Raw genomic sequence first — 121896 nt, forward strand, 5'->3', positions numbered from 1 at the left:
ATGTACACACACACACACACACACACACACACACACACATCACGGCCATCTCTGCATTGACATGCAGGCTGTCTGTCTGTCTGTCTGAGTCTGGCCTGCCCTGGGTGGAAAGAAGGAAGGATTCTGTTGCCCAGACCCCTCTGGCTCCCCACTGCCTGTGCTCAGGGGTCATCACCCAGCTGACGACCACCTCTTCCCCACTTTGATGCTTGCTTTCCTAGGAATTCAGACCATGTCCACTTCGGTCCAGAGAGCCATGGCTGTGTCCTCTGGGGACGTCCCAGGAGCCCGCGGGGCCGTGGAGGGGATCCTTATCCAGCAGGTGTTTGAGTCAGGTAGATGGCGCTGGGAGAGGCTGCCAGCGCATCCACATCCCCACGCAGCTCCCTGGAGGCTCTGGAGCAACCGGGACATGGGCAAGGCAGCTGGCTTGCCCTGCCCCCCCAGTGGGTCTGCCATCTCTGGAGGAAATGGTCTGGGCAGGGGGGGCTCTTGGACTCTAAGGGGGACGAGCACAACCCCTGCCCTGCCTGACACACCACTGCATCACCTCCTTCGTCTACTCCCTATGCTGGGCACCCACAGGGCATGCGAGGACCCTGGGAGCTGATGCAGGCTCCAGTCTCACCAGGCTCCACAGATGGTCCCTGCAGCAGATTCCTAGGGCTGTTGTGACAAATTGCCACAAACAGGGTGGCTTCAAGCAGCTCCAAAACCACCATGCAAGCAGGACCACACTTGCCCCCTCACAAGGAGCTACGGCAGAATCTTCCTAGCTCCTGCAGCTCCTGGAGTGGCCACCCCAACCCTGTGCCCTGGCTTGTGGTATCATCACTCCAGCCTCTGCCTCCTCCCTGTGTCTCTGCCTTTTCTTCTCAGAAGGACCCTGTCCTTGGACATAGGGTCCAGTGTGAGCCCATCTTAACATCTACAAAGACCCGACTTCCAAATAAGGTTGCTTCTGAGGTTCCAAGTGGATGTGAATTTGAGAGACACGCTTCCTTCCCCCAGCGGAGAACCCCATCTGTGCCCAGGACCCTGGACCCAGAGTTGACTGGGGGTGAGGTTGAAGGAGGAACAGCACGCTGTAGAGCCTCCCTACCAGGCCCCCTCGTCTCCCCCCAGGTGGCTCCAAGAAGTGCATCCAGGTTGGGGGGGAGTTTTACACGCCCAGCAAGTTTGAAGACCCCACTGGGGGAAAGAACAAGACCCGCAGCAGCAGCCTGAAGACCCTGGTTCGAGCCAAGGGGACCCAGGCCCCTGCCCCTGTAAGCACTGCGGGGACCACCCCAGGGGAAGCCGGGCCTTCAGTCCTCGCACTCGAGGGACAATGGCGTCACCTCGGGTCAGGAGCTCTGCTGGGGCTGGGGTTGGCCCCTCCTGCCCAGACTGCCTCCTATGTCCTGTTGCTGACCCGCCCACATCTCCCCGCAGGGTGGAGGTGACGCGAGGGCTGGCCCGCGGGACAGGGCCCCAGCCCCTCCTGCCCTCCCCAGCGAGCCCCAGCTGCACCAGGTAGCGCCCGGAGCATTCCAGGATCCGAGGAGGGGGGTGATTTCTGTCCCTCGTCCAGGGACCGGGGGATAAAGGCCCAGCTTCTGCTCACAGTGTGGAGTTCTGTATTTTAATAGTATTTTTTTTTCCTGATAATACACAACTGTAAAAAGTCACATAAGTCAGAGCAAGTGAGTCCTCCTGGGCCCAGGTGCCCACTGTCCCGCGCTCATAGTTGGGCCCTTAGGTGGGACGGTGGCTCCTGCTGGAAGCCATAGAATCTCTTGGGCTCCTCGCACTGGTTCTGAACAAGGTAGAACCAGCTCTAGAACCCGGCACTTCCACCAGATGCCATGCCTGCTCCCAGGAGCTCCAAGGCTGGCGGGGTCCAGGGGTGGGGTATTAATACGGTCAGCGTGCTCATTGCTGTGCACATCAGTCCAGCCCTGTCATCCCAGGGCAGGGGAGGGGGACTTCTGAAGGAGATGACATCCAAGGAGGCATGGTGGGTGCATCCAGCCAAGGGTGCCAGGAAGCCTCAGGCAGAGGGGACAACGGGTGCCCAGGGCCAAGGGGAACACCGCTGGGCCTGCCCTCCACTGCCCTGTGAGGAAGGGCCTGCATGGGGATGGGCCTGCAGCCTCAGGGCCCTGGAGCGCAGGCACCCGTGGGAAGCCAGACTTTCTTAAAGACTGTTCTTTCTTCCCAAGAGGGGGTGGTGCTAGAGTCTCAGAGATGGTGGGGTCGTGGGGAGCCCCAGGGAGCAGGCAGTCAGGGCAGGATTTCAGCTGGGAGTGGGCCAGGGGACTTAGGTGTCCCTGGGTGGCTACTGTGGGGGTGGGGGGTCTCTGGGAGGGCCGCCCCATCCTGGGTCTTCCAGACACACGTGTCTCTTGTCAGAAGAATGAGGATGAGTGTGCGGCCTGCCGGGACGGCGGGGAGCTGCTCTGCTGTGATGGCTGCCCCCGTGCCTTCCACCTGGCCTGCCTGACCCCGCCACTCAGCGAGATCCCCAGGTGTGCCTCTGCCCCCGCTTCCCCCCAGCCGCCCCTGCTTCCCCCCAACTGCCCGTCCCACCTCCGTCGAGAAGTCCCATCGCTCCACCAGTGGACGGTGAGGCCAGCTTGGGAGGGGCCTTGGTTCAGGTCTCTGGGTGGTGAGTCTGGGGCCTGGGATCTTCCCACCCCACCTCCCCACGTGGCCATGCTTTCCCTCCAGCCTGGCCTATGGGGCCCTGAGACCCAAGGCAAGGAGTAGCCATTCTGTCCCATCTCATCTCCCCCCGCCCTTGCCCAAACTCCCCTGAACAGCTGACCCCCAGCCCTAAGCAGAGTCTGACTCCAAGTCAGGTTGGGAAGCACTGAGGCCACAGAGCTGCTCCCCAAGGGCCAGGGGGCTCCCCATCCTCCGCCTGGCGCAAGGACCCCTGTCCTGGCCCACGGGGAGAGTGCTGCCCTCTATCACCAGCTCGCACAGGTCAGGGCAGCCCGGTCTGTGGGGAGGAGCACAGGGTCTGTGGGGAGGAGCACGGGGTCGGCATTCTCCACCCGGCCCTGCCCCACTCACCACACGACCTTGACCAGGTCACATCTCTGGCCTGGTCATCCCTTGCTCCCGCTCAACACTGCCCTTCCGTTCTCTTCCATTCTCTTCCTTCCTGCCCCTGACCGGCTCCCTTTCTACTGGGCACCGTCCCCCCAGGGAATTGGGGGAGGGCCCCAAGGGTGTAACTAGGTCTGCCTCGGAGGCCCCCACCTGCAAGGCAGGGTCCATGGGAGCCAAACACAGGCTCAGGCCACTGCTGGTTCCCAGGTGTCAGGAATTCTCGGGGCTCATCCGAGAAGGACTCAGGGGACGTGCCATGCTAGTGAAGTCCATCCCACCAGGGCTAGCTATCCAGGCCCCCCAGGCTCTCCCATTGATGAGTGGGCAGGCCCTTCCCCTGGTCTCCACCCACTTTCCTGCTGGGCCTGGGTTCCCCCTCTGGGGACTATGAGGGTGGGTGACCTGGAGGAGCTGTCAGGCCTCCTCTGCGCTGCCAGTATGGGAGTCTACTGTCCCCTCTGTCCTGCCCCGCATGTCCCCGTCCGGTGACCAGCGGGACCTGGCGGTGCTCCAGCTGCGTCCAGGGAACAACAGCCCAGCGGGACGTGCCCAGGGCAGAGCAGCCCCGGCCCCAGGAGCTGCCTGCAGAGTCCCCGGTATGCCCAGACCTTTCGCAGCCCCGCTGTCTACTTGCTCCCTGCCTCCCGGCCACTCTTGTGGGTTGGACCTGCCCCAGCCATAAAGCCTTGCACCCCTACCCTGGCCCGGCCCCATCAGTCTGACTTTCTCCTTCGTGTGGGGCCATGGGGGTGCAGCCCATTGGGAAGTGGCCCTTATGAGGACCGCTTTCTCAGTATGCTGATTCTGGGCCCTCAGCTGTCAGCTGACACAGGGGACACACTTCGACCACAGATAACATTCTCCAAAATGTTGTAAGCGTTCTGTCACCACAAAGGCAGGAAGTACATGACACGTGCCCCAGAGTGTTTATTCTGACAGCCTCCCGGGGCCACAGGGCACCGCCTTCAGGTGGGGAGAGGTTCAGGGGCTGCAGACCCAGGAACCATGCCTCGACTTTTCCCACCCAGTGTGGGCCCCAGGCTCCCCACGCTCATGAACCCTGGGGTGGTTCTAGGCAAGCCCCCTGCAGCCCGTCTGAGAGCTGACCCTCTGCTTCTAGGCCTTCCCAGGTCTGAGGTCAGGGGAAGAGGCGAGGGCACTGCCCAGGGAGCCGCCCCCTGGGACAGACGCTGCGGTCACCTACAAGCACCTGCTGGCCCCGCCCTCTGCAGCCCCCCTGCCGGTGCTGGACCCCTCTGCCCTGCGCCCCCTACTGTATGTGGGCCCTGAGGGCCAGCAGGTGAGGGGGTGCTGGGGTCAGGGAGCCCAGGGTCCTCTGGGGCAGCCAGGCGAACCTGAAATAGGACAGTGATGGGCAAGCGGGGGTAAGGAGGTAGGAGTCGGAGAGGGGTGGGTATGGAGCTGTCGGGAGCGGCCAGGCCAGGCTTGGGGAAGGCAGGTGGGAGGAGGCTGAAGGGAGGCGCAGAGGTTGTGGGGGCTGTGAGATTACACAGAACAAGGCGGGGGCTCTTGGGAGAGGGGGAAGGGGACTCCTGGAGGGATTCCAGCTGGGGTGACCATTCTCTCCTCACGCTTGAAACCAAGCGCCATTCCCCGCCGCCTGTCCACCCCCGCACCCACTCAACCAGGGCAGTATAATAAAGCCGGTAGTTTGCAGTCTACCTGGGACCTGGTAGTCCCAGGTCTCCCAGTCCCTCCTGCATCCTCTGGAGCCCGGCATCCGGGGACCTCTTGACCAGCCCTGGAGGGGGCCTGGGCCCACCAAGGAGGATGGAGATGGGACATTTGGTTTCTCCAAGCTTCAGCCCAAAGGTGCTGGGGTGCCCTTGACCTCTCCTGGTCTGGATCCGGAAACTTCGGACCCGCTCCCCCACCCCGTGCGCCCCTCCCAGCCGTTCAGCCCCGGCGGGGTCCCGGCGGTCCTGAACGCCAGATGCTCAGGCCACCGCCACTACCCCCCATCCCCCAACCCCCGCCTTGCCCGGGTCCTCGGTCACCCCGCCGTGGCCTGTCGGTCCACAGGGCCCGGTGCCCGGCGCGCGCTGCGGGGTGTGCGGGGACGGCGCGGACGCGCTGCGGTGCGCACACTGCGCGGCCGCCTTCCACTGGCGCTGCCACTTTCCCGGCGGCGACACTCGGCCCGGGTGAGTGCGGGGCCCGGGAGGGGGAGGGGGAGGGCCGGCGCCCCACATCAAGGCTCTTCCAGACCCGGGTTCCCAGAGGGCGCTCCCAGCCTGGCCCCAACCAGCAGCCCGAAGCCTCTCCTCCGCTGGCCAGGGCTGCCCTGCGCTGCAGAGCCTGCTCCGGAGACCCTGCCCCCGCCCCTGGGGAGGGGGCGCCCGCTGCGAGCCCGGCCCGCCCGGCTACCACGACCCCCAAGCTCACCACCGGCGCCGTCGGCCCCGGGGCGCAGGTGAGGGGAGGGGCGCCGCGGGGCTGGGGATGGTGGGCACATCGCCAGGGGAGGCCCGGGGGCCAGCTTCGCAGTGAGCACCAAACCGCCAGACGGTTGTGTATGTATGATATTTGTGTTTAAATCGACTCCTGTTTAACTTAAATCTACCTAAAAAGGAAACCTTCCTGGGACTTCCCTGGTGGTCCATTAGCTAAGACGCTGTGCTCCCAACGCAGGGGGCCAGAGTTCCATCCCTGGTCAGAGGACTAGATGCACAGCCAAATAAATAATTATTTTTTTTTTAAAAAAAGGAAACACTCCTAAGCAACAGTGGCTGTGACCTCTCCGGTTGCTTGCAGGCCTGGCTCACAATTAACCCAGGCTCAGGGTTCCCCTAACCCCCAGCACCCTACCCCCAGCTTCTGTGAGCCCATCCCAGACCCCCGGAGTGCCCTGTGCCAGGAGCGCCATCCTGGGGTGGGGGTGGGGCGGGGAGAGCCGCAAGGAGGCTTCCCACCAGGAATGAGCAAGCAGGCACACACAGGTGAACAGCGTGACTCCCCCCGCCCCTGTGTCATCCCCACAGTCCTCCAGCAGCCTGGGACCCCGGGACCTTGGGAGGAGTTAACTCTAGCCTCATTGAACCTTACTTCCCAGGGCTCCCTCAGAACCTGGGGACCCCACCACCGCCACAAGTTTCTCCTGTTCAGAAGCCTCCAGCCCCCAGCAGGGACCTCCTGACCCATTCCTGCCCCCCGAAGAATCCTTGAGGGGCCCAGGGTGGTGATGTCCTACCCCTGTCCATGGTCCATCCCACCTCCCAGCCCCGCCTCCGTCTCTTCCCTCCCTACACCCCGTGGGTGATGGGGCTCCGGGTCACTGGGCACAGAGGGCCCCCACCCGCTGGTGCCCCATTCCTTCTGGAAGCCTCGCCTCACCCCCAGCCGTCTGCTGTCCGCGCTGAGCCACACCAGGCTGGTGGCACCTCCAGGGGCCAGAACAAGCGACTGTTTGCAGCTGCAAACCGGGCATTGTCTTAGGGTTCCACTTAATATGGCCTGTCCCCCTCCTAACCTGTGATGGGGGAGTGTGCCTCTTCTCCTGCTCTGGCCCCTCACCCAGGGGCAGGGCAGGGAACGCTGGCATGACCTTTGGGTCACTGAAGGGCTGGCTTGGGATCAGACCCTTCCTCTCTGGGTCTGGATTCTCATTGGTGGCAGGAGTCCTTCCAGCTGCTCCTTCACCCAGAGCTGCAGAGGCAGGCAGGCCCCGGGGCCTTGGGCAGCCACTTCAGAGGGGTGGCAGGGCCCTGAGTGGGCAGCCCCCACCTCACTCATGCCCACTGTCTCTGCCCCGCCCCCAGGAGCTGGATGTTAGAATTCAGTTCCCAGGGTCCCACCTGGAGAAGTACACAGCACCCGCTGCCCTGGCATGGCCACTGCCCCCAGCCCTGCCCCCTCTGTAGGGAGTCCTGCTTCTGCGGTGATGACCCGAGCAGAGGTGTGGAAGTTGGGTTGACCTCCTATCTTTCTGGGGTCCAGGCGGGGGACGATTCTGCTGGTCATGAGCCGGTTCTGCACAGGGATGACCTGGAGTCCCTCCTGAGTGAGGTAACGTGTCACTCGGCTCCCTCCTCCTCTTCTCCTCCTCCCCTCCTCCCCTTCCTCCAAGGCCTCTGAAGCAGTCAGCACCCCTATTCTGGGCCAATGGCATTCCACGGGCTCCTATTGCCAGATGGCACCAGCCCCTCCATGCACAAACAAGCCAGAGGGGGCCCTGAGCTGCCCCCCTTCCCAGCCTCCCTGGAGGTCCCAGGCCTGGGACCCTGAAGGGCTGGCAGCACAGAATCTGGCACCAGGGCTGCAGAAGCCTGACGTGGAGGCAGTCCAGGTGCGGGGGTGGGGGTGGGGGCCTAGGCATTCTGGGCCCTGCAGATCCCTCACTCACTGCTCTCAACGCAGGCTTCTCCACCCCACGATGAGCAGCTAGAATAACTGGGAAGAAAAGGTGGCTTTTAGAAAAGGTCAAATTTCTCCAGCCACCCCCAGGCCCCAGGTGGCCAGTGTATGTCCTCCTCAGGACCCTGATGTGGCACCTTGGGGATCCCAGCTGACCATGGAGGTCCTGCCTTATGTGATGGGCTGGGCACGGGCAGGTCCCAGATACTACAGGTGTCCTTAGAGACCCCAGGGGCCCCAGGAGGCCGGGGTGACCCGAGGTGCTGATATAAGAAGACATGGCGGGGGGCAGATGCACAAGTCCCTTGTGGAACAGGTCACCTTGTTGGAATATTGGGCATTCCCGCGGCTCCCCCAGTCCTGCTGGAGTGCCAGGTAGGCCCTGCAAAGAGCTGGGCAGAGGGAGTGAAGGAGCTGGCTCTGCCAGTCACCCAGAAAGAAGCCACGAGGAGCCGAACAGCCATGGTGGCCACGCCCAGGCTTCAGGGATGCTTGGAGGGCGTGTATGGTGGGGCCTCAGGCCTCAGCTTCCCCACCTATGAGCAGGACAGCTGGGTCGGATGTTGATGACTCATGTGGCCCTGGAGGTCAGGGAGGACCAGTTGTGGGCCAGGCAGGCACACCTGCCCCCTGAGGCTCCCGCCAGGCCCTGAACCCGCTCTCTGCTCTGGCCGCAGCACTCCTTTGACGGCATCCTGCAGTGGGCCATCCAGAGCATGTCCCGCCCGCTGGCCGAGGCGCCCACCTTCCCCTCTTGATCTGGATGCCGGGCTGACCCAGACTGGGCTGCAGACAGCATGGGAGGGGGAGGGGAGGCACCCGTGGGAGGGAGGTTAGGGGAGGTTAGGGCCAGGATCTGAGATGTTCCATGTGCCGTCAACACTCAGCTGATCAGCACCCTGTCTGAAATTAAAATCACTTCTGCGTGCTCATCATGAGTTCCGGTGCAGTGTGTTTGTTTTGGGGGGTCTGTTTCTGGTGTCCGTCGTGCAGGCTGAGCTGGCTGTATTGGAAAGAGGGTGCCAGAATGCCGCTGGGAGCAGGAGTCCCTCTTCTCCCCCTCTGCAGGAGCCCCCGGCACAGCCCCTGCCCCACCGGTCTGGCTCTGCCCACCTTCGCCTGCCCCCCGCCAACCTGCTCCTACCACCTCTGCCCCTCACAGGGCCCAGCCCAGCCCCACCTCAGGGCCTTTGCACGGGCTGCTCCCTCTGCTCGGGGTTCCCCTTGGTACTCCGCCTGTCTCTTTCCTCACCCATGGGAAGTCTCAGCTCCAAAGCCACCTCCTCATTCTTCCATTCAGAGGGTCATTTATTTGGGAAACCCTTCCTGTGACTCTTCTATAGGCTGAGCACTAGGGGACATTCTGGTGGCAGGTCATTCACAAGAGGAGGGTGACCTTAGACACCAGACAGGACCAGGGGGCCAGTGTGTGTGTGGGGAGGGGCCAGGAGCTGGGGCGTCTGGGACAGACACCAGGTCAGGGGTGGGGGTGCTGTGGGCTGTGGGGGACAGCGCTGGGCTTATCCTGCTCACCGCACCTGCCACCGGAAGGGAGCCCGTCAGAATGGAGATCTTTCCTGGTGGTCTCTGTCTCTCCTAGAGCAGCCCCTGGGGACCCAGGACGCTGTCTAGTTCTCAGCCACGTCCCCAGGCCCTGGCACAGCTGCTGGGTCACTGCTGCTGCAAGGAGATGGCAGGGCTGTCATACCCCTCCCCTGCCGGGACCCCTCGGTAGAAGCCCTGATGGGGGTCAGAGCCCTGGGGAGGAAGGGGGTGGTCGCAGGCCTACTGTGCCCTGTGAGTAGGGGGCAGCGGTGGATGTGTGTGGACTGGGGACTCGTGGGTTGTGTCCCCGCCCAGGGTCAGGCAGGCAGGGAGCAGTACGGGAATGGGGGTCCCAGCACGGGACTCACAACCCTTGGACTTTGGGGGGTCTAGCGGCTCACTGAGCCCCTCTGGAGCCGCTCTGTGCTGGGCACACATTAGGCAGCCTCTGTGGGGGTGGGGCTGGGAGGAGCTGACCTGGGACAGCACTGGGGAGGGGCTGGCAGACACCCTCCAGTGTCGGGGGTAACTGCCCCAGGCCACAGGGTGAAGTTGTTTATTCAAACAGGGACCCACTGAGGAGGCACTAGTGTCACATGAGTGAGTGGGCAGCTGTTCCAGGGTGGCCAGGCCAGGCGGGCAGCAGTGGGACAGACGGCAGTGGACAGTGATGCTAGGACATGGACATATGTGGAGTGGCCCAGTTGGAGACTGGATCACATTTGTGGACAGAGAAAGACCCGGTGGCGGGAGGGACTAGAGACCAGGCTTGGGTGGCTGATGGGGGGAGGAGTGAGCAGGGCCCGTGGCGGGGCGTGGGATGGACCAGGGGTGGGGATGGAGCAAGGGCTTTCTGACTAGTGGGGGGCCCTGCTTGTCTGAGAGCTGGCTCTTCCCCAGGGAACCCAGCTGCCATCCCTGCACCCATAGGATGAAGCAGGGCTGGAGGAAGGCTGCAAAAGCCAGTGGGGGTGACACAGTGGGGGCAGTGGCAGTGGTGGAGGGATATGTCAGGGAACTGACCAGGGTGGACCCAGATGTCACAGACACCCTGCCCATCATTGTTCACATCCTCCAAGGACCCCCACAGCTGCTGAGCAGACGTGACCAGCCCTCCTCTCAGCCCACTGCAGCCCCCCGGCCACTGGGTCTCATCCTGGGCTCTGGAAACCCCAACCTCATCAGAATCCCTCTGTGGACAGGTCCATGAAGACCCTCCCTTGGGGGCTCAGGGCTCCCATTGGTGGCCCGGTGGCCTCCACTGCACCTGTGTTACTTTCCTCAAGTTCAGGAAATGTCACTCCAAACTTGAGCACGGGGTGGGGTGGGGTGAGGGGCACACAGCAACCCCGAGGGTCGTCTGTCTGTCCGTCCCTGGTGTTCGTGCAGGGAGCTTGTGGGAAGGAGGAGGTGGGGAGGGGCCATTCCTGCTGTCAGAAGCCAGGGCTGGAGGCATTGTGTTTGTACCGTGATTTAGGCTTAGAGGACAGGAGAGAACGACTGTCCAGAGTGGGTCCTACCCTTCTTCAGCCCCTGTACTTTGCTCCTTAGGGGCTGACTGTCCATCTGCTGCTCCTGTCCATCTTCCTGTGGGGCTGGAAGTTGGTCTTGCTCATCTGGCAGTGAGTGGCGGCCGGCTACATAACCCCCTGCAGCATGTGTCTACCCAGCAGGTGAGCGGCACCGGCCAGCAGCTACATTTGTACATCCTGTTCCTGGACTCCTTTCCTGGGCAACTGTGACAAAGTGCCACAGACCAGGCAGCTCAGACAACCCTGGCCTCTGACCTTGGCCTCTGTCTTTGATCCTTACAAGTTCAAGTCAGTTTGGGGGAACCCCCTTCCTTGGACTCTGAGCTCTCTGAACATCTGATCTGTTTCTCTTCTTCAGCCTCCATAGCTGATGACCTGGCCTGCCCTCAGTAAGGGTCCTGTCGAGGGGCTTAGCCATAGCCCCAGGCCCCAGTGTTTGCTCTTGGCAATCTCCATTCACTGGCCCCACCTTGCTCCTTGGCCGTAAACCCCCACTTTCCAGGTTGTATTCGGAGTTGAGCTGGACCTCTCTCCCCTCCTGCAAACTCCACTGCAGGGGTCCCCCCCAAAGTGTAGTCCCTTGCTTGCCAAGTCGCTTCAGTCCTGTCTGACTCTGCAACTTCATGGACTGTAGCCCATCAGGCTCCCCTGTCCACGGGATTCTCCAGGCAAGAATACTGGCGTAGGTTTCCATTTTCCTCTCCAGGGGGACCTTCCTGATGCAGGGACCAAACCCGCCTCTCTTGTGTCTCCTACTTTGGCAGGTGGGTTCTTTACCACTAGCCACCTAGGAAGGCCCTTAGCACCTTAGCAAGTGTCATGGGCTCCTTTTCCTTTAACATGGGCAGGATTTGGCCACGACATTGCTCTTTTCATCCACATGAGGCTGGCAGAGGTCTTGTTGATCCACGCTTGGTTGGAGGCTCAGCTGTCACTGTTCAAAAATTGTTAATGATTTGTGAACAAGGAGTCTGAATTTCATGTTGTGCTGGGCCCTGGACAGGGTCAGGGGTCACGGCTAACAAGCAGTGAAGAGCTTGGTGCAGGTGGACACATCGGGGCTTGGTGGGCTTGGGAGACGACAGTGCTCTGGACAGTCAGACTCAAGATAAGCAAGTGGGCTGAGCTCTTGGCTTGTGGGCTGAGCTGGACTGGATGGAACCTCTGTCAGCCCTGTGCCTCGAGCTCCATCATCTGATGTCACCCTGGAGCTCCCAGGACAGTTGTCTCACCTCCATTGATTCTCTAGGGCTTTGGAGGCCATCTGGGAGCTGAGCGGCAGCACTGAAGGTGGGGGTCTCACAGGGGTCCTGGGGACAGGTGCTAGTGGGACCCAGGCCCCCGGGGCTCTGACGGCCACTTAGTTTCCGCCTGCAGCTTCTGCAGCCTGGCTCTAACCGGATAACAGATATCCACAGCAATGCACTCCATGCAGCCCCACTGAAGCCCCCCAGCCCTCCAACAGAGCCCACCCACTACAGGACACCCGTCCTGAGCACCTTGCACCCCAGTCTCAGGGAAGCCCCTTGTTCCCGCCATGGCCTCGTCTCCACACCTTCAGGGCATAGGCCCCTTTGTCTGGTCGCTTGTTCTCTGACCGTCCCCTCCAGACTGTGTGTGTCAGGAGCAGGTCTGCATAGAGCCCAGGCTGGTCAGTGCTCAGAGTGAGTGAATCCAATTCTGAAAAGGAACTAAACATTCAGTATCCATGGAGAAACAATGTCAGAGGTTGGGATGCTGTCCAGACAGTAAGAATGATAAACACAAGCCCAGTGGGTGAACTGAGGTGTATTAAATTATATTTATATAAATATAAAATCTATGTATACACATAGAGTGTGTGTATATATATATGAAAGTGAAAGTGAGGTTGCTCAGTCGCAGCTGACTCTTTGCAACCCTATGGACTGTAGCCCACCAGGCTCCTCTGTCCATGGGGTTTCTCCAGGCAAGAATATTGGAGAAGGTTGCCGTTTCCTTCTCCAGGGAATCTTCCCTACCCAGGGATCAAACCCGGGTTTCCCACATTGCAGGCAGACTCTTCAACCTCTGACCACCAGGGAGTATATATAGACAGAGCTTCCCAGGTGGTGCTAGTGGTAAAGAATCTGCCTGCCAATGCAGGAGATGCAAGAGATGTGAGTTTGATCCCTGAGTCTGTATTTAGAGTGTCGTCTGTTCAGCTAATTAGCTACAGATTATGTACAGTTGATCCTTGAACAACTCAGTGGAAAATCTGAGCATAGTTTTTGACTTTCTTAAAACTTAATTACTTCTGTAGATCAGAAGTCTTAAATCTACTGTAGATCAGAAGTCTTACCGATAATATAAACAGTTGCTTAATTTGTATTTTGTATGTTGTATGTATGTCTATATATATTTTATGCATTCATGCATACCCTTTCCTTATTTTTTTCTATTTCTAGGGTACATGGTTCTGCAAGTTTTTTTAAATGTCAAAAATCTCCAAAAAAGTTTTCCAGTATATTTATTGAAAACAATCTGCATATAGATGGATTAAACTGATGTTTTCAAGGGTCACCTGTATATACATGTACAATTAAAAAGTGTATATTTATACATAGATAGACAGGATGTATATAAAAAGACACTATGCACTGTGCTTACTTGCTCAGTCGTGTCTGGTTCTTTGCAACCCCGTGGACTATAGCCAGCCAGGCTCCTCTGTCCATGGGATTCTCCAGGCAAGAATACCGGAGTGGGTTGACATGCCCTACTCCAGAGGATCTTCCCAACCCAGGGATCAAACTCAGGTGTCCTGTATTGCCGGTGGATTCTTTACCATCTGAGCCACCAGGGAAGCCCCCCACCCAAAAGAGACTATATGTATGTATTAATTTTTTCCCAGCACTAAGTCAAATTCTTTACTTCTTTACTTCCCATTAGTGATGGCTAAATGGAGGGAGGAGAGGGCAAGAAGAAGAAGACAGAGAGAAGGAGGTAATGGGAAGGGAGGGGATAGTAAACCACTGTTCTGTAAAGTCTCAGGAGGTAAGTGCTCAGGGTAAGAAAGAGACCTGGAGAACAGTCCGCAGCTGCAGGAAGCATCGCAGTTTCCTTCTGTGCATAAGTCCTTGGGGGGGAAAAGGCTGTTACTGCACCAGGTTGCAGGCAGGCAGGGAAGGGGTCCCTTCGCCAGGGGTCAATCACTTACCCTCGTTGCCGCACTGGTGCATTGGTGGACTTTGGACTTTATCGCCTCTGCCATGCACTTGGCCCAGGCATCACCTCTACATGTTAATACCTCACCTTTCTTCTTCTACTTCTTGGCTACTCCTCCCAGATTAAAAAAAAAAACCTTTTTTTGACAGGTACACATGGGCTGTGCTAGGTCTCTGTGGCTGCACGCAGGCTTTCTCTAGTTGCGTTGAGCGGGGTCTACTCTCTAGTTGAGCTGTGCGGGCTTCTCATTGCAGTGGCTTCTCTTGTTGCCCAGCACAGGCTCTAGGGCAAGCAGGCTTCAGTAGCTGCAGCTCAGGGGCTCAGTAGTTGTGGCATGTGGGCATAGCTTCTCCTTGGCCTGTGGGATCTTCCTGGACCAGGGATTGAACCCCTGCCTCCTGCATTGGCAGGCGGACTCATCCACTGCACCATCAGGGACATCCACTCTTCCTGGTTTGAGGGGCTAGTTTGTTCCCATCTCTGTGCTTGCCCATGAAGCTGAGTGTGGGGCCCAGGCCACACTTCCTCTTTGGATCCCCGGACCTGTTGGTGGTGGTCGGCTGTTCTGGTTGCTACTGTGGGCCTGGGTGGCCCCTCCAGCCTCTGCTGCTGCTCTTCCACCTTCCGAATGAACAACTCTGAGAAGCTGAAGTTGCTGGAGAGCAAGTTCACGCCCCCCGACACAGGGCTCGAACCAGCACCAGATACTTCATCACCCCTGCTCTTGGTCAGTGTCTGGGTCCTACTCAGCCCCATTGCCTTCCAGCCCGGAGGCCCAGGGTATATGTATTTAGATGTGTGTATGTATGTGTGTACATATGTGCATAAATACAGATATGTGTGTGTACAGAGGGAAATACTGGAAGATGAAACTGAAAAGATGGAGACAGTTGTGTGAAAATGAGAGTATAGATGATTTTTCCTTTGTAAACTATCTTGTCACCCTGATTAATTTTTAGATAACTTAAAAAGTACGATTTACAAAAGGCACAAGCCACTCCCCGTGTGTCCTCGCATCCCCGCCTACATGGGCTAGTGCTACAGGTGGCCAGGTTGTGCTCCCCCCATCCCCGCCCCCGCCCTGAGCCCAGGCTGCCCAGCTCCGGCCCCACGGATCCCTGCCCAGGGGAGGCATGAAAGCCAAGGGCGTCCTCCTCCCACGTGCTGAAGGGCAGCGCTCTCTCCCGTGGAGGCAGAGCTCCTGGGGCCTCGTTCCCTGTGAACAGCTGTCATCCTAGGGCAGCGGACATTACTTTAGGGGGTGATCGAGGGCAGCCCTGGGATGCGACAGGCGGAGCAGCCGTGCTGCCAGAGCCAAAGGGGCGCCTGGGAGGGCAGAGCGACCTGGGGAAGAGGATCTCCAGCCCTGGCTGCCCCTCCATTCCGCAACCCCCTCCCTCATCCCTACCCGTGCCCAGACCCTCCTGCTGAACCAGACACCTCATAGACCGGTCCCCTCTCTACTGGAATACCCATCACTGCTCTGGCCCCTAGACACTCCCCTCCTTCCATCCTCCACCCAGAACCATTTTCCTGAAGTGTGGACACTGTCCTGCATGGACCCTCAGAGGGGGAGGGGCTGGAGAGAGGGGCTTGGGACCATCTTACTGCTCTCTCAACCCAGGGGCACGCTTGGATCCTCCACGGCAAAATGGAAGAGCAAGCCAACAAAGTCCAGACCACAGACTTTCGAGGCTCTCCCTAGATGCTGAGGGATGATCGGAACACTTACTCGGCTCCAGCCAGGTCTGCCCTGCCTCCCTGCCTGGAGGAGCCAACCTAAGCGTTCACAGTCAATCCCCCCCCCAGGGCAGTGACCCCCTCACCTCCCAGGGCAGTGCTCCCCAGTGCTCCCCCTTCACCTCCTGGAGCAGTGCCCTCTCCACCTCCCTGGGGCAGTGACCCCCCCACCTCTCCAGGGCAGTGCCCCTCCACCCTCCCAGGCAGGGGCCCCTCCCCACCTCTCTTTCCAACACTGTACCTCATGTTCAGCACCTGTGTGACCTGGGCCCACCGGCCATGAGCCTGGAGCAGGCAGACAAGGCTTGTGATGGGAGCCCCGGGTGTCCCCGTGGTCGATGGGCCAGGATCTGGGGGTGCGGACAATCAGCCTGGGCCAGTTCAGGACCAACGACCTGGCCTCCTGAGGGCAGGGGTCCAATCTGTTCTGGTGACTGGCCAGATCCCCATCCTGGGGTGAAGGGTGGGATCAGGGGAGGGGCTTCGTGGCTCCCAAGGTAGAGTCCACTGTCCTGACACATCAAAGTGCTGCCTGGGGTGCAAGTTTTCCAAGGGTCCGGCTAACATTTCCTGTAACTGGACAGGTGAATGAATGAACGCTGGCCGGTTTTCCTCTTAATTCTTCGTGCCTTAGTCTTGCTCCCCTCCAAGTGGGAGAGCATTCACCCGGCGCCCTTAGCGGGGGTAGGACTCTCTTGACTCCTGCAATGAACAAACTTGAAACAGACCGGTGCCCAGAATTACAAATTCCTGTGAGAAGCAGGGCAGCCAGCGATTAGCAAAAGGACACGTGGGGCTTCCCTCAGGTCTGGTCAACGTGCTTGACCAGCTTTGCCTCAGGTGGTGACCAACAGATCTGGACGGCCACCGTCCGCCCCGCTCAATAAACGCGCCCCGTGTTAGACTGAACAGGTTTAAAACTTGGTCCAAAAGGACGCCCGTCCCTCCGCCCAGGAGCGGGGTGGGGTGGGGTAGGGGGGCGGGAGGGGGTGCGGTGCGCGCCGGAGACCCGGGACATCCGCTCGGGCAAGTCGGCCCCGCCCCCGCCTCGACCGCCCCGCCCCGCTCCCCCGCCGCCCCCGGCGCGGACTGCGGTGACCTCACACGGCGCGGGGCGGAGCGCAAGGCGCGGGGCGGGCTCGGCGACAGCGGCGGCGCGGGGCGCGAGAGTGAGCGCGGCCGAGTCGGCGCCACCATGGCCAGCGTGGATCTGGAGAAGCTGCGGACCACCGGGGCCGGCAAGGCCATCGGCGTGCTGACCAGCGGCGGCGATGCGCAAGGTGGGCGCGGGCGCGCGGCGGGTCGCTGGCGGGCGGGGGTTCTGCTGTCCCCGGGTCCCTGCGGCGCGCCCGCCACCCTCGGCCCGGATCTGCGGCGCGCGGTCGGCAGGTCCTCCCAGCCCAGGTCCCGGTCCCTGTACTGGATCCGCCCCGGCGCGCCGGGTACCCGCGTACGTGCCGCCCACCACGGCATCTGCGCCCCCCCGCGCCCGCCTGCCCCCGCCCAGGGGGCGTGTCTGCGCGGCCGGCTGTGGCCGGCGACCCGGAGCTCTCCCGGTTCTCTCTGACCCAGGCGGTCCCGGCACCCCTTCCTGTTCACGTGTGTCAGGAGCCCCATTTCCTGGAATGCACGCTGAGCGGAGGCCGCGGAGGGCAGGGCAGTCACCGCAGGCCTGGAGAACCCGTCTCTTCCTGGTTCTGAAACACGACCCGAGGGCTCAGCGCTTCCCCCAAACACCACCTTCAGGGCGACTCTGGGGCATTTCTTTAGTGCAGGCCTGTCCTCACGCCGCGTGTCTAAGACGGTGGTCTTCCCGGGGAACCTGCCTAGCGTCCCGCAGCCAGGACCTGGCAGAGCCAGGTTAGTGCCCTTCCTGGGGGCCTGTCCTGGCAGCCCCCTCCTGGCACCCAGGTCCTGTCCTGACCCCTGCTCTCCAGGACCAGTGGCTTGGGATGGCCAGTATCACACCTGTGGGGCTTGGCCACATGGCCACACCACACATCTTGAACCCCAGGAGAGACCTGAAGTAGCCCAGGAGGCGGGAGGGACGGAACCAGCACCTTCAGGCTGCGCAGTGAGCCCGGTGTGCCTCCTTCCAGATCAGAAAGTCCAGACGCCTGGTTCGTCTCTGCCCCATACCGCTGACTCCTGGTTCCCCCTCAGACGCAGGGGAAAGCACGGGGGTGGGGGCGGATTTCATGAGGGAGCCGGACCAGGCCGGCAGAGGGATCCGCGGCTGTCTGCACCCGCGTCTGCACAGGCGTTCCGCGGGTTTGGCTGAGCCCTCCTTTTCGGAACTGGTGGCGGGCAGTGTGCTCTGCTGCACGTCCGCAGTCCTGCGTGGTCAGAGCGGTTGCCTGTTGCTGGGCAGTGGCGGCTGGCGCCCTCTTAGAGCAAGGCTGGTGGGCCAGGGCCGGGCAGGAGGAGACTGGGCTTGGAGGGTGGTCTTGGGGAAGCATCATCCTGTGAGATTGTACCACGGGAAGGGCCTGGTGTGTGGAGGGCAGACACATCGCCAGAGGGCTGGACCCTTCCTCTGTGAGGTCTGGTGCGGGTGCAGGGGGTCTCCCCCCAGGCTCCTGTTGTTGTAACAGCAGTGCTGCAGGGAGGGCTGGGAAGATAAATGAGGTACACTTTGGCCGGGGAGCTGAACTCCACGGGTGCACAGACAAAATAGGACAAGGGGCCGGAAGGAAAGGACCCTGGGTGCTGCTGGCCCGGGCAGGCAGGCCAGCTGAGGGCAAAGCCTGTTTGACTGAAGGTCTCCTCTTGGCCAGTCCAGCCCTGGTGCCCCGCACGTAACGGGGAGTGCTTCCTGAATGCCCTGGAGTGTGACCACCCGTGTGCCGCTGGCTGGGCTGACCGTCAGCTCCCTCACCTCATGCACCGTCCGCATTCTCCTAGACCCCCGGCTGTGACATGGTTTTATGGTTGAGGAGGTTTCCGCAGACTTCCCTGATTTAGGGCTCAGGCTGATGCCTGGGGGAGGATGTGGGCCAGCTGGTTCTCTGTGGGGCAGAGCCTTTCTGCTCTGTAAGTTCTGCGAGCTCGCCCATGGGTGTCCGCCTGAGGCTGCTCCTTCTCGCTAGTGCTGCTCCAGAGAACTGGCTCTAGACAGTGGCCTCTCAGTGTTCCCCCAGGAACCCTCACCACTGCCTTCCAAATAGAGGCTGACCTCTAGGGACCTGATGGTGCCACTTGGCCCTCCCTGTGTGCCCTCCCGTGTAGGGCGGGGCTGACAGCCACGTGGAGAACGGGCTTCCACTCTGACCTGCACTTGCCTCCCAGACACTCAAGTCTGCTCTTGTTGGGGCGAATGGAGGCCAGCCTTGTGATGGGGAGCCAGCCTTGACCAGCTCTGTGACTTGACCCGAGCCTGTCCCTGGGGCCTCAGTTTCCCTCAGCTGTCCAGGCCAGCTCCATATCCTCACATCGACTGATGAATAAACATGGACCTGCTGGGCCCCGTGTCCCCCGAGGATCAGATCACCTCTTTCTTGTACATTTTGTTTTTCTGGAAGCTAATTATGATGAAAAGTCACCTTTGGAACAGATGCTTTCACCTCTGACATCAGTTTGGTTGGTGTCCATTTCCTCCAACAGGAAGTGATTGGTAACAGTCTCCCTGGCCTGCTCTAGGGCAGAGGTTGGGGGAGGTTGGGGTGAAAGGTCGAGCAAGGGTCCAGGGCTGGCTCATCAGCAGTGGATGCAGCTGCTCTCCTTGCTTCTCTGACCCTGGAGCTCGTGGCTGCCATCCTTGGTTTATTTTGAGAAAGAAAAGCAGCTTAAAGGGCAATTAAAAAGGCCCTCTTAGGAAGGCAGCTTACTGTGAGGTTTACAGGGAAGCCCACATCCTTAGGCCTCCGTCTCCATGGCAGCTGGCACAATCTCATTCGAAGAGTCAAGAGTTTTCCTGTAATACAGTCATTTGTTCTCTGCAAGACTGAGAACAGTACTCTAAGAACGGGGACCTTTGCAGTCCCTGGGGCTGCAGACATGCCCACCAGGCTGGCTAGGGAGATGCCCATGACCTCTGAGTTGGATGGTGGCCTGGTTTCCAGCCACTGCCCTTCCCCCACCCCCGATCCAGAAGTGCTGGCCTCTCTCCTACTGCCAGAGGTGGGGCTTGGGCCTTGAGCTTGCAATGAGGCCACAGTGGGCTCACCCCAGCGGGGGTGACTGGGAGGCAGATACCTGAGAATGGAAAGCCTGGGCTGGCCAAGGCCCCAGAGGCGGCCAAGCGCTTCTGCAGGACCTAGGGCCTGCTGAGGGCAGGAGGGGCAGTTTTGCAACTGTCTTATCTCCCTCCCCATCTCCACCAGCCCCACAGCCCGCAGCCCCTTGACCTACTTGACCTCCGGCAGCAGGACTGTTGGCCTTCAGATCCGGTTCCTGGAGCAGCCTGGGGGTGTGGGCGGGGCTGCTATGCTCCCTGGGCTCCTACTGCTAACTTCAGTCACTATAACCTCACTTCCATCCATTACAGGAACGTGGGAGTTATGATTTCTTTAGAAAAAGAGTTCTCTTGATAAAGGCAGGTGGTAAGCCGTGAGTGTGGCCAGTTCAGGACTGCCCGGCCCCTGTGCCCTGCCGGTTGTGATGTCCAGGGGCCCCTCCCTGGGGAGTCCCTCCAGTCGTCAGCAGAAGCCTCGGTGGCTGGGTGGGGATAGGGCAACCTGCTGTGCCCAAGGTAAGGGGGGTCCAGGGTGTCTCCCGGCACTGCCCGCACCAACTGGGGTCCCAGCAGCCCCCCTCCCTCCCTCTGAGACCCCAGCTTCCCGTCTGGAGAGTGACCTTTGTGCTGACCTCCTGGGAGCCCAGTGCCTTGAGCCTCCACTGGGGCAGGCTCTGCCCACTGGGTTCTTCCTGAGGTACTGTATGCGGTCTAACCCTCATGGTCCTCCCACGGGATTCCCAAGTTGATGGGCACCGCCCCTCCACCAGCTCAAGAGCCAGGAGGGCAGGGCCCCTGGGCCCTCAGTCACACTCCAGCTGGTGCCCCGCCCTTCCAGGGAAAAGCTTTCACAGCCTAGGGACAGATCACGGAATGTGCATGCGCTCTGAGCCAGGACCACCAGCAAGAAGGCCGGGGGAGCAGGGGTGATCCTGGGGTCAGACTCGGCATTACCTCTGTGATCCAGTCCCCAGACCCAGCGTCACAGGCTGGAACCCAGGGCAGGTGATTGGCCAATCTTCCTCTCTGAGGACGTGGGGCCACCCTGCCTGTTCCTAATGCTGCTATCTTTTGTGACGGGCAAGAAGGTTTGAGGCAAATTGCCTCCAGCCACTGATTCCAGGCTCCTGCTTCCAAGCCCTGAGCCTGGAGCCCCAAGCCCGCCCGTGGGCCCCAGCCCTGGCTACCCTCCAGGCGGCAGTCAGTGTGGGGGCTGGGCCCTCCCCGGGTGCCTGCACAGGGCCACAGACCCTGACCTGACCTGTCCAGACCTGCAACAGCTGCGGCCCTGCCACCGGGCCACTTGGAGGCTTGATCCCTGGGTGGGGCCATGTCCCACCCTCAGACAGCGGCAGGGTCTCCACGTGGGGCCACTGCTGGTGCTTGGGCCTCTCAGGGGCTTCTTCAAGTCATGCCTCGTGAACCTGACTGTATATGAGACCCCAGGGACACAGTGGGCGGTCTTCCAAGGAGGAACCTTAGGGACACGATGATCCTCCACAGGGACCTCAAGGACCCCTTTGCCTTCTGTGGGTCTCGGTCTCAGGACTGACCATGAGGGAAGGGGACCGGGGTTCCTCTGAGATCCTCTGAGCACTTCCTACGAGCTGTTTGCTCCTCCTCCCCATGAACATCTTTCTTTCCATGAAGGCTGTGCTGCAGGGTAGCTGCTGTAGATGGGGGTGGAGGGGATGGGAGACTGGGGTCTTGGGGCTAGGGGACAGGTGAGAGGGGTGATCCGCCGAGCCTGGTGGCCCCGGTGTGCAGTGCAGTTTGGGGGCAGGGGCGTCAGCCGAGTCAGCTACACTGCCTGAGGCTCCCAGACCCCCAACAGCCAGGCCTTGACTCTCGGGGACACTGCCCCCCTCCTGGCTCATCGAGGCCCCTATGGGCCTCGTGGCCCCAGGGCCACAGACACGGAGCTTGGTGTGGTGGTCTGAGACTCTGCAGACGATGACAGAGAGTTTGAAAGGTGGTTGTCTCCTGCCTCCTGCCAGCCCCCTCTTTCATCTTGGGGCCAAGTCCCTGACCTGCTGGGATTCCCCCAGGTCAGAGCCTTGAGGGCCAGGGAGAGGGCTGTGCCGGGCATCAGAGACTGCAGGTGAGCACTGGGCGAGGATGTGGCCGGAAAGGATGTGGCCGGTCTGCAGGTGACTGTGCAGGGTCAGGAGTGCAGACTCAGGAGTTGGCCTGGTGGGGGCCTTCCCGGCGTAACTCTGGAGGTGGCATATTTCCAGATGCGAAGCCGAAACAACCTCAGGGGTTCACCCCGGACTGGACTGAGACCGTTGGCTGGGCTCCCTGAGATGTGGGGAGGGGTGGTCCGGGGTTCCCCCACACCCTGTGTCTCCACTTACAGGCCTCTCCCTGATCCCTTGCAGGCATGAATGCCGCTGTCAGAGCCGTGACTCGTATGGGCATTTACGTGGGGGCCAAGGTCTTCCTCATCTACGAGGTAAGGTGCAGGGGTCCTCGCTCCAGACTCCGGTGGGTGGGCCCTGTGCTCAGGCAGGCGGGGTACATTGTGGGGGGAGGGGGAGGGAGGAGGGATGCGGGACCCTGTTCTGTCAGGGTCACTGGTCCTTGTTCAGGCCCAGAGAGAGGCTGGTCAGGACAGTGGATGGGGCAGGGCCGCCTGGCTCTGAGCTGTGGGTGGGGAGCCTGCCTTCAGCCTGGGTTCTTGGGCACGGCTGTGTCTCTTGAGAGAGAAGAGGGCATGAAGCTGTGGTCCTCCTCTGAGGCCAGGACCTCACCCCACCATCCTCTGACCCCCAGCCCTCCTGCACCCTCCTCACGTAACCTGAGCTTGAGTCACCCTAGCAAACAGCCTCCCTGTGCAAAGCAATAGAGAATCATTGTTCTGCTTTGTTCTGGCAGAAGCTGGGGCTCCCCTTTGCTCCACCCCCCGACCCGTTCCTATTCCCCTAAATCCAGGTTTCAGACTTGCAACAGATACATAGACACAGACACACCTTGGGCAGCCCTGCAGTTCCCTCACAGTGTTACTGTGTTACTTTGTTTTCACTCTTTACTGGAATGCGGTACTCTTTACCGAGCCTGCTCTGCTCTCCCCGGAGCTTCCTCCTCCCACCTGGGGCATGTCTGCGTCCCTGTCCCTTCGCCCTGACCCAGGTCAGGCGTGTCTTCCCAGCCTTGGCTGTACAGGGCCATCTGAATGGACACATGGCCAGGCACTTCTGCAGACCCCTCCCTCCTGCGGGATCTGGACCCTCAGACCAGGCTCAGGTGGCCAGAGTCCTCAAAGTCATGTCTGGGGAGCCATCTCCTGAGGGCCTCAGGAGCTGGGCGGGGGTGCCCAGGCCCTGATAGTGGTCTAGAACCTTCCAACGGGCAGGGTGAGATTCTTCAGCGAGTGGCCGAGTTTCGTGGACAAGTGGTCCCCAGTCAGGGTGGGGTGGGTCCAAGGCCAGGCTCCCGGAGTTTGTACACATGGTGCTTGGCGGTGCTTTGCCTCCTCACCATTTGTGAAAGCACATGGCCTGATCCAGACTGTATAAAGAGCTCCTGCTAATGAGAAGGGCCAGCTGTCCAGGCGGCCAGTGGCTTATGTCATTGGGAAATAACATGGTTTGTCAGGGGAGAACCCACCTGCAGGGGCCACATGCAGCTTCCAGGATGGAGCCCTGCATGGCCTGGAACTGGGGGAGAGGCTCCCAGAGGCCTGCCCTGCCCCTGTTGCTGACAGACGAGGTGGCCACGGCAGGTGGGGCGCTGTGTAGCAGTGCGGTCAGAGGCTGGCCGCACACCCAGTGACTCACAAACGTGTTCTGAGCAGCATTAGGTCCAATAGTCCCAAACAGGATCCCTCCGGAGGTCCACGAACGGTGAATAGATCATACACTGGGGGCCTGCTTGGGGGACTCCCGCAAGTGAGCACAGTCACAGGCGCACGTGGTCCTGTGGGGCCACACAGTCACCCAGCCGAGAGAAGGAGGCCAGACAGAGTGGATGCTGTGCCTGTCATTTCTGAATCTAGTTGACACCTTGGGAGGCAGGGCAGTGGGCACCTTTGGGGGAGAGGATCCTGGCAGGGCAGAGGGCCCACAGGGCGCTGACTGGCCCTGGTTCCGACCCAGACGTGTGACCCAGGTGCAGCTCATGGACACGCATCGGAAGGTCTGCCTGTGACAGGAGCACTTTGCTGAGCGAGTCATGCTCTGTAATACACTACCCTGCAGGCCTTGCAGAGGGTGCTCCGGGAGACCCTCTGGGTGCCAGGCCTCCCCCCTCCCCGACACCCTTGATTCCAGCCAAGCCCAGCTTTGCCCCCTAACACCCCTGACCCCAGCCAACCCAGCTTCGTCCCCCGAGGCTCTGGGAGTGGAGGGCCTGTGCAGTCAGGACCCCTGGACCTGCTTCCTGCCAGCAGGGGTTTTGGCCGAGGTTCCATGCATCCTGCTCCGGTGGGCAGTGTTCTCTGCGGCCATGGGCACCCATCTCAGGCCTGTCCCTTCACTTTCAGGGCTATGAAGGCCTCGTGGAGGGAGGCGAAAACATCAAGCAGGCCAACTGGCTCAGCGTCTCCAACATCATCCAGCTGGTGAGCCTGTGACCCTCCCTCCTTGCTGTGAGCGCGTGTGCACGCCGGGACATGCACCCAGGCACATGGAGGAACAACAAGGGGATACACAGGTGCACATATCAGACACACATAGACACTTAGACCCATAGCGGGACAAAGAGGGACAGACAGACACACGAGACAGACACACACAGGCACATAGACACACAGAGGGACACACAGGTGATACACACAGACACCCACAGACACACAGGGGGATACACAGGTGCACATATCAGACACACACAGAGCCACATAGACACACAGAGAGACACACAGACACCCACAGACACACACAGGCACACAGGGGGATACACAGGGGGATACACAGATGCACATATCAGACACACACAGTGACACATAGGCACACAGGGGGACTTGCACGCTTAGGGACGCAGGCTACACACCATCCCTCAGGGGATTGGCTCCAGGCTGACTATGCCATCCAGCTGCCTTGGGGTCATGGGGGTGGGAGCTCATGGGCTTAAGAGATCACAGGGTTGGGATGGCCCCAGATGTCTCAGCTTCCCGCTGCGGGCTGAAGAGGGCACCCTGGAGGGAGGCCTATGCAGCCTCAGCCTCTAGGCACCTCCCCCGCCTTCCCCTTCATCATCCTATTTAGTGAGGGCGGGGGATGAGCAGCTCACTGGGGTCAGGGATTCCTAGGCAAGGGGGTCTTTGAACCAGGTGTCTATGGGGAGACCCTAGTCCTCCCAAAGAGCAGGGACCTTTGTGGAGCACCTGTCACCTCTGTATCCCGGGCCACCAGCTGACACCTGCTTATTGAAGTGGTCTGTTGTCATCACGAGCTGCACATGGGTCAGCAGAGCAGTGGGTGACGGGCCTGGATCCAGGGTCATCCAGGCATGGCCAGTCCTGAGGTTGACCCCTCCCCTCCTGCCCAGGGTGACGTTCCCAGGGGACTGCACTCTATAGGCACTGTGGGAATGAGCCGGTTGATCAAGGCCTGGTGGGTCCAGCGGGGCACAGACGAGCCCTGTTCTTGGGCCTTGTCAGACCTCTGTCCCCTGTTTCCCTGTTCTGGAGCCGTGCTCCCTGACCCCATCGTGGGTGGGGCTGTGGCGGCCTGAGTACCTCGTCCTCCACCCCAGGGATCCAAGAAGGACAGCCATCCTGCCTCAGGCCTGGGTCCAACTGCTGCTCTGCTCCAACCCTGTGTCTGAGGATGGCCGTCCTTCTGTCCTGAGAGAGCACCCAGGGAGGGGTGTTAGGCCGCGTGATAGCTAGGAAGTGAAGCTGCATGAAAGCTGGGCCCTAAGGATGTGGGAGGAGCTGGTGTCTGGGGAGGAGTGAGGAGCAGCACAGAACACAGGGGCTGGGGGTGTGGGGGCAAGGGGAAGGGGCAAGAGGGCTGTGGGGGCCGGAGGGGCTCCGGGAGGGAGCGGGCTAGGACAGGGGCAGCTCTGACTCGAATTTTCCATGAAGTCGGACACCAGCCTCGTGGTATCGGGAGCAGCATGGCGTGGCCCGGGCACATTGTTCTCACACCTGACTGAGAGCAGGGTATCCGCAGGTGTTCTTGGGGGACAGTCTGGGGAGCCCCGGCCGAGGCTGAGCAGGGAGGGGCCACATGGATGCTGGCGTGAGCTGTGCAGGCAGGTCCCTGTGTTGGGTCCCGACGTATCCACCAGAATACATGCATGTGTGTGCACGTGTGCGCGCGCATGCGTGTGTGCGTGTGTGTGCATGTGCATGCATGCACATGTGTGTGTCTGTGTGCACCTTACAGATCTCGGAGCCTGCTCACCCCTTGCCTTGTCACGCTCACTGAGCCTGGCGATGGAGAGTCTCCTCCTTGCTCACATAGGAGACATGCCAAGGAGCGGGGGGACACCTGCCCAGGCTTCTGAGAAGCCCCTAGCCTTAGCCCTCTCAGTTCTTTGGGGTCCCCAGGTCCCCTGCGCAGTGCTTAGGTCCCCCCATGCCCCATTGGCTCAGACTCCCCCTCCTCCATGCAGGGTGGGACTGTCATCGGCAGTGCCCGCTGCAAGGCCTTCACCACGCGGGAGGGGCGCCGGGCGGCCGCCTACAACCTGGTCCAGCGCGGCATCACCAATCTGTGCGTCATTGGTGGGGACGGCAGCCTCACTGGTGCCAACATCTTCCGCAGCGAGTGGGGCAGCCTCCTGGAGGAGCTGGTGAGCGAAGGTGGGTTGCAGCCCAGCCCGGACACAGCAGCTTGAGGGCAGGGAGTGGGCAGGACCAGAGGAGGTGAGAGGCCACCTGTCTGCTGGCCGGGAGGAGAGGCCTGGACGCTCCAGGAGGTGTGGGCAGGGTGGGAGGTGCTCACTTGATGCTCCAAGCTTGGCCAGTAGTGAGGCCTCCTGAGGCTGGATGGCAGTTCCCAGGTTGACTTACCTGTGCTGCAGGATTCGTTCCTGGATGTTGGTTATGGGTTTGTCCTAGTTTGCAGAAGCGTGATAGTTAAAATCTGGTAACATAAGATGTAAAGTCCTGGGGATCCCCAGTTGTAAAGTGGCCTATTGGAGTTCCGTTGGTTCTGTGCCACTCACGGGGATGTGGAGGTGAGGGGTGCACACTCCAGGATTTCCCTGGGGGTCTCTGGGTAGAGGATGAGTCTGTACTTGATTCTAGTGGTCCAGCCACTGCTCCCCTCCCCACACCTGGGACCCCTGCTGCAGGACCTGGGGAGGAGGAAGCCGAGCCCGAGGGCCTGATCAGGTTGCACTGAGGGTGGGCTGAGGGAGGTGATCAGGGATCAGGGTCTGAGCCCCATGTTGTGGCCATGGGAGCTGGTTGGAGGCACAGAGGCTGCAGCCAGACCGGCCCCTTCTTCCCAGGCAAGATCTCAGAGGGCACGGCTCAGACCTATTCGCACCTGAACATTGCGGGGCTGGTGGGCTCCATCGACAATGACTTCTGCGGCACTGACATGACCATCGGCACAGACTCAGCTCTGCACCGCATCATGGAAGTCATCGACGCCATCACCACCACCGCCCAGAGGTGAGCGAGGCCTCCACCCGGCCAGGCCACCAGGCAAGCAAGCTCGGGATCCCGTCCCCCAGCCAGGAGCTGAGGTGGCCGCTCTGCAGAGTCAATGGCTTGTCAGTATGATTCCATCCCTAGGGGTCTGTGCTGGCTGCCCTCAGCCCCCAGTCAGAGGGAGATTCACAGTGGGGTGAGCAAAAAGTCTCTGGGTCTGGTCCCCACCCCACCAGGTTCCCTTGAGCCCTGGGTGGGCCATGGCTCATACAGGGCTTCTGCGGCCCTGGGTGATGGTGCATCCCACAGGGGTCCTCAGCTGCTAGCTAAGACAGCCAAGCCCAGGCCAGGCAAATGGCCTTCAGCTTCAGGAACAGAAGATCAGTGAAAACCAGTCTGACACCAGACGTGAGCCCGACGGAGGTGACTCAGTGCAGAGACTTGGCCGCCCTGGGAATGACAGAGGCTGTCTGTCCTTGGGCTGCCCCCACGTCCTCTGTGTCTCCCAGGCATGCTCTTGGCTGAGCTGGGGCTATGGGTGGCGGGACACAGAAGTCCAGGCTGCTCCGCGAGCCTCGGCACTGATGCCCTCTGTCCGCTCTGTGTCCACAGCCACCAGAGGACCTTCGTGCTGGAGGTGATGGGACGGCATTGCGGGTAAGGGGGCGGTCCCGGTCAGCGGGGGCCCGGGGCTCCTGGGGAGCGGGAGTAGGACGCGGGGCCGCCTCGGTGCCCTGCACGTGGCGGGTGCTCCCTCGATGCTCTGGGTGTGAGAACGGGGTGGGGCTGGGAGCCCTGACTCTGGGGCTGGGTGCCGCTCAGAGCTGTACCTGCCCTGTAACCCCGGGCCCGGGGTCCGGGGTGCTGGGTGGGGGTCCACCCACTGCAGCCCCGCCCCCTCATGCCTGTACAGGTACCTGGCCCTGGTGTCCGCCCTGGCCTCGGGGGCCGACTGGCTGTTCATCCCCGAGGCGCCCCCCGAGGACGGCTGGGAGAACTTCATGTGTGAGCGGCTCGGCGAGGTGAGCGGGTGAGGGTCTTCTCTCAGGGTCCCTGCTGTGAGCACTGCAGGAGCAGGGACATGGTCAAGCTGGCTTCCTGGGGGCCCTGACTGCTGAGCCCGAGTTGGGGGCATGGCCTTGTGAAGATGGTGCACAGGGACGTGTGGCAGGGCCTCCGACGGGGCAGGTCATGGGGGTGGGAGCAGAAGGGCGGCTGAGGCCTCATCCAGGAGGGATGAGCAGGGGCGCCTGAGCTGGGGTGCCCAGGACGCAGCTCTCTGGCCCCTCAAGATGAAGTTGGGGCCTCTGACACAGAACAGGCAGATACCCTGGCCTAGGTAGGGATCCCCAAAGCCCCCAACTGGGATAAGCTGGCCGCTTGGCCAGGCCAGGGCTCAGCGGTGGACAGGAGGGCTAGAACAGGGGTGGGAGGCGCCCTTCCATGAGGTGGTGTTCCAGGGTTGTGGTCTGGGTTCGAAGCCAGGGAGCCCCTGAGACTGTGCTCCCAAGTTCATGCTCAGGCCCAGCCTGGGGCCCTAATGGGCTGTGTCCACCCACAATGTCCTCTGCAAACTGGCCCAAGGGCAGGACGAGCGTGGAGGCTGCCTGGGGCTGGGCCTGCTGTTCCAGCGTCTTGGGGGTGGTTAGAGCCGGCCCTGTGCTTCCCGCGTGTCCCTGTCCCCATGTGACCAAGGAGGTGGCCTCACTCCCATCCACTGGTGAATGCTCCCCCCCCCCTCGCTCCCGCCAGCCCCACCACCCAGGGCTTTGTGTCCCTGCCCAGGACCGTGGGCGGGGCTGAGGGTCACGACTGCATTCTGGAACCTTCCCCAGTGAAGGCAAGGGTGGGACTGAACTGAGCCTGGCAGGGAGGCCGGCCAGAGGCCTGTGTCCTCTCCTTGGGTGGAGTCCTTGTACCCCCGAGTGGCCGTGTAGCCTCAGTGGGTGGAGCACGGCTCTGGGGTTGATGGTCCCTGGCTGACCTTGGCCTTGGCCTTGACCTACTTGCTGAGAACTGGGGGCTGGTCTTCCTGGAAGTGGCCTGGACTCAGGCTCACACACCCTGCTGCTTTCCCGCTCTGTGTAAGGCCCTCAGCCCCACCCCCCAGGGTTTCCCTGAACCTCAGTTTCCCCACATGTTACATGCAGTTGTCACCCTCTGCCCTGCCCACCTCCTGGGCTGCAGTGAGTGAGGCGGGGAGGTGTGGGCCCTTCTGCCAGCTTCACTTCTCTGCACCGCCACCACCACCTCCGGGCAGCCCTCCATGCCTGGCTCCCCGTCCCCTCTGCACCCATGCCTCGAGGGGCTGCTCCAATTCTATCTTTCTCAGTTTCTTCTAATGCTGTGGGGCCAACAGGGGCTGGTGGATCAGAGGGACTCTTACAAATGTTTGTTGAGGAAATAGGTGAAAAGCACTTTTAAATCCCCCAAGACCCTCTCATTTGCAACAATGAGTGGTGCTAATTCACCCTTACCAGCTGAGGCATGAAGGCTTCCCTCAGCTTGGGGAGTGGGAGGTGGGCAGGAATCCTCTAGTCCCCCAGCCCGCTGCAAGCTCTTCCTCCCTGACCCCCAACCCCAGGTGGGGTAGCAGGGTCCTGGTTCGCCCACATGAGCCCCGAGCCGTGGACCCCAAGGAGGGCTCCAGGTGTCTGGGGACAGGTGTCTGCATGCTGGCGGCTGAGCCCTGCGGTGTCTCTGACCCAGACTCGGAGCCGAGGGTCCCGCCTGAACATTATCATCATTGCTGAGGGCGCCATCGACCGCAACGGGAAGCCCATCTCATCCCGCTACGTGAAGGACGTGAGTGAACCCCTGGGTCATGTGGGATTGGCAGGGCCTCGGGGGGGGTCTCCCCTTTATCTCCAGTCCCCACGTGCTCTTGCTGGGGTCCCAACCCTGGCTCGTGGAGGGAGTGTCCTCGGCCCCAGTGATTGTCAGCAGATGTAGGGTGGGCATGGCTGGGACCCCCTGAGAAGCCCTGGGCCTCCAGGCTGAAATTTGGCCCCACCTGCTGGGAGCCCCGCACCTTCTGGCTTCCAGCCTTCATTCAGGACAGCCCCCATCCTAGGAGCCCCGTTAAGTCCCCCAGCAGTGTCCCAATGGCTGAGTTCAGCCCCTGCCAGCCCCTCAGTGACAGGGATGCCCACTGCCCATCCATATCAGATTCATGACAGAACAGCTGGCGCTTTGGGGAGTCCTACCTACCTGTGACCCGCACCCACATGCCTGGTTCTGCCCCAGGGCTCTGGGCCCCCATCCCCCAGTGGGGCACAGCCCCTGGGCACCTCCATGCCCCTCACCTTGGCCACCCACCCTGTCCTCAAGGTCCAGTCAGGTGCTGCCGTGAACTGGCCTGTCTGCCCCTTCACTGTGCTCTCTGCTTCCCACCAGTGGCTGGTGGTGCCTGACCCACAGGGGTGGGAGACCATGACAAATTCCTACAACCTGGCATGTGTGCGGGAAGACACAGAGACACATGCCCCCACGGTGACACAGACACACGCCCCCACGGTGACACAGATACACACCCACGCACACAGGAGCATGCATCCGCCCACACACATGGAGACAGCCCCTGGCACACTCAGGCTGTTGGAGTGAACCCTGGGCTAGCTCTGTAGGGCCCCTGGGGTTCTGACACCCTGAAATCCCTGAGGCAGGTGGGGGACGGGGGAGGGAAGAGCATTGGGGGCCATGCGGTGGCCCTGTCCAGTGGGAGAGGTGTGGCAAATCCAAGGGTGCCTGCTTCTCTGTCCCTACGAGCAGCTGGTGGTCCAGAGGCTGGGCTTCGACACGCGTGTGACTGTGCTGGGCCATGTGCAGAGGGGAGGGACCCCCTCAGCGTTTGACCGCATCCTGGTAGGTGGGGCATCACCCTAGCGCTGGGTGTGCGTGCATGGGTGACGTGTGTGTGCATGCTTGGGCGCGTGTTTCTTCACTGCTGCTGGTGTTCATAGTGAGACTAGGGCCTGGCAGCCCAGGCTCCCCAGCTTCCTGGCGATGCCTTTGGTGGGACCTTGGGGAGGAGGGCTGGGGGAGCAGCGGGTCTGATGTCTGGTTGTTCTGAGTCTGGCCAGTGGCCTGGGCACCCTCTGCAGGGTGGGAAGCCTGCTGCAGCCCCAGGGTGACAGGGACTCAGTCAGGGACGCCCCTGTGTGGTAAAGCGCCTGCCCATGAGGCACTGGTCATCCTGGGGAGGGGCTGGAGGCTGCGGGGCAGGTGGGAGCTGTGCCTGGGCCTCCGGTTCTGCGGATGCTGGTGGAGACACAGGATGCTTGGGAGGGAGACAAAGGAGGAGCAGCTTGGTGCTGGTCCCCAAGCTCAGGCCTACAGGGGGTTATAGGAGGGGGGCCAGCTTGTGGTGCTCCCAAGGGATGTAGGACCTTTCCTCCGAGGCTGTTCCTGACACTCGCCTGGCCAGTGTGGGAGGCCCAGCGTGGTGCACGCAGGGACACGCTGTCTCACCCAGCGGAGCCACGGGCCTTGCTCTCCACGCACCTGTGTGTTCCTGCTGTCTGTGCTGGGACCCAGGTTTGTGGTTTGTCCCCACAGAGGGCAGTCCTTACCTGTTTTAGCTGGTCCAGCCTGCCAGCCCCCGTTTGCACCCACCCCAGAACAGCTGTGAGAAAGGAGCCCAAAATGAGAAACCTCGTCATAGTGGAGAGAACCCCAGAAACCCAGGTCCGGCCCTGCCGCTGCAACCTGGGGTGCCGGGGCCATGCCCCCTAGCAGGGCTGCTGAGACCTGAGAAATGGTGCCAGGTGGGGCAGTGGGTGTTGTCAAAGATGACCATGCAGAGTCCGCATTTCTAGAATAAATGGTGCCACTTATTCTAGAAGCTTCTAGCACACATGTGCATATGTGTGTGTGTGTGTGGTGGGCAGGCTCTGAGGGCTGAGGCCTTGTGGGTCTGCTGTGGGATGTGTGTGGCATGGGGCTGGCTCCCTCCTGGTTACACCTGCCTGAGCTCTACCACCCTCTCCCCGTTCAGAGCAGCAAGATGGGCATGGAGGCGGTGATGGCGCTGCTGGAGGCCACGCCCGACACGCCGGCCTGCGTGGTCAGCCTCTCAGGGAACCAGTCCGTGCGGCTGCCCCTCATGGAGTGTGTGCAGATGGTGAGCACTGGCCTGCCCAGAGTGCCCAGGGTGGGGGTGTCCAGGGAGGTGACCGGGGCCTTTGTGCTCTGCTGGGCTCTGCTGTGGCCCCCTCCCCACCACAACCCGGAGCTGCCTGCCCTTCCAGGCCTCTCAGGGCCCAGCCAGCAGGCCTGCTGCAAGGGCCCCCAGCCCGTCCCTCTCGGGGTCCTGCTGCTCCCCCACGCGTGTGGCAGGGAGCAGGCGGTTCACGCAGCACCACCTCTTGGTGGCCCACCCTGGTGCATTGCTGCCCACCCCAGCAGGCCTCAGGGTATCCAAGGCCTGCAGTCATCCAGGCGGGGAGGGAGGTGTCAGCAGGTGCCTCGGTGAGACAAGTCCCAAGAGAGGTGTGGGGGCTGCAGGGAGCCGGTGAGCCTGGGGAGGTCTGGTGAGCTGGAGTTTGCGCGACTCTGGGGGGAGCCAAGGTCACTTAGCCCCTCTGAACCAGTGGTCTGGGACAGGTCTTGCACTGGGCGAGGTGGGGTTGAGGGAGAAGGGGGAGCAAGGGGCCAGAACCACTGGGACATCTTGTGTTGTCAGAGAAGGGGCCACCGCGGGAGGGGGAGCCAGAGGTGAGGGCAGAGAGAGGCTGGGAGGCTGGTGGAAATGTGGGTGCTGGCTTCCCTTCTGCAGCTGGGGGCGGGGTGGGGCCCACGTAGGGGAGGCAGGTTGGCGGCAGAAGGGGGCTGCCCCGGTGCTTCTCCTGGAACACCCTACTGTAGTGACCTCAGGGGGCCTTGCTTCAGGGCAGGCTGGTCATCGGTGGTGTGAGCCTGGGGGTCAGAACTGCCTCCCTTTTCGTTCTTAGACCCTGGCTGCCAGCCAGGGTCTGAGGAGGAGTGAGGTCCAGGTGCCCCTTCCAGGGAGGGGAGGACCCAGTGGGCCAGGTGGGGTCGTCTTGCCCTTAGACCTCCCGATTGCCAGCAGTGACGGCTGCCCGGCAGGTCTGGGCCAGGCCCCTCTCAGCTGAGTGTGCCAGACCCCTGCCTCCAGCCTGTGCTTCTTGTTTCCTTTAAGACCAAGGAGGTGCAGAAGGCCATGGACGAGAAGAGGTTTGACGAGGCCATCCAGCTCCGAGGCAGGTGAGGGCCCACACTGGGCAATGGTCTGTTCTACGGGGCCCCCAGCAGACTCCGAGTGGCTCGCCCATGGTCACCCCCTGCCCCTGACACTCAGATGTGCCCACCTGCAGAGGTGGTGCTCTGAGCCGCCCTCTTCGGGCGTGCATCGTGCAGGAGATGGGGTGTGACGGTCCCTGTGACCCGGAAGCAGGCAGGCTGTGTGGATGCTCCCCATGGGGCAGGGAGGGGCCTGCAGGGCTGGGGGGTTGCAGAACACAGCACCGGTAGGGTCAGGAAGGAGGCCTGGGGAGGGGGCAGGAGGAGGGGAGACCGCAGGAGGAAGCAGTGGGGGCAGGCCCGGGGCCAGGTCGACTGGACCCACAGGTCTCTCCTCTGGTTCCCTTGGCCTTGGAGCTGCAGAGACCATGCCGGCTGAACGCGGGCACTTGCTTTGCTGAGGGGGCATTGGGGACGCATGTTTAGAGGGGTCTCTGCCGCCTGGCGATGGCCCCCAGCCAGGCTCCATGGCGACAAGAGTGGGGAAGTGGGCCGCGCCCGTGTCTGGCCCCTTGGAGGCTGCGTGCTGGGCTGGGCTGTGGCTGTGCTGGGCCAGGCTGCTCGGCTGTGGCTGTGCTGTGCACGACCCGCTTCCTTTCTAGGAGCTTTGAGAACAACTGGAACATTTACAAGCTGCTTGCCCACCAGAAGATCTCCAAGGAGAAGGTGAGAGCAGGGTGCGGAGCCCACACCTGGCTGCCCTTGTGGCCTCCACCTGCCAGCCCCCCCACAACCTGACTCAGGGAGTAGGGAGACGCCCCTGCTCAGGGAACTGGGACCCTCCCTCCTGTCTGGGTCTGAGCTGCGGACTGAGAGGGCAGGCTCGGCCTCTGCTTGACCAGTAGGTCCCAACAGCATGTGTCTGGGCCCGGGGATCACACTGGCCTGTCGCTTTTCAATTGGCTGAAGGTTAAGTCAGGCCCATAGGTTTACCTTAGGAGAGGAGGGCTCCAGTGTTATGTTGTTCCATTGCTCAGTCATGTCTGACTCTTTGAGACCCCTGGACGGCAGCGCTCCAGGCTTCCCTGTCTTTCACTATCTCCTGGAGTTTGCTCAGATTCATGTCCATTGAGTTGGTGATATGATCCAACCATCTCATCCTCTGCCACCCCCTTCACTTTTGCCTTCAATCTTTGCTGGCATCAGGGTCTTTTCTAGTGAGTCAGCTCTTTGCATCTGTTGGCCAAAGTATTACAGCCTCAGCTTCTGCATCAGTTCTTCCAATGAATGTTCAGGACTGATTTTCTTTAGAATTGACTGGTTTGATCTTGCTGTCCAAGGGACTCTCAAGAGTATTAAGACATGTTCCCAAACAGCTAAAAACTTCACAAAATGGTCTCTTCCAAATAAGGACAACAGCAGGATCCATCTCTGAAATCACGGGACAAAGAAAGGGCCACACCAAGACAATCTTGGACGGTGGGGTCCTGGTCTACCTCCCCCCCATTTATCCCGAGAGCTGGTTGGGGGTGGGCAGCATTCCCAGGCAAGGTGGAGTGGTGTCCGCATTTCCTTCCAGAACCCTCTGGGTCATGACCACTTCTGGGGCATCAGGCTAGTGTTACCAGGACCCACCAGAGCCACACAGCCCAGCTTAGCCAGTGGCCACACATGGCTGCTGACTGCTGGGAATGTGGCTGTCCCTAGCGGGGTGCCTGCATGCCCCCACAGGTGTAGGGTCTGAGGAGCAGCGGGGGAAATGGGTGTGAAAGACCCGATTTCTTACATTGATTCCGAGTTGAGGTGATGACACATTGGTTCTATCAGGTTAAATCAACCATTGTATTACTATTAATTATTAATATTAAAGGACTTCCGTGGTGGTTCAGTTGGTAAAGAATCCGCCTGCAATGCAGGAGACTCAGGTTTGATTCTTGGGTCAGGAAGATCCCCTGGAGAAGGAAATGGCAACCCACTCCAGTATTCTTGCCTGGGAAATCCCATGGACAGAGAAGCCTGGCAGGCTACAGTCCATGGGGCTGCAGAGAGTCAGACCTGACTTAGCGACTACACCACCATTAATACTAAATTGGCATTGCCTGCTTCTTTGCACTTTGTTGTGGCTGCAGCGGCCCCCTTCTCTCTATGCATCCCTGATGCTCACCAAGGATGTTCTGGGGCGCTGAACCCTGAGCACAGGGTGAGTGCCGGGGGCATCCAGGCAGGCGCTGACTGTGGCCCGAGCTGCACTTGGCTGACAGCGGCTGGAGTCCCGCTTCTGCCTTTGGATGAGGATTTTGCGGGTTGTGGGTGGGGTCTTCACAGTAGCTTGTGTGGTCTTGGGCTGAGCGTTACGGCATCAGGAGGACAGGTGTTTGTCATGTCCAGGGGAGGCCAGTCCCAGGACGGTGTCCAGGCTGGCCCGAGGACCGGGGCCGCTTCCCTGGAAGCTGCTGTCTGCTGACTTCCATCTGGGTCAGTGGTCCCCCCAGCCCCGTGCTCACATGTTTGTCTCTCCCTCTTCTCTGAAGACCAACTTCTCCCTGGCCATCCTGAACGTGGGGGCCCCGGCGGCCGGCATGAACGCGGCCGTGCGCTCGGCGGTGCGTTCCGGCATTTCCCAGGGCCACACGGTATATGTCGTGCACGATGGCTTTGAAGGCCTGGCCAAGAATCAGGTAGGTGCAGCCGTGCCCAAGGTCGGGTGGGGGACCTGGCCTGTGGTGGTGGGCCCGTTTGCCTTTGGTCAGCTTAGGCTACATCCCCGGCTGGCTTACAGACACACAAGGACCGAGGGACTCACAACATGGGCACAAGGGAAAGGCCGGGCCTGCTCCCCGGGGTGGAGGGGGCACAGCTGGATCTACCTCAGCCTAGGCCAGCCCCTGAGACCCTGCTCCGACCTGTGGCTCGAGGGTCAGTCCCTGGCCTGGCTTCTGTCCCTCCAAGGACGTGTGCTTCTGAGCACAGGCCCGTGGCCTGCAGAGAAGTGGGCAAGTGCCCCTGGCCTGCTCCCTGAAGCCATGCCTCCCCCCACAGGTGCAAGAAGTGAGCTGGCATGATGTGGCCGGCTGGCTGGGGCGTGGCGGCTCCATGCTGGGGACGAAGAGGTGAGCAGCTGGCCACCGTGGGCAGTGGGGGGGATGTCAGGGAAACCAGCCCTGTGGGCCCCAGGCTGGGTCCTCCCTGGCTGATGGCCTGTCCAGAGCAGGACACAGACCCTGCTGCCTGGGGCTTCTCTGAGGGCACCTATGTAGAGGACAGCTATTCAGGTAACCCAACCTGCAAGAGGCACCCCCTCACTTCAGGCAGGAAGTAAGGCTTACAGCCCAGGTGTGGTGAGGACAGTGTCCAGTGTCCAGCGAGGGCACTGAGCAGGTGCCAGGCCACCTGTCCTGCTGGTGGTCCCTTCACCCGCACCCACCCATGCCTCACCTCTGCCTCCTCTAACAGGGAATAATCGCATCGCCAGGTCCCAGGCCCGCCTTCTCCAGCGGTCAGACAGTGTGGATGTGTGTCCCTCCAGCCTGGCATTCTTTTTTTTCTTTTTTTTTTTTATTAGTTGGAGGCTAATTACTTCACAACATTTCAGTGGATTTTGTCATACATTGATATGAATCAGCCATAGAGTTACACATATTCCCCATCCCAATCCCCCCTCCCACCTCCCTCTCCACCTGACTCCTCTGGGTCCTCCCAGTGCACCAGGCCCGAGCACTTGACTCATGCATCCCACCTGGGCTGGTGATCTGTTTCACCATAGATAATATACATGCTGTTCTTTTGAAACATCCCACCCTCACATTCTCCCACAGAGTTCAAAAGTCTGTTCTGTACTTCTGTGTCTCTCTGTTTTGCATATAGGGTTATCGTTACCATCTTTCTAAATTCCATATATATGTGTTAGTATGCTGTAATGTTCTTTATCCTTCTGGCTTACTTCACTCTGTATAATGGGCTCCAGTTTCATCCATCTCATTAGAACTGATTCAAATGAATTCTTTTTAACAGCTGAGTAATATTCCATGGTGTATATGTACCACAGCTTCCTTATCCATTCATCTGCTGATGGGCATCTAGGTTGCTTCCATGTCCTGGCTATTATAAACAGTGCTGCGATGAACATTGGGGTGCACGTGTCTCTTTCAGATCTGGTTTCCTCAGTGTGTATACCCAGAAGTGGTATTGCTGGGTCATATGGCAGTTCTATTTCCAGTTTTTTAAGAAATCTCCACACTGTTTTCCATAGTGGCTGTACTAGTTTTCATTCCCACCAACAGTGTAAGAGGGTTCCCTTTTCTCCAAACCCTCTCCAGCATTTATTGTTTGTAGACTTTTGGATAGCAGCCATCCTGACTGGCGTGTAATGGTACCTCATTGTGGTTTTGATTTGCATTTCTCTGATGATGAGTGATGTTGAGCATCTTTTCATGTGTTTGTTAGCCATCTGTATGTCTTCTTTGGAGAAATGTCTGTTTAGATCTTTGGCCCATTTTTTGATTGGGTCATTTATTTTTTTGGAATTGAGCTTCAGGAGTTGCTTGTATATTTTTGAGATTAATCCTTTGTCTGTTTCCTCATTTGCTATTATTTTCTCCCAATCTGAGGGCTGTCTTTTCACCTTACTTATAGTTTCCTTTGTATTGCAGAAGCTTTTAAGTTTCATTAGGTCCCATTTGTTTAGTTTTGCTTTTATTTCCAATATTCTGGGAGGTGGGTCATAGAGGATCTTGCTGAGATTTATGTCGGAGAGTGTTTTGCCTATGTTCTCCTCTAGGAGTTTTATAGTTTCTGGTCTTACATTTAGGTCTTTAATCCATTTTGAGTTTATTTTTGTGTATGGTGTTAGAAAGTGTTCGAGTTTCATTCTTTTACAAGTGGTTGGCCAGTTTTCCCAGCACCACTTGTTAAAGAGGTTGTCTTTTTTCCATTGTATATCCTTGCCTCCTTTGTCAAAGATAAGGTGTCCATAGGTTCGTGGATTTATCTCTGGGCTTTCTATTCTGTTCCATTGATCTATATTTCTGTCTTTGTGCCAGTACCATACTGTCTTGATGACTGTGGCTTTGTAGTAGAGTCTGAAGTCAGGCAGGTTGATTCCTCCAGTTCCATTCTTCTTTCTCAAGATTACTTTGTCCAGCCTGGCATTCTGTGCAGACTCACGTATCCATCTGATTTATCTTCTGCAGGACGCTGCCCAAGGGCTACATGGAGAAAATTGTGGAAAACATCCGCCTTCACAACATCCACGCCCTGCTGGTCATCGGGGGCTTTGAGGTGAGGGGGCCGCAGGGGAGCATGCAGGGGCAGCCTGGGCCGGAGGACCAAGTGGCCGGGGGCCTCAGTCTCCTGCTGGCGAGGGGCCAGTCCTCAGAGCGGAGCTCTGAGTAGTGGGGGCATGTCCATGTGATGTTAGTGCTCGGTCAGCCCCGCTACATGACAGACATCCACTCCTGCCCTCTCCTGGAAGAACCTGAGCCCCTGCAGAATGCGTGCAGTGGGTCGGGGTCAAGGCAGCTGGCCTCCTTCCGTCCTCCTTGGAGGCCAGTTTCCCTGGGGACGGTGGCTACAGAGCTCCTGGGTGGGGCCCACCTGATCTCGGCCCTGTGGGTGGGGGCAGGTGGGCTCAGATGCCCAGCCCCACACACATGGCAGGGAGCAGGACCCAGGGGCCCCTTCTCTGGCCTTGGCCCCCAGCACAGCCTCTCCAGGGCTGGGCCTGAGCCGCCCCCCATCCCCACAGGCCTACGAGGGGGTGCTGCAGCTGGTGGAGGCCCGTGGGCGCTATGAGGAGCTGTGCATTGTCATGTGCGTCATCCCCGCCACCATCAGCAACAACGTGCCGGGCACTGACTTCAGCCTGGGCTCCGACACGGCTGTCAACGCCGCCATGGAGGTGCGGGCCAGGGGCTGACTGGGAGCGGGGAGCTTGCAGAGGGGCTGCCAAGTGGGTGGGACAGATACGGGGCCCCACTGAGGCTGGTGGCCTGTGTGGGGAGTGGGTAGGACCTGGCTGCCCCCCGAGGCCTCGTGGATGGCACCGGGGGGAGTGGCCCTGGGGTGATGGGGTGTGAGGATGATGGTGGTCAGGGCTGCAGCCGACCTAACTGAGCTACTGTACTGGTGTGGACATTCAACCTGGGTTCTGTCTGGTGAAGCAGCCACATGTGGCTCTGGGGGTACCCAGGGCTCTGGCTGGGACGTGGGAGGTGGGAGCCTTGTTCCGGGATTGGGGAGGGTCCCAGCAGGCTTGCCCACTGTGCTCCCTAGGGGCATCCCCCTGACTCTCACTTTCCAGACCTTTCCCACCCTGTCTATTACCTCTCAGGAACCCAGCTCCCCTGAGGGTTCAGCACCTCCCTTTGGGGGATCTGAAGCTGGAAGAGGGTGTGCTGCTCTAATAAGTGCTACATATTATTAGATGAAAGAGAAAATATTAGTGGAACAAGAGACTAAAGGAGACCCCAAACCCCCCACCCCTACACCCCCCCCCCCCAGAATACCACAATCCTCAGGGGTTTTCTTAGAATCTAACCTCCATCTGCACTGGCTGTGGGTCGCTGCACCCACTGCTCTTCCGAAACTTCTGGTGCCCCTGAACCTCAACAGGTGGGGGAAGATAAGATTCTGTTTCAATTTGCAATTCTGATTTCTGGTACAGCTGAACGTTTTCCATGCATTTATTGGTGGCCATTTGTGGGTTTTTGGAAATTATCTTTTTCCACCACTTGCCTATTTTTCTCTGGGCACGTTTTCTTTTTTATCTGTAAGTGCTTTTTACATTTGTAGGACACAGACTCTTTGCAAACATTGTGGCCGTTTCTTCCACTTTGCTCTTTCATCTGTCATCTGGGGTTGATCCTCGAAGTTCAGACACCAGTGACCTGCTTATCTGTCTTAGTTCTCTTTCCTCAGTTCTTTATCTAATACTCTAATTTCCTTGAACCATTCAGAGCTAGGATGTTATCAAGTGTCACGTTATCGTTAGTGTGTGCAGAGCACTTAACTTCGTGTGTTGTCTGGGCCCCTGTTTATGACCCTGACGTGGAGGCATGTCTCCCCCTTTGGCATATTAAGGCCCAGTATGTCCCTGGTCCGAGGTCAGGGAGAGCCTCCTGGCAGTGACCCTGGCCTCCACCCACCAGACACTAGTGACCTGCCTCATCCTGGGGGCAGAATTGCCCAGACTGGGAATTCAATTCTGTGTGGCCAAGAGGAGGGATCATGGTGAGGGCTGCCAGCACCCTGGCACACAGCGAAGGGGCTGTCCCAGCCCCTCCCTGCCTCAGTCTTGGTCCTCAGCTTGGGCCAGAAACCTGAGTCCCTGTAGCATTGTGGGTCCCTGCGGCCTTCAGGGAGGTCTCTGACCGCCCCCTGGCCCCCAGAGTTGTGACCGCATCAAGCAGTCGGCCTCGGGGACCAAGCGCCGTGTGTTCATTGTGGAGACCATGGGTGGCTACTGCGGCTATCTGGCCACCGTGACTGGCATCGCTGTGGGGGCTGACGCTGCCTATGTCTTCGAGGATCCCTTCAACATCCAAGACTTAAAGGTGAGCGGAGCCCCCGCCCTTCTCCCGCTGCAGACCACTTGGAGGGGCTGGGACTCCAGCCAAGGAGCACAGCCCAGCAGGCTGGGGACTCACCGCCTTCAAGGGGACCCAGCTCATGACCCCCGCATGCCTTCCCCCACAGTGTGGTCCCCTCACCCCCGTCTGTGCAGTATCCCCACCCTGTGCAGTCCCCCCACGCTGTGCAGTCCCACCCCCTCGTCCCCACCTCTGTGCAGTCCCCCTTCCCGGCCCCGTGACTTCCCCACCCGGCCTCACTGTCCAGCCACAGGCCCACACCCGCACCAGCCGTCCTGGTTCTTCAGGGCCTGCCGCACCCCTGACCGGCCCGCCCCCGCAGGCTGACCTGGGTCAAGTTGGCCCTTCTTGTCGGGTATTCTGGAACATTTCTTCCTGGACAGCCTGCAGCTGCTGGAGGGGGCGGGCAGAGGTCGGCTGCACCGACCTCACTCACTGTGGTTGGTCCTTCCTCTGCAGGCCAACGTGGAGCACATGACCGAGAAGATGAAGACGGACATCCAGCGGGGCCTGGTGCTCCGGTTAGGCTGCAGGGGAGCCCACAGGGCCTGGGGGTGGGTGGGGGGCGCTTCCTGACCCCTGGGCTGCGGGTCAGGGCTGCTGAGGGGCAGCTGGGCGGAGAGAGGACGGGGGCTGAGGCAGTGGTGGTGGAGTCGAGCTTTCCTTCGAGCCTGTGGGCCAGCCCAGAGGGGCTCAGCATCCTGTGATCGGCATCCAGGTCCCACATTCCTCTTCCAGGAACGAGAAGTGCCATGAACACTACACCACAGAGTTCCTGTACAACCTCTATTCCTCCGAGGGCAAGGGCGTGTTCGACTGCAGGACCAACGTCCTGGGCCACCTGCAGCAGGTGTGGTGGGGTGGGGACATGGATTTCGGTAGGCCACTCCCTGACACCTGTGCCCGGGCCCAGGGCCCCAGGGGGCTGCAGCACAATGAGGACACTTCTCTGTGCCCCTCCTCATGGGGCACCTGGCTGCAGGGGCTGCTTCATCCGCACACCCCTGACCTGAGTGCTCATCACCCACTGCACAGGCAGGAGACCCAGGCTGTGTCTTGGTGAGACCCATGCTGTGGGTTCCCAGCCAGATGTGAGAGCTGTGTGCACCCACAAGGCACCCCTTCCCCAGGGGTCTTTGCTCACGAGTGGTGGGACCTGTCTGCTGGATGCGGGGGCCCACAGAAGCCCCCCACTTGATGAGTTGGCAACCAACTGCCCAGCCTCTGGAGGTGGCTTTTAGGCTAGATATGGGATGGAGAAAGGGGCTGGGTTGTTGCAGACTGAGAGAATGGGGTGTCAGAACTCTCCGGGAGGGCTCACCTAAGTCATGGTCGGGCCAGGATGCCGGGTTCAGGCCAGGGCTGGGGCTGCCTCTGGCTTCACAGCTCCCCAGAGGCCAGAACCTGGCCTCACCCACTGTGTTTCCAGGGTGGGGCTCCCACCCCCTTTGACCGAAACTATGGTACCAAGCTTGGGGTGAAAGCCATACTCTGGATGTCGGAGAAGTTGCGGGCAGTCTATCGCAATGGTAAGTGGGGGAGGCAGCAGCCGGCCCAGCCTGCCCTCCACTGGCATCCCTGGTGTGGGGGCTGCCATCACGGGACTGTGTCCACAGGGCGGGTGTTCGCCAATGCCCCTGACTCGGCCTGCGTGATCGGCCTGCAGAAGAAAGCGGTGGCCTTCAGCCCTGTCACCGAGCTCAAAAAGGACACCGACTTTGAGTGAGTCCCTCCAAAGAGAGGGTGGACCGCAGGGCCCAGACCTGCCTGGGGCGAATGTGCTGGGAGAGGGTGTGGCCACACTCAAACCCTGACCCCACAGGGTTGCCCTGTCCCCCACCGATAGGGTAGAGGGTGAGAGTGAGAAGGTGGGGGTCAGCGATGGTCAGGTCTGAGGGTGTACTCGGTCTGCTGAGCCCTCCTGGGTGTGGGCCCCAAAGGGACAGGTCCCCAACACAGTGGCTAGGTGTCCCGAGGGGACGTGCCTGGGAGCTGCCGCTCCCCTAGCCCCGCCCCCGACCCTGACCCCGCCCTGCTGCAGGCACCGCCAGTCCCGCCCCTCGCCCCGCCCTCTGACACTGACCCTGTCCCGCCCCAGGCACCGCATGCCCCGGGAGCAGTGGTGGCTGAACCTGCGGCTCATGCTGAAGATGCTGGCACACTACCGCATCAGCATGGCCGACTACGTGTCCGGGGAGCTCGAGCATGTCACCCGCCGCACCCTCAGCATTGAGACTGGCTTCTGAAGCTGCGTCCATGCCCCGCTCACCCTGCACCCACCTCCCCCGGCTCCTTGGGGCCGGGCTGCTGGACCCTACAGGCGCGTGGGCAGGGGCTGTGGGCCGCGGGGCCGCTGCCCACTTCCTTTCTGCCGCCCTCTCGGCTCTCTCCCCGGACAGAGCACCCTGGGCAGCCCCTTCCAGTGCAGGGGCGTGTGCTGGCATCTGTGTTTGGACATGGTTGCCCCTCTGCCTCAGCACCCCCTGTGGCCTGGAGCCTCTCTCCTAGGCGGCCCTGCACCCTCACCTGCCCTGGGCCCAAGGCTGTGGGAGGGCATACCCTGTGGACCTCACTGTGACCCTGCTTCTGTGTGCACTGGCCGCCGGGGCTGAGCAGAGCTTGTCACCTTTTCTAGGAATAAAATCACCTGACTGTGGAGTGCTGTCAATCTCTGGAAACCTGGGGAGGGTGGGTGGACTGGGGGCTGGTCATCCCTGGACCTGTACGCATGAGTCTGGGGTCCTCCTTTGGCCCCTGGGCTGAGGCTGTCTCAGGGACGTGTGTCCCCTGGGGCCACACCCCTTCCCTGGACCAGCAGCTCCTCACCCTTGTCTGTGTGGTGACCTGACCCCCACACCCAGTCTTGGGAGGACTTCTGAGTCTGACCTGGAATGTTCCCCAGACTCTGCCTGGGCTGGGGTCTCAGAAGCAGAGCCAAGGACCCTGGGACAGGTGGTGGTGGGAGGGACAACCCAGAAGACACTGGTGGGGGGGCTGGGAGGCAGGTAGACACTTGTCACCACTGGGGGCTACGGGTGGGCTGACCCTTAGAAGTCTCTGGCTTGTGATAGCGCCTGACTCCACAGCAGATGCCAGCACCTGGGCGCCGAGAGGAGGACAAGCTGGATGTGGACCACACGGCTGTGCTTGGAGTCCCTGTCACCTCTGAGCAGGCTGCCAATCCATATGTTTCCACAGCAGTCACCTGGGCACTTCATTCAAGGCTGTTCCGCCTACACTCTTGCCCTTGGCACCCACAGAAGGTCAGATGAGGCTTTGGGGGAGGCCCTGACCTTGGAGGGCCTGCAGGCCCAATTGGGGGGGGTCCCCAAGTTGGGGGGCCTCCTGGTCAGGTCTCGACTGCCTGACTGGCTCTAGGGCCGAGGCTGGGGCCCACCTTCTCTGATTCCTTCATGTCCCCACAGACCCTGGGTTTTTCCGGGGTTTTCAGGTTGGTCTTGCTTAAATGTGCAGAGTCTGCTGATGCTGGTGAAACCCTGGAATATTGGCCTCGCAGGCACTTTCTCACTTCTCCAGGCTGGGCACTGGGTGTCCTGGGATGGCCCAGCCCCTATCACTGCAGGGGTCAAGGGGAGCTGGGCGCAGATGAGGCCAGCACTGGGCAGTGCCTGGGCCAGCGTGGCATCCTGGCAGGCAGCCATTGCCTCAGCAGCAGGGGAGGACCCAACCCCATGCTGGCCTCTGCCAGCTAGGACATGTCCTCTGGGCCTGCCACCTACCTCCTTGGAGCCACTCAGCCTTCCTCCTTGGGGCGTGTCAGTGCGGGGTACATAGGAAGCTGCCTCCTAGGCTGAGGGACATCAGCGATGCCACCGGCCACCTGCAGCCGGGAAGCTGAGGGTGAGACTGCAGCAGCTGCAGGAGAGCCTAGGGGTCCGGCCCAACCGCTGCTCTGCTCCTCCCCATCACCCACTTTCATCCTCTCAGCCAGCCCTGGGTTCCCCAAGCAAAGGGCCTCCCTGTTTGGCCAGGTATGGTCTCACCAGGACCTCAATCCCACTGAGCTGCCTGTTGACAGAATTCCAGTGTTTGCTGCTCCTGAGCTCAGGGAGGGAGGGACCACAGCCTCCTTAGCCCTGATCTGAGGATGCCTGTCAGGGGGACTGAGGTCACCCGATCAGGGCAAGCCCACCAGGACACTCCCTTTCATTAAGGCAGAGTCACCTGATGAGGGGCTTCCCTGGTGGCTCAGCTGGTAAAGAATCTGTCTGCAATGCAGGAGACCTGGGTTCGATTCCTGGGTTGAGAAGATTCCCCTGGAAAAGGGAAAGACTACCCACTCCAGTATTCTGGCCTGGAGAATTCCACGGGCTGTATAGTCCATGGGGTTGCAAAGAGTTGGACATGACTGAGCAACTTTCATTTTTCACTTTCACTTGATGAGGGCCTTCACTACATCTGTGAACCTCTTCACCTTGGCCATATAAGGCAGCATATCCACACTCAGATTGCCCTCCCACTTAGGGGTGGGGTCTTGTCTGGTGGACACACCAGGGGTCAGGATCTTGGGGCACCTGAGAATCCCGCTCCCTCCCCCAGACAACAAGCACGGGCCTCACTTGCAGGGGAGTGTGTGTGCTGCAGTTTCTCAGAACAGGGTGGGGTGCTGTGTATGGCCAAGGACACGCCACAGGGGACACAGCTGGTCGGAGGGGCTGCAGGCCCAGGAGCAGGGTGAGCCAGAGGCCACGCATCACCCTCTGGCTGCCTGAGGCTGAGGAGGGGCCTGGCGGGGGGGGGGGGGGGGCTGAGTGAGGTCTGCTGCACACAGGGGTGTTGGGCAGGCATCCATGTAGTCCAGAGAGCAGGGGCGATCACCCTACCCGCCCTGGGAAGCAGCCTGAACTCCCGGTGCCCACAACTCCTGCTCAACCGCCTTGGTCTAGGGCCACCCCGCTGGAACGGAGGGGAGCGTTTGAACCCAGAGCCCCTCTCAACACTGACAGCTGCCCCCAGGCCCAGGGCGATCCTGGAGGGCAACTCTCCCCAAACCACACCCCCTCTCTGAGCCTGGTGCCCACTGCGGAGGCAGCCAGGAAAGGCTCTGGGACGCACGCAACCACAAGTGCATCGTTTTTCTGTCTCAGCCTTCTCGAGCTCTTTCTCACGATGTGAAGACTATTATTTCAGGCCCTACCAAACCCTGCTATTTCCATGAGGTTTCCAAGGAAGGCAGCCCATGAGTCATTCTTGCGGGGGCGATGGAACTTTGAACAGCATCCACCGAAGCAGACATTTGTGCAGCAGGTTTAACTAGAGCCCTTCTCTGTAATTCTGCCGGCAGCAGGCTCAGCAGACTCAACTGGAGAGTGTTTCTGGATGATCGTTCCAGAGACTTCTGCACAGTTGTATTCCGACGGGGCAATGGGAGGGAATTCCCCTGAAGGTCTAAGTGCAGGGGGGTGGGAGAGGCCCTCAGACTCTGTTGCAGACCCCAGAGAGTCCGGCTAGGGGACATCAAGGCCACAGGCAGCATGTTTGTCTGTCTGATGGTCAGGTTGGGATGCCCATCTGTCAGGGTGCTCAGCTGTTGGCAGTCCCGCCCACCAGGTGTGTGGGGACAGTGAGTGACACCAGGGGACATCAAGGCCACAGGTAGAGTGTCTGTCTCAGTCTGATTGTCGAGTTGGGGTACCCAACCATCTGGGTCCTCACCTGTCGGCAGTCCCACCCACCGGGTGTGTGGAGACGGTGAGTGACACTGTCTTGACTTTCCTACTTGTTGACATCTTGAGGAAGTGTTGACGCAGACACTACACCCCTGGCCTGGCTAAGGTTCATAGATGTGTCGCTTCAACCCTGCCCCACCCACCTACCAGTCCCCTGAGGAGGGGGACAGGTATCTGTGGGGCTCCTCTGGCTGAGCCGTGGCCGCCCACCTCTCTTGCATGATGCTGTGATGGGCAGCTTTGCCTTTATGCAGAAACAGTGTTTTTCCCTAATGCCAAAAGTGACAGGCCTACAGAAACAGAAAGAAACCGACTTCCCAGGGAGCAGGCCCCTTGTTGAACAAGCATGAAGACTCTCAGGTTGGTGACAGCAGAGTACAGACCCAGCTCGGGGTCCCACGTGCCCTTGAGGTTCTGGCTGACTGAGTAGCCCAAGAAGCGTAGGGCAGGCACGACTCTCATGCTGGCAGTACGGTTCGCCTCATTCAACCGGGACACTGTGCACTGCCACTCCCAGCTGGGCTGGCACTCTTCTTGGCCAGAGAAGATCTGGCAAGTGCCATGGTCGCATCTTGCCTGCACGGCATAGCCAGATCCTCCCAGGCTTTGGCGGGTCCCTTCGGAACCACAGGCTTCCCAGGAAGATCCTGGAGCCCGTGTCCATTCACTCTGGAGAACCACTATCCTGGGAGGATGCTGGCAGCAGGACCCCTTGTTTCTTGTTTGTTTCCCAGTTTGATGGGGGACCTGTGAGTGTCCCATGGGCTCAGGAATGGAGGCATCCATGAGTGCAGCCCCAGGGGACAACTATCAGAGGGTGGCCCAGGGTCCTCTTGCAAACAGGGCAGACCTGGGCTTGGGGACATGGTGGTTCAGTGGCCCCTGGAAGGCTTGTTCCCTCCTGCTCCTTCTGGAACATGATCAGAGTTCATGTCAACATGATCAGAGGGCACGCTGAGACTGTGCCCCAGAACTCAGTCTCCCCTCCTGACTCACTGTGGGGGTGGGCAGGGCAGAGGGAGGGTCTGCAGTTCAAAACTGTGCTCTAGGGGCTTCTGGGGTCCTCACCCACCTGGCAGTCTGAGATGGGATGTCACCTCCACGTGGGAGGCTCTGGTGGGGGGACATCAGCCATCCCCTGGCTCTGGCTGCACTGTGGCCTGGCCCACTCAGTGCCACAGCCAGGTCAGGCCCAGACCCCACTTGTCCTGCCAGATGAATGTTGGGCCTTCCATGAAGCACGCTGGCAACTGGCTCAGTGGACCCCGAGGTGGGTCTGAGATAGTGACTGCCCTCGTTCCTGTTCAGCAGCTCAGGGGGCGCACGTGGTGCGTGGCTGGCCTCCAGCAACACTGACTTCAGATGAACAATGTGTCCTGTTGGGTCTCAGCCCTCCGCTCCATAACTGGGACCAGCAGCACACACACACAGCGTGTAACGCCACCTGCTTTGCTCAGAAACCCTGCTCTCAATGTCACCTGGGGACAAGCTCAGAGTAGGGGCTATGACCTGAACATTTACAATCGGAGGCCTGGGATCCAGGCCAGGGGTAGAAGCGCTTTGTCCTCAGTCCAGCCTGAGGGCTTTGAAAGGGCACAGAGTAGGCAGGTGGCTGTGAGTGGGACCCAGGGAGTTGACGGGAGGCCCTGACTAGTGAATCAGAGGTGGGATGTGGGGGTGATGAAGAGTCAAGGGGCTGAGGCGGGTATTCATTCCAACCAGGGTGCAAGTCAAGGGTCCCCAGCTGAGGTGTACCAGGTCATGGGGCTGGCATGGTGGGTGTGAGCAGTGCCCGGTGGGTGGGGAGAGGGAGGGTGTTAACATCACACAAACAAACCCAGCTTGTTCTCATCAGGATGGACTTTATTGAGAGCATCCAACATCTCATAATTACAAGAGAAGGCACGTGCACGGCAGTGGCCATCTGTTCTGGATGCCCCCACGTGGGGAGTCCCCACTGCCCAAGGCCAGAGCCCACTCCTGCCCTGAGAACTACAGGGGGCCCCACAGATGAACCATGCCTTCCCCGGGGCTCCCAGGGAAGATGAGCCTCAGTGGGTGCAGCTCCCTCTTCCCGGAGTCAGGGGTCTTCCAGGTGCTCAGTCAGCTCCCCTTGGGTCTGTGGACCCTCAGATCCCACTGGACGCCAGTGTTCGTCACTTCTACCCCAGCAAGAACAGGCAGGCGCTCCCTAACGGGTCAGACGGCCCCTCCTCCCACTGCACTGTGGCCCCAGGACAGCCCCTGGGACTGCGGCTTCCCCACCAGCGATGCTTCCCAACAGAAGAAAACCTAAGGCATGGTTTCCAGAAGCTGTCCCTTCCCATGCAGCTGCTGCTTCTGACTGGGTCCCCGTCGTCCAGCCCCTCATGCAGGGGTAGCACAGACCCCTGCATCGTGTGGGGCTCTTGACAATGGACACAAAGTGCCTTGCAGACAAGATGTCCTGGAGGCAGCAGGCGGCCTGTCCCTACAGCTGCTTTCATTCTGGAAGTTCCCTGCGGTTGACAGAAATCCATCCCGTGACCAAGTCACAACCGGCATGGAGAAAACACATGAACAATGCCCTCACCTTAACAACAGTGAACCTGTCATGGAGGACACGCCTGCTCCCACACCAGACTTCGGGAAAGCATTTATTAGGATGGCTGCAAAGCCCACCCTGAGGAGGAGCCACACGAAGGTGGTCCTGGGAGACAGGAGGCACCCAGCCATGACCCTCCCAGCAGAGGGCACAGGGCGGTCTACCCAGCAGCCTCTCCCACCCCTGCCGGGTGCTATCTGCAACAAGATTTTGGCTTCCCAGGGATGCAGCCCGGTGCCTGGGCTCAGCCTGGGGTCGTCCAGCAGAGGCTGCAGCTGGGAGCCCCCTCCCCAGGTTCGGGAAGACACTGGGCTTCAGCACAGGGTCCCGCTGACTTGGGGTCACTCCATGTCCTCCTGCAACTCCTGCTTGTGCAGGGTCTGGAGCCGGCTGACCACGGTCTGGTGGACGGCCTCCAGTCCCTCGATGTCCAGCTCTTGCAGCAGCATCAGGATGGCTGTCAGGATGTTGTTCTGGGGACACAGAGTCACTGCCTGAGAGCCACACCTGTGACACTGGGCCACCCACACTACACACACACATCACCAGAGCACAGCTTTCAGAGAGGCAGCCTTCCAGACAGACCCAGGCGGACAGAAGCCGTGGCTGTGGCTGGGGTAGAGCGCTTGCCGCCTGCAGGGACTTCCTACGAACTGACTCACCTCCTGCTCACAGCCCTGAGGCCCAGAGAGGCTGAGTAATGGGCCCTCATCACACAGCTGGTCAGCAATGGAGCAGAGATCAGAAGCAGGTGATCAGTAACATGTGCTCAAGTGCACATGGGGTTAGTGTGTGATGCGCACACACGTTCACATGACCACACCTGGGTTCCATCTGCATTTGAGCAGGGAAACACCACTTCTACTGGGAAAAACCGGGAAAGATTTTACATGAAGGGGCTATTTGAGCTGATCCTTCTTGTGGGATGACTGGAGGGATGGCCACAAATCAGAGCACGTGGCCCATGTAGACTTGCTTGGGATGCTGGCCCCTGGCGTCTGCAATGCCCTAAGGCTCCTGCTCCCTCAAATCTCACTAACTGCCCATGTCCCCAGGTATTCCTGGCCACTAGCACCCGCACTCAGAAGCTTGTGGGGGGCTGGATGCCATAGGGCCACCCAGCCTGGGTGACCACAGGGACCCCTGGAAGCAGGGCCAGACCCTTCTGTCCTCTGCTTTCAGAGCAAGCATCCTGTTTGAGCAGGTATGATAGTCTTTTGTACGTATCTATGGCAGGCATGGAGTCGAACCAGCACCTTCAATCCCTGGTCCACTCTCCTCGGCAGAGGCCCTGCCATGGGGGTGGGGTGGGGAGCTCCTGGCCTCAGCCCAGCCACCGGGCAGAGCTGCCACCGGCGACAGTACACACCTGGGGCTCCTCCTGAGACTTGTGGAAGGTGTGTGCAGGGACCTGGAGCTGTCCACACAGCCACCTCGCGGAAGAGCAGGCTGTGGTCCCAGGGGACAGTGGCCCTCTGGGGCAGGGCCGGGTGCAAGAGACTGGCCACAGGCCCACTGACTGCTCTCTGCATCGGCCTTTGGCCCACGGCCACACCCACCGCAGCCCTGGGGGGACGCCTTCTGGTGAGACAGGGCCTCAGTGGGTCCACCTCTGCACCTCCGGTGAGCTCTGCACCCATTTCAAGCTGTCGCTGCACAAATGAGTGAGGAGGCCCCGCTGTGGCTTCAGGGAGCCCTGCCTGGACGTGGCGCCGGCCTTTGTGAGCCCGCAGGGAGGTCACAGCACCCTGTGGCGTGCGTCAGGCTGAGTAGGGGCTGGAGCAGGTGCTCGGGGGTCCTGGCCGTTCCCACAGACCCCGGTCCTGTTCGGACAGCCCCTCCCCCCGTGCCCAGGTGGCGAGGTCCCCTCCGAGTTCTCCCTGCCAGAGACTGGGTCAGGGCATGGCTCCGAACCTGCTGGGGGGAGGGGCACACAGGGAAGCTGCTGTGCCGGCCAGAGGACATGCAGCGAGAAACGGCTCTGCCCTTCGGAGGCAGGGCGGCCCGTGAGCAGGGACGAGCCCGGGCACAAGCCGCAGCGACTCGAGCAGCAGATGCAGGAGACCCTGGAGGGAGCTGGTCTTCACCGATGTACCCAGGCCGCCCACGTGACCTAGCTCAGCCAACACCCGTGATCCTCACAGGGAAGCCTGTGGAGGCCTGCCCCACCCCCGCCGCCACTGGAGCATCCCTACTTCCGACAGCAGGCGGGAGGGCTCTTCCCAAGCAGCAACCTCTCTGGGTCAAGCACTGCCACAGTGACCTTCCCACCCCCCAGGACCGCCCTTGGCACAGCCCCCTGTGCTGGGGACCCCACCGCCCACACAGGCACCCCCTCTCTGCTTGCCATGTCTGACCAGCTTAGATCTGGACACAGACATTGGACCCAGATGGCTGGCATCCCACCCCCTGGGACCTGGCTTTGTGCTTCACTGCAGTGTCTCCAGCCCCGTCCCTCAGCTCTCAGCCCCCAGTGTCCACATTCTGGGAAGGGGGAACCAGGGCCACCTCCAGCCAGGTGGCCTCATCACACTCACCCTGCTCACGCGACTGCTTGCGGCCTCCCGCTGCAGGAATGGAGGAACCCGGTCCCGGGAGGTAGGCTTCAGGCCACGCTGCCCCTGGTTGCTGTTGGCAGGAGGAGGACAGCGGGGCATGAGGCCTGAGGCGACTGGAGCCCAGCCCTCACCGTCCACACATCTGTGGGTCCAGGCCTGGCACCCCAGGGCCCAGGGAGGAGAAGACTCCTAAAAGTAGATCCTGCCTACCTGCAGGGAAACCGCCACTCTAGACTCTGCTTCTGGGGTTTGGGAGCAGTGGACAGCGGGGTGGGGCAGCATGACTTCTCTTAGCCCTGGGGTCACCTCCCTCCTCCTGGAGCTCACACAGGACGGGAGCACTAACACACATGACATGTGAGCCCCGAACACAGAGGGGGGCCTGCAGCTGCCCCTGCCAGGCGACAGCCATGCACCCTCCTGCCACGCTGCGGGAGAGCCACATGCTCTCCTGCCACGCCACAGGAGAGCCATGTGTCCTCCTGCCACGCCAAGGGACAGCCACACACCCTCCTGCCACACCGAAGGACAGCCACTCTGCGGGAGAGCCACATGCCCTCCTGCCACACCAAGGGACAGCCACACACCCTCCTGCCATGCCATGGGAGAGCCACACGCCCTCCTGCCACGCCACGGGACAGCCACATGCCCTCCTGCCATGCCGCGGGAGAGCCAGCAGGTGGCCCTCGTTTGCAAGTGGATGCCTGGCCTGGGGCCCACTGAGAACAATGGTCTTCACCATGTTCCCCCGTCCAGTTTCTGCCCACAAACATCCAACAGCTGAGGTGCCCTGTGGGTCAGAAAGGGCCCTTCCTTGGCCTGCATGCCCTGCCATCCCCAGGACTCCTGACCAGTGGCTTGGGTGGCCAAGGCCACAGGGCTTCCCCCCCCATGCAGCCAGCCCCATATTTCTACCAGCTCACTGCCCAAGTCCACTGCTCCCCAGGAGGGCTGGTCTTGCACTTGGCATAAGCTGCCTGCCCTGAGCCTTCTCTCAGCCATGCAGCTGACACCAGGCGGGGGCCCAGAGCAAGACCAGAAACAAGCCCACACAGCCCACCCCCAGCCCTGGAAGTGCAGTCGCGGGAGGGCCGGGAGGCCCCTGGGCCACACCTGGCCTCCCCCTCGCCGAGGCTCAGGGGATCCTGTGTCGTCTCAGTGGCGGCGTCCACAGCACTCGGGGTGTAGGACAGCTCGGGTGGGCTGCTCCCCAAGTTCTCTCTGCTGGGGGCCGTGACCTCCTCTCCCTCCATCAGCGCCCGGGACACCTCTTCCTCCGTCACAGCTGGGGGCCGGGGGGGGGGGCGGGCAGTGCAGAAGCATTAGTGGCTTCACCATACATGAGCCCATCTGGCCCAGCCTGGCTGTCCCCTCAGCTCAGCGTGGTCCCCTTTGGAGAGGTGGCTCAGCCCTCAGGCCGGCCTCTCGGGCACCTGTGACGGGGCAGGGGGGATGTAAGGGCACCCACCCTGGTTGTCCAGCTTCTGCAGCTGCGGCAGGGTGCGCAGGACAGTCATGCGGTAGAGGTGGGGGCAGGTGCCACAGCAGGGGTTCTCGGCCAGCCAGAGCACACGCAGGCGCGGGAGGCCCTTCAGGTGGACGAGCTCTGCCAGGCTGGGGATGCGGTTCTTGCGCAGGTACAGCTCGCTCAGCTGCCGGCAGCGGCTCACGGGCTCCAGGCTGGAGATGCTGTTGACACTGCGTGGACATGGCCATCAGCACCGGCCCAGGGCCCCCATCTGACCACGCAGGCGAGCGCTGCCAGCCCGTACCCACCTGCCCTCTCCTTAGGGTGGAGGGCAAGGGAGCCCCCAGGTCCAAGAGAGAGCTTCACCCTCCAGCTGCAGTGGGAGCGGCAGCCCCTACTCTGTTGAGGCTGCGAGGAGTCCATGCTGGGGTGGGAGTCCTCCCCCTGACAAGACAGTGACTGAGGACTCCGTGGGACACACCAGTGAGCCCAAAATGGGCAGTAGCCAGGAAAACTCACAGTGAACCTAAGCAAGCCCATTCAAGCCCCACACGACCAAGACCTGAGCAATGAACTTCCAAACCCCATGTTCACAAAAGAATTAACTACAGAATTAAACTGAGTGAACCGGAAAGAGGAAATCACCCAGACACCAGGCAGAGACCTGCAGGTTTCAGCTGACAGAGCAGGGTCACCTCCTGCACACCCAGATGGACCAGCCATGAATGCAGGCTGTTTGAGGAGGGGTGGCTGACCATAAGCCTCAGGCTGTGCGGGACCTGCCCATCCTGCCAGACTGTCTGGACCACTCTCCATCTGGACCACTCTCCATTGGATGCTGGGCTGGGCTGGGCAGGGACATCCTCACACGTCCCTATCATCACTGCCACCACACCTGACACTGTCACTGAAGCAGCGGGACAAGGGCGCTACCGACTCAGCACAAGTGAACCCAGGCTCTGGGATCCTCGCAATGGGGGAGCCACACAAGCCTTCGGGGTGGAGGCTTGAGGTCGAGGGCTTGAGCCAGCAGGGGCCGAGAGACCCCTCCTTGACCACTGGTCTATGGCTGCTGTTGCTACAGATCCATACATTGGATCTGTATACACTGGACATTGTATGTCCCCAGACCCATATACTGAGATCCTGACCCCCAGTGCAGTAGTGTGAGGAGGCGGGGCTCTTATGAAACGGACCCCCAGAGCTGTCCTAACCTTCCGCCAGGTGAGGACACAGGGCGCCCTCCTGAGACACTGGTCTTGGACTTGTGGCCTCTGAACTATGAGGAACAATTGCCTGTAAATCCCATCAGAGCAGCCAGACCCGACTAAGCCTTCCCACCCACGGGCACTGAGACCAAACCAAAACGACGTCATCGCACAGGACTGCCGCCCAGTGGCCTGGGGATAGCGGCTTAGCTGCAGGGCCCCCCAGTTCCAGCAGGGCTAGAAGTCCAGGCCACAGCCCGGCACTGTCCAACTTCCTGTCACAGCGATGAGAACCCCTGCGGTACGAGGGGCCTCGGGCTCAGAGGCTGGGGACTTGCCCTAGACCCCTCGGACAGCGCTCGGCAGAGACGGGGTTAAGTCCACGCCTGCTCCAAGTTTCCTACTATTTGGGGAATGAAAGGTAAGGCCTTCTAGGTGCACATGCCCGACTGTCAGCTTCACTGACAATCATGACAGGTAAGTGATAGCAGACGCCAGGCGCTTGCATACACTGGTTGCTCCGTCTTCCCCACTGCATCCCCTCCTCCTCGCCCCCCACCTCTACAGTCACCGTCTCACAGCTGGGGGAGCTGAGGCACAAGGGCTGAGCTGGGCCCAGGCAGGGAAGGGGGCTCCAGGCCCACTCCTTCATTCATTCCTTCATCCTGCAAGCAGGTGCCAGCCCCAGCCTGTCAGGTCAGGGCTGGGGGTGGGTGAGCACAAGGTGGGTGGCAGAAGGCACCCAGGGTGACCCCCGAAGGCACAAAGGACAAGCAGGGTCTCAGGAAGGACAGGGTGGCCAGTGTGACGAGGAAGGTAAGTCTCAGGACCTGCACGGGACCCAGGGCCTGCGACCTCACACATAGGGCGAGTCCCAAGGCCTTCTGAGCTGCCAAGCAAGGAGTTAGCCTTCATTGCAGCGCTTCAATCTCCACAAGGTTTACACGTGGGGACCTGCAGAAAGCACTCCAGCATCTGCAGGGGCGGCCTCCTCCCCCGACCCAGAGTGGGTGGGCAGAGTTCAGGTGGGGAGAGACTTCCTCCTTCCCTCACCTTCCAGATGCCCCCACCCCACCCGGAGCCTGGAGCCCCAAAGGCAGCAATTGGCTCATTCAAGCTTTCCTTAGAAGGTGCATGACCCTGGAAGAGTAACTATTATCAGGACAGACCATGCAGTGTGGAAGTTGGCAGAGCTCCGGGCACTGATGGAGCCAGGAGGGAGACAAAACTGGCACTTGGGGCGCTGGGACAGACACAGCCACTCTGGGGTGGCACCCCATGACCCTGGGACAGGTGGGGCAAGCTCAGGGGGAGGCCTGGGTGCCCTCCAGGAAGGAGGGCAGAGCTAAGTAGCAGCCAAGCCCTCGTGCCACCTCGGTGTGGCCTCCAGAAGCAGCCCTCCCAGACCACAGTTGGGAGCTATCAAAGGATAATCAGTTATTCAGGTTATTGACCAGCCCACGGGAGGGATCTGGACACTCTCCTCATCTTCCAGCCCTGGTGACTTAGAAGGGATGGCCAGCTGGGGTTCAGTACCTGAGGGTGATCACTTCCAGGCTGGGCATTTCCTGGCAAATGGAGATCTACAAAGGAAAAGAAAGTGACTGCAAACATCACAGGATGCTGGCATGTGACATCACACCTTTCCAGCAGCCAAGAGAACCCAGGGGGAGCTGCTGCCCAACCCCTGTCAAGGGCCCAAGTGGAGAAGCCTCCCCCCTCCCAACTAGAAACACGCAGGGCTTTGCAACCCACTCCCCTCTGCAGCCTAGATGTCCCCTCTGCCTGACGGAAAGATGGCACCCTCTCCACAACTCCAACCAGCATCATTACCACCAAATGCTGCCAGCCATTGAGATGGGGCATTCTTAATTGTAGATATCCTCAAAGGATCTCAGTGAGGAGATCTCAATGGACAGAGAACTTTTCCCTCTACTGTCCCTGACCTCCAAAGAAAGGACAAAAACCCCTTCTTGCCAACAGAGCTGTTCTGATATGTAGACAGGCTCAAAACTAGACCTGAGAACATGTTATAACACTGACTTAGGGGAAAGGGGCAGTGGGGCACAAGCTGGTCCATGGAGACCCTGTAACCTGGAAGGCTGATGAGCAGTGGAGCCCCGAATATGTGTGTGTGTCTGCCAGACAGCGGGCATGGGGCCAGAGGGGCCTCCTGACATCAACAAGCTGTCTGGTCAGAATGCTTCACATTTGCAGCAGATCTGTTTTCTGTTACAGTAGTGTTTTGCTTTGTTTTTGCTGCTACAGAATCAGGTGCAATAGGCTTTTCTGGATGGTTCGGACACTCAGCATGTCCAACTTTGCTTTTCAGGACAGGTACAGTTCAAGTTCCAAAACAGAAGTCAATGAGAACCAACTGCTGGGCACCACACTCTGTGTGAGCTGGAGACATTCATCCCAGGACTGGGGGGTGGGGGTGGGGGTTGGAGTTTGGAAGAAAACGAGTCACAGACACTCATCTCTGCCCAGCTCCTCTCTCTGCCCCTGCCCGGCCCTCATCTATTCCTGCCACGGGAAGAAGGGGTGAAGACGGATCTGACCAGGGAAGGGGCTGAAGTGAGGAACCTCCGCAGGGACATGAAGTCCAAGAACCTATTAAAAAATTTTAAAAAGACCCCCTCCCCCAAGCCAAGTGCACTGCTCATTAAAGTCAACCAAGTCTGTGGGGCCCTTCCTCAGGTGGGAGGGGTCTGCATCCTGGATTAGCCCTCTCCTCTGTGAGGCCTGCTTCTCATCCGCAGGAGGATGTGTGAAGGGATTTCGGAATTAACTTGGGGCTACAGAACCTCTTTTCACAAGCAGCTTTTAAAGCTGCTAAAGTAACAAATGGACGGGGGCTTGGATGGGATGGGTGTGGGTCTGTCCACTTAATCCTCCTCCCAGGGATCAGGGACCATTTGGAGATGATCAGTATGGTACTTACATCAGTGAGACGGCTGCCCCTGGGGAGAGAAAAGACATATGCACTTTTAGTTTGTCAAAGCTGAATAAAAAAACTAAAAACAAAAATTAATGACAAACGTCTACAAACTTTAAGAGTCTATGACTTTGGACTCCCCTGGTGGTACAGTGGATAAGAATCCGCCTGCCAGTGCAGGAGACATGGGTTCCATCCCTGGTCTGGGAAGATTCTACATGTAAGTAAGCTTGTGCACTGTAACTATGTGCTCTAGAGTCCATGAGCTGCAGCCCAGGGGCCTACAGCCCATGCTCTGCAAGTGAAGCCACTGCGATGAGAAAAGCCCATATACTACAACTAGAGGATAGCCCCCGCTTGCTACAACTAGAGAAAAGGCCTGCATGTAGCAACAAAGGCCCAGCACAGCCAAAAATTAAATACCTGAGTTTTTAAAAAATAATCTATACGTGAGAAAAAAAAAAAAGGTCTATGATTTCAATGACAAAGTAAAAGAAAACTTTCCCAGATAACTGACAAAGGTGCCCCAAATCATTTCCTGGTTGATTTTGGACAAAACGATTTGATGCTGGCAGCTGCTCTTCAGACTAAGCAGTGGCAGAGGCTGCCCCATCTGAAGGACACAAAGACTTCCTCATTCTCAAGGCTGCTGTGCCCAAGAATAATTCCCTGACTAACAGACATAAACAAGGGAGTCTTTGTAACAGGACACATTCAAAGGCTGAACTTATGATTTATGAAACACACTTCAGAAAGCCTGAAATGGGGTTGTTGTGCCTCCCTCCTGAGGGGAAGGCTGACTGCTCACGCAGAACAAAGGCATGCATTGTTGAAAACAAATGACAGGAATGCTGTGGCCAAAATACCAGATGTGCGGGGCAAAGTGAAAGGCTTTTAATGAGCAGGCAGATCTCACTGCAGTCGATCTGCCCGAAACCAGCAGGAGGATCATCCGCTTCTGGCTGAGTGCCAGCTGAACTGTCCAGGGCACGGGGGCACTCGGTGCCCTGCTTGGAGTCCCCAGTGAACACAGGCAGACCTTTCAGGAGTTCCAGGAGCACTCGTGTTCCTTCCTTGGCTCAGGTAATCCTGGCCACCCTGTCTTTGAGGCTGCACTGTATCTCTAACCATTACCTCCAAGACAGTGGGGACAACGCATCCCTACCCAGGGCTCAATTACAACAGTGTTTACTGTGCATCACTTTGGACTGCTGGCAATTTCAGAAAAGACACCTCTCTACAGAGAACTGTCTGCCCCACTATAGCCATCTAGAAGCCCAAGAGCCAGTCTTCAAGGGAATTCCGATTGTCCTGTGCAAGGAGGGCAGCTTTGGAGCTGTGTGTGAAACACCACTGGTCAGGAGGGATGAAAATTCTGGAATGGTCTTGCCAAAGGCCCCCTGAGCTTATGGAACACCTCCCAAAGGCTGGGCGGACCAGACACGGGCCAGGAAGGTGAGGCCCAGGTGCCCCCCCCCCCCCCCCCGCGATTCCAAACCCCTCTGCATCCTCCGCAGGCCCTTGCAGGCCCCGCTCCAGAGAAGAGGTGGTGGGCAGGGGTCCCCGTTCCAGGGTGGAGGTTCTGGACAGGGGTCTCCATTCCTAGAAACTTCTTCCCAGTCCTGCCCCAGGGCGGGGGTCCGGGGAAGGGTTGCCGGGCAGCGGGGAGGACGCGCCGGGACGGGCTCTGGCCTCTGGTCCTCACCAGCAGTTGAGCTTCCTCACGCTGTGAAGCTCCGAGGCCTTGGCCCGGGACAGGACCATCTTCCGCGTCAGCTTCATGGCGGCGGGCCGCCTGGACCCCAGACCCCTCTCAAACCTCGCGCTACCTCGGCGGATGTTGGCCAGGCCAGCGCGCGTCTCCAAGGGGCGGGGCCCGCGTCGTTAGGTGCGCGTCCTGAGCGCCCATTGGCCCCCTGTGAGGGGACGGGCCGGCGCGAGTGCAGTGGGGCCGCATGGGCTTCCGCCTCGCGTCTTGGCTCCTCCCCCACCTGCTCCGACCAGTCCCTGGAGCCGCTAGCCTCCTCCTGCGCGTGCGCAGTGATGGTGGCGCAGCTGACGTAGCTCTGCGGCGACCGGATTGGAAGCGCCAGTCGGCTGTGAGCGACCTCGCCCGAGTCTCAAATCCTAAGCCAGGTCCCTATCCCCACCCCGATCTCCGAGCTCCAACCCCTGGCCCTAGTCCTCGCCCCGAGGCTGGTGAGTTAGAAGTGATGGTCTCTTAACTGCCCTGAATTAGGCCCCTTCACTGAAGTGTTGAAACAAGAAATCTAGAAGAGTTTTAGGGCTGCGCTGATTCCTCTCCCTCTCAGCGTTTAAGGAAAGAAGGCAGGTGCCAAAGGTAACAGAGACCTCCAAGTAGTCAGACATTTTAGAAATCAAAGCGTTGCTTGGGCTGCAAAGTACATTAAGACAGGTGTCCGAGATCTCAGACCTCAGAGGTGACAAGACCAAACTCAGCCTCACCTCGGACGCCTTTCCCATTGGACCCTGGTCCTGTGTTTGGCCTGTCCAGCCCAGTCTCAGCAAAGATCCTGTTGTCACCCCCACCCTGATCTCTGCGCACCCTCATTGTCTGATTTTGGTCCTCTTCCCTCCCTCACAAGTGGTATCTAATATTCTTGGCCTGTCATTTGTAAGATCCTCTGCCCTTGAGGTCTCCTCAGTTCAGTTCAGTTCAGTTCAGTCCCTCAGTCGTGTCCGACTCTTTGCGACCCCATGGACTGCAGCATGCCAGGCCTCCCTGTCCATCACCAACTCCCAGAGTTTCTTCAAACTCATGTCCATTGAGTCGGTGATGCCATCCAACCATCTCATCCTCTGTCATCCCCTTCTCCAGCCTTCAATCTTTCCCAGCATCAGGGTCTTTTCAATTGAATCAGCTCTTCACATCAGGTGACCAAAGTATTGAAGTTTCAGCTTCAACATCAGTCTTTCCAAATGAACATTCAGGACTGATTTCCTTTAGGATGGACTGGTTGGATCTCCTTGCAGTCCATGGGACTTGCAAGAGTCTTCTCCAACACCATAGTTCAAAAGCATCAGTTCTTCAGTGCTCAGCTTTCTTTATAGTCCAGCTCTCCCATCCACACGTGACTACTGGAAAAACCATAGCTTTGACTAGACAGACCTTTGTTGGCAAAGTAATGTCTCTGCTTTTTAATATGCTCTCTAGGTTGATCTCCTAGTAACTTTCCATCCAATGGCCCCTCCCTGCTCCTTATCTGTAAATCCCCCTAGTCCTTGTTGAATTTGGAGTTGAGCCCGGTCTGTCTCTAAATGCAATAGTCTTGAATAAAGTCTTCCTTACCCTTTTAACAAGTGTCAGGATAATTTTTTTCTTTCACAAGGGTCAGAGGTGGCTTTGCCAGGGTGTCACAGCAATATCCGAAGCCCAGGGTCCTGGAGACTGGTGGAGGACTTGCCTGTATGAGGGACTCCTGGCACAACCAGGGGCCGTGATTCAGTGGGGGAGAGTGGAATTTTGCTGTAGCCCATTATGTTTATTATAAAGACAATACAGGGGATTCTAAAAGAGAAAAGCATCCCCACAGTAGTTTAAATGCTGCATTTCCTGTGTTTCGTCCCATGTGCTGTATTTTGCAGGGACATGTGGTGTTGCAAAGGGTTTATCAGTCAAGTCTTGGCCCGGGCCCCCTCATCCATGCCTGGGTTCTTCTGTACAGTGGGTGGGCCCAGCAACAGTCTTAAGTGAGTAGAACCGGTGTGAGGGGTTCGGGCAGAGAGCACAGCCAGCTGGAGCACAGGTGTCCCAGACCCACATGCCACCTGTACTGGTTTACTAGCCCATGTGGCCACACGGGGGCTCCTCTGATCAGCTGGTGAAGGATGGCCGGCTCAGTGCTAACTGCAGGATCCGAGCCCCTTCATCCATGCCTGGGTTCTTCTGTGCAGTGGGTGGGCCCAGCAACAGTCTTAAGTGAGTAGAACTGGTGCGAGGGGTTCGGGCAGAGAGCACTGCCAGCTGGAGCACAGGTGTCCCAGGCCCACATGCCACCTGCACTGGTTTACTAGCCCGTGTGGCCACACGGGGGCTCCTCTGATCAGCTGGTGAAGGATGGCCGGCTCAGTGCTAGCTGCAGGATGTCTCCCTCTGGTGGTCCCGAAAGACTCGTGAAGGCCAGTGCCCACAACAGGCAGCACTTCGAGCAGGGCGCTGGCCTGGGATTTGGTTTGATCCCGCTGAAGGTGTTAGTCACTCATTCCAGACTCTTTGTGACCCCATGGATTGTAACCTTCCCCAGGCTCCTCTTTCCATGGGATTCTCCAGGCAAGAATACTGGACTGGGTTGCCAGTCCCTTCTCCAGGGAATCTTCCCAACCCAGGGATTGAACCTGGTCTCCTACATTGTAGGCAGATTCTTTACCATCTGAGCCACCAGGGAAGCCCTCGATCCCTCTAGCAGGTTAGTGAGTCAGCCTGTTACTCCTTTGTCAGTGCTGGCAGGAGACTGCAACTCCTGGGTCAGAGGCAAAGGATGGCTTTTTCCTCGTGGCACTGACACATATACATCAGCGCCCCCACATCCGAGTTTCACAGGAGCGACTTGGTGGGCTCCGTGGATGGTCACTGCCTGTGCCGTGGGTGCACATGGTACCGAGAGGGATCAGGGAGCTGTGGATCCACCACTTTTCCAGCCAGTAGTGAGCGATCCCCATCTTTGTCCAGGGGTGACGACCCTCATGTCTCAAGGTTACCAGCTGTAGGAACAACCAAAGGAAACAGCCTTGCCACCTTGGCACACCAGCAAGACCTGTAGGTGAGCAAGAGGTCTAGGGGCGCAGCCGCCACGTGGAGTGCTTGTCTGCCTGCTCTGTGTGGAGGGCAGTGTGCCGATGTTGGATTGTGCATGGACTCACAGGAAGGTAGGGATGGCCTGACCCCGCTGGTGGTGGGGGGGGGGGCAAAAGGAGAGAGATGGAGAATCAGGGCAAGGAGGTTTGGAAGGGGCGCTAGGTGTAGGCTGGCAGGTGGAGATGCTCATACCCTGCTGTGAGGCCGTGGGGCACCCACCATGGACGAGGTGCTGGACAGTGGGTAGACAGCCCATTGATGACCATCAGTCTCTTTCCTCAGCCAGCCTGGTACTGGCTGGTGGGTCAGACAGGGTGTGGCCATGGTGGCCAGGATGGAGGCTGAACGCCGTATCATCCCTTGGAGAGACTGGGCAGTGATGCGCTCCAGTGGGATGGACACGTTCTGGATCTGGACTCAGCTTCCTGCCTGTGGGGACTCAGCCAGTACCACAGTCTTGGGTCTCATTGTGGTTTGATCCACCAGCACAGGATCGGTCCCACACATCGCATCAGACTAGAGGACCCACTTCAGGGACCCCAAGGTCCTTCATGATCTGGCCCCCACCCCTTCCCCTCATCTCATGCCACACTCCCCTGGCACACTTCCTGATGGTCCTGAAACATACGACTTGAGTTCACTTCAGGGCCTTTGCACCTGCTCTTCCCTGGATCCAGATGCCTTTCATTGATTGTGATGGCATGATCCATCAACTTCCTCAGAAAGTGGATCACTTCCTCTATCCACCCTGCTGAGAAAGGCCTTCCCAGCTACATTCCCACCAACACTGTGACCTCCAGTTCCTGCCCTGCTGACGTCAATGTTTATCATGTCCCCTGTGCTTTATGCCATTCTCCCCGTGGACTGCGGGCCTGGGCTCTTCTCCCTGGAGCCCCAGCCCCTAGACATGGTCTCCCTGTAGTAAGCCTTCAGGAGGTGCCTGTGGGCTGGCCGACTGATAAGCATGCAGGGTCTGCAGGTGTCTTCGATGCCAGCTCTGGCAGGTTCCCAAGTCACCGCTCCCTCATCATCCACTGGGGGTGAGAAGATTTTCTTCCATGCTGGATCACAAAGTCTGCAAACAGACATGGGAACTTGGCATGATACTTGGCGTGTGGGGGGCCCAGGCTGTGACTGAGCCTTTCTGCCCTCCTCCACTGACAGTGACCCTGGCTGGTGCAGAAAGCCATTGAGATGGATGGATGGACTCTGTGGCAAAACACAGGAAGGACTTGTAGAGAGAAGAGTGGCCTGTGTTTGCTCATTTTATTCCATGTCCTGACGGTCTGGGTCATTTCCACCTCCATTCTCATCACTGTCACTGCAGAATGTATGGGCAATCTGGTAGAACTTTCCGGAAGGGCACTCAGCCACTAGGGTGTCCATGGTCTTTACCCTCCTGGGCAGCACACCATGCCCACTTATTTCCATGGGCAGTCTTTTCCGATTAGATGTTTCTGGAATGGAGGCCATCTTTTGACCTCATCAATGAAGTGATGAAGGAAAACAATGTTGTCCCCCAGCATGAAGCCCGCTACTCTTCATCCTCTCTCTCAACCAGGGGTCAGCAACCTACAGCCCACAGGCCAGATCCAGCCACTGCCTGTTCTTGTAGATAAAGTTTTATTGACACATAGCCAGGCCCTCTGCTTGTTCTTGTAAATAAAGTTTTATTGGCACACAGTCAGACCTACCTGCTTGTGTTTTGCCAATGGCTGTTCTCTGGCTGCAAGGACAGAGTTGAGTAGTTTAAACGGAGGTGCAAAACCTAATGATTTACCATCTGGCCCCCTATAAAAAAGTCTGTAGTCCCTCTCTAGTCTTCTCATGAAGCCTCAGCACGGGCAGACCATGTCTAGGGGCTGGGGCTCCCAGCCCCCATACTCTCCCCTCCTTCCTCTGCCAACCCTCCCCAGCTCCTCCTCCAAGGAGCCAACAGCCTCGCCTCTCTATTTCAATGTATTATTCATGACAAGAGCGTGCCATGCTAGTCAGATCACTCTCTTTTTCAGTGACTGTGGTTTTCTCTGGCTGGAAGACCAAGGGGCTTTATGTCTTTGGCATGATGTCTGTGCTGGAACAAAGTCGTCTCCCCTGTGTTTCCTTTATCTGAACTTGAAACACCTCTCAGTCAGGATCAGTACTTGCTGATCTTGTACTCTATGGTTCCTACTTCTATTTTTATGGAAAAGATGTTTCATAATTGCTTTTGCAGTGATGTCTGGCCAATGGAGCATGACCTGCTTGTGAAATATGTGGTTTTCTAGAAGGGAAGGAGCCCCAGAGGGGACACTGTGGGCACAAATGTTTTGTCAGAAGCCTGGTTCATGAGATACTCGGCCTTAAGTGATGTTCCCACGGAGGCCCTGGGATATATGGAAATGAAAGCCACCCTGTCCGATGGCTCTTCAGTTACTGCTCTCTCATGAAATATTAACTTTCCTTTAGTATGATTTCAGACGTGAGATGACTCTCGGGTCAGAGGGCATTGGGGAAGGAGCCCTGGGCGAGAGTGTGAACAGAGCTGCTGACAAGCGGCTGCGGACACGTGTGGGTCTCTGCTTCCTTCACCGGCTGACTAGGGTCTGAGATGCCTCTTAGGGGTTGTGGTCATCCGTGTATCAGGAGAACTCCCGTGATGGCCACTCGCTGAGCACCTGCTGCTCTGAAGATGCAGCTGTGGTGGCTGGCACCTATGCCCCTGCAGTGTGAAGTCCTGTAGACCAGACCTGCAGTCCTGTGGACCAGCCATGATGGCTAGGCGCTGTGCCCCGCAGTGGGCAGCCCTGCAGACCAGAGCTGCAGTCCTGTGGACCAGCCATGATGGCTAGGCGCTGGGCCCCGCAGTGGGCAGCCCTGCAGACCAGAGCTGCAGTCCTGTGGACCAGCCATGACGGCGAGGCGCTGTGCTCTGCAGCGGGCAGCCCTGCAGACCAGACCTGCAGTCCTGTGGACCAGCCATGATGGCGAGGCGCTGTGCCCTGCAGCAGGCAGCCCTGCAGCCGAGAGCTGTTGGGTAACAGCCACCATTGCTGGTGCCAACCACCTTGGAACAGAGACTCCAGTCATCTTCAAAGTACCTTGAGAAAACGATCGAGTGCTGTACAAGGAGCTCTGATGGGTTCTGACTCTTACCCCAAGCTGCTTGGAAACCTCTGTGTGGTGGGCGAGTGAGACAGGGGCCAGCCATTGGCCAGTGCACCTGGGGTACTTTGGTCCATGCACCTGGCAGCTTTGCAGAGAGGCAGAGGCAGATGGGGCAAAAGGCCCTCTAGAGGAAGATGCTCTGGGCAGGAGTCTGGACACTGCATCCATGCACGCAGAGGAGGAAATGAGGGTCACCTGGCAGCCCCGGGCCCTGCCATCAGAGGAGGCACAGGACCCTGTTCACTTCGCTAGATCATGAGGCCACATGGGGTGGCAGCCAGGAAGGAGCAGGCAGAGGGCCGCTGTGGGGTGAGAGATTTGTGGTGAGGGAGTTTGGAGTTGTAGGAAGAGCTTTAATCAGTTTTTCAGGAGTCAGCATTCAGTCCTCTGCTCCAGCCAGGAGGACTGGGAAGGGCCATGCAGCCGGGGTGGGGATAAGGCACCTGTGGGTCTGGGGCAGCACCTGCTGGGGTGAACCCTGTGCGGGGCTCCTCCTGGCGCCTTGGATCTTGCCTTACAGGGAATGGGCTCCTTGCTTGGGGCCCCTAGGAAGACGGGTGAGGGCAAGAGCAGACCAGTAGGGGAAGTGGTTCACCCAGTCTCCAGGCCCCCATTGTCCGACACAACCCCGTCCAGTCCTGCGCCCCACCTCCCTGCGGTTAGGACTTGATGAGAATCGCTTCCTCCGGGTTCACACTTGGCGCCAGCCCCTTGGGAGGGGACCTGGGGAGGCGGACCGCGCTCCAGAGGGCTAGTCTCTCCTCCTGGGCTCTGGTCCGGAGTGCGGGACTGGGCGGACAGCGCTCTCCGGAGCCGTGACGCGGAGCGCGCTGCACGGGTCCCGCGGGGCCAGGGCTGCGGTCCTGCTCGGCGGCGGCGACGGCGCGAGTGACGCGCGAGCGCGGGCCTCTCTCAGCAGGTACGCACGCCGGCCTGGGGTGGAGGGAACCGAGGCGCTGCGGAGCCGCATATCAAGGGGAGGATGCCCCAGGATCCAGGAGGAGGGTCGGGCCGGCACAAGGGTCGGAGCTCAGGCTGGGGTGCGTGGGCCAAGGGATGCGGGGACCTAGGCATCGGTCTGGGTCCGGGCGCGGGGGCGGGAGCTCGGGGTCGGGGAAGACTGCAGCAAGCTCCAAGGTGTGAGTGCGCCGCCGGGGTGCAGAGGGCTGGGCGCGGCTCCGGCTGCGGTGCGGGGCTGCAGAGGGGTTGCGGGACTGCTGCGGCAGGCAGGCGGCTGGCCGGGTGCGGATGTCCGCTGGACTGTGGCGCGGGGCGCAGGCGCTGCGCCACGGCTGGGCGCGGTCTGTCCGGAGGCGCCGTGTCGCGACTTGGGGACATCTGGGACTTAGCTATCTCAGGCTCTTCCTCTGACCCCCGCCCCCAAGACCTCTCGGCCCAGTTCCGTGGTTGGCGGTTCGTTTGCCCCTCACCCGCGTGTGACTATTTTTAGTCTTGAAAGTGCTGTCACAGCCAGGATTTCAGGATGCTGGAGGAGGAGCGCAGGGAGCCCCTACAGGGTTAGAGGAGTGGAGAGTGGGCGCACACAGGGCCGCAGCCATGCGCCAGACCAGCACGTGGTTCTGTTAACCGGTGAGTCTTCTGGGCTGGGAAGGGCCGGGTACCAGGAGGAGACCTGTCTGGGTGAGTCCCCATGGGAACATTCACCCCGAGCTCCTGTCAGCCCCCTCACTCCTCTCTAGGGCTGCAGCTTCACGTTTTGTCAGTGTTCTGTGCTGGGCCACATCTGTAGGTGTGCATGTTGTTACTATATTCAGACCTAAGGGGTCAGATTCTCTCTCTTCTTGGAAGTCCTTTACTTTTAGAGTTTTCTCAACATATCTGTGCTAATTGTTGTTATTCAGTCCCTAGATCATATTCAGCTCTTTGTGACCCCATGGACTGCAGCACGCCAGGCTTCCCTGTCCTTCACCATCTCCCAGAGCTTTCTCAAACTCATGTCCATTGAGTTGGTGATGCCATCCAACCATCTCGTCCTCTATTGTCCCCTTCTCCTCCTGCCCTCAATCTTTCCAAGCATCAGGGTCTTTTCTAATGAGTTGGCTCTTCACATCAGGTGGCCTAAGTACTGGAGCTTCAGCTTCAGCGTCAGTCCTTCCAATGAATATTTTGGATTGACTTCCTTTAGGATTGACTGGTTTCATCTCCTTGCTGTCCAAGGGACTCTCAAGAGTCTTCTCCAACACCACAGTTCAAAAGCATCAATTCTTCCACACTCAGCCTTCTTTATGGTCCAACTCTCACGTCTGTTCATGACTACTAGAAAAACCACAGCTTTGACCATATGGAACTTTGTCAGCAAAGTGGTATCTCTGCTTTTTAATACACTGTCTAGGTTTGTCATAGCTTTTCTTCCAAGGTGAAAGCGTGTTTAATTTTGTAGCTGCAGTCACTGTCTGCAGTGATTTTGGAGCCTGAGACAAAATCTGTCACTGTTTCCATTGTTTCCCCATCTATTTGCTGTGAAGTGATGGGACCTGGTGCCATGATCGCTTTTTGAAAGTTGAATTTTAAGCCAGCTTTTCCACTCTCCTCTTTCCCCCTCATCAAGAGGCTCTTTAGTTTCTTTTCAATTTCTGTCATTAGAGTGGTATCACCTGCATATCTGAGGTTGCTAATTGCTCATGGAGAATTTTTGCTATAAAACAGGGTAGCCAAATTTGCTTTTAGGTGATATGTAAAGAGAGCAACTGATGGTATGATCCTGGGGAGAAGAACCCCAGAGAAGGTTTGATGGCCAGAGAGGTGCTGTAAGTTCATTGTCAGTCTAGTTTTCTGGACTCTCCCAGGGCCTAGACTATTGGACAGGGGTCTGGGTGTGGTGTGAGGGGTGTGGGTGGAAGGGAGAAAGGGGGGGGATCAGGCCAGACTCCCCCTGCGGCTGGACATGGGAATGGTTACACATGGCTTTGCCCTTCAAAGTCTGATGAGTGGTGGGTGTGAGGAATGGTGTTTGACACATTTCCTAGGGACCTGTTGGCAGCTGGGATTGAGAAGATGTGAACAAGCCTCTAGTGAGTGTGCTGAGATGGGCATCTGTGAATCCGAAAACTGTGAATCTGAGCAAACGCACTTGAGTTTCTTGAGACCAAGTCCTTTATTGCTTCTCCTTCTGTCACTTGTCCTGTAGAACAGTGGTCCCTGACCTTTTGGCACCAGGGACCGATTTCGTGGAAGATAATTTCCCCACGGAGCGGGATGGGGGAATGTTTCTGGAATGATCACAGTGCATTACATTTATTGTGCCCTCTGTCTCTATTATTATTACATCAGCTCCCCCTCTGATCATCAGGCAGTAGATCCTGGAGGTTGGGGACCCTGGCTGCAGGGCTGAGCCCTGGAGAGTCCCGGTCCCCTTACAGATTAGCTGCCCAGTTGTGAGATTCTCGGAGCCTTCTTTTCCTCTTCTGTGACCTGGAACATTTCCTGCTGATCTGCTCCCCTGAGAAGCTGATTGTGAGGCCTGGCAAGCTGCTGACTAGGATAGCAGGTGGCCCTGTAAAGGCCACTCGGGCGTAAGCCCCCTTTGCCACGAGTGGTGTGCCAGGTGGCTCCCGAGGGCCGCAGTGCCAGCACCGCTCACTGCTTGTCTCAGTGCGTCCTGGTTGCTGTACAAAGACCACGTTCGGTGGCTCATAAACAGCAGGCCTTTATTTCTCGAAGTTCTGGAGGCTGGCCAGCCAAGACTGTGTGGTTGGTGGTTCTGGAGACTGGATGTCCAAGACTGCGTGGTCAGTGAGGGCCCACTTTGGGAGCAGACTCCTGTGTCCTCACGTGGAGGAAGGGGCCGGGGGCTCTCGGGGGTCTCTTTTACAAAGGCAGTGATCCCATTCATGTAGGCTCCACCCTCCTGACCCAACCACCTCCTAAATGCCCCATAGGAATTTTAGGGGAACACAGACCATCCCATTCTGCCCCCCAGATTATGTCCTTCCCACATGCAAAATACACTCACTCCATCCCAACAGCCCCCAAATCTTAACTCACTGCAGCATCCACTCCAAAGTCTCTTCTAAATCAGATGTGGGGAGACCTGAGGTGGATTCACCCTGAGGCATAGTCCTCTCCAGCCGTAAGCCTGGGAAACCAGACAGTCAGTGGCACTGAACTCCAGTTCATGTGCTCGACGGACACACAGGAAAGCCAAAGGAACCCAAATGTCGGCGTTGGAGCAGAGAAAGGTTTACCGCAGGGCTGAACAAGGACGGATGGATAGTTTGTGCCCCCCAAATCTGGAACCCCTGAAGGGCTTCAGCAAAGCATTTTTAAAATCCAGGCCCTTGGGGCAGGGGGGCAGTGATCACAGGGTATGTGATCAGCTCGTGCACGACTCTCTGATCATCTCGTGCATGGCTCTCTGATCTCTCACTTGTTGATGGCAACAGGGTGGGGTCTCAGAGGCTAACATCATCAGTCCTCAGGCTCCAGTAGGTCTGCGGGCTACATGCTTATAATCAAGTAATTAACATCTTCCATTTGGTGGAGGTGGGACTTTCACATGTGTAAAACCATGCAGCAAATGTACAACAGAGGATGTGGGCAACACACCTGCCCTGGGACGGCCCCCTTATAGGGTCCTACTTGGTTGCGACAAGCTGTGTGCTTCCAGAACAGAGTGGAAGGCCAGGCAGAGGGTGGACATTCCCATTCTGAAAGGGGAGGTGGGAAAGAAGGCAGGGTGACAGGTCCTAAGTGTGCCCTTTCCTTCTGGGCCTGTGCTGGGAGGGCTGCCCCCGAGCCGTGAGGTGCCTTGGGGCCCATCTTTCCCTGTCATGGAGGCAAGTCCCAGCCTCTGTTGACTCTGTTGAGATGCTGTCTAATCTCCTTGCTGGATGAAAATGGCCAGCCCACCTCCGTCCCGAGCAAATGCAGCCATACCCTCTGTGTTCTTCCCTGAATTAGCTTTCTCAACCCTTTCTGTGTCAATAGGCCGAGCACCTCCCAACTCTCTAAGCTCTGAGTGTTTTGTGATTGGAAGGCCATCTTTAGGTCATTCCTCTCTTTTTGCATTTTCCTGTAAGTACTCAAGAGAAGCTTTCCTGTACTTTCAACACTTTGCCTACCTGTTTCCTCAGTCAAATTTCATCACTCACAAGTTCTATCTTCCACAAAACACCAGGAAAGAAGCAGTTCACCTAGTTCTTTACCTCTTTGTAACACGATTGCCTTTCCTTCAGTTTGCAATAACATGGTCCCTGTTTCCATCTGAGATGCATCAGAATGGCCTTCCCCGTCCCTCTTTCTACTAACATCTGCTTGTGACCACTTAGGTTTCTCTAAGGAGGCTGGGGCACCCCCTACAGCTCTCCTGTCCTGAGCTGTCACCACACTTGTTCTGTCTGTCCGTGGTGATGGAGGCTTTTTCTAGCACTCCTCTAAACTCTTCCACTCTGCACGTTGCTCAGTTCCAAGGCTGCTTTTGCATCTGTAGGTGTTTGTAGCCTTAGCACCCACTCTTGGAAATAATGTCCTGTGTTGTCGCAGTGCCTCCACGTGAGGGAGGTTTGGCTCCCTTCCTCTCCGCAGGTATGGGCATATCTGGGAGTGACCCTGGCCTAGGAGTGAGGGGGGAGGAGCTGCCCAGGGGGAAGAGTGAGGACAAAAATGTGAGAGGTGGCCTGAGCCCTGTGTCAAGCCAGTGGCTCGACCCCAAGTACCCCAAGTACCCAGCACTGAGTTGAATGACCCAGAAGAGGGTGGGCCGGGGAAGCCAGGTGATGGCAGGTGCCTCACTCCCTGACAAATCCCAACCCCTCTCCACCAGAGCACAGTGACTGCATGTTGGAGCTAAATGAAAAGTGTTGGGAGGGGAAACTTCCTCCGCTGCCTGCCTTGGGTTCTTATGGCTGAACTGATAATAATAGTAAAACTGACACAAGACAGATCAGCAGGAGAAAAAGAAACTAATTTAATTTCATGCCCCTGGAGGTCCCATAGGAATGGGACCTAAGAAGTGGGCAAAGCAGGCAGTTTTTATACTGTTTAGAAAAAGAAGCCATGCACTAGTGAAGAATTGACAGGGCAATGAAACTTAAGTTTGGGGTACCCAGTGAGTGAAGGATCTAAAGAGTTTGGGCTTTAGTCAATGAAAGAAGTCACGAGGTTGGTTTACACAGGCCTCCTGGCCCCAAGTCTGCATCTCTGGTGATAGGGTCCTTCTGTTTCTGGGTGCAAGGGTGCACCTTTCACAGGAGAGGTTTCTGCCCTGCTCCCAAGGAGACAGAAGGGAGGTTAAGAGTGGCCCTCTTGCATTGGTTGTCTCTTAAGGAATTTTTGTCATTGTTAAGTTGCTAAGTAGTATTCACCTTTGCGACCCCATAGACTGCAGCACGCCAGGCTTCCCTGTCTCTCACCATCTCCTGGAGTTTGCTCAAGTTCATGTCCATTGAGTCAGTGATGCTATCTAACATCTCATCCTTAAAATTCATTCAGTTCAGTCGCTCAGTTGTGTCTGACTCTTTGTGACACCATGGATTGCAACATGCCAGGCTTCCCTGTCCATCACCAACTCCTGGAGCTTGCTCAAACTCATGTCCATAGAGTTGGTGATGCCATCCAACCATCTCATCCTCTGTCATCCCCTTCTCCTCCTGACTTCAGTCTTTCCCAGCATAATGGTCTTTTCCAATGAGTCAGTTCTTCTTAAATTTTTTAATTCAAAATAATCAGTATGTCCTTGAGGCACATTTTGGGGCCACCTATGCTGGACCCCACAATGGGCAGAGAAAGGACTATCAGTGACCATCAGTGACTTTCTTGTGTGGGGGAGGGTGATGTGGCCAGAAAGGGCTTCAGGGTGGAAGAGGGAGGGAGACCTCATGAGCTGTCCTTTGCCCCTCTTCACACCCTTGGAGCAGCTGGTGGCAGTGGGTGCCTCCCTGGATGACACCTTGGGTGATATGGGTGATGTCATGAGATGTCACTGTGGGCATCACGTCTCCAGGGAAGCTCGTGCATGTATTTATTTTCGCATTCATAATGCGATGTAGTCGTGCTGCTTACCGAGGCCTCGGTGATGGAGACCAGGTCAGGGCAAGGTTTCAGAAAACAGGATCTGTTCTACTTGGAGGGGCCGCGTCACAGAGTGCAAGGCTCTGCCACTCCCAAAACCAGCTCTGCAGGCAGTGGGGGCTTTTCTCCTTCTGGGAAAACAGAAGGAGTGGCTCATGTCTGGAAGCAGGAGGCTGGAACCCCATTGTGAGCACTGCGTGTGAGGACCGGGCAGTTTCTCCCCTGGTCTCGGGCTCCCGGGCATCACCGGGTACACAGGAACGGGGGGGTGGGCACGGTGCTCTTTCTCTGGTCCTTCACGGTGACCCAAGAATATGAATGGGCGCCTGGGCCCCGTGGCTGTACCCGTGCCTCCAGACTGCCCACGTCTGATGAGGCCAGAGCTCGGGCAGTTGGAAGAATGTGCAAGCCAGAAGACAGGGGGGCCCTGCAGGAGGAAACACCTGACCCATCCCCCCGGCCCACTGTAGCAGCCCTGGTGGCTGGCTTCTCACCGTGGGTGGTCTTGGGGTGTGGCAACTTCAAGTGGGACCTCATTCCCTGACCGGGAATTGAACCTGGGCTGTGATGATGAGTGCACTGAATCCTAACCACTAGACCACCAGGGACCAGTGGCTAGAGTCAGTCACTAGTGGTTCGGTTCTCGGCTATTTTGAAGAAAGAAATCAGCAAAGAGATGAAAAGTGGCGAGGCAAGTAAAGTGTGTATTAAGAACAGGCTACTTGCAAATAGACACATGGTTGGGTTCACAGAATTGTGTGCAGCGGGGGGCAGCTTAGATTGCTTATAATGGGGCCATTTTCTGGGTCTTTGTTTTCCTCTGGCCAATTATTCTACTTTCTGCCCATATCTGGGCTGACACAGGGCCCTCCTCTATGTGTGCGTGCATCTTCTAGCCGAGATGGATTCCAGCACGAAGATCTCTGAGAGGTTGACAGGACATATTATGGACTAGTGCTCCTTCCTTTTGGACCCCCACCGAACGTTTCTGCTCTTGTGCAGAGGGGTCGGGGGGAGTCTCCTTGACCTCAAGGATGAAAACTGAGATTGTCAAAAACAAAAACAAAAAACTGAGATTGTCTTGATTTTATTCCATCAGAGCTTAGCTCCTCTCTGCTCCTGCCAAGGTAATTTTTCCTTGAGATGTTGGAAGGAGAATTTCCTCAAAATGTCTAATTGCCCACCCACCTTCTACCTCATTTCCAGGCCCCCTGGCTTCGAAAGCCAGAGAGAAGCTTGTTTTGAGGTAGCAGGACCAAGCCCATTCTGCGGAGCCTGAGCCGGGCATTGGGATGGAGTCACTGGTGAAGAGGCGTCGGGATCAGGCCAGCTCCAGGGAGGAAGACAGCTTTGGGGTGCAGCCCAGGAGGGTGGCCGACCTGGCCATGGTCCCCAACCTCCGGTGGAGCAGCACCAGCCTCTGCAAGAACAGGAGGTCACAGTACCTCTTCAGCAACTGTGAAAAGGTAGGTCTGGAGTCACTGGGTCTGCCAGGGCTCTGGTGGGGCACAGTGACCCCCTAGTTTTGCTGGGGACCACAACCCAGCAGAGGGGACTTGGAGAGAACACTGGGGGGCCCGAGTCTGTGCCCCTGGGCTGGTTTCTGTCCTGGTTCGAATTACGAAAGTGCTGGGTAAGCCCGTACACCCACCCGCCTCATTGTGCAATGACTTTTGCATCCTTTATCCAACAAGGAAGGTCCGGGCACCAGCTGAGGCCTGGGTTGGCCACACGGAAAGCCCCAGGCAGGCTTGTGTTGGGGACATTTGAATGTCACACCCTGGTTGGGTGTGAAGATGGTGTCTCATGTCTCAGCCTGGTCCCTCGGATGTGGGCGGGTGTCCTGATACTCACAGTCCCCTTTGCACACACACCCAGGGGCCCGGGAGGAGCAGATCCCCAGGTTCACTCCTCCCTCTGGGGTCTGCACCTGAGGGCCTCCGGCAGGTGGTGGGGGAGGGCTCGGTGTCCTGTCTCTGAAGGAAGACCCTGAAGGGTGTCAGGGTGAACGGGTGGGCCTGATGAGGTATGGGGTGTGGTCTTTGGAATGGCACTGATCTAACTGCCCGAGAATCTCTCAGTGACCTTTTTACCGTCAGCAAGGAAACCTGAGTTCATGGATTCCTGACAACATCAAGAAGAAAGAATGCATATACTTTGTGGAAAGCTCCAAACCGTCTGATGCTGGGTGAGTGACTTGTTCTGTTCCCACTGGTGGTTCAGGCAGTACAGAGTCTGCTTGCAATTCAGGAGACCCAGGTTTGATCCCTGGGTTGGGAAGATCCCCTGGAGAAGGGAGTGGTGACCCATTCCAGTATTCTGGCCTGGAGAATTCCATGGACAGAGGAGCCTGGTGGGTTATAGTCCATGGGGTCACATAGTCAGACATGACTGACTGACTAACCCATTTCTTTCCCTGTTCCCACATGGAGTAGCTGATCAAGGCAGGGCTGACCAGGCCTCAGGAGGGGACAGCCCCAGTGTATGTACCAGCCTGGGGTGCTCGGAGCATTCCCCTCCAGACGCACCCTAGTCCTCTCTCTGCTGGAAACGGGCCTCACTCTTTATTACTTCTGCTCCTTTGTCACCTGGTGATGCTGCCTCCACCACGGAGCCCTCCTTGACCACACACAGGATGTAACCTATCCCTCTACCGCACTCTGTATTTGTCTTTTCTGCTAGTTGCCGACAGCACTTCTATTATGTGGCTTTGTGGTTTTCTCGAACAAGTTCTGAGCTCTGACCGTTACTGAGTCACATTATTACTTCCCCACTGGACAGATAGCCAGCGTCCAGCTCAGACTGTGAACAATACAGAGGGGAGGGGCATGCTGTGTCTAGGTGATGGAAGAGGATGATAATCTGGAGCCAGAGGTGCATGATCACCGACGATGATTCTGTTCCTCCTGGGACGTGCCTGGGATGTTGTCACAAAAAGTGCCCCATTTGGGGGTTCACGCTTCAGCTTGGCTCTTCTTCAGACGATAGCCCTCCTTTCTCCTCGGAGGCCATGGGGCCCCCCGCGTCAGAGAAGGTTACCACCATGATCCAGCTGATGGCCTCAAGGTTGTATTCAGTAGTGATCAGAGGTCGAGTTTAGGCTGATTGCTCTGACCATGTACAGAGGGCTTTGCGCTGAGGTCTCTGGTTTTAGTTTTTAAAATAAGCTTACAACAGTAGCCCCAGAGGAGACTTGTGGTCCCCAGGTTTCCTTGCAGGAGTCATTGGCTCCAAAACCCTTTGAAGAAGGTTATTGTGGAGCCCGGGTCTGGTCGGTAGAGGTTCAAGGGGTGCCATCTGTCCAACCTCAGCCCCTCCTGTCCTCTGAATTCTGAACAAATAGCAGAGAAATATCCACAGGAGTCAGTGAGGGTTGGGGTACAGTTTGTATCTAAGACAGAAATGGGGCTCCCTCGTTCAGTGTTTCTGTCCCTCTCTGAAGGAATGGCGTTCAGGATATGTTTGGCTCTGAAACTTCTGAAGTACCTTTCTTGGTACCAGAACCCATGTGAGGAGCAGCCACGAGGTAGGGGGGAGGCTGGGCGGGCTGTCGCTTGAGTGCGTGTAACTCCCCGTGGCAGCTTCTTCCTCATATGTCATGAGGTGCGTGAGGGGAGGGGAGAGGGGGCGGAGCCCCACTTACCCACATGGGCCAAGAACCCTGTGAAAATTCTCTGATTATTCAACTTCTGGGTCTACAGTCTGTAGTTTCCTGCTCTGTGTCAGGCTTGGGAACACTCTATCGACTGAAGACCTAATCTCATTGGGGGATGGTTGAAAGAGAGGAGGGGAGGGTGTGGTCTATTCTAGGCTGTTACAATGTATGAGAACGTTTCGGGGTGGCCTTGGGCAAGGACACAAGACGGAGTCCTTGTCCTGGCGGCCCCCTCCCCCACCTTGGACCCAGCTTCCTCCTCCCTGAATGGGGGTGCTCACGGGTGGTGCTCAGGGGAGCCCTGCAGGTCTAGAAGTGATCTGTGTCCCCTAAGGGGTCAAAAGAGCTTCCCAGGTGGCGGTAGTAGTAATGGACCAACTTGCCAGTGCAGGAGACATAAGAGATGCAGTTTCAATCCCTGGGTCGGGAAGATCCCCGGAGGAGGGTATGGCAACCCACTCCAGTACTCTTGCCTGGAGAATTCCATGGGCAGAGGAACCTGGCAGGCTATGGTCTATAATGTCGTAAGGAGACGGACACAACTAAAGCAATTTAGCACTCCTGCACACGAGGAGTCCTAGAAGAAGGTGGGCTTGGAGTTCCCAATGGCTGGGCCAGTGCTCCCTGGACTGAGGAGGCCCCAGCCTGAGCAACGGGACAGGGGTACTGAGCCCAGGAGTCTGGGGGACAGAGCACACGGTGGGCCTTGGCCTCTTGATCCAGCCTCAGTCCTCTGCACGGCTAGTTAACCTGCATAAATTTTATAAGCTATCTTCCATCTAGAACCTTATTTGGCCCTCACAAATTCTGCAGGTTAGGGGTCGGAGAATGTATTTTTCTCCCCCCATTTAATGATTGAGAAGTTGAGAGTCGGAGCCCCTAAGGCCACATTCTGTAAGCTACAGGGAAACCCATTTTCTCTCTCTAGGTCCAGTCATGTTTTCCCCTGGTGTTGTTGGGCTCAGGTCTCACCTGGTGTCAGATTTTTTGATTTGCTCTCATCTGTATCTTGTCTTCTAGGTCACCTGTTACTAGGCCTCTAAAAAAAAAGTAGGCCTCTAAAAAAATGTGTAGATTTCCAATTTAACAAGCTGTGAAGAACATAGTTGCTGTCTCCTCTCCTCCCAAGAATGGCATTAAAGGAGTAAAATGATTTCAACCCACCAAGACAAAGGAGGCGAGGGAGGAGGTGACAGTTGAAAAGAGGTGACGGGGTGTTCTCTTTGGGGGGCCGTGTGCATCCCTCTGGCCCCAGATCTAGAAGTTTCTGCTTTGAGCCTTCACCGTGTGCTTTTCTAACCTTTTTATTTTGAAATAACTATAGATTTACAAGAAATTGTGAAGACACTGCAGATGGACCACACGGTCCCACCAGTGGTCACTTCTACCCCACCATCCATAACCCCTGGCAATCACTCATCCGCTCTTCACTCCTGCAATTGTTTCAGTTGCTGAATGTCATATAAGAGGAATCCTTCATGAGGTGATGTGTCAAGGCTGGCTTTTTTCACCCAGTGGAATGCCTTTGTGATCCGTTCGAGTTGTGTGTGTTGGTCCTAGGCTCCTGTTTGCTGCAGAGGAGCCAACTAGCCTAGATCACAATATTTGTAGTGAGGTTTCTGTAGATGACAAATAATTGGATCTTATTATTTTTTATCCATTTTGCCAATCTCTGGGGCTTCCCTGGTGGCTCAGTGGTAAAGAATCTCCCTGCAATGCAGGAGACACAGGAGACATGGATTTGATCTCTGGGTCAGGAGGATCCCCGGAGGAGGAAATGACAACCCACTCCAGTATTCTTGCCTGGAGAATGGACAGTGGAGCCTGGTGGGTTACAGTCCATGAGGGTGCAAAGAGTTGGACACAACTGAGTGACCGGCAATTTCACTTTCTTTGGTATATGAGGACTTAAGTTTACCATTGTATTTTTTTGTTTATATTTCTCTATTTTTCTTTTCCTGCCTTTCTGTGGGTTATTTGAACTTTTCTTAGAGTTCCATCTGATTTGTCTGTGCTGTTTTTGCCTGTATCTCTTTTATAGCTTTTTAGTGGTTGTTCCAGGTACTACATTATATATACTTAACTTATCACATATTACTGATATCTACGTGTATTGGGAACTCATATTAGTCTCCCGGTGTTGACATTCACCAGTTTGTGGGAAATGTAGAAACATTCCCACCTTTTACAACGCTTTGTCCTTCCCCATTTATATTATAACTGTTTACAAAATTTCCTCCACATATATATTAGGTCATGGTGCAATTTTCTTCAACTGTCAAACATACTTCAGAAAATTCAAGAGGAGGAAATGTGTTTATTCACCGACCCATACTTTTACTCTTTCCATTCTTCTTTCTTTGTTTTCAACAAGTTATTGACCAGAGACAGAGCAATACATCTTAACACATCTTTCCTTACCTGAACTCTATTGACTAGAGATGTTTCAATATTCACTTACAGAAGAAATAGCCGGCCGTAGGCATTAGTGTCTACAAAAATCCCCTTCTTGACAACATGCTGATATTCCAGAATTCTTCCTTTTATCATTTCCTTTCTGTTTAGAGAATTTCCGCTAGCCATCCTCTTTGGGGAAGTTTGGTTGATGAAATCCCGTGCTTGACAACATGCTGATATTCCAGAATTCCTCCTTTTATCATTTCCTTTCTGTTTAGAGAACTTCCTCCAGCCATCTTCTTTGGGGAAGTTTGTTTGTTGACCAGTTCCCTGGTTTTCTTTCACCTGAGAGTGCCTTGGCATCCCTTTCACGTGGAATGATATTTTTGCTGGATGCAAAATTCTGGGTTTTGTCGTTTTCATCTTTAGAAAAATGTTGTGTGGATTCTTCCTGGCACTGATTTCTGGCTTCTGATTCAAATAAATTGTCCAGTTATTTTCCTCCAACAGGTAAGGTATCATTTCCGACTTTCAAGATTTTTGTTGTTAGATTTTAGAAGTTGGATGGTTATGTGTCTCCGCTGTCTCCGTGGCTGGGGTGCCAGTCATGACTCCCCTGGGCCTCCTTTATCCCTGCCGAGGAGAGGAGCAGGCACCAGTTGCCCCTGGTGACCCCACGGCCTTTGCAGGAAGGTGGTGTGCGAGTGCGGCTACCCACGTGAGAAGCACCTGGAGGAGGCCACGTGGCCCCACACCTTCCAGGGCCAGGAGTGGGACCCGAAAAAGCATGTCAGGGAGATGCCAACAGATGCGTTCGGTGACATCGTCTTCACGGGCTTGGGCCAGAAAGTGGGAAAGGTTGGTTTCCATGACTCCACTGCTCTTACTGGGGACCAGAGCCCACCCTAGGTGACTGCGGTGGCCGGGCCTCCCTAAGGAGGGCGTGGGAGGCTGCAGAACCCACCTGCCCAGTGCTGGATGGGGGGGCAGGGTGGAGGGCTCTGCATGGCAAATAGAGCTACATCGTGTCCTCAAGGGATTTGTTGCCAGGGTTCCAGGAGAGGTGTGGGTGGGGCACAGTAGTTCAGGGTGTGGCCTGAATGACTTTTGTCACTGCCAGGAGGGAGCAGGGGAGCACACGGCACCCAGGCAGGGTGATGGGCAGTGGGGAGGCCTTGGGGATGGCAGGAGAGCCAACAGCAGAGGTGAGAGTCTGGCAGGTGGTGGAGCGGGGCGGATCAGGGCTCCAGGCTTGCCTGGGAGCACGGGGGCACGGGTGGGGCCAGTGGAGGGCCCAGGCCTGGCCGGCATCTCTCTCTGGTGCTGCCAATCTCAGGGTGGTCACCGGGCCAGCAGCGTTGCCAAGCAGACTCGGGCCCCACCCCCACCCTTCTGAATCAGAGTCCCAGCCCCCTGGCTTTAACCTACTTTCTGGAGGGTTCTATGCCAGCTCTTGGGCAGCTGTGCCCTGAGGAGTCTGGGGGGGGGGGGGAGTCACTTGTTTCTGTGCTGCAGTTCTGGGACCCCCAGCCTCTTATTGGCTGGATGCGACCTTCCTCCTCGATTTCTTAGAGCCGCTGCCCACTTTGCCCACTTGGCCCAAGAGGTTGAACAAAGCCTGTTGAATGAGGTGAACTTGGCCCCAGAGCCGCCTTCCTCAGCACCACCTCCAAGCCCCGCCCCTCCATGAGCTGCTGTTGGCGTATCACCAGGTTGCCTTATGGGGAGACGGGAGTCAGGCCGTGGGGCTCAGGCTGGGGTACCCTCAACAGAGAGACCCCAGAGCTGGCCCCCCCCGGTGGCCTCTCTTCTCAGCCCTTGCCTCCCCTCTTTCTCAATCCATGACCTGCTTGGAGGCAGCCACTTTTGCTTTGTCTGGACCCAGCATGAGCATCCACCTGCCTGCCTGGGGCTGTCAGGCATGGCTGGGGCAGGGTGGCCAGGCTCTGGGGTCTGGGTTGGCCACCCACTGACCCCCGGGGTCTTCTGACCTCCCTGCAGTACGTCCGCCTCTCCCAGGACACTCCCTCCAGCCTGATTTACCAGCTCATGACCCAGCAGTGGGGCCTGGATGCGCCCAATCTGCTCATCTCCGTGACCGGTGGGGCCAAGGACTTCAACATGAAGCCCAGACTGAAGAGCGTTTTCCGAAGAGGACTCCTCAAGGTGGCCCAGACCTCAGGTAGAGCAGGGACAGAGGAACCGAAGCCCAGACCATGGGTGATGCTCAGGCCTGGGAGTGCTGGGCAGGCGGGAGGACCCCTGGAAGGCAGAGTCAGGGCCTTGGACTGGCCAGCCTTTGTGGGTCACTGAGTTGGGCCCAGGCCCGGGCCAGGTGGGGAGTGTCTGATCAAACTCACCCACTTCCGGCTGCTGTGCCTGGCTTGCTCACGGTGCAGACACAGCTCTGGTTGGCTCCCCACTGATGATGCTTCGAAACAGAAGTATTTAGACAAAGTTGAGATGCCGTGTTCCTGAGAGCAGGACAGAGGGAGGCAATGGGGAGGAGGGGGAGAGGGCAGGGCCTACAGGTGAATGGAGTCGCCTTCCTGCCCCCACCTAACTAAGCTTCGTGGGACATCACGGGTCCTGACTGCCACTGGGAGACCTGATCGTGGTGGGGTTCACACCTGACAGTGAGTTTGAAAGCCCTGGACAGGACCAGGTGTCTCTCTGCTCCTCCCCAGGGGCCTGGGTCATCACCGGGGGGTCCCACACTGGCGTGATGAAGCAGGTGGGCGAGGCGGTGCGGGACTTCAGCCTGAGTGGCAGCTTCTGTGAAGGGGAAGTGGTCACCATCGGGATCGCCACGTGGGGCGCCCTGCACAACCGGGAGAGCCTGATCCACCCCATGGTGAGCTGGAGGCTGCTTCTGGGCGGCGGGGGGGGGGGGGCGGTCATAGCACAGCAGGGAGGTGGTGCGGTAGGATCTTAGCCAGTGGTCGGTGAACAGGCCACCGCTTGGACCCCAGGGTAAGTGCAGTGTCACGGGAAGTGGCTGAATAGGGATGTGGGAAACCCAGGCTCAAATCCCCCCCCAACCCCCCAGACCCTGGTGACCCCAGGAGAGTAAGCACCTTGTCTGGACTCTGGTTTCCTCCCTCGAGATCATAAGATGGATGCACATGAGTTGCCAGAGCTGCCGCTGGTCTGGGGGCCCTCCTAACACCACTCTGATGAGAAATGGGCTTTGCAAAGGTGTAGCTTGGCTGGGAGCATACAGCCTACCAGCATCTGGGTTGTCATATCCCTGGGCCTGGCCTTTTAGTCCAGGGCTTAATGGTTCCCTGATTCCCCTCCCATGAGCTTCTCTTCTGAGCTTGGAGACAGAACCTTCCTGTGTCCATTCACCAGGGTGCAGTCCTGATAAGCAATTGCTTAAATGTGGGGATGTGAGTTGGAAAAGAGAACTGATTCATTCAATAAGATTTTTTGAGGACACAGCAGATTTGGGCATAACGCGTGCATGGAAGCTTGGAGGGAAACACTGGCCCCAAAATAAAATTCTCCTTGACACACTGAGGAGGTGTGATGACAACTGTCCCACGAGGTGTGACTTATGAACGAGGCTCCAGCCTTTCTGGGGTGGGGGAGGTGTGCGTTCACTTCCTAGGGAGCGCATCCTCTGCAAAGTGACTCCTTGTGTCAGTCACAGATGCTAGTCACCAGGCAGGTGGCCCCTCGTCACCTGTCCTTCCGTGTTCATGTCACAGATGTGCTTAGTGGACCAGACAGGCTCTGTTCTGAATGCTCGTTACACAGAGTGGAAATCTGAGGCCGAGAGATACTGGCTGACTTCCAACATCACGCTTCACTTCTCTCCCCATCTGGAGTTCAGAGGACTTCCGGCAGCACCACCTGTTCTCCTCTGTGGCATCCAGGGGCCATGTGCACAGGTCCATAACCACCTCTCCTGGACCTGTGTCCCAAGTGACCACAGAACTGGTGACTTAAAGCAACCGAGCTGTACTTTCTCGCATTTCTGAACACCAGAAGTCTGAGACCAGTACCACTTGGCCAGAATTGAGATGTGGGCAGGGCCAGGCTCCCTCCAGTGGCTGGAAGCTGAACTCCCTGCCTCCTCCAGTTCTGGTGCATGCCACTTTCTTGGCTTGTGCCCGCATCGCTGCAGTCTCTCCTCTTGGTCACGTGACCTCCTCCTCGTCTAGGGACACTTGTCATGGCATTTAGGACCCACCTGGATGATCCATGCTAAGATCCTTAGCTTCATCACATGACCAAAGACCGTGTTTCCAGATGACAGAACATTCACAGCCTCCAGGTTTTAGGACCTGATATCTTGGTGGGGAGTATCACTTATCCCGCCTGCTACAGCACGCATTCCTGACATGAAAGATGTAGAGCTGTCTGTCTGTCCTGCCCACCTCTCTCCATCCCCAGGGCGGCTTCCCTGCCAAGTACATCATGGACGAGGAAGGCCAAGGGCACCTGACCTGCCTGGACAGCAACCACTCCCACTTCATCCTTGTGGACGACGGGACCCACGGCCGCTATGGGGTCGAGATTCCCCTGAGGACGAAGCTGGAGAAGTTCATATCACAGCAGACCAAGGAGAGGGGAGGTGAGTGGGGCCCACTTTCCAGGGTGCTTGGAGGAGAGGGAAGCGGGCTGGTTCAGAGGTCTGGGGCTCGGTTGGCCATAGCCAGGACATTTGGTGGGTGGGGTGCTGGGGTGGCCATTAGAACACACTTGGACATCTGTATACTTGGCCAGGGGATCATCTTTTCATGCCCCGTTAACAGCAGAAGGAAAGGCCAGGCAGGCACTCGGGACACAGAGCACCCTGTGGTCCCTTCACTACACACACATCTCAGTTTGGAAACCAGAGCATGAAGGAGTCAAAGCTCAGGCTTTGACCTCATTTCCCCTGTGGCTGGGGTGGGATGGATCCTAGGGCTCTGGGAGGTCAAACACACAGGGTTCTGCACATGTTTTGCTGGTTGGTTGGACACGTTTGAGCTGAGGTCTTCAAGCTCTCCTGCATATTGGGCTATTAGGCTGCAGCTGGCAAGAGTGGGGAGGGGCCCAGGGGATGCTCAGAGCCCACGGTCCTGATCTGTGCTCCCTGCTTCATCCTAGGCGTGGCTATCAAGATCCCGATTGTCTGTGTGGTGCTGGAAGGGGGCCCCGGCACACTAAATGTGAGTCCTGCAGGGGATGGGCCTCTTGGTTCAAGTATTGTGGTGGGTGAGTAACTGCCCAGAGTGCTGTGGCCTGCCTCCCACGGAGGCTGTCGGCAAGAGGGGGCAGATAGCCTGTCCACTGACGGAGGGAGGTGCATTCATCATGCACAGTCTCTCTGAGTGGGTGGGTCGGAGCCCCGTGAGAGGCCCTGCCATGGGAGGGTCAGCCCTGGGGCTTGACCAGTACAGAGCAAAGAAGGGTTCCAGAGGGACTGCAGCCCTCACCTGTAGGACCCCTGGACAGTCTTTTGGGGACTTCTAGAGCTGGTCACCCAGGCTCCCAGGAGGGTTCCTCAACGTACAGCCCTCGGCACCCCCCGCCCCCAGCTCCTTTACATTCAGCAGCTGAATGTAGAGCAGGTGCTGACTCATGGCCATGGAGCTTCATGCAGAACCACTGTCCAGCAGGGAGTGTGCCTGCCTTGTGGCACTCGGGCCAAACTGACCTCTGCCATAGGATTGTAGGATGATTGCAATTGCAGGTTTGCCCTGGAGAAGCTGAACTCCCTGCCTCCTCCAGCTCTGGTGGATGCCACTTTCTTGGCTTGTGCCCGCATCGCCCCAGTCTCTGCTCTTGGTCACATGACGGCAGCCGTGGGTCCCGTCGTCCACAAGGATGAAGTGGGAGTGGTTGCTGTCCAGGCAGGTCAGGTGCCCTTGGCCTTCCTCATCCATGATGTACTCGGCAAGGAGGCCACCCTGGGGATGGAGAGAGATGGGCAGGACAGACAGACAGCTCTACATCTTTCACGCCAGGAATGGGTGCTCTAGTGGGTGGGATAAGTGATACTCCCCACCAAGATATCAGGTCCTAAAACCTGGAGGCTGTGAATGTTCTGTCATCTGGAAACACGGTCTTTGGTCATGTGATGAAGCTAAGGATCTTAGCATGGATCATCCAGGTGGGTCCTAAATGCCATGACAAGTGTCCCTAGACGAGGAGGAGGTCACGTGACCAAGAGGAGAGACTGCAGCGATGCGGGCACAAGCCAAGAAAGTGGCATGCACCAGAGCTGGAGGAGGCAGGGAGTTCAGCTTCTCCTGGGCAACCGCTGGAGGGAGCCGGGCCCTGCCCACGTCTTGATTTGGGGCAGATCATGACATTTTGTTTATGTTCAGTAACCTCAGGGGGTCAGCACAGGTCCTGGGGTGCCTTGGGGGGCAGGATGTGTCTGATCCCCCCCATTCCCTCTGAGGCTCTCCGGCAGCGGTGCCCAGAGCAGGTCATCCTTCCTGCTGTCGTGGTGCCCATTCCTCATGGTGCTCTCACCCTGGTCTCTGGGGGTCTCCCTCCATGTGCTTGTCTTAGCCTGGGTCTCAAGGAGGGTGTGAAACTCTGGCCCAGGCAGCGCCCCTTCTTTCTTCTTAACGTGCCCACAGGTTAAGGGGTGGAAACATTCCAATCTTTCATGACAGTGTTGTCAAGTGACAGGCCTGAGAGAGGTGGCATGTTGGGTGTGTACCCCGTGTATATCAGAATCAGCTCCCTCCCCTCTGAGCAGAGGAACGCACCAAGCAAATGTCTTCAGTAAACTTCCCAGCGGGGCTTTCCTGGTGGCTCAGTGGTAAAGAATCCCCTGCCAACGCAGGAGATGCAGGTTCGATCCCTGGGTCAGAAGATCCCCTAGAGAAGGCAATGGCAACCCACTGCAGTATTCTTGCCTGGAGGATCCCATGGACAGAGGAGCCTGCTAGGCTACAGTGCATAGGGTCACAAAGAACCAACCACGACTGAGCAACTAAACAGCAACAGCAGACCTTCACCTTAGCCAGACAGCAGGGCTCTTGGAGAACCCTCTGTTTTAGGAGGGGTGGGTGTGGGTGGGCTCATGCTGGCCCCTGTGTTGCAGACCATCTACAACGCTATCAGCAACGGCACCCCCTGTGTGGTGGTAGAGGGCTCAGGCCGTGTGGCTGACGTCATCGCACAGGTAGCCGGCCTGCCCATCTCTGAGATCACCATCTCCCTGATTCAGCAGAAGCTGAGCATGTTCTTCCAGGGGATGTTTGAGACCTTCACGATCGTTGAGTGGACAAAAAAGGTGAGGCTGATGGGTACGTCATTCACCAGGTGTGAACCTGCAGCCTGTAGGTTAAACGCTATCAGCCTGGTCGCTGGGACCAGGACACACATAACCGAGACTCAGAGGCCCTGGCCAACCTGGGGAGGGCACGGGAGCCATCTGCAGGGGTGGGGGCTGTGAGCTGGGCAGGCAGGGAGCTGTCAGCTGAGGCAGCAGGCTGCCCTGCAAGGGAGGATGTGCTGGGCCTCCGCCTGCAGAACTCCAGGCAGGCAGGTAACACAGGTATGAGCCACGGCCATCCTGGAAAGAGGACCCTGTGCCCTGGGTGGGCATGAGGCTGGTGCTGGGGCCCTGAGGATGGCAGAGGGGTGGGGAGCCCAGATTCAGGCCGCTGGGGTGCTGCAAGTGACGGCAGTGGGTAGCAGGGCCCACCTTCTGGAGTTGTCAGGGTGGGGGGACATGTAGATGTGTCAGATGGGGGCCCCCGAGTGGCTCTGGGAGCCATGTGGTGTTCTGGGGGTTGTTTCACATGCACCCCCAGATAGAGGCATCCGTGGCCCAGCCCGTCCTAGGACCAGCATTCCAGAGGGAACCCCATCGCCAGTGGTTTTGGAGACTCGAGTCCTGGGAGGGAGCTAGTTCCACCCAAAGAGGGGACCGTCACTCCCCTGTGGGAGGAGATGCTGAGCGGAAGCACAGGGAGCTGGGGCATGACCCTGTGGGTACACGTCCAGGGAGAGATCATTCAAAGAGGACCCAGCCTTGCTTCGCGTGCCTGCCTGTCCTCTCTCCTTGTTTTGGGACCGTTTTAGATTCTTGGGAAAGGGCACAGGTCATAGGGGGTTTCTGTTTACCTTCACCCAGCTCCCTACTGCCAGTGCCCTACGCGAACCCAGCCCGGGTGCCAGAACTGAGCCGTCAGCTCTGGTTCATCCCTGCTGACCAGACTCGGGCTGTCTGGATGGCTGGGACCTGAACCATTAGCCTGTTGTCTTCATTGACTCTTTTCTTTCTCTCTTCCTAGTGTGACATTTTCTAGCTAGCCCACTGGATTCCAAAGATTTTTCTGGAATGTTACCATATGAACTGGATGACAGTGGACTGCTCTGGTTGAGGGAGTGGTAGGGGTCTCTGGGACATGGTTTTCTGCCTATCCCCTCAACTCCTCAGCAGTGAGCCTCATGGGCGCCCCCACCCTGAATGGTCTGACTTAGACCCTTCTCCTGACCCGTGGGGACTATTACAGCCCAGGGCCACGATTGCCCTGCATTTCAGTAATTTTGCTGTAAAACGCACTGGTACTTTGCTCTTCCATAGCTAGAGTGGGAGATGACACCAGGTACAGGCAGGTGAAGACCTTGCAAGACTTCTTCTGGGCTGGGAGGGGTGGTGGTGCAGGAGTGTACATGGGACATCTCTCCAAGTCCTAGAAAGGAGCTTCTCTTTCATGTCCTTTGAGTCAGTTAGATCATCTGGGGCATTTGAAATGGGCCTCAGAATTGGTCAAATGCCCAGTGCAGATTTTGGAGGTCCTGTTGAGCTCTGCAGAGGGACGCATGGCCTGGCCCCAGCCTCCAAAGGGGGGCAGGTGTGAAGGAGAGTGGCTAGGTGAGCCCTCGACACCCACAAGCCCTTGGCTGGTAGAGAGTGCCTCCCACCCCTGCCACCCTCCAGCCCCTGTGGTCCTACTGACCCTGCAGTCCGGCCATGCCCTGAGCCCCGGGTGCTGGACTCATCTGTCCTGAGGTCCCCTGACCCCTGTTTCCTGGCAGGATTCTTTGTGGGATGGAGGCAGTCAGGGTCTCTCTGACCTTTGGTTTCCCCAGCAGTAAGCTGGGGCTGACAAAGCAGTTGGGGTCTGTGTCTGTCATGTGCTCTGTAGATGCTAAACCAGATTGTTAAATCTCCTGCAGATTCACGTTTAAGTGCCTGATGTGGGCCTTTCAGGGCAAGTGGAGAAGCTTGGTTCTAACCACGTCTGATTTCAGGCCTTGTGGACAGTCTGTGCCCACCAGCCAAAGACCAAGAAGAGGGCTGTGGTTGCAGATGGCGGCTGGTGGGGGGAGGGCAGCAGGCAGCCCAGGGCGAGCAGGACAAGTTTCATGGGCAGCATAACGGCCCTCTCTCTTTTGTCTTCTTGTGGCCTCAGCAGACCTCTTAAGGTTGTGGGGGATGTTTTCACTGTGGGCGTCAGATCAGCTCCTCATGGAGCTGGTGGGTATTGGCCGGCAGGCCTTTGGTCTTCCGTCAGTTAGCTTGTAAATTATTCAGGCATTTCTCAGAAGTGGGTCTAATCTGCTGAGGTTTAAAGGAGCTTGTGTTATCAATCCATGGCTGAGTCAAGGCATGAAAATGGTGCTTCATACATGCCAGTCTTCAGCCGTGGGGCTGCCCTTGATGGTGGCTCTTGTTCAGTGAGGCGGGCCCCCCAGAGCTGTGATCACTGATTCACTCCACAAGCCTTGGGGCTGGTCTGCCCCATGGTGGGTAGACAGGTGCAGCCCTGGGAGGATGTGGATATCTGCCGTTGGGGGTCTTCTTGCTGACTCACAGCCAGCACCACATTGCTGGTGTCAGGAGGAGTGCTGGCCCTCTCTCAGAAGTCCTGCTCTCTTGTCTGCAGATCAGGGGTGACTGGGGCTTAGACTCAGAGGAGTCTACCTGGGACTTTCCCAGTAAGTACTACCTGGGAAAGTACTTACTTAGTACCTGGTTAACACACACGTGCAGTAGCTACTCCATCCTGTGAATTAGGAGTAGGGTTAAATCCAGGAGAAGTTTTGGCTAAAAGATGGGGTGGGTTTGGGAAGAGAGACATTTTGGGCACTTTGGAGTTGACATGAAAGTGGGATCCTGAGGGATGGGGATGGTTGGGGTCTTAGAGGTGGAGGCAGGGTGTACAAGGGGCCCTCTAGGTGGGAGAAGTCTCTTTATAGAGGATACAGAGGCAAGAGTCATGTCCAGGCTGAGGGGAAGGGGGTGGGGGCAGGCAGGAAAGCAGGTGGGACTGGGTATGGTGGCCTGGGAGCTGGGCATGGAGTCTGAAGCTTTGGGGTGTGAGGAACCACCCGAGGCCCACCCCCGCTTCAGGGTGAAGGTTCAAGGGAGCAGTGACTGGTGGCAGGTCTTGTCGTTCGGTCGTTCGGTTGTGTCCAACTCTTTGTGACCCCAGGGACTGCAGCACTCCAGGCTTCCCTGTCTTTCACCATCTCCTGGAGTTTGCTCAAACTCATGTCCATTGAGTCGGTGATGCCATCCAACTATCTCATCCTCTGTCATCCCCTTCTCTTCCTGCCTTAAATCTTTCCCAGCAACAGGGTCTTTTCCAGTGAGTCGGCTCTTCCCATCAGGTGGCCAAAGTATTGGGGCTTCAGCTTCAGGATCAGGCCTTCCAATGAATATTCAGAGTTGATTTCCTTTAGGATTGACTGGTTTGATCACCTTGCAGTCCAAGGGACTCTCAAGAGTCTTCTCCAACATCACAGTTCAAAAGCATAAATTTTGATTGATGCTTCTGAACTGTGGCAGTCCTGGCAGCTGAGAGATGATAGGTAGATGAGATCGATGACAGCTAGATAGAAAAGTGACAGGAAATAGAGGATAGATAGGTTGGTGATTGATAGGTAGGTAGGCAGGGCCCAGGCAGAGGACCAGGCAGAGATCTTCAGTTAAGTGTCACTGGGTGTTGAACAGATACCACTGATCAACTTTGGAGATTCTACCCCAAAGGCCACTTGAAAACACCATGTGTTTGGTCCGCATGCATCTTCGTCTTCATCACCATCTGGGCGTGGGGGCGAGGCGGTGGCCCTGGCCACGTGGCAGGCGGGACTCCTGCCTGGGGCTCCGGTTCTGCATCCGGGGCCTTGGTTCTGCAGGTGCCCTTTGAGGAGGTGGGGGAACCTCATGCGGGAAACGCCTGTTGCAGATTCAAGACATCGTGCGGAGGCGGCAGCTGCTCACTGTCTTCCGGGAAGGGAAGGATGGCCAGCAGGACGTGGACGTGGCCATCCTGCAGGCCTTGCTGAAAGGTGAGGGTCGGGCGAGGCGAGGGTGTGGGGGCGGAGCCAGAGTCCTCGTCCAGAGGAGCCAGAAAGCCAGCCATGGGCAGGCGCGCTGGTCAGAGAGCAGCCGGACCTTGCCCGGCCCACCTCACACTCCTCCTGGGCAGGTGGTGCCAGTCACTGATGTTGGGGTATAAGTGTCTTTCTCAACTCACCTTCTTACCTGAAATCTGAGTGCAGCCTATACTGACTGACCCCTTCATGGTCATCACAGTTCCTCATAAAATTCTGGGGTAGGAAGAAAGAGCCTCGGAGGTCTGCTCCTGTCTCCTGTCTAACTCCTGTGCCTCCAGGGACAGAGTCCAAGTGCAGGGGAGACTCCAAACTTAGGCATCCACGAGACCAGTAGAGCTCTTGGCCGACTTCCACTCCTTAGTCTGACTGCTGCCCTTCGGCTTGCTCTCCCGGGACACACACTTCACTCTTCCTCTCCCACTTCTGGGGCGAGACCCATGCTTCCCTGTCCTTCCTGCTGGCATGGACCTCATGACACCCCTGGTGCCCAGGAGCATTTGTTCTGAGCTGAATGGCCCCTCACCCCGGATGGAGGCAGGCCCCAGGCCAGCAGCAATGGCAGAGCGGGAAGTGTTCATGGTAGGGGGTCAGCTTGCTCACTGTTTCTGGGTACTTGTCCCTACACCATGGGTGTGGGTCCAGGCTGCTCTGCACCCTCACCCACACTTGGTCCTGTCAGCCCTTGAAGCTGTAGCCCTCCTGGTGGGTGTGAAGCCAGATCGCTGTATGGTTTCAATTTGTGTCTCTGGACTTGTTGGCCATTTGCATTTCATCTTGATGAAGTGTCTGTCAGATCTTTTGTCCATGTTTAATTGGTTATTTGTCTCTTTTGTGGAGGTTTAAGAGTCCTTGGTATATCCTTGTGCAAATCCTGTGTTGGACCTATATGCTGGGATGTTTTCTCTTGGTTCATGGTCTGCTTTTATATGTCCTCCAAGATATCTTTAGGGAGCAGAAGGAATATACATGTATCTATTCACTTTTTTGCCACACCAGATGGCCTGTGGGATCTTAGTTCCCCAATTGGAATCAAACCCACAACCCCCTGCAGTGGAAGTTTGAAGTCTTAAAAGCTGGACCACCAGGGAAGTCCTAAAGAAAGCTTTAGTTTACCAATTGGTAACATTTTAGTTTACCAATTTTCTTCCTTCATTATTTATGTTCTTCTCACCCCAAGAAATCTTTTCCTTTCCTGCAGTTGCAAATACTTCCTTCCATAGCCACAGCCTTTAAGTGTAGGTTTGTGATTCATCTCAGGTTACTTTTTGTGTGTGTTGTGAGGTAAGGGTCAGAGTTCTTTTTTCTTCCCTAAATAACAACCCATGTTTTAAAATGTTAGTCCAGAAAGAGCAGAAACTAGTTGGGCAAATAGTTGCACTGGTTCTGCAAACAAGGCAAAGAAGGACATGTGATGACTTTCGTGGTCTAAGTTTTGAAAGTGAATGTTAAAGTGCCTGCCTTCCGGAGAACCGTGTCTCCTTTAAACTTAGGGCGGGGTGCTTGAGCAGGACCTGGGGCCAGGACTGGGAGCTGGGGGAGGCAAGAGTGGAGACGGAAACCCAAATATGGTCTGATGGTAGGAAAAGTGATTGTATGAAGGCATATGTGTGGTGGGGTGGGGGTGTGGTTCATGACTGAGCACCTTATTTACTTAATTGAAATGATGGAGACGGCTTCCTGACCCCACCCTGACTTTGTTGGGCTTTGAAGTGGCTCTGAGACCCAGATTGAAGTCCCCATGCATGTGCTTCTACCTACAGCTTCTCGGAGCCTCGACCACTTTGGCCATGAGAACTGGGACCACCAGCTGAAGCTGGCGGTGGCGTGGAACCGCGTGGACATTGCCCAGAGTGAGATTTTCACCGACGAGCGGCAGTGGAAGGTGAGACTGCCGGGGGCTGCCCTAGGGAGGGGCTTGCTGGGGCTTGTCCAGACTCTGGCCCTGTCCTTGGTGAGGGCAACTGGCATGCCTCCTCCTCCCGAAATGGGAGACGACGGCATCCCTGTCTTGGGGGTACCAAGATTGGGGCCCGAAGGCTGATGGCCAAGTACATGGCCCCCATATCCCCCTCTCAGCCCTCAGAGCTGTACCCCATGATGGTGGCCGCCCTCATCACCAACAAGCCCGAGTTCGTGAGGCTCTTCCTGGAGAACGGGGTGCAGCTGAAGGAGTTCGTCTCCCAGGCCACCCTGTTTTACCTGTACCAGAACCTGGAGCCCACCTGCCTGTTCCACTACAAGCTGCACAAGGTGCTTGCTGGGGAGCCCGAGCACCTGGACCCCAGCGTGCTCTTGTACCATGTGGCCCAGGTGCTCCGGGAGCTCCTCGGGGACTCCACACAGCCGCTGTACTCCCGGCCTCGCTCCAGCGACCGGCAGCGCCTCCTCCCGGTGCCCAGCATCAAAATCAATGTGAGTGCTGGCCAGCTTTGGAGCTCTGAAACACGCGCTTTTATTGATATTGGGAAAGTCGGCTCTCGCTGTCATAACACGGATGGGGCAGGTTACATGGTCGGCATCTTCTTTTCCCTTCTCTGGAGGCTGGAAGTCAGGTATTGGTGCTGATAGGTGAGCTTCTGGTGAGGCCTCTCCTCCTGGCCTGCAGAGGACCGAGCACTTTCTGGCTCCATCCTCAGAGTGTCCAGTATGGCTTCCTTTTCTCCTAGGCACCCTAGGGCTAGGGTCCTGTTGGATCAGGGCCCCACTTCTATGGTCTCCCTTAACCTTAATCACGTACATAAAGTTGTTGTTCAGTCGCTCAGTTGTGTCTGATTCTTTGTCACCCCATGGACTGCAGCACACCAGGCTTCCCTGTCCTTCACCATCTCTTAGAGCTTGCTCAAACTCCGGTCCATTGAGTCGATAATACCATCCAACAATCTTGTCCTCTGTCGTCCCCTTCTCCTACTGCCCTCAATCTTTCCCAGTAGTAGGGTCTTTCCAATGAGTCAGCTCTTCATATCAGGTGGCCAAAATATTGGAGTTTCAGCTTCAGCATCAGTCCTTCCAATGAATATTCAGGACTGATTTCCTTTAGGATTGACTGGCTTGATCTCCTTGCAGTCCAATGAACTCTCAAGAGTCTTCAACACCACAGCTTAAAAGCATCAATCCTTTGGCACTCGATCTTCTTTATGGTCCAACTCTCACATCCATACTCCTCGAAAAAACCATAGCTTTGACTATATGTACCTTTGTCAGCAAAGTAATGTCTCTGCTTTTTAGTAAGCTGTCTAGGTTTGTCATAGCTTTTCTTTTCCAAGAAGCAAGCATCTTTTAATTCATGACTGCAGTCACTGTCTGCAGTGATTTTGGAGCCCAAGAAAATAAAGTTTGTCACTGTTTCCATTATTAAACTGTCTATTTGCCATGAAGTGATGGGACCAGATGCCATGATCCTAGTTTTTTGAATGTTGGGTTTTAAGCCAGCTTTTTAACTCTTCTCTTTCACCTTCTTCAAGAGGCTCTTTAGTTCTTCTCTTTCTGCCGTAAGGGTGGTGTCATCTGCATATCTGAGGTGGTTGATATTTCTCCTGGCAGTCTTGATTCCAGCTTGTGTTTCATCCAGCCCATGTGTAAAGTCTCATCTCCAGATAGTCACACTAGGGTTGGGGCTTCAGCATGTGAAAGTGGTGGACACAAGTCAGTCCAGGAGCTCCCTTTCTAAGAACTTTCAACAGTACAAAAAGTTATGCAGGAAAATGCTGTCCCCTGTATCCCTTCCCCTGAGCCCTGCTCACACTATTGGTGTTTGTGTGGCCAGGTCGGCATAGCTCACCTGTGTCTTCGTGAGACGCACGTGTGTGGCAATAATAGGAGGAGGGTTTTCTAGTCTGAATCTGTATTTGATGGGGACCCTGCAGCTTCCAAGCATTAAGTGTAATGCTGGCATCTGTGGTATATTTATGTAACCAAAACTCCTCTCAAGATTCAATAAAGTTTTACAAATGACACCTCAGGGCTGAACTTTGTCAGATGCCTTCTGAGAAGTTGAAATGCTCTTCTTCTTTGATATATGAATTTGGTGAATTATAAATCATTATTATTTTTTATCTCTATTTTGAATCTCAACTTGATTGTAGATGTATTTAATCTGATGCTGGATTCCCAACATTTTTAGGGGTTTACAGTGGTGCTAGTGGTAAAGAACCCACCTGCCAAAGCAGGAAATCTAAGAGGCGTTGGTTCAACCGCTGCATCTGGAAGATCCCCTGGAGGAGGGCAGGCAACCCACTCTAGTATTGTTGCCTGGGAAATCCCATGGACAGAGGAGACTGGCAGGCTACAGTTTATGGGGTCGCAAAGAGTCAGACAAGACCAAAAGGACTTAGAGCATCAGAATGTTGTCTTTAATTGTAGTTTTATTTGGGAAGAGTTGTATATGTCAGGTTCTGGTATCAATTTTATGTTAGCTTTGTGAAAACATTGGGAAGAGTTTCTTCTTTCTCTGCCCTGGGACAGTTTATGTGGCTGGAGTTCACTGCCTCTTACACGCTTGGCACACTCCCCTGGGAGTCCAGCAGGCCCAGTGCCTTTTTGCGTAGTAACTCTGATAACTTTCTATTTTTCTTTCCTGATGGTCCTGATGTTTAGGTTTTCTGTCTCTTCTAAGATCACCGTGATTTTGCTTTTTTCCTGCTAGAAAATTATGTACTTCCTTCAGGCTTGCATTGTCTCCTAGGTGAGCTATGCCCAACCCCTGAGACTGAAGTGGCTGTGGCTTGGTTTTGTGTTGGTCCTTTAATGGACCGGAACCTGGTGATCCGGAGTCGACGATAAGAAAGTAAGAGAGAGAAAGAGGCTGATATCCCCTGGTTTACGCGGAAAGCCATTAGAGTCCTATTCTTAGGATTCGCGCTGCTGCACGTAGGCACCAGGCACCCTCTCGAGTGGGTGAAGGCACAGTGCGCCTTCTCAAGAGGTTCTTAGAAGCCTGGGCAAGAAAGTGAGTTCAGCGGGCCTCAGCAGGCCTCCGCACTCCAAGGAATTAGCCAGAAATAGAGAGAGAGAGAGAGAAAGAAAGAAAGAAAGACACGAGGACCCAAGCTCTGATGGAGCAAAGGTGTTTTAATCAACATGGCCTGGGCATATATGCTGTCTTACAAGGTGGTTATTCTCAGCAAAGATAAAGATTAAAATTCCAGACTTACAAAACATAAGACGATCCCTATCAACGAGAGATTTGCAAACAATAACTTTTTCATAGGAAGGAAGAGGATACTTGTCACTGTAATGAGAAATGCCTGGATTCCTCAGCCCTGGGAAAGATGTGCCTCTCCTCTTAATCCCTGAATATTCAGGAATCAATAAGGGCCAGAGGGTTCCTGACAGATCCAAAACAGCACACAGGAAGCCTTTTGTTAAATGCTTCCTGACAGTTTTGTACATTCATGGTGCTAGTTTTCTTGATTCCAGTATATTTAAGATGCCTAGTTGGAAAATGCTTATGAAAGTACCAAGTGGAAGCTCATATTGAACCATGTCTGTAATTGAAGAAGATGAATTAATTTTTCTTTCTTTTTTTCATAAAGATGAGCCTTCAGACAATTTCTGAAATCACTTAAAGTGTAGTTTTGTGTGTGATGTGGGAAATGTGTTCCCTGGGAATTGCTTCCAGAACGTCTGTTTATTTACAGATGGGCCAGGAAGCCTGGAATCACTGTAGACTGTGTCACTGTAGACTTAGTGTGTCTGGGGCCAGAGCCCTCCCACTCACACGTGGCTCTGTCTGTCTGGTCTTTCTTGCTGGTCTTCTCTGCAGGAGACACTGCAGGTTCCCTTGAGGAGGTCACAGCATGAATCTATTAACAGACTGTCTTAGAATTTTACTTCATAGAGAAAGACTTTGATGTCACCACATAAGACCAAGGAACGTTGGGATGCCTGGCGAGTAGCAGGGGTCTACAAATTATGTGGGTGGTAACTGAGTGTTGCACTTCCTGGATGTTTCTTCATGTCTCCAGAGTGGTGCTTAAGAAACCCTAGTGTGCGTGAGTGTGCATGAGAACCATCTGAGTGTTGTTGGAAAAGCGGCTTTCAGGGCTCGTCCTCCAAGGATAGTGGGACCGAGCTCAGGTCCTGCACCCTCAACAGGTGTCCCCACCCCAGGTGGGGTCGCTGACTGTCCGCTGCTCACAGGTGCAGGGAGTGAGTCTCCGGCCCTTGTACAAGCGTTCATCAGGCCAAGCTACCTTCACCATAGATCCGGTCCGTGATCTTCTCATTTGGGCCATCGTGCAGAACCGCCGGGAGCTGGCAGAAATCATCTGGGCTCAGGTCAGCAGACTGAAACTATCAGTGGACCAGTGACAGGGCTCTAGCCCCATGGCTGCTTGGGTCAGGGGACTCTGTAGGCTCGTTCCATCCCTGGAGGGGCCGCTTCTCTTCCCATTGATGGTTGGGGGGCTCAGGCATGATCTGTTAATAAGATGGGTGCTTCCCAGATGCTGTCTGGGATCTCCCACCAGTCAGCCGGGCGGCTCCTGGTCACTGGGCCTGAGTGTGGCTTCATTGCCAATGAAGGAGACTGGCCAGGCAGCTCCTGGTCACCGGGCCTGCATGGGACTTCATCGCCAATGAAGGGGACTCGCTGGGTGACTACTGGTCACTGGGCCTTCGTGGGGCTTTATCACCCATGGCGGGGACTGGCTAGACAGCTCCCTAAGAAATGGAACACTGCAGGCCAGGGCTCCCCGCATGGTTTTCCTGTATTTCAAGCTGGCTTTCCTCTTAACAGGAAAGTAAAGTTTCATAGTTTTTCTCAGAGAGCCTTGCTTTTCTGAGCCAGCATTTCCAGGCTGCTCTCAGAGCCGGCTCCCTCAGGGTCCTGGCAGAGGCTCTGGCAACCTGCCCCCTCACCAAGGTTCTGGGAGGTGTGCCCTCTCCCAAGGTGCTTGGGGGATGGGGTGGGCAACAGAGTCGGCCCGACTGTGGTCTCAAGTATGCCCGGTGGGGCTTATTGGCCAGAAAAACCAAACTCAGGTTTCCAGGCTCTGACACCAACCCCTCATTCAGGCCTGTGCTGCCCCAGACCCAGGGCCTCTGGGCTGAGTATTGAGAGACTCCTGGGGGGGGGGGGGGCGCTCCTTGCATGGGGTTGACCAGATGCCTGGAGAGCTCTGGGCCCTGTGCCGGCAGGGCTGTTTGAGTGCCTGTGTCTAGTCTGTGTTCTTAGGTAGCAAGGGGACTGCCTGGCCTGCAGGAGACTGACCGCCAGCAGGGCTTGCACGTGGCCTGGGGTGAGCCCAGAGGTTTATGTGGAAGGAGCACACACTGAGTCCTCGCCCTGCAGCCTGTGCTGTCTCGGGGCCTTTGCTCTCATCAACCTGGGCGGTGGCGTATGGGGGGTCCCGGGGCAGGACCATCCAGAGGCTCACGGTGCCTCCCCCGGGGTACCCAGAGCCAGGACTGCATCGCAGCAGCCTTGGCCTGCAGCAAGATCCTGAAGGAGCTGTCCAAAGAGGAGGAGGACACGGACAGCTTGGAGGAGATGCTGGTGCTCGCGGACGAGTATGAACAGAGAGCCATTGGTGAGCTTCTGGGGCCGCAGCCTCAGACCTGGGCCCGGCTCCTCATGGGTGACCCTGGGGTCCTCGCCCCATCCCTGAGCTCGCTGTGCTGTCCAGAGGGGCCGCGCTCCACCACTGTCTGCAGCTCCCCCTGGTGAGGGTCCGGCTGCTGTGATGAGACCTTCTCCCATTCAGGGGTCTTCACCGAGTGCTACCGGAAGGATGAGGAGAGGGCTCAAAAGCTGCTGGTCCGCGTGTCGGAGGCCTGGGGCAGGACCACCTGCCTACAGCTGGCCCTGGAGGCCAAGGACATGAAGTTCGTGTCTCACGGGGGCATCCAGGTGACGTTCTGGGGGCCTCCTTCCAGAAAGACCTGCCTTGGGCTGCAGGAGCGGATGCAGCCTCCTGTGCACCATGTCAGGTCCTGTGGGGACCCAGGGATGGCGCTGGTCTTCGGTCACCTGCTGAAGACAGGCACACCCTCTCCTCCCTGTTTGCCGAGGAGAGAGCCAATGCTGAGTGAGAACGGGTGGTTAGTTGTGAAGTGGGTAGCTCACCTCTGCACAGGATGGGAGCCCCCAGCAGGCCTCCAGGGCCAGGCCTCAGCTCCCTCGACCCCTGCTACCTGGGGTCTCAGAAGGGGTACATGGAAGCTCACAGGATGCTCTGGCGTTGCCTTGGTGACATGACATGTGTACTGCACCAGAGGGACCCTCAGAGCCCTGGTGCTTCCTTGGAGCACAGCCTCTTCTGTCACTACATCCACGGCACCATCCTGAGTTGGCCATGCTGGATCCCAGGGGCTTGGTGGGGAGGTGTTCTGCCCACACTGCCCACTCCCAGGGAGAGCTCAGGGGGCCAGCTGGTGAGAGTGGGGCAGGGAGATATAGCCCAGCTCCGGGTTTGAGCCCCACTTTCTGGTCTGGGAGAGCCTGGTCCTGCCCCCAGAGCCTCTTCCTGGGCTGGCAGACTCAGGGCCGGACCGGAGCTGCCCACTGCACTCCCCATCACGTCACATGTGGGCCTGGCAGGGTGCTGTGCTTGAGTCTGCAGAGTCACTCCTCCTTGGGAGTCTCAGGGAGCACAGGGTCAGGGCGGGTGGGGGGCCCGTCGCCCTGAAACCCGCCCTCTGTCCACAGGCCTTCCTGACCAAGGTGTGGTGGGGCCAGCTCGGCGTGGACAATGGGCTCTGGCGCGTGGTGCTGTGCATGTTGGTCTTCCCGCTGCTTTACACCGGCCTCGTCTCCTTCAGGTGCCAGCCCAGCTGCGGGGCCGTTGGGGCTTGGGGCCGGACCTCCCTTCCCAAATGCCCCCTCTGGGAGTCTTCACCGCTGCCACTGGTCCCAGGATGGAGGGGATTCACACTGGGGAGGGGTGAGAACTGCCATCGTCCAGTATCTACCGGGGGCAAGTCCCACCATGGCCTGAGGATTTTGTGATAGCCCTAAAGGAACCTGAGAGCCTTTTGGGTACCTCTTTGCAGGGCCGTCTGGCCGAGCCCCCACCATAGCCATGCGTGCAGGGTGGGTGGCCAGCTGCGAGTCCTGGGCCTCCCTTCTGTGGTATGACCCGTGGCTGAGCTGGCCCCTCACAGCCGTGGTCTCCCCTGCCCACGTCTTCCGCAGGAACCAGCGGCTGCAGGCGGAGGGGGGCCTGGCCCGCATCCGCGCCTTCTTCAGCGCGCCCGTGGTCGTCTTCCACATGAACATCCTGTCCTATTTCGCCTTCCTCTGCCTGTTTGCCTATGTGCTCATGGTGGACTTCCAGCCCCAGCCCTCCGGCTGCGAGTACCTCATTTACGTCTGGCTCTTCTCCCTGGTGTGCGAGGAGCTGCGGCAGGTGGGCCAGCCCGCGCCCACTCCACCCGCGGACCCTCCTACCCCCAGGAGCACCCTGGGCTTGGTCACTTTCTCATGGAGCCCTTGGCCCCATGCCGTCCACAGTGAGCCCCATGTGGGCGCTGAGAGCTGGGCGAGGCCCCTTGGAAAGTGTGGCCTGTGGTCCGCCAGCCGCTCCTGCCCCTGCTCCTCCTCCACCCGACTCCCTCAAGGCATTGGTTTTTGCTTGAAACTCTCTTATCACCCCAAGGGTGACATCACTCAGTGGTGTCCTGGACTTTGTGAGTCCCTGGCTCCCCTGTGAAGGATGCTGCAAAGTGTGGGGGTCCCCTCATCGGAGGGGAGCTGGGCTCAGTCGGGGCCACCTCTCCTGCTAGCAGCCCCTCCCCGATTCTCAGCTGCCCAGGAAGTGAGGCCAGTTTGCTGGTGGGGAACTGAGAAGGATGACCCACAGCCCCGCATATCCCTGCTCCCCTCTCCAGCTCTTCTACGACCCCGACGGGAACGGACTGCGGAAGGCGGTGATTGTGTACTTCAGTGACTTCTGGAACAAGCTGGACGTGTGTGCTATCCTGCTCTTCATTGCGGGGCTGACCTGCCGGTGAGTGGCCTCCCCTCCAGGTGGCCCTCCCGTCCCATCAAGGGAGCAGCCTGCGCAGGGCTGGGCTGGGGTGAGGCTGGGAGCTGGGGCCCCCTCGTGGTTTCAGCACCTCTCTGGATATGTCTGTGCCGAGGGTGCCCTGCCCACACGGGGACAGGGAGGAGCCGGAGCAGAGATGTGGGCTCTGTTACCATGGGGAGCTATCTGGTGGGAGTGCCCGCATCCCAGCCGGGGGCCCTGACCTCTCCACAGTCCATCAAGGGCACGTGTCTGCCCTGCGTGACCCCTTCATGAGCAGGAGGGGCTGGGCCAGCCTGCTGCTTCCCAGGACACCCACGAGGCCCAGCTTCTCTGCCTTGAGCGTAGCCTTCCGGACCCTCCTGGAGGCTCTGCTCCTGAACTTACACCCAGTTTTAGTGCTTTGGGGTCTGGGGTCACACTGGGGCTGGGGCCAGGCCCAGGGCAGCCAGCTGAGGCCCTGCTCCCCTGCAGACTCATGCCCTCACTGCTATACACCGGGCGCATCATCCTCTCCCTGGACTTCACCATGTTCTGCCTGCGGCTCATGCACATCTTTACCATCAGCAAGACGCTGGGGCCCAAGATTATCATCGTGAAGCGGATGGTAAGTGGGGGCCCAAGGCACCCCAGGATGGATGATAAGGGGGACTTTGTAGCACCGTGGAACAATGGTAAGGGGGGCCTGAGCCACCCCGGGGCACAGCACACCCCACAGGACCCCAAGTCACCACTCTGCTTCCACACCCTAGCGTGCCTGTCTCGGGTCTTGCCTGTATGTTGCCTCTTCCAGGCAGCCTTCCCTGATATCTACAGCTCATTCCTGATCCCTGTTATAGCTCCTGTCGCTCCCCTTCTTGGGTCATGGTCACAACCCTTCCTACTCCTCATGGGGTGCCCAGCGCCCCTCTAGGCTGTCCCCTGGAGCTCCCGGCTCCATGCAGCCATGCGTGAGGGTTGATGGAGTCTTGTCCACTGCAGGGCGCTTGGGGGCCCCCCTGTGGGCACGGACAGTGTGGGGTGGTGTGGCTGCAACTGGTGCCCCCCTCCCACAGATGAAGGACGTCTTCTTCTTCCTCTTCCTGCTGGCCGTGTGGGTCGTGTCCTTCGGGGTGGCCAAGCAGGCCATCCTCATCCACAACGAGAGGCGGGTGGAGTGGATCTTCCGGGGGGCTGTCTACCACTCGTATCTCACCATCTTCGGGCAGCTCCCAACCTACATTGATGGTAAGAGGGGCCCTGACAGCTGTGGAAAAGGAGGTGCCACCCTTGTGGGGTTCCTCCAAGGTCACAGAAGTGGGAGGAGGGAGGACTGGGCACATCCCACTAGCTCAACACTGCCTAGCAGCCGTGGCTCCTGAAGAAAGAGATGGGTGCACTTGGGGTCCCATCAGTTGAGTGGGGCAGGCATCAGCTGGCTGCAGTTGGGCTGTACCTTGCAGCTGCGGGGAGATCAAAATGGGTCGGGGATGTGGCCTGGGGCATCAGCTGACACCCCCTCCTCCCCCATCAAATGCCACCTGATTCCTTCTGTTCCTCCCACTGCAGTCAGACATAAGTCTTCCTTTTTTGAGTGGAGAGAACATAGAGTTTGTTCTCTGTCACGGCTTCATTGAGATGAATTCACATACCATAAAACTCACCTGTAAAAAGTGTCCACTTCCATGGTTTTTAGTATATTTACAGAATCTAATTTTAGAACACTTGCATCACTCCCAAAAGTCACCCCATACCCTTTAGTAGTCACCACCCCCCAACTGCAGTGACCTGTCGTCTACTGTCTCTATTGATGATGGTGTTTTTCAGTAGCAAAGTCGTGTCGGACTCTTTGCGACCCCATGAACTGCAGCGCACCAGGCTTCTCTGTCCTTCACTGTCTTCCGGAGCTTGTTCAGATTCATGTCCATCGAGTCGATGATGCCATCGCACCATCTCATCTTCTGTCACGCTTCTCCTGCCCTCACTCTTTCCCAGCATCAGAGTAGAATGTGCCTTTTCCGGACACTTCACATGTGTGTGTCTTTTGTGTCTTGCCTCTTTTACTCAGTGTAATGTTTTTTAATCATCTGTATTGTCATCTGTATCCGTATTTAATTCCTCCAGGGGATCTTCCCGACCCAGAAATCAGTTGACTGTTAACAAAAGGGTTTATCTCTTCTATTCCTATTATCTATGTGTCTATCCTGGTGCCAACACCATGGTCCTGGTTAGTGTAGCTTTAAAGGAAGTGTGAGTCCTTCAGCTTTGTTCTGTTTTTCATGATTGTTTTGGCCTTTGGGTCCCTTAGGTCCACATGAATTTTTGGGTGATCTAGTCAATTTCTCCAAAAGAAAAACATCCAGGAGGATTTTGATTATAAACATGGGATTTCTTCCACGTATTTAGATCTTTAATTTATTTCCATAGCATATTTTACTTTTCAGTATATAGGTTGTACTTCTTTTGTTAAATTTATTCCTAAGTGTTTTTATTCTTTTTCATGCTGTTGTAAGTAGAATTGTTTTATTAATTGGATTGTTTACTGTATAGAAAAACACTATATGTTGTATATTGAACTTGTATTCTGAAACCTTGATGAACTTCGTTATTAGTTCTAATAGTTTTTAGGTGCCTTTTGGGGGACTTGCTACGATCATGTCATCTGCAAATACTTGTTCCTTTCCAATCTGGATGTCTTTTTCTTCTTTTTTTTAAAGTATTTAATTTTGGCTGTTCTGGGTCTTCACTGCTGCACGAGGCTTTCTCTAGATAGAATGAGTGGAGGCTACTCTCCAGTTGCAGTGTGGGGGCTTCTCTTTGTGTTGGCTTCCTTAGTTGTGGAGCACGGGCTCTCGGGTGTGGGGGCTTCAGTAGTTTTAGTGCACAGGCTTAGTTGCCCCGAGGCATGTGGAATCTTTCTGAACCAGGGATTGAACCTATGTCCCCTGCATTGCAAGGCAGATTCCTAACCACTGGACCACCAGGGAAAGCCCTTATGGCAGATTTTTAAATGCACGGAGTATATAGTTATGTTTTGTAATACTATGTATCTTTTACTTTTCTGCAAATGTGGAGCTGTGTTTTGGTTTGTAATCACTTGCTCCATACAGAAATGTCGCCTCTGCAGCACTTTTCCTTTCTGATGTCTCCCTTTGCTTTACGACAGTTGTTCATTTTCTCTTTGACGTCTTTCCTGCCACATTCTGCTCCCAGGGTTAGGACCTGTGACTTAGATGACATAGTCCCTCCTGTGGATGACACACCCCCAGGAAGTGCCCTGGTGGGGTGCCTGGATCCCAGGGTTAGGACCTGTGACTTAGATGACATAGTCCTTCCTGTTGATGACGCACCCCCAGGAAGTGCCTTGCTGGGGTGCCTGGATCCCAGGGAGGCATGTGCCAGCCTGGAGTGCAAGTCTGGCTCTTGGGCTTTCCTGGCAGCTGAACTTCCTGCCCACGAGGATGCTTGGTATAGACAGTCGGCCCTCTCTGGGCTTCCCTTGGGCTTGAACTGACAGCTGAGGTCACCCAGATGTGCTGGGGTCCAGGCCGGTAAGGTCATTGCCCGAGGGCCCCTGTGACTCCACTTGGCTTTCTGGACTCACTTGCCCCTTCATCCTGACCCAGGCGTGAACTTCAGACCAGACCAGTGCAGCCCCAATGGCACGGATCCCTACAAGCCCAAGTGCCCCGAGATCGACCAGGCGCGGCAGGAGCCCATGTTCCCCGAGTGGCTGACCGTCCTCCTGCTCTGCCTCTACCTGCTCTTCACCAACATCCTGCTGCTCAACCTCCTCATCGCCATGTTCAAGTGAGTGCCACATGCGGGGCGCACACCCCACTGCCTGCCCGCCCCTCTCCCCCCGGCCCAGGGCGGTATGGATAGTGCAGAGCCTGGGACCCAGGACTCCGCTCAACCCAGGCTGACCTGGTGACCATGGCGTCCAATGTGGGCGCTATTGCTGGGGGGCAGCCCACGGGCCCTGTGCTCGGAGACCATGGGCTGGGGTGCTGAAGTCTCACTCCTCCCACCCCGGCAGAGGGAGGTGGATGACGGACAGCAACTTGGCTGAGGTCATCTCTGGTGGTGGAGGCGTGTGTGTCACACTTGTTAAGAATCCTGTGATGCAAGATGACCTGTCTTTGCTCTCTGTGTAAAGCAGGTGTACAGGGCCGGCCCTGACCGTGGTGCCCAGGAGGCTGACCCTGTGGCTCAGGGCGTCGCCACCCCCTCAGGCCCCTCCCGGCCTCTGCAGAAGGGCCCTTGGGACCCGTGACCAGCTTGGGCACGGTTTCTCTTCTCTTCATCAGCTAGGGTGATGAGGTCACCACTTGCTGATTTACCATGTGCTCTGAACAGTGGGAGACCCTACCCCAGTGCTGGGCTGTGATAGACAGAGGCCAGAGACCCAGCGGGCAGTGGCTGTGTCTCAGCCCTGCCCAACCTTCCTCCCCTCCTCCGAGGACCTCTGTCAGAGATTTGGGCCAGCTGACATCTACCCGCACGAGACACAGGGTGTGGAGAAAGAGCATGTCGGCCTGTTGAAGACACTGTCCCTTCTGTTTGTCAGATTCAGGGGAATCAGACCTTTTTAGGGTCCAGTGCGGGACACCATCCACCTAACACATGCAGCTCTGTTTTGTCCTCTAGCGAGGTTTGTAGGCTCTAAAATCTAGATCTTCTTTCTTCCTTCTCCTCTGGACCCCCAGGGTGCTCAGCTGCCTTTCCTGTGTCTGGGTTGCCCTCCCTAGCATGCCTTTGTGGGCCGTCACGGCGCACACTCAGGCAGCGATACAGTTGTGTATAACCCAGCTTGCGTGGCCCGTGCTCCTGGTAACCAGTGCTCCCCGCCCCCTGTAGCTACACCTTCCAGCAGGTGCAGGAGCGCACGGACCAGATCTGGAAGTTCCAGCGCCACGACCTGATCGAGGAATACCAGGGCAGGCCCCCCGCCCCACCCCCCTTCATCCTCCTCAGCCACCTGCACCTCTTCATCAAGAGGGTCGTGCTGAAGATCCCTGCCAAGCGGCATAAGCAGTTCAGTAAGCTGTCCCTCCCTGGTCCCCAGAGCCTCGTCTGGGGCGCAGCTGGGATCCAGGGGCAGCTCCTCTGAGCACCCCGGAAGCTCGGGCTGGGGGAAGGGAGATGCAGTCCGCTCAGGCCCCTGGACTCCCGCCAGGCCACTGGGGTTGGGCATGGACGGGTTCCTCTGCCCCTCCCTGCGGGGCCCCCAGTGGGTCAGAGGCTCCCCTTCCCGGACAGAGAACAAGCTGGAGAAGAACGAGGAGGCGGCCCTCCTGTCCTGGGAGATCTACCTGAAGGAGAACTACCTGCAGGAACAGCAGTTCCAGCGGAAGCAGAGGCCAGAGCAGAAGATTCAGGACATCAGTGACAAGTACGGGGCTGGGGATCTCGGCAGGGCTGATGCTGCAGCCCTGTGGTCCCTGAAATGTCTGTCACTTTGTTGTGGAGCAGGAGGCTCTGGGAGAAGGTGGCTCAGAAACTCCGGGGGAAAAGACCAGGGTGTTTGGATGGATGCTTGGCTGTGGAAGTGTTCTTCCTTTGAACACATAGGCCCAACGGGTGCAATTCCTACATTGTAGCAAACTTCTTGGAGAAGGCAATGGCAACCCACTCTAGTTCTCTTGTCTGGAAAATTCCATGGAGGGAGGAGCCCGGTAGGGTGCAGTCCATGGGGTCACTAAGAGTCGGACACGACTGAGCGACTTCACTTTCACTTTTCACTTCCATGCATTGGAGAAGGAAATGGCAGCCCTCTCCAGTGTTCTTGCCTGGAGAATCCCAGGGATGGCAGAGCCTGGTGGGCTGCCGTCTATGAGGTCGCACAGAGTTGGACACGACTGAAGCGACTTAGCAGCAGCAGCAACAAACTAAGACCAAAACCAGCAAACATTTCCCAAATATGTGTCCCCTCCCCCTTCCAGAGTCCCCACTGGTGCCCGGAGGCAGCGTCCCCTCCTCTGCCCAGAGGCCGCTCTGTCCCTCCTGAGTTTGTGACTGACAACCTGTAGGCGTATGGAGGTGAAGAAGCAGGTGTGTGTCCTTGGCACACTTGCACCTCTGGCCTGGCCACGCCCCTGCGGCTGTCTGGTGGCCCTGTGAGCCTGGGGCATTGCTGGCTGCGAGGTCTGCCCCCTGGGCCACTAGGCGGTGCTCATTCTCTATGGAACCGTTGAGTGTAAATCCTTCCAAATTAAGAGGAAGAAGCCCGAAACTAGACCCGAAGGAGCCTGTGTTGCTGGATGTGCAGGCTGCCCACATGCAAAGGGCACCAGGCTTCTCCGTGCCCAGACCCCAGATCAGCCGCGGGACTCAGCTGTGTCCTCTTGCAGGGTGGATACCATAGTGGACCTGCTGGAAATGGCACCTCTGAAGCAGTCGGGAGCCGTGGAGCAGAGACTGGCCTCCCTGGAGGAGCAGGTGGGCTCCGGGCTGGGACCCTCTACTTCTGGGGACGGTTCCGATGGCCCTCCTGGCCAAGCCCCGGGTGTCGCATGGCTGCCTGGGGAAGAGGGGGTTGGGGAGCTGGGCATCCTGTGTGCGGGCACCTATTGCCCAATCTTGTTTTGCACATGCATTCCAGGTGGCCCAGACAGCCACAGCGTTGCACTGGATTGTGAAGGCCCTGAGGGACAGTGGCTTTGGCTCGGAAGAAGGTGTCCCCACTCTGGGTGAGTGGGTGGCTGTGCCAGCGGCTGGTCTCTACCCACCTGTGCTCTTTTGTGTCCAGGTGTCTGTGGGGTGGAGAGGAGCAGGCCCAGCCCCTTGGGGTGCATGACTCACCTCATGGCTACATGTGCTGAGCGTGGCCAAGTCCCCCGGCTTGACCAGGCTGGGGATTCCAGAGGCCCCCTGACCTCCCCGTGTGCATCAGGTCCAGCATACCCGAGACCCGCTCACTTTGACTGGGAGACAGAAAGCACGTCTTTGCTCCCGTATTTGCAGCTGGCCAAGAAATGGTCACGAGCAACCCTCCTGGGCTGTTGCTGGCCCCAAAGGAGCCATCTGCCCTTTCAGCCAGACAGGCTTCTGGAAGGGCTTATGCATCCTGCTGATTACCAAACGCTCTGCTGGGAGCTGCCGCAGGCAATGGGGGCCTGAGCCCAGGCCTCAGTCCTCCTGGGCTGCAGTAATGGGGACCCTGGGGAGAGTGCTTTCTTTGGGGCTGGAATTCAAAGTGGGCTCAGACAGGTGGAGGTGGCCTGGAAAATTGGGGGAAAGGACCTCAGTGGGTGGCCTTGTCCCTGTCCCCGTTTCCAGTAGTACCCCAGAAGGTCTCAGTGGGGCGGGACCCTGAGCTGGACAGCAGATCGAAGGCGGAGGACCCCGGCGATGCCTACCACGTGAATGCCCGGCACCTGCTCTACCCGAGTTGCTCTGTCCTGAGATTCCCGGTGCCCAATGAGAAGGTGCCCTGGGAGGTGAGTGCCTGTGCTGGCCTTACCCACCAGGCTGCAGGGGCCCAGTGTCCTGGGGGGAGTGGCCTGGGCCCCAGGCTGGCTGAGCCTTCTGCGGCCTCGAAGGGCCATGAGGGACAGATGAAGAGGGAAGCGCAGTCCACGAGACCCAAGGGGTGGAGCTGGGCCATGAACCTGGACACTGGGGCTGCTATCCACACAGGGCCCACTGCCCCGCTTGTCCTCAAGCCCCCATCCCCAGAGAACAATCCCTATCCCCTTTCTGAGTGCTGGGGAGGCTGGAGGTGGAGAGTAGGAGGGAATGAAGGAGGAGGCCTGGGGGTGTGCCCCCCACAGGCCGTCTCTCTGGTTTTCTTGGCACATCCCGGGCTGTGACTCCTCCTGTCTCTGCCAGGGAACTCCTCCCTCTGGAGTCCAGCCTAGCCCCCCGTCCTCCCACCTGCGGAGACTCCCCTTGACCACTGCTGGCCCAGGTGTGTGTCCTCAGGTCAGCCCAGCGCGGACTTCCGCATCCTTTGGGCGCTCCCAGGGCTCTGCAGTCAGCTGTCCTGGGTGCCGACCAGCCTGGGGTGGTGACCGTCTGAGTCAAGGAGACCCTGTGTCCCACAGACGGAGTTCCTCATGTACAACCCGCCCTTCTACACGGCTGACAGGAAGGACAAGGACCTGGTGGACCCTGTGGGGGAGTGAGTATCCTGCTTCCTGCCTGGGTGGGCTCCCCATCCTCCCTGGGGGCTGGGACATGCTGGGATGCATGTGGCTGGGGGCGCCTGTGGCCAGGGAGGAGCCCCCCTGGTGGACGAGGGGTCACTGTGGCCACTCTGCCTCCCGCCATCTCTGTTGGGGATTCGACCTCTCCTCTCCCTTCCAGTGCCCTGGAACCTCTGTCCAAGATCAGCTACAACGCAGTAGACGGGCCGCTGGACCGGCGCAGCTTCCATGGAGTCTACGCAGTGCGGGACGGGCTCCCCCTGTGAGTGTACCCACCCCCTCCCCCTTCTCCAGCCTTCCTCAGCCACGTCTGTGGTTTTCCTTCTGGGGTCAGGCTTCATCTCCAGCAAAGTTGGTGTTTTTCTGATTTGTTGTTCAGTTGCTCAGTCATGTCCAACTCTTTGGGACCCCATGGACTGCAGCACGCCAGGCTTCCCTGTCCTTCATTATCTCCTGAAGTTTGCCCAAACTCATGTCCATTGAGTCGATGAAGCCATGCAACCATCTCCTCCTCTGCTTCCCTGCTCCTCTGTCCCTCGATCTTTCCCAGCATCAGGGTCTTTTCCAATGAGTTAGCTCTTCACATCAAGTGGCCAAAGTATTAGAGCTTCGGCTTCAGCATCAGTCCTTCCAATGAACATTCAGGGTTGATTTAAATTTTTCTGATAAAAACAAACAAGCTATGGAAGAAAGAAACATCAACATAAAGTACTTTCTCACCAACCCTAGAGGCCTACGCTTGGCTATTTCCCGGGACACGTGTGGAGGGGTGGGGACAGTGAGCTGGGCCTGATGGCCCGGGCACTGCACCCTGGTTCTCTGACACAACCTTTAGGACCTCCATTCCTGAGGTGTAGAGACAGGGTCAAACGTGGACCCCATTGTGAGAATTAAGCAGGGGCAATGTTAAAGGGCTGCTGGGCTGACGTTTCCAGGTCTGTGCTGTAGGGATGGTATGCCCCACTGCACAGGTGTGGAATCAATGTAGAGACGAAAGGGGACCCGAGGCGTCAGGCCCAGCAGGCCCTTGGTGGATGCCTACTGTGTGCTGGCCTGGGGTCTGAGGGTCGCTGGGGAGGCTGCACCACCAGGTGGAGGCCGGGGACGGGATCACAGTCAGCTGGGATTTGGAGATCCCATGGAGCAGGGGTTGTTGAGGGAAACTGCCTGCGGTAGGAGGTGGGTGGTGGGCCTCTGCGAATGTTTTGGAACAGGGAGGGGTGATCACTGGGATAGAAGCTGCGGGACGGGGTGGTGGAGACGAGTGGGGCAGGGAAACTGAGGTGACCAGGAGTGTCTCCAGCCCTGGACGGGGGAGGGCATGGAGGGGGGCCACGGTGTGCAGGAAGAGAACAGGGCTGAGTGTCACAGGCAGAGGGGGGGACCGTCGATGCCAGCTCATAGGCCGGCTGAGGCCCTCGGGCATGGTGCCATGGTCAGTCAGGCGCTCTTTGTAGGGGGAACGTCTGCGGTGGGGCTGGTTTCTGCTCCCAGAGGCCTCTTTCCTTTCCAGCCCACCCCAAGGTAGCCGCCGCCCACCCTGGAGTCCCTGAGGGGCGGGGGTTTGCAGTGGACAGCCCCAGTGTATGAAGCGGAGTCACCCAGCCTGGTCAAGGGGCCCTTGGGCTCTGGGGTCTGGTCTGGGCCTCCTCCCTGGTCCTGTCCAGGGGAGCTGCCTGGGCTCCAAGAACCCTGGGCCAGGGCAGCTGTGGGTGGAGCTGGCACACAGCCCCTGCAGAGCCCTTGCCTGCTGCCCTGGCTGGGGTCTCCAGCCGCTGGCGGTGGGCTGAGCTGACCCCTGTCTACCCAGGAACCCCATGGGCCGCACGGGACTGCGTGGCCGCGGGGACCTCAGCTGCTTCGGCCCCAATCACACGCTGCAGCCTGTGATCACCCGGTGAGTAGCCCCCGATGAGCACAGTGTCGCCCAGCGCGCCACCCAGTGGTGGGGCAGGGGATGAATGTGGGTGCCACCAGGAGAGCCCAAACTTTCTTCCCTGTAGGCTGACTCACTTCCCTGTGGGTCCTCTCCTTCAGAGGCCCCTTGGGGAAGACTTTGTCACTATGCAAAGATCCATGCCAATTCACCCTTCACTTCCAGAGTGACAGAGGGGGAAGGACTGGGTCCAGGGCATGAGCTTCTTTAAGGCTTTTGGTAGAAAAATACTCTCCAACAAGGCTGACCCGTTCTGGTCAGACTGGAGGTTATGGGAGCAGATGGTTCCTCTCCCCTGGAGCAGGTGCTGGTGGCCTAGCAGGTGGCCTCCCAGGCGGGGGCAGGGGCAGGCTGACCCTTCCCCCCGCATCCTCCTGCAGCTGGAGGCGGAGCCTGGATGGTGCCATCTGCAGGAAGAGCGTCAAGAAGATGCTGGAGGTGCTGGTGGTGAAGCGTGGCCACTCTGAGCACTGGATGCTGCCTGGGGTGAGCCCCCCGCTGTCCCCAGCCCCGCGCTCTTTAGCCTTCTCTGCCACCGACAGGTCACCAGCCACCAGCAGTTGCTGCCCTGGACAGCTTGGATGCTGTCCCCATTCTGAAAGACAAAGGCTGGTCCTTGCCTTAGAAGGAGTGCTCTCTCCTAGCTCTTCATTTGGTGGTTGTGAAGATGGGTTCAGGTGCTCTTCGGAGTGTAAGCACCGACTGAGCACCTGCTGGGTCCAGGCACCAGGCTCAGGGCTGGAGCTGCCCCTGCAGAGCTCAGGGTTGGGGCGGGGCATCTTGGGCATGCACCTACCCTGGCCTTGGCGCCTAAGCTGAGCCCCGAGGGCAGGACGGTGTTGCTGGGGGCACGGCGGGGCATACACGTGTCCTCAGCTCAGGGTAGCAGCTATTTGCAAGACTGACGGGCTCATGGCAACATAACTGGGGTGTGTTCTGCTGGGCCTGTCCCATCCAAGCGGTCCAACCACTTGGATTCTGACCTGTCCATCTGCCTTCTGCTCTCCCAAACCCTGTTGTTACTCCAGGGTCAGAACAGACAGGTCCAGGCAGGAGGACCGTGCACCCGCAGGCCCCAGGCCAGTGTCTCAGTACAGCTCTCCCCTCCCCGAGCCTGCCCCTGGAGTCCATAATTTACCCCAGCTCAGCAGGAATTCACTGGAATTTCCCGGCATCCACCCGGGAGGGCAGCAAGTTAATGCGTGTGCATGGGGCAGACCCCCTGAGAGTCTTTAGACCCCAGCCAGGATTCCAGGCTCTAGGCGGTCCGGCTTCTGCAGCCAAGACCCCTGTGCCCTCCAGGTGAGGGAGGGGGCTCTGAGCCCAGGCTGGGCCATCTCCTCCAGAGGATTCTCCAACACCCTTCAACCTCCTTCTCCAGCACTTCAGTCTCTCTTGACAATGGGCATCTTCCTGGGTAATGTCAGTGGGCAGCTGTTCCCTAAGGGACAGCTGAAGATCCCGCCACCTCAGGCAGTGCGGGGCAGGGTGTCTCCCAGGCCGGAGCAGTAGATGTGATGTGGGCTGAGAGGTGCCCTAGATGGGTGGAGAGGGAAGTGCAGGTGCAGGCCCGTGTCCAGGGCAGGGTGCGCCAGGAGTGACCAGGAGCTCAGTGCACTGGATCAGAGGCTGGAGGTGGGGTGGGGACACACACAGACGAGACACAGCCCTCTGGCTGGTGGCCAGGTGGCAGAGGTCAGGGCGCTGGCTCCCCCACAGTGCCCGGTACCCCTCAAAGGCTGTGACACCCTGGCCTCATGGGCTGACATGGACAGTGGGCTCTGGGCAATGTCACTCTGGCCCTAAGGCAGCTGCTGCCAGAGGCTCATCCGCCTGAGGCTCCAGGGGGCTGGCCTGCTGCCCATGCCGAGTGGGTGGCCAGAGGATGCAGGTCCCAAACCACCCTGCCCACCTGCCCCCGCCTCCCTCTGCTCAGGGCTCCCGGGAGCCAGGAGAGGTGCTGCCCCGGAAGCTAAAGCAGGTCCTGCGAAGAGAGTTCTGGTCTTCCTTTGAGAGCTTGCTGACTCAGGGCACGGAGGTGAGGTGGCTCTTTGCTTTGCTCCCATCTGTGCGTCTGGGCCCTGGGGTGTGTGTTTGTGCCGGCTGCTGGGCAGGCTGCAAGAGCCGCGTGGGGAGCCTGCCCCACTGCCCACAGCTCCTGAAGGGAGAACTGGGACCATGTGACCTGGCTCTGGGCCCCTCGCCTTCCTTCCCTGTCTGGGCTTTCTCCTCCCGAGGTCAAGGATGGCCTACAGCTTCTGTTGCCCTTGGGTCAGGGCAGGCCTGGTGTCCAGCTCACATTCACTCTTGCCCTGAGCACAGCTGGGCACAAAGACAGAACTTGCTTTTTCAGTGAATCTCCAAAGGCCATAGTTTTAGGTCTATATTTCCAAATCCACCTTGCTCTTTTTCACAACCATGTAGCATTCTGTGCCATGATTTATTTAAGCAGTCCTCCAAGTGAGTGTCTGAGTTGTTGGTTCTGCCTCTGTTGCATCTCAGGATGAAGTAGGCAATTGCTGATATTTACGGCTTGACCTACAAACCCAGCAGTTCCGCATGGTTTGTCTGCTGCAGCCCCTGAGGGAGCATCACCGTCTCTCTTTTCTCTACTTAGTAAAAAATAATTAAACTTTATTTGTTGAGGTTAAATCTAAGCAACATATAATGAGCCATTCTGAAGTGAGCAGTTCAGTCGCCTTTGGTGCATGGACAGCCTGGTGTGGTCCCTGCCTCTGTCTAGTTCAAGAATGTGCTGTCACCCCAAAAGGGAGCCCATACCCTTGAGCAGTCACCCCCTTCACCACCTCTTCCAGCCCCAGCACCCACAAGGCTGCCTTCTGTCCCCGTGGATTTGCCTGTTCTGGACATTTATTGTTAAATATGGAATCATTTAGCGTGAGGCCTTTGGTATCTGGCTTCTTTTACTTAGTCTGAAGGCCCACCCATCCTTTTTAATCCTTCCAAGGGCAGTCGAGGCAGGTCTGGATGCCAAGATGCCAGGCCAAAGAGCAAGAGGGTGACGAGCGAGGCTGTGAGCCCCTGTGATGGATCAGTCGAGTTGAAGGCAGTGCTGTGGGCAGGAGGACGAGGTGGGGAGAGGCCAGGTGGGGCTCAGGCATGGTGGACAGCCGTGCTCACAGTGGCCCAGGCCGAGAGAAGGCTTGGGACCCTCCCTTTGGGAGAAAGCCAGGGGATCAGGGGTCCATCACACCTGTGCTGCCTCCCAGGTGTACAAAGGATACGTGGATGACCCCAGGAACACGGACAATGCCTGGATCGAGACGGTGGCCGTGAGCATCCACTTCCAAGACCAGAGCGATATGGAGCTCAAGAGGCTGAACTCTGTATGTGACCTGGGTTTCAGGCTTGGAGGAACGGGGGCTGGGGACATCGGTGCTCCGGAGGGGCCCTGGAGCCTGCAGGGAGGAGTCTTAGGGGTTCCCCGGCCTGGGGCCAGAGCTGGCCAGGACCAGAGAAGGGGGCTGTGGAGTTTGAGTTGTACCAGAGGGTCCGTGGGGGCAGCCGGGAGAGGCCAGAGGGCAGCAGCAGGTGGGTGGGGCAGAGGAGGACCCTGGGACCTCCAGGCTCATGCCCAGGTGAGGCTGGTTCATGCACCCTTGTGGGGATATTGTCCTGTGTACTTTGATCCCCCTACAGACCCCGAATCCAGAACTGGGCCAGGAAGTCCCAAGGAACAAAACCCAGGCCTTGTCTGCAGGACAGAAAACCCCAGAATAAGGCTGTACCCACCCACTCCCCACCCTTTCAAGATTTCTGGGGCTTCACAGGCATTTTCTGGTTTGTGCTTGAAGGGGACGATCTTAGCACCGTTCAGTAGAAGTACAAAGGGAGCGGTCGCTAGCCAGTCTGTAGCAGGGCTGGGAGCCAGGTCTTGGGGTCTCCACTGTCCTTCTGCCATCTATGGGCTCGGGGTGTAGGGGTGAGGGCAGGGCCGCTCGGGGGGGGACTCAGGACTCACCTCTGTTTCCACAGCATCTGTACTCCTGTGACAAGGGGATGGCCATTCGCTGGCAGGTGGTGGATGAGCGCATCCCCCTCTATGACAACCACAAGGCCATCCTCCAGAAAGTGGCTGCCTGGTTCGAGGCCTACTACTGACCAGAGACCCAGCCTGGCTGGCTCTGTGGGGGCCGGCGGGGTTGGTCCATCTACAGCCCACTGGGAGTGTCTGCCCCTCATGGCCAGCTCATGAACTGGAGGCATTGGGGTGCTCTGGGAGGAGGGCTGAGCAGGGTACAGGCAGGCTCTGGCCATGAGGCAGGGCCTCAGGGTCAAGGTGGCCACTGGGACTCCGCCAGCCAACACTGCCTCTCCTGAGCCTGCTGGTGGCCTGTGGACGCCCTCCTGGCCACATCCTCTGAGCAGCACGTCCACCCCAGCAGTGTATCTGCCCCAGCCCAGCGCTCCCCGGAGAGTCAGAGCTCCCTGTGGCCCCCTCCTCAGGCCCACAGCCCCGAGAGGGCCTCCACTGTGCCCTGACTCAGACTCTCACCTGGCCTGGGGCAGCCTGGGGCCCCAGTTCCCATGACTGTCAGGGCTGAGTCCCGTGGTGGGGCAGGAGGGCAAGCTCCCACCTCCTCCTGTGTTGCAGAGGTCTCTGCCTGTGTGCTGTCCCGGGTCCAGGCAGGGAGGACACAGAAGCACCCAGGGTAGGACCTCTCCTGCACATGGTGCTCCCTCCCCCCTCCTCTAGGGAGGAGTGGGTGGTGGGTGTGGACTGAGGGGTCACCCAGTTTAGTATCAGCAACACAGACTGTCAGCAGCCTTGGGATGTTGTGCAAACCCTGCACCAAACCTGCCCTCCCCACCAGTGTCACTGGTCTCTTGTTTGTCCCTCAGATGGAGTTGTAGACATAAGCAGTGGTGGGGGTTGTGTCTGAGTCACAAGACTTCTTCCAGCCACAGCCAAGCTTCCCGGGGCCCAAGGGGGTCTCCTGTGGACACCCTGCAGCCCCCTGGTCCAAACTCATGACTGCTCCTCCAATCAGCAACCTTTCCAACACACACACACTTCCTCCTTTTCCTAGACCCCAGCTCCAGCCTCCAACTTGGGGCTCAGCCGCTCATGCCTTCCCCTGCCCCCACCCTGCAGGTGCTCAGGCACTGTGGGGTCCTTGGTTTTGTTTTGTTTTGTTTTCATCTAGAATTACAGATCCAGCCAAACTAGCGCTTAAGTGGCAGCACCAAATAAAGACATTTAAAACGTATAAAGAAAGTTACTCGCTCAGTCGTGTCCGACTCTCTGTGACCCCATGGACTATAACCCACTCTTCCTCTATCCATGGAGTTCTCCAGGCAGGAATACGAGAGTGGGTGGCCATGCCCTTCTCCAGGGGATCTTCCCTCTGCCAGGGATCGAACCTGGGTCTCTCGCACTGCAGGTAGATTCTTTACTGTCTGAAACGTGCTTCTCATGCATCCTTTCCGAGAGAACTTCTCAGAGAAGAATTACAGAAAAGCGAAACTGAAGCTTATACCTCTCTTGTTCCTGGCCGCCTCATTCCACGTGCTCACGTGGTCTTTCCTCGGAGTGTGCAGGGAAGGAGGGGTCTCTAGTTCTCCTCTTACAGGGGCACTGATTCCACCATGTCTGGGCCCTGCCATATGACCTCACTTCACCTTACTTCCTTAGAGGTCCTTGCTCCAAATACAGCCACATGGGACTGGGGCTTCAACATAGGGATTTGGGGAAGGGATACAAACAGGTGTCAAGCACAAACAGGACACAAACATCTGGCTTCCCTGGTGTCTCAGTGGTGAAGAATCTGCCTGCAATGCAGGAGACGTGGGTTCCATTCCTGGGTCAGGAAGATCCCCTGGAGAAGGAAATGCCAACTCACTCCAGTATTCTTGCCTGGCAAATCCCATGGGCGGAAGAGCCTGGTGGGCTGTAGTCCATGGGGTCAGAAAAGAGTCGAACATGAGTTTAGTAACTAAACAACAACACAGAACATTTGGTCCATCACACACACACGTAACCAAAAGCGGGGTCCAGTTGCTCACTGCTCAAAAGACAATAAAGAGGCCGGGTTGGTGGAAAGGAAAGTTTGGTTTATTTTGGATGCCAACAACAGGGGTAGGGGAAGGGTGGACACCTGTCCAAAAGCTGACTTCCCCCACTTTACTGACAATCAGTGGGCAAGAATGTTCACGGACAGAGGGAGTGACTCCACACAGAAACACCACAGTCAGCTCTGACTGTCATCTGGTGATTGGTCCTCAGTGGTCTGAGCAGCGTCACCCTGATTGTCTCAAGTACATTAATCTTCAGTTCCAGGGTCGGCTTGTTCCCATTTCCTTGAGGCCAGTTCTTGGAATTGTGGCAGCTTATGTCATAGCTACACTCTGGTCATTATGCATCAATAGTTAACTTCTGCACCTGGTAAGGGCTTCAGTAGCTCCAGGACAGCTCACAGGAGATGGCTCAGAATATTCTCTATAGCACTGGAGGAAGAACTAAAGGTCCTTGACTCAGCTTCCTGACTATTATTGTTTTGCCCCATTTGACTGTTTTCCTCTGCTTTTGTATTTTTTCACTTCTCTGTTTAAACTTGTTCTTGGCTAAAGTTTTTCTACAGACAAAAGGCAGGCAGAGAACACGAGAGGGAAGGACCTGTTTCACACATAGACTGAGCTCTGCGGAAGCAAAGAAACTACTAAATGTAGGGCTAAGTTTTACCACTGTTGAGGCATAATGTAAAAAGAAAATTTAATGATCGTTTTTATAGAAATCCCAGCTTGTGTCCCTGGGAACTGGCAGAGGAATGAACGCAGCCAATACAAGTAGAGATAAGGTCTCCTCTTGTCACAAGGAAGAAATAGATGCTGACCGTCACAGTGCTGGGGGAAGAATGCAGGCAATGAGACCTGCAAATGTATATCACAGCCCAGGTAACCTCCAGAAGATGGAGAGAGAGGAATAACATCAAACCACCAGAGGAACCAAGCAGAAACCTAGTCAAAGAAAGAGAAAATAGCAGTAGAAGATGGTTCACATGGAATAAGATGGCAGAAAATAATCAAAACGTATTAGCAGTTATGGCACACACACAGTGTGAGTCTCATATTGGGATAAAAGATAACAGCAACTTTCTCTTCTTTTCTGTATATTTTCCTCTATCACCCCAAAGAGACATGTTTTAGCTGACAATAGTAGGGAGTCAGCCTACCAAACACTCTCCAAAGAAAAGGTGTGGATGCAGGTCCAGCAGAGGACAGAACTTAAGGTTTGAGTTTGTCCTTTTAAGAAAAATGGGGAAATTTGAGTGTGAAAAGGTACAAATCCATTAAGAAGGTAGCAGTTTTGTGAACTGCTATCCATCTTCCCAGGTGACTCAGTGGTAAAGACCCCACCTGCCAATGTAGGATCAATCCTTGGGTCAGGAAAATCCCCTGGAGTAGGAAATGGCAACCCACTCCAGGATTCTTACCTGGGAAATCCCATGGACAGAGGAGCCTGGCAGGCTACAGTCCATGGGGTCATAAGAGTCAAGACTCAACTGAACACAAACTTCCATCTAGCATCATATCTTTTAAAATATGAAATGCAAAATTGATAGAAATTCCAGGAGAAATGGGCAAGCTCACAGTAATGTTTAAGATTTTTCTTTTAGAAATCAAGGAATCAAGGCGCAAACAAAAAATAGGGCAAAATTTGAATAACGCAATCAACAGGATTGAGGTCATTCTGTGCAGTGTTTGTGAGCATGTTTACCTAAATATTGTGAAAGTGCTAGTTGCTCAGTCATGTCTGACTCTTTGCGACCACGTGGACTGTAGCTTGCCAGGCTCCTCTGTCCATGGAATTCTCCAGGCAAGGATACTGGAGTGGGTAGCCATTCCCTTCACCAGGGGATCTTCCTGACCTACAGAGTGAACCCAGGTGTCCTACATTGCAGGCAGATTCTTTACTGTCTGAGCCACCAGGAAAGCCCCTTACCTACATATTACTTACCTTACCTACATGTGCGTATTTATACATAAATACGTGTTATATATTATACATGTACATTATGTCTCATTTCCACATATATTTGTTTATATTTAAATTGTGTACAATACATTTATTTGGGTACAATATGTATAATACATATTTGTATAATAAAGGATGTATAACATGCACATCTATGTACGCATGTTCTATGGTGTGTGTGTGATTGTGTACCCACCCCAATAACAAGATCCAGAGGTGACACATGGTTCTCAGACATGGGCTATTCATAGCAGTGAGCGTATGTCACACCACCAAGGAGGTCTCAGCAGCTTCCCAAGGCAGCTTGGTCACTGCGGTCACACTCCACCCACAGCACTGGAGGCAGCCATGCACCGGAAGAGGACAGGAAATACCTCAGTGGTCCAGGTGTCTGCCCGGGACGTGAGTGACCAGTCCCCTGACCAGCTGGGAGGGAACCCAAGTGGTATCCAGGGCAGGACACTGGTCCCCACCCCCACCTTCAGCCCTCCCTGGATAGGGGGCTTCTCTCCTCACTCTGGATCCTCTAGTTTCCTGGGCAAGAGGACCAATGGGGAGCGACCGTGTCTCCAGGGGCAGAGCAGTTGCTGGCCCCGGGTTTCCGGTTAGCACTAGGTCCAGGGCCACCCCACCGCCTAGGATTCAGAGCAAGAGAGACCTGCGGGCTGGCTGCCACCTAGGGAATGCCCAGGGTGGGGGGGCTGTGCATGCTTCCATGCCCTCTACCTCTGCTCGAGACCTGCACTGGGGCAGCTAGAACAAGACAATGAGAGGGTCCAAGTCACAGCCTCAGGGATGTGGCTGGAAGTCTCAGAAAGGAACAGTAAAGACCTTAAATGCACTTATTTGAAAATCAAGAGTGAAAGTAAATTATCTGAGTTTATGACTCAAAAAGCTCAAAAAATAGCTACAGAATCAACAGAGGCTCAGAGGCTCAGACAGGGGCTCAGACAGGGACTAAATCAGATGTAACCAAAGAGGAAAAAATTAAGAATTGGCATGGTGAATTTATTCAAAACTCAATTCTTGAAGAAGAGCAACAAAATTAACAAAACTTGGACAAGAGGAAGAGTGAGCGACCAGGGGAGGGGGTGTGTGTACTGGTGCGGGGCAGGGAGACTGCTGTGGAATTCCCAGGTCTATGGATAGGCTGTCGGTGGAGTTGTTGCTCAGGCCCAGAAATCCAGGAATTCCAGGAGATCCAGGAATCTGGGGGGCTTAGGAGGAGCTGAGAATGGCCCAAGCTGCTGAGGATAGTTTTACCATTGGCAGTCCATCCATGGAGGCTCTTTGCGAGTGAGGCCCTGCCTGTGTGGTTCTGGGCAGCGGGTTCTGCCAGGGGTCCTGGGTCTTCTCTCTTTGAGGGGTTCCAGCCCCTGCCCATGAGCAGGCTGCAGTCAGCAGTGCCCTGCAAGCCAAGGGTTCTGGCTGAGGGTTCCCCCAGCTGGGCGAGGGCAGGAACTGGGACCGGCAGGGGGCAGTGTGGAGGCCGGGGGCAGTGTGGAGGCTGGGGTTGCTGAGGGTGGAGCTGGGCACAGCGGATGGGGAGGTGGGAGAGCAAGGCGGCAGCACACACGAGGCCAGCCGGCCACACCCCAGAAGGGCCCGTCCCAGGCTGCTCTGGGGCCCCTACCTGGGGAGGCGGCGTCTGGACCTTGGGATGATTGTTCATCCCACCACTGTGGCTGCAGCCCCTCCTGGTTCATTCCCAGGGAGACACACTCAGCCCTCGCTAGCAAAACAACCTGCCTGATGGGGAAGCAATTAACCAGTGGGAGCCTCGTGTTTTATCCCTTGGGTCAGGAGGCCTGGATTCTGGGCGGATAAATGGGTGAGATAATCGACCTGGAGCCCAATTACAGTTATGAGGGAGGCTACAGTGAGTGGGCGGACCATGTGGCCAGGATGGCATTGGAAGGCTGCTGGTGTTTCAGAGAGCAGACTTGTGGTCCAGAGTGGACAGTGAGCCCGGCTTTCACAGGGCCCTGTGGCCTGGGCCTGGCCGGCTGCCATCACCTCCTGCAGGGACTCTGATGTCATCAACCAGTGAGGCCACAGCCCATGAGGACCAGGAGGACAGCATCATGCCCTAAATGGGTCCACACACCCATCCATCCATTGCTGTATTCACCATCCACACGTGTGACCACCTGTGAACACACATGTAGCCAGCACATCCCTGCTTTCTTTTACTGAGGAATTACATGCCCTTAGTTACCTGCACACATCTGAAGCCTAGCAGCTTGGAGGGTTTTTCACTGATGTTGACAACCAGCACCCAGATCATGACACAGAACCCCCAGGCCCAGAAGTCCCCTCGAGCCCCTTCCCCTCCCCGCCTCTGCCACCTAGGCGTGTTACCTATTCTGGAACTTTCCATAAACAGAAGTCACAGAGGGAACTCTGAGTGTTTGGCCTCTCCCTGACATAATAATGTCAAGATGTATCCACACCCACACTTTAGTTTTAGGTGGTAATCACATTGATTTAACTTAAATATTTAAAATATTCCATAATTTGGGGGTTCCCCTTCTCAATCTACTATATAATAAAAACATTGCAGGAGTTTCATGGCTCATCTTTGCTTTCCTAAGACACTTGAGAGTAAGATTTGAGGGGTTCCTACACATGTAGACGTCCACTGCATGGCCACTACACGTCCAGGTGAGAGCATGCCCTCAGGGATCCCATCCTACTCAGGAGGTAGGGTGAGCTGACAAGACCCCTGGGGACTGTGATGAGAAATGATAGTCGATGCCAAACCCTAAAGCGACCAGCAACACAGCAGAGTCCCAGCTAAGAGTTAACTACACAGAGAAAATGGGCTCAAAAATCACTCAGTCCTAAAGAAGGTAGGAAAAGAGGAAAAAGGAACAGAACCGAGGGACAAATGGGGCAGAAATGGGACAGACAGGAGCTCATCACCCCAAGGATGTGGGTGGCCAGAGCCAGGATGTCACCTACACCACCAGACTTACTGTGACCCCATTTCCCCACTGGGCCTAGGTCTATTCCAGGACCCCACATCCCATTCAGTTGCTATTTTTCCTTAGTCTTTTCCAGTTTGTAACAGTGGCTCAGTCTTTTCTCATCTTTTCTCATCTTTCCATTTTGGAAGTGTACTGATCAGTCACTTTGTAAAATGCCTTTCAATTTGGGTGTGTTTGATGTGTTGTTATGACCAACCTGGATAGCATATTAAAAAGCAGAGACATTACTTTGCCAACAAAGGTCCGTCTAGTCAAGGCTATGGTTTTTCCAGTGGTCATGTATGGATGTGAGAGTTGGACTGTGAAGAAAGCTGAGTGCCGAAAAATTGATGCTTTTGAACTGTGGTGTTGGAGAAGACTCTTGAGAGTCCCTTGGACTGCAAGGAGATCCAACCAGTCCTTCCTAAAGGAGATATGTCCTGGGTGTTCATTGGAAGGACTGATGCTGAAGCTGAAACTCCAATCCTTTGGCCACCTCATGCGAAGAACTGACTCGTTGGAAAAGACCCTGATGCTGGGAGGGATTGGGGGCAGGAGAAGAAGGGGACGACAGAGGATGAGATGGCTAGATGGCATCACTGACTCGATGGGCATGAGTTTGAGTAAACTCCGGTAGTTTGTGACGGACAGGGAGGCCTGGCATGCTGCGATTCATGGGGTCACAAAGAGTCGGACACGACTGAGCGACTGACCTGACTGACTGAACTGACTGACTGAACTGACCAATGCCTTCTTATGATTGGAAACAGACTGTGCCTTTATGGCAAGAAAACCACAGAAGTGATGCTATGTCTTTCTCAGTCCATGTATCAGGAGCTACATGATGCCAGCCTGTCTTATTACTGATGATATTAATGTTGCTGTTGTTGCTAAGTCACTTCAGTTGTGTCCGACTCTATGTGACCCCATAGACGGCAGCCCACCAGGCTTCCCCGTCCGTGGGATTCTCCAGGCAAGAATATTGGAGTGGGTTGCCATTTCCTTCTCCAATGCATGAAAGTGAAAAGTGAAAGTGGAGTCGCTCAGTCGTGTCCTATTCTTAGCGACCCCGTGGACCACAGCCTACTAGGCTCCTCCATCCATGGAATTTTCCAGGCAAG

General features: G+C 57.4%; 4 protein-coding genes and 1 non-coding gene across 8 annotated transcripts in view; 4 read left to right on the forward strand and 1 right to left on the reverse strand.

Annotated features, from left to right (window-relative positions):
- Window positions 1–8231, forward strand: part of AIRE (autoimmune regulator) — a 10417-nt gene extending 2186 nt beyond the window's left edge. Inside the window, exons 5-14 of the mRNA XM_065942099.1 lie at window positions 222–335; window positions 1126–1268; window positions 1435–1515; window positions 2395–2510; window positions 3593–3695; window positions 4220–4399; window positions 5143–5264; window positions 5341–5533; window positions 7057–7125; window positions 8151–8231. Coding sequence (XP_065798171.1) covers window positions 222–335; window positions 1126–1268; window positions 1435–1515; window positions 2395–2510; window positions 3593–3695; window positions 4220–4399; window positions 5143–5264; window positions 5341–5533; window positions 7057–7125; window positions 8151–8231 — 1202 coding nt within the window. The remainder of the gene's footprint in view (window positions 1–221; window positions 336–1125; window positions 1269–1434; window positions 1516–2394; window positions 2511–3592; window positions 3696–4219; window positions 4400–5142; window positions 5265–5340; window positions 5534–7056; window positions 7126–8150) is intronic.
- An 8362-nt stretch (window positions 8232–16593) lies between these two features.
- PFKL (phosphofructokinase, liver type) lies at window positions 16594–43641 on the forward strand. The gene is made up of 22 exons (XM_065942725.1): window positions 16594–16753; window positions 22029–22102; window positions 24131–24208; window positions 26209–26398; window positions 27052–27217; window positions 27809–27853; window positions 28110–28218; window positions 29906–30001; window positions 30968–31060; window positions 32193–32318; window positions 33357–33421; window positions 34060–34123; window positions 35929–36075; window positions 36437–36507; window positions 38587–38674; window positions 39141–39293; window positions 40783–40947; window positions 41443–41504; window positions 41722–41833; window positions 42413–42512; window positions 42600–42705; window positions 43082–43641. The coding sequence occupies exons 1-22, from the start codon at window positions 16669–16671 to the stop codon at window positions 43227–43229; spliced, it is 2343 nt and encodes a 780-aa protein (XP_065798797.1). The 5' UTR covers window positions 16594–16668; the 3' UTR covers window positions 43230–43641.
- A 4882-nt stretch (window positions 43642–48523) lies between these two features.
- Window positions 48524–59387, reverse strand: CFAP410 (cilia and flagella associated protein 410). Its single transcript, XM_065942529.1, has 7 exons — window positions 59135–59387; window positions 57436–57454; window positions 56028–56074; window positions 53284–53513; window positions 52929–53100; window positions 51795–51885; window positions 48524–49730 (listed from the first exon to the last, which is right to left on the reverse strand). Exons 1-7 carry the CDS (start codon window positions 59209–59211, stop codon window positions 49599–49601), a joined length of 768 nt encoding a protein of 255 aa, XP_065798601.1. The 5' UTR covers window positions 59212–59387; the 3' UTR covers window positions 48524–49598.
- Window positions 59388–66186: 6799 nt separating this feature from the next.
- On the forward strand, window positions 66187–115049 carry TRPM2 (transient receptor potential cation channel subfamily M member 2). 4 transcript variants are annotated; one of them, XM_065942905.1, is made up of 33 exons: window positions 66187–66311; window positions 73628–73887; window positions 74521–74609; window positions 79163–79331; window positions 80475–80655; window positions 81161–81327; window positions 82875–83055; window positions 83574–83635; window positions 85528–85719; window positions 89630–89732; window positions 91541–91662; window positions 91857–92192; window positions 95919–96056; window positions 97180–97309; window positions 97484–97629; window positions 98428–98540; window positions 98914–99127; window positions 99609–99727; window positions 100220–100352; window positions 100801–100972; window positions 103351–103534; window positions 104585–104766; window positions 104987–105119; window positions 106078–106165; window positions 106329–106416; window positions 107006–107166; window positions 107773–107849; window positions 108035–108136; window positions 109685–109771; window positions 110191–110296; window positions 111747–111848; window positions 113041–113157; window positions 113807–115049. In XM_065942905.1, exons 2-33 carry the CDS (start codon window positions 73714–73716, stop codon window positions 113930–113932), a joined length of 4494 nt encoding a protein of 1497 aa, XP_065798977.1. In that variant the 5' UTR covers window positions 66187–66311; window positions 73628–73713; the 3' UTR covers window positions 113933–115049. The 4 variants fall into 4 exon arrangements, with proteins under 4 accessions (XP_065798977.1, XP_065798976.1, XP_065798979.1 ...); XM_065942904.1 differs by lacking the exon at window positions 66187–66311 and having other exon boundaries at window positions 70503–73887; XM_065942907.1 differs by lacking the exon at window positions 66187–66311 and having other exon boundaries at window positions 70503–73887; window positions 92091–92192.
- LOC136173881 (Z6 small nucleolar RNA) lies at window positions 111697–111790 on the forward strand. The gene has a single exon (XR_010664348.1). It is a non-coding gene; the product is annotated as a Z6 small nucleolar RNA (small nucleolar RNA).
- Window positions 115050–121896: the final 6847 nt, after the last annotated feature.

Source organism: Muntiacus reevesi, chromosome 8, assembly GCF_963930625.1.
Source record: "Muntiacus reevesi chromosome 8, mMunRee1.1, whole genome shotgun sequence".
In the NCBI taxonomy this organism is placed as follows: Eukaryota; Metazoa; Chordata; class Mammalia; order Artiodactyla; family Cervidae; genus Muntiacus; species Muntiacus reevesi.

Coding starts and splice junctions, on each gene's coding strand:
- PFKL (XM_065942725.1), top strand. CDS start 16,669: ATGGCCAGCGTGGATCTGGAGAAGCTGCGGACCACCGGGGCCGGCAAG. Junction 24,209..26,208: donor TCTCCAACATCATCCAGCTG/GTGAGCCTGTGA, acceptor TCCTCCATGCAG/GGTGGGACTGTCATCGGCAG. Junction 38,675..39,140: donor TGGTCATCGGGGGCTTTGAG/GTGAGGGGGCCG, acceptor CCATCCCCACAG/GCCTACGAGGGGGTGCTGCA.
- CFAP410 (XM_065942529.1), bottom strand. CDS start 59,211: ATGAAGCTGACGCGGAAGATGGTCCTGTCCCGGGCCAAGGCCTCGGAG. Junction 51,886..52,928: donor CTCGGCGAGGGGGAGGCCAG/GTGTGGCCCAGG, acceptor TCCTGCCAACAG/CAACCAGGGGCAGCGTGGCC. Junction 49,731..51,794: donor CAAGCAGTCGCGTGAGCAGG/GTGAGTGTGATG, acceptor CTGTGTCCCCAG/AACAACATCCTGACAGCCAT.
- TRPM2 (XM_065942905.1), top strand. CDS start 73,714: ATGGAGTCACTGGTGAAGAGGCGTCGGGATCAGGCCAGCTCCAGGGAG. Junction 96,057..97,179: donor CAGAAATCATCTGGGCTCAG/GTCAGCAGACTG, acceptor CGGGGTACCCAG/AGCCAGGACTGCATCGCAGC. Junction 107,167..107,772: donor ATGAGAAGGTGCCCTGGGAG/GTGAGTGCCTGT, acceptor TGTGTCCCACAG/ACGGAGTTCCTCATGTACAA.